Here is a 144,179-nt window from a genome sequence, read left to right as displayed (position 1 = left end):
GATGCGCCTTTAAATACAAAGTGGACAAGGCAGTATAAATAATACAATGTGCACTGTATGTCGTCATGTAAAATATATACCGTGTATATTTATATGTATAAAACGTGCTTTTCAGAAGCTTCTTGGATAAAGGAGAGCACTCAAAGCACAACATCACTCTCCAGCTGTAGTATGAGCCAGATACACACAACGTGCCAAAAGAGGAATTCTTTACAAAAATATCTGAGAAAAACATTTGAAAAGCTTCTATTGCATGTTACTGTTCAATACTTTCAGCTTGTGAATACATTTGCAGAAACTTTTCCTTCTTTTTTTTCAACAAAAATAAGTCAACTTTCGATTTCCCCCCCACTTGTTCACAGGAATAAAAAACATTCTTACTACGGGTGGATTCACCCAAAGGAAAGGCATGTAGTCAACAGCACTTTGAGGCCTTAGGGGCAAAACGTAAAACACATGCAACATCACACAGAAGATGGTGGAGGGGTCATCAAGTAGATTTTGAATAGAAAATAAACAGTATAATTTCTAAGTAATACAATGCTTGTGTTTCATCTCTGGTGTGCCCAGACGTACATTCAAACAATGAAGGAGTCAAGCTATGATATTAATGCTGCATAATGGTGCACCATTGCATTCAGCTGGTGCAGTAAACATTTCCCTCTAATAATTGTCATGCTGCGTGGTAAGTACATTAAGGCAATGCCAGGGTGAAGTGCTATAAGGTCAGTGTTAGCATCTGAACTTCAGCTCTATCCACCTACCAGTTTACAGTATTATTCTCTTGTGGGCGTAGTGTTCTGCAGTAGATACTTATGATGGCTTGTAATTGTAAACTGTATTATTAAAATGTCTTTGCCTCGGCCACAAGCATTCAGGTTGGCAGAGCACCTCAAATCGCTTACCCCTTGATCTCTGCTTTCCAATGAGGACTTTATGTTTAAGTGTTGTCAAGGTAAGTGCTTCAACCCTCTGTTTGGCGTAATTGAGGCTATTGTTCTGTGTTGAGTGAACATCGGGATACACAAAGCCCAAAGCCAAACCCCTTCCCATGGCCTTGACATCCAACCGCCCCTCTTCTAAAGGAACCTGGAGAGAAGTTGCTCTTCATATGCACACAGACAACAGGTAGGTGTGTTGGCACATCGTTCATGGGTGACTAGCAGTTGAAGTGACTGGACATAACTGATAATTCGACACAAGGCCAAATACTATAGGACTATCAAGGTGGAAATGGGAAGAGAAGTCGTCTGGAAGAGTGAAGTGGAATCAAAGCTGTGCAAGGAGGAAATGCCAAGTGGAACATTGTTTGTTATCAGTCTTTTGATTGCGTGTTAGGAGGAAACACCCACCACCTCGATCCTGAACCACATTTCCAAGTAAGGTTAACTGGAGAAAGAGAAAAAGGGAAACAGTATTAGTTTCTCCAAACCAACCCACAGCAGCTATCACACATACAACCTCCCAGAGCCACACAGCTCCGCCCAATGGATTGCAAGTTTTATTACAAAACGTCAAAAGTCATTGTAAATAAATGTACAAAACATCATATTATAACACATTCTCTTTTACATTAAAATGACTAGTCAAACTAAAACACACACAGAAGAGGTAAGTCATGATTTGTGTCGATGGCCACTTTTGGAGTCTTCTCGTCGCATCCTGGGGGCGTGTGATCTAGGAGGACTGAGGTCAGAGGGCAAAGGTCACACAGGGTTCAGGAGGAGGCTGATATAAGAAAGGGTTTACGGTTAAGGGTTTGATCATGATCAGATTCAGTAGTGTGGTAGGCGTTCCTGGAAACCTAAAAGTGTACATAAAAATCTTATTTCCTGACATATACAACTACGAAGACTATAAGAGAACACATGAACATCTATTTTCTCAAATTCAGGTACACAAACCACCTACTGGGCATGGTCCAAGAAAGCAGCCAATAGTTTAAAGAAATATAGGAATAAACAATATTCAGAAGAGAATATCAAAGTCCTATTTCAATACAATCAAACTCACTGCACAACATGCCTGACTAGGGATTTACTCATCAGAAATCAAACGCATCATCAATATCATCATCGATATCATGTAACGCCCAATGTTAGTCCTATAGGCCAAAGTTGAGCAATCTGAAAGGTAATGGGCATTGCCTATATCCACCTAGCACTAGTCACATTCTTTTCAAGTCTAAGTATTTGATAGGTGTACATTTCCCCCTTTTCCCAACCACCAGAGCCCTAGCTTCACTGTCTACGTCTGGTCTGTGGTCTTACCTGCTCTTGCTGGGGGGCAGCTGTCTGCTGGGCCGCCTCATGGACTGGCTGGGCTGGACCTTCATGGAGGAACGGGGCGAGGAGCGGGAAAAGTGCTCGGGGGCCGGGGGCTTCTTGGGGATCTTCTTGACCAGACGTCCCACCCACTTCTGTTGTTCCTCCTGAGACACGGCCAGCAGCAGCAGGTTCTTGGCCGTGGACACGTCATAGTTCACTGCAGTGTGACAAAGGGAAGGGTTTGTATTGTGTTTAATAACTGTGTTTAATAACTATGCAAAAAAACAGCAGTGCACACCTCAACCCCCTAACCATCCCTTGATATGTCCCTGACAATGTCTTTATGTGCGTCTATGTAACCCTGCTCTGCTATAAGCAACGACACCACACCCCCCACACCACTACCTCTGCAGGGCGCGATGATCTCCTCCTTCTTGTCCATGTGGTCCTTGTGGCACTTGATGTGGCAGCGCCTGCACTCCAGGGCGGGCGGAGGCTTAAACATGTTCCACAGGGGCTTGGTGCACGCCTCACAGTTGGTGGGGAAGTGGTAGAGCGTAGGGATAAACTCGTGGCCCTTGTGGCAGATGTAGCTGGACTTCTCTCCACTGGCCAGCTCCACTGGGAACTCTGGCTCCTTCTTACACTCTCCCTCATTGGCATACAGAATCTGAGGAGAGTAGGAAAAGGTCATCATGGTAATTGTCAATCATCATCATCAATATGAACCAGCCCCATCACATGAATCGTTAAATGAATACATGAACAAAGAGCCATAACAATCAAGGGACCTGGAATATCCTGGGGATCTCTTTGGCATCAGCACGGTAAACGTCTGTTTGAGTGACAGGCCGCACATGGAAGAGTTTACTAAAAAGACAAGGAAAGGAAGAGAACAAAAATATTTTTGATGTTGAAGGTAAAACAAAATGTATTTTTCTGTCAAATCGCCAGTTGGCAACCCATCCCTTGTGGGATTAATTGATACATAAACAAACATTACAGTAATTCACTGTGATAAAACAGTGATCATTTTTCTTCTGGTGTTCTCTGCAGTGCATAAAGAGTGAAACAATTAAATATTGTTAAATTAAATATAAAAATCAATACATAATAGTAAATAAGGTTAGCCAAACAATAATTATATCCTTTGAGCAGAAAAAAATATACATACATATACAGTACCAGTCAAAAGTTTGGACACACCTACTCATTCAAGGGTTCTTCTTTATTTGTACTGTTTTCTACATTGTAGAATAATAGTGACGTGCTATCGACTCTCTCTCTACCACACCTGCTGTCTTTAACTCTGAATGATCGGCTATGAAAAGCCAACTGACATTTACTACTGAGGTGCTGGCCTGTTGCACCCTCTACAACCACTGTGGTTATTATTATTTGACCCTGCTGGTCATCTATGAACATTTGAACATCTTGGCCATATAATCTCCACTCGGCACAGCCAGAAGAGGACTGGCCACCCCTCAGAGCCTGGTTCGTCTCTAGGTTTCTTTCTAGGTTCCTGCCGTTCTAGGGAGTTTTTCCTAGCCACCGTGCTTCTACATCTGCATTGCTTGCTGTTTGGGGTTTTAAGCTGGGTTTCTGTATAGCATTTTGTGACATCGGCTGATGTAAAAAGGGTTTATAAATACATTTGATTGATTGATTGTGAAGACATCAAAACTACGAAATAACACATATGGAGACATGTAGTAACCAAAAAAGTGTTTAACAAATCAAAATATATTTTATATTTGAGATTCTTCAAAGTAGCCACCCTTTGCCTTGATTACAGCTTCGCACAACTTGTTTAACACTTTTTTGGTTACTACATGATTCCATATGTGTTATTTCATCATTTTGATGTCTTCACTATTATTCTACAATGTAGAAAACAGTACAAATAAAGAAAAACCCTTGAATGAGTAGGTGTGTCCAAACTTTTGACTGGTACTGTACATACATACACACATAGGTACATATACACTGTGTATGTGTGATATATATATATATATATCTAACACACACACACACACACACACACACACACACACACACACACAGAGAAAAATGAAACAGAATGCATTTGAACCCAGTCTGGCACAAAGTGAAGATTCATGTCGGAGACAGGCATATACACAATCTATATACAGTACACATGTGCCATTTACCACATAGAAGCAAAATATTTTTCTAATTTAATTATAGGTATCCCTCTTTCTTTTATTCCAGGCTTCATCTAAATATTCTGCAAACGGAAATACACAATGGACAAAAAGCCATTTCAGTTTCTCTTCATCGCTCAGCCACATAATGCCAGGGTAGATCTGGTGTAAGAGCAAGCATATCTGTGTTAGCATGATGATTTGAATTGAAGTAAGAGGAGCAGGTAGATAGTCGTTACTCACTCAATATCCAGCACCATGTAGGGGTTGGATAGCTCTTTGTCCTGTTCGCTGTTATAGAACAGAATCTTCTTGCTGCTCACAACCACATACTAAAAAGAGACAAGAAACAATACTTTTAACTGTAGCGCATCAACAATATTAACTACAGAATGTTTGATCAGTAAAGCCAGGTTGTAAATCTTATCTTCACCTTTCTCTCCCATCCAAACTTCTTGGTGTTGTTCCGCACAGGCAGCGAGAGCCATCCCGCTAGTCTCATTTCTAAGAGAGTGAAAGAGGGGTGAAACATTAAAACAGCAGGTCAATGTTGTGATCGATCTACATGCTTCACAGTTTGTACATATTCCCAGGAAACATAGCATTTTCTATTTCAATGCAAAACAATATGTAAACAGTAGATGCATCAAATGATCGCAGCACTCTGCACAAATTATGGACGGACTCGACGACAAAACATGAAGGTTCAATGGTTTAAGTTTCAGCTCCAGAGAGGTTTCCCTTCATGATGGACAATATATCAATCAATCAAATAAATCAATAAATGCATAAATCATCAGAGTAATCAGTAGCCTATTATAAGTAGCATTTTATAGTGAGTACTGGCAACTGGACAACACAAGTCAAAAACAATCAGATGCCAAAGACAAAAGGAAAGATAGGTGGCACTCCAGGAGAAGACAGAGCAAGCCACCAAAAACAACCAAATGTCAATATAAACATACATAAGAGGTACAAGGCTGTGAACAGAACTGCTTGTACATTGTGTTTGAATGCACATAAATGTCCTCCTTACCTGTGTAGGCGTCATCCGCGTCAAAGTCTGGTCCACTGCTGAGGCTGGCTGATTCTAGGGAAGAGACGTTGGCGGAGCTGAGGAGGTTATGAAGCTGCTCAATGTCACTGTCCTTACTGTCCAGGGCCATCTGCAGCTCGATGCGTACCTGACTCTCATCTGCTATTTGCTATTTGCCACAAACAGGAGGAAAGGAAACATACATTTGAAATGTCTATATATTGTTAGTTTGAGGCCCCATGTTAACTTTGTTGGTCTATCTTGGTGTGACTGACCACCTGCATGTCGTTAATCTCCCTCTGGTAATTAATGATAATGCTGTACAGGTGGTTGTGTGATGGTTAGTATTAGGTTGTGGTTGTGTTATGGTTGGACTGACCGCCTGCATGTCGTTAATCTCTCTTTGGTACTTGATGATGGTGGAGTTGAGTTTCTCCTTCTCTGACCTCAGCTCCAGCTGCAACTTCCTGTTCTCCTTCTCCTTCCTGCGCACGTCAGTGTCATTGCCGCGCCGACTGCCTGCTGCACGTACCTCCTTCCTGTTCATGATCTCCGCCAGCTTGTTCACAGCCTGAGAAACACACAAGACAAGAAATAGTCATGATGAGTATCTAAAACAATAGACAAAGGCAAGTGTCTTCAACACGGTTTCTTTGCTATGCAACATTGTAAAGCTAGAAGAAATGATATTAAATCAGCTTGCCTGGGTCTTTAGTGTTCTCTCTGACTGGAGCTGCTTCTCAAACGTGAGCTTCATCTGGCTCATCTGCTGCTCATCATCCTTGGACGTCTGCAGCTCTGAACACATCACAAATATAAGAATAGAATGTTACAATCTAATGTTGAACAGAAATAGATATGATCCTTTTTACCAACCACACAGGCTGGAGGCAGAAACTTACCTTCAAGTGTCTCCTTGAGTTTGTTGTTGAGCTCCTCTTTCTCATTGGCTAAGTTGGCCACATCGCTAGTGAGGGTTCGGTTGGCCTCCTCCAGCTGGGCAGGAAAGAGCAGACAAAAAGTGAGACCAATGCAATTTGATTATATTCAGCTGCAGCAAGCATTCTCAAGGCCCAGCAGGTGTCACCTCAGAGTCAGACTCACTGATCTATTGGCTACAATAGTCGATTCCGTTGTTGTTCACTCCTGGTCCTGGCTATAGTCCCAGCCCAGTACAAGCACACAAGCACACCTGATTAAGCGTATCAAGTTCTTGATGATTATTCGACCAGTTGAATTATGTGTTTTCGAAAGCACTAAGCTCACACCCAATGCAGCCCACCACGGCCCTCCAGAAACAGAAGAACCAGGGCTGACTCACCGAGCCAATGGTAATGTCCTTCTCGACCAGCTCCTGCTTGTGCCGAGCCATCATCTCTTTGAGCTCCAGCTCCTTCATGATTTTCTCCTTCTCCAGGTCGGAGTACTGCTCCTCAGCGATGGAGCGAGCCAGCTGCTCCGAGTCCGCCTTGGTCAGCGTGATCTCCAGCTGCGCCGCCAGGGAGTCCCTGAGCGTTCACAGGTCAAGCATGTCTTTATAATGTTTTATAATGTAGCATTGAACATGGGTTTTGGTTGTGTTCTTTTTTGTGTTGTTTGTGTAAATAAATAAAAAACTATGTATATTACAAGAACTCAGGAGGAAGAAAGCTTGAACCAAACCCGAAAGAAACCCATCCTCTTCTGGATCTCTGCAGATATTTATAAGTTCAGCAGGACTGGAGTTGTACACTAGAGTGTCAGTAAACAGTGCAGGGCCAGACCATTTTCCTGTACTCACCTCTCCTCTTGTAACTCCTGAAGGGATTGCTGCATGTCCTTGTAGAGCTTGCTCTTCTCTTCACATTCCTCCTTCAACTCCCGCACCTGGGTCTTATACAGCGTCTGGGCAACACAAAAAGATGATCAATCACAAATTCAATGCAATAATGTATACACAGGGTGCAAGTTATCTCAAGGTAGGATTCCTCTCAAAGACAAGTGTTGCAGCAGACTTACCGAAAAATACTGCTCAGCCTCTAGCTGGTCCTGAAGTTCCTTCATTTGGCCGTCCGAGTCCTGCCTTTCTCTGTGGACACAAACGCAAATGAATCCTTTCAGTTTATTGTTTTATTGTGTTGACACTTTCTCTCAGCGTTATTACTTGCTAAAAATTCAAAGGTAAAATATTAAAAAAGGAGAAGAAAAAAAAGAGTCTGAATGTTGACTGACTTGCGTAGCTCCTGGTTTTGTTTCTCCAGGCTGCGTTTGATTTCCAGCAGGTGGTTAGCCTCCTGTTTCAGCTGCTTCTCAGAGGTCCTCAGGGAGTTGAGCTGCTGGTTCTGGGCCTTCAGGTCATTCTGGGTCAGACTGCGCTTCTGGGTCTCCTGCTCAATCTTCAAAGTTAGGTTCTTCACCTCCTCGGTGAGCCTCTCCTTGTGCCTGCGGAGCTCATCCAGTTTCTGTAGGGACTGCTTGTAGTCACAATCCAGCATGCTGCTGTGTTTCTCCAGCTCCAACATCCTGTTCTCCACACGCAGTTTGGACGCCCTCTCCTCCTGCAGCTTCTGCTCCATGTCTGGGGGAAGGGGAAAGAGGGAGAAGAATGATTTATTGAATTGGATTTGACCCTGCTGACCACAGTCTAGTTTCTTTACCGAAGATGGATTCCTGTCCTTTGTCATACCTGATAACTCAGGAAGGGCCTTACCCTTCATGGCCTCAGACTTGGCGCCCTCGATCGACTCAATCTTGCTCTTGTCTGCGAGCCGTGCCTTGGTGGCTTTGTGCGATGCCTCCTCCTGCTCCAGCCCCTGCTGCAACACCTTCAGCTTGTATGTCATGTCTATCTCCTTGCTGCTCTTCTCCTACGGGAGAGTAGAAGAGAGAGAGAGAAGGCCAGAAAGTGAGAGTGCATAAAATAGAGAGGGTAAGAGCATAAGAAAGTGTGGAAGTTTACCTTCTCCAGGTCGGTGAGTTTCTCCTGTAGTAGTCTCTTCTCAGTCTCTGCTTTGGATAGGGCTTGTCTCACCTGCCGAACCTCATCCTCCAGCCCTGAGATTCGCCCTACAGAGACAGAGAAATGTCACTAAAGGCTAAATCATACTGTGAATAAATACACACAGTCTCTCCCACACAAACAAAATACCCACTAACCCTGCATGTCTGCGATGGTCTCTGAGCCCTGGCTGTGCTCTCTCCTCTCAGCCTCCAGTGCTGCCTGCAGCCCGATACACTCCTTCTCCAGAGTGAGCTTGGAGCGCTCCAGCAGGCAGCACTTGTCCTGCAGCTCTCTGCCCCCGGCCTCCAGAGCCTGCAGCTGCTTGCCTGCCTCCGTCTGGGCCTTCCTCAGCCGCATAGCCGCCTCCTGCTCCGCACGCAATAGAGCATTGGCCTCGTCCAGCTGGATAACAAATCACTTAGTCACACTTTGTAATGTGCATTCCAATCACAAATGTAAACACATGCACATAAACACACAGTCAAGTTATTTTATACCCCCCAAAAAACCACACCTGTCTTTGTAAGTGAATGTTCTTCTCGTTGGATATGTGCGAGTTCTGATTTCTTTTCTTCATATCGTCCAGCTGGTCTCGGAGGCTGTTGACTGCAGATCACATCACAAGTTAGATATGAAAGTATACTGTGTGTGTGTGTGTGTGTGTTCAGCCAGCGGTCTCACCCTCGTTCTCCAGGCAGCGTTTCCGGTCGGCCTCGCTTTCGGCCTTGCGGTGGCTCTCCACAGTCTTGTGCTGCAGTAGAGCCTTTTCTCTCTCCAGCTGCCTCAGACTCGACTCCAGAGCCTTTCTGCTACTCGTCTGTCAATGCACCACCACAAAGGTCAGTGTTGGAAGTGCACAACTAATTATTTATTGGTTGATATTTTGTATCAGTTGTGTGCTGTAGTTGTATGCTCTATTGCTACTGTAGCTCCAAAGTTCTCACCTCTTCATCAAGTTCTTTGGAGATTTTCTCGAGACGACTGGTGGAAGTTCTACAGAAAGAGAACATAGTGCATGTCACTATTCTCATTGCCCCATATCATAAAGAACATGACTAAATCACATAGCAATAGTAGTAGGTGTATTGTGTGTGTATGAGGCCAGGGCATGTCGTGTCTACCTGCACTTGTGTTCCAGCTCATCTTTGGTCTGCATCTCATTATTGAGCTGCTCTTCCAGCTGGTGGAGTTTCTTCTGTAGCTTGGCCGACTTGAGGAAGAGGGGAAGGAGGTGGCGCAACTGTTACAATACACTTCACCTGGATTCTGCTCTAAAACTAGAGCGTATCATTTTACCACAATTTGACCTTGTTTTTTCAAAGCCATAAACAAGTGAAATCAATTCAGAAGAGCTTTGTTTAAAGAGAGAGAGAACACTTAACATCACAATATCCTGCAACAGATAAGAAATACATTTCATTTGCTCTGAAAAACAATTTCAGTCAGCACAGAAGTCAAAGAGCTGACAGCTTTCACGGGATTAGCTTGTTGTTTAGCTACTGAAGCAAAGCCTCGTAAGTGTTTCAGTAGCGCTAAGAACTTGACAGATTATTGTGTATAATTCTTGAGCCAAACAAAGGAATTATATTATTATGACCTGTTATGACATTGTTATTATAGTGTTGCGTTAGATTCATATGCACAAAATATAATTACATAACTTAGGTTACTTCTGTAACTCCGGTTCTCTGATATTATGAGTGAAATATCTCACGTGGGAGATTCGCTAGGATCACCTACTCTCGGAAGCGTAAAGCGTCTGTTGGAGACACAGGTAGAGGGGCGAATGAGGTGAGCCCCTCACCTTCCTTAAAAGGAGCCACTCTCCCAATTAATGAGCTATGTCCCAAGAACAGTGTCCAATAGGTAAACTATTCTGTAGGAGAGGCAGTGTTTCCTATGGAAATATATGTAGCAAAGGGGGACCCCGCACCACCAAAACAAGGGGGGAGAGGGACCACCCATTCAACCCTTTTTCGGGGGTCGGGAACCCACCCTGGAGAATTTCCATGTATAAAGGACGGAGAAGATACATTCTGGTGATTTTTTAAAAGGACATTAAATTTCAAAATGAATGAAAATAAAATGATGCTGACACCATCTAAAACATACTTTCCACCTCCAGAAAGGAGCCTAATAACATACTGGTAAAATTATTAACATAATGGACCATAAATATAGCTTATACATAGTTCATATGATCAGGTATGCTATTAGCAATAAGAATTATCACCTGTAGCCCAGCTGATGTAGCTATAAATAAATAGGCTGAAGCATAGGGCTGCCTATCTGCATTTACCCTATAGGGCTAATCACTACAGATCCCAAATGTGATCTTTTAACTAGTTAGAATCATATTAATAAATGTTGTGTCCCCAAATAATTCTATAAACACAGTGAATATAATGTAGGCCTACCTGTTAGGGTAACTTGGGATAAAACTGCCACCCGGGGTAACCCACCCTCTCCCCCAACACTTTCCCTGGTTGCCATTAATGTTGCTAAAATAAAAATGTAATCTGTCTCATCACAATTGTTTTGAATCACTCCGAGAAAGAAAATGATTGCGGTAGGGTGGTGTTTTCCCCGTGTTACTCCAAAATGACCTGTGTTTCATTTATCCCCACTCTCACATGCTTAACCATGCTGCTGCTGAAAAAGAAATATCTGGATTCAAAATTGTGCAGTTCATGCATATTTAGGAGTTGAGAAACTAATAGGATTGGAAAGACGATTGCAAGGATTGTTGTGCTGCTTGTCAAAATGCATGTTTCCCTCCCTATGACACTTGTAACTTGAATGCACCTCGAGAGGAATATTTCTCACACATAGAACACACGACAACAACTCGACTTGGTAAATAGATTATACACCCAATTTCTCCATGGTGTGTCAGCTCTTCTACCCCAAACGGCGTGGTCACCGTCTTTTGGGATAGGGTCTCCCAGGACCCTCATAGGGTTATTGCTTCTACCAGACTGCAGCAAGTCAGTCTAAATAGATGCGGAAAGAGGGCTCTCTCTGGAGCAGCCAGCACCATGACGTAAGATGTCAGGCAATATAGCCGTAGGAAGAAGGAAACAACTGCAGTGCAGTATTCCTAATCCTGGTCAGTAGGACAGCTACATAACTGGTATGTCTTGGCCCTGCTCCATGGGGAGGGTTGTTAAGAGCAAAGATATCTCTTCAGCCGCTCACTCCCATAGGATGGGGAGGCAAAGCAGGCAGTGGCCCGGCTGCATGAACCAATTGCAGTAAAAAACTGGATGAAGAAAAGCCGAAGCTTTGTGGACTCGGGAGTACCAGATAGCAGTCTGGGGCTCTGATGCCTGGTGAGGGCGCCCCATCCCACTATTTTGACTCATCTCTAGCTCAATGGAGAGTGTTCTCCATAACAGAGTCAAGGCGCATTTGCAATGCAGAGGGGGGAAAAACGCCCTGGCCCACAGTGAGCCCTGGAAACCTGCTCTCCCGTAGAACAAGGAAGCAAATGCGGTTCGAGTTCCCCTGCCTTGTATAAAGTCGCAGCACCCTCTGGTGGGAAAACCGTCATCGGCGCATACCAGTGTTGGCTTGACTGGGATAGCTCGTGCCATAGCAGTCAGAGGCAAAAATGACTCACACAATATGTAAAAAGGGCCGCAGTGGATGTCAAAAGACTGAATGCCATCCTGCTTCGAATGTCGGTGAGAACAGAGGGAGGGCTCACATGCTGACTTTACTGCCCCTGGCTGAAAATCCGAGAAGGTACGGGGGGGGGGAGGAGCAGAAAACGTTAAACCCGAAAAAGGAGGGTAGGGCAGAGAGCCATAGGTCTTGCACACTATCCTTCTAAGCCGCCCTAGGTTGTCCAGCCCTTCTTATCTCCCTCAGGAAGGTTAGAGAGGTTGTTTGTTGCGGCTGCAGCGTAAGACTGCTTCCCTACAGGTTTGGCCTGGTTCAGGGGCCTTGCCGGAGTCTTGGCAGACTGCTGCGTCAGGGACCTCAGTCCCCCAAGGACAGCTTATTACCCCTTCCCAGCAGTGAGGCTGGGGCTATATACAGGAACCAACGGCTGCCACGTGCTTCGCCTTTATTCTTGTGCATGTCACACTTTGGCCGCATGGCGGCAACAGTTAGCCCGAACAACTCCTTGAGTGTCACTGGGGCATCCAGTCGGTCTTTAGTAACACGGCGCGAGGGGCTGAGATGGTCAGCCAGTGACGGCTCCACTGCGGGAGGGTTGCCAAACTCGGATTCTTCTATATGTCCAGGCTAGGGGTTCCCCTAGCAAGAATTTAGCTAGTTAGGGGTTTATCCCATTAGTTCTTAGCTTCCCTGTGGCAAACTGATAATGCGTGGAGCAGCTATTTTAAATTGACGCTGTATGAGACAGGAGTCCCTTAACGGACGCTGGGCTCCCACAGGAGACGGCCACTCAATGCCGAGTCTGGCCACGGCTTGTTTCCAGAGATGAAGGAGCCCAAACTCCAAAGGAGGAGGGGCAGTTCCACTGCTCTCAGGGCCTGAGAGGGCGGGAGAACGGGGTCAGCCCCCATCTCCTGAGTTATCTCGAGGATATCCGTGAGATTAATTCCATCGTCATCATCCCCTAACTCGCCTTCCCCTGACACTACATTGTCCAACAGTGAAGGGGGGGAGTTGAGGCTATCTATGGTCTAGCCCCAAATGGGCATGGTTGCGGGGAGCTGAGCCACAGCTGTCGCTGTTGGCTTGGAGGAGAGAGGGGCTACCGACATAGAAGCACATTTAAAGCCTCTTCTTCAGACCTGCCCTTGTCAGCAGTTTGCAGTGCTCACAGGACTCAGGGTCGTCGAGCTTCTCATGGGGATGTTCCTTATTGATGCACAGAGGTTTGGAACCTTTCCCTACAATCATGGAACCACAAGCACAAGAACGTGGGGGTTCGAGTGCTGGGCTAGTCTCTTCCTGGGACAGGATAATAGTGGCTATTGTTTTTTCGGGCCCCTGTTCAACAGAGCCATAGTGGATGAGAAGATCCTTCCCACCATGGTCCAGGCTATAGCCCTCAATGCCAGCAGGGCTCTAAAATCCCTCTCCCCCCTCTACCAGACATTGTATTCTGCCATAAAGGAACAAGGCTTGCGGGGGCGAAGTTGGCCTTCAGATAGTGTGCTCCTGTGACTGAAGGAGCCGTGAGGCTGAGACGGACGGTCTAGTTAACACAATGGGTGAACATAGTTTAATATAGATGAGAAAAGGGAGCTAGCAATGCAACCGTTGCAGGTACGGCGAGCTTCCCAAGTTAGCCTTGCAGAGTGGGCTAACAGAGTCTCAATAGCTAGCCGGGAAGCAAGCTACCAACAGAGACAGAAGTAGAAAAGTAATTTCTACACAAAACGAAAACCTTCCGGTCAGTACTAAACCTCTCGAGACCTACACGAGGCAGTGATATCCTTCACGGTTCACTTGTGAGCAGTCAAGCAGGAAAACAGGCATCCAGTCAATCTGAGCACTAGAGAGTAATGTTAATTCTCTTTGTGAGGGAGAGAAGCGACAATAACCAGAGGGCGGGAGAGTGGCTCCTTTAAAGGAAGGTGAGGGTCTCACCTCATTCACCACTCTACCTCTGTCTCCAACAGATGCTTTTGATAGGTTCTTCCGAGTGTAGGAGATCCTTTCAAATCTGCCACATGTGATATCAAAAGAAATAATTGAAAGAGAACTATATGTATATGACAGGCAAGTATGTACTGACCTCTCCTTTCAAGGCTGTTGAGTTCACGGTCACAACTGTAGAGTTATTCACACCGCTTAGTAACCTGGAGGAAACACATTGGTATTTGATGAAGAACTAACAGCTCACACACATACACACATTAATACACACTTTCAGAGTTTTTAACATAATCAAAACTTAGACATCCACTACACATGAGTTACTAAGTAAAAAAATACTGTCCATGATGAGGAAGGAATGTGATATTAAGACATGAAGTCTGCAGACTTACTGGTCTTCCTTGAAGTATGTGAAGCCGACGAAAGGAAGCTGGTTTCCCACAAAAGCCTTAGGAGTAGGAAAGGTCTCCACGTCACCCTTGTCATCTTCTATCTCATCAAAGTTGCTAGTGTCAATGTCACTGCTCAACTCTGGAACCACAGGAGCCGCCGCTAAACAGTGGGAGGGAGAGAAAGAAGGAAATATTGATGTTATTTATGTCATTTCTAGGTAACCATATGTAATATGTTTTCTATTGTACCAGGATGATCTTATATGATCAAATAAATAAAATGTACTTGGCTGTATGGCAGACACCTACTATTTCTGATGCTGTCGAAGTTCCATTGGTCATTCTTGAAAAAGGGGTGTCGTTTGATCTCCTCCACCCCGTTGCGGCCCAGTCGCACCTCCCTAAAAACAAAACACAGGGCCATAGACTTAGTTGAAGTCGGAAGTTTACATACACCTTAGACAAATAAAATTAACTCAGTTTTTCACAATTCCTGACATTTAATCCTAGTAAAAATTCCCCGTCTTAGATCAGTTAGGATCACCACTTTATTTTAAGAATGTGAAATGTCAGAATAATAGTAGAGAGAATTATTTACTTCAGTTTTTATTTCTTTCATCACGTTTCCAGTGGGTCAGAAGTTTACATACACTCAATTAGTATTTTGTAGCATTGCCTTTAAATTGTTTAACTTGGATCAAACGTTTCAGGTAGCCTTCCACAAGCTTCTCACAATAAATTTCCGCCCATTCCTCCTGACAGAGCTGGTGTAACTGAGTCAGGTTTGTAGGCCTCCTTGCTCGCATACACTTTTTCTGCCCAAAACTTCTCTATAAGATTGAGGTCAGGGCTCTGTGATGGCCACTCCAATACCTTGACTTTGTTGTCCTTGAGCCATTTGCCACAACTTAGGAAGAATGCTTGGTGTCATTGTCCATTTGGAATACCCATTTCCGACCATGCTTTAACTTCCTGACTGATGTCTTGAGATGTTGCTTCAATATATCCACATAATTTTCCATCCTCATGGTGTCATCTATTTTGTGAAGTGCACCAGTCCCTCCTGCAGCAAAGCACCCCCACAACATGATGCTGCCACCCCTGTGCTTCACAATTGGGATGGTGTTCTATGGGTTGCAAGCCCCCCCCCCTTTTCCCTCCAAACATAACGATGGTCATTATGACCAAACAGTTCTATTTTTGTTTCATCAGACCAGAGGACATTTCTCCAAAAAGTATGATTTTTGTCCCCATGCGCAGTTGCAAACCACAGTCTGGCTTTTCATGGAGCAGAGGCTTCTTCCTTGCTGAGCGGCCTTTCAGGTTATGTTGATATAGGACTTGTTTTACTGTGGATGTAGATACTTTTGTAACTGTTTCCTCCAGCATCTTCACAAGGTCCTCTGCTGTTGTTCTGGGATTGATTTGCACATTTCGCACAAAAGTATGTTCATCTCTAGGAGACAGAAAGCGTCTCCTTCCTGAGCGGTATGACGGCTGCGTGGTCCCATGTTGTTTATACTTGCGTACTATTGTTTGTACAGATGAACGTGGTACCTTCAGGCGTTTGGAAATTGCTCCCAAGGATGAACCAGACCCGTGGAGGTCAACAATTTCTTTTCTGAGGCCTTGGCTGATTTCTTTTGATTTTCCCAGGATGTCAAGCAAAGAGGCACTGAATTTTAAGGTAGGCCTTGAAATACATCCACAGATACACCTCCAATTGACCCAAATTATGTCAATTAGCCTATCAGAAGCTTCTAAAGCCATGACATCATTTTCTGGAATTTTCCAAGCTGTTTAAAAGCACAGTCAACTTAGTGTATGTAAACCTCTGACCCACTGGAATTGTGATACAGTGAAATAATCTGTCTGTAAACAATTGTAACTGTGGTTATTATTCTTAATGTCATTGTTACCTGTCTGTCAGGAAGGCACAGATGAGGTTTTTGGCATCTTTGGAGATCTCTACGTCATCTGGAAAGTTGAGGGAATTCTTGTGATCCATGATCTTGCTGTATGTTCCAACAAGGGAGTCAGCATAGAATGGTGTGTCACCTAATGGGAACATAGCACAGAAATAATTACACTATGTTTACTTATAAGCAATTTGCTTACAAGTTCTCCAATATCTTTTTATAGGCAGACTTGATATATCTTCAGTTAGTGTAAACTAAGATTCTGAGTCATTATTTTTAGACAAACAAAGACTGGGAACATAAACACCAAGGAGTTAAGACAACCCAAACTCACCGACTAGCATCTCGAAGATGAAGACCCCTACAGACCACCAGTCACACTCCCGTCCGTAGTAACCATCTCCACCCTGCGACTTTAGAACCTCTGGAGAGATGTAGTCTGGAGTGCCAACCGCTGTGTCACAGTGCACCATCCCAGTCTGTAACCAGTCAATCCTTCAGTTAGACACATTTTCTCAAGCAAACAAAGTATGAATCATCAAGTATATACAGTTCAGTTTTAATGAGCGCTTATCAAATAAGTGTTAACTTAAAGCACAGCTAGGCACAAGCTATTCCGCTGGAAGTATTGTGTGTAAAGCTCTCTTTAGCACACTGCACAGCTGGAACAAGTGGAAAATGTGGTCCTCACAGAGTCCATCTTCATGCAGGTTCCGAAGTCGGCCAGTTTGAGGTGTCCGTGGCGGTCCAGGAGCATGTTGTCAGGCTTGACGTCGCGGTGGATGAAACCCAGGGAGTGGATGGCATCCAGTGCCATGACCACCTCGGCCGTGTAGAACCGGGCCCACTTCTCAGGCACATCGTAGGTACTGGTGAGGTTCACCAGGTCCCCTCCAGGCATGTACTCCATCACCATGTAAAGGTAACGGTCGTCTTGGAAGGCACAGCACAACTAGACACAGACCGGAAAGCAAAGACAATACAGGTTACAGGGTTTATCTTCCATCACACAATTTTGATTTGATATTGTTTGTGCAGATCGTTTTAAAATCTGTTTTATCCTGTCTTGTTATACAATATATTATACACTCAGTGGCCAGTTTATTAAGTACACCAACCCGTTCACGAAAATGGTTTGCTCCTACAGACAGTGAGTTACGTGGCCGTGGCTTGCTATATAAGGCAGGCAGACCGGCAACAAGACATTAAGTTACTGTTCGATTTAACCTTAGAATGGGCAAAACGAGTGACTTAAGCAGCTGAGCGTGGCCAGGTGCGCCGGTTCCAGTATCTCAGAAACGGCTGGCCTCCTGGGCTTTTCACACACAACAGTATCCAGGGTTTACCGAGAATGGTGCGACAAACAAAAAACATCCAGTCAGCGGCAGTCCTGTGGGTGAAAACAGCTAGCTGATGAGAGGTCTCAGAACAACAGTGGTGTGCAGAACGGAATCTCGGATGCTACAACTCCTCGGTCCTTGTCAAGGATGGGCTATTGCACCGGGTTCCACTCCTGTCAGCTAAAACCAAGAAGAAGCGGCTCCAGTGGGCATCACCAACACTGGACAACTGAGGAGTGGAAAAACATTGCCTGGTCCGACGAATCCCGGTTGAGTATATAGGTGTGTGTGTGTGTGTGTCAGGTCTTACTTGTACGACCCAGGGACTGTTGGCGAAGGCCATAATATCCCTCTCCTCCCAGAAAAAGGCAGAGTCTGAGCGTTTTATCATCTCAAACTTGCTCAGTAGCTTCATGGCGTACACTTTCTGAGAGGCTTTGTGTCGAACCTGGGGGAAACAAAGGAATTAAAGAGATAAAAAGAGAGATGGAAAAAGACACAAAGGGAGAGTCAAAACGAAGTGGTGTACGCAATACGCAGATGCTTCACATCTTGATGAAATACAAAAATAAATACATCTCACCAGCTGAACCTCCCCAAACGCCCCTCTGCCGATCACCTTCACCCTGTCAAAGTCCTCAGACTTCATCTGAAAGTCCCGTAGGTGCCCCATCACCTTCTCATCTGCATGAAGAAGAGAGGAGTCAGCCATCCACACACACACATTCACACACACATCTTTACTATCACCAGACATACTTACATCTGTTTAAAAAGGTTTCTACATTTTTGTTTTTCCGTAGGGCAGGGTAGTCTAGATCTAGAACGAAGGCATTGATAGAATCCTGAAATAGAGAAAGAAGAAAACTCATTAATTGGAAAAGATAAACCAACATAACACGCAATCAAGCAAAGTGAATGTGGGAGCGTTATTTCTGGGGTGTAATTAAACTTTTTACCCAAAACAATGAGGACATTTAAGTGCCACAAAAATTGAGTATAACATGTGTCCATTTCAATTAATTTAATTCAGGAATTGGGCATAAAATGTGATCTAATAAAAATTCCATAACATAAGCATAAAAACACAGAGAATGTAGGGCAGTGGAATTGACAGCTGTCATTCTCTCAGATATTTGTATGAAGATGTGTCAAGAATAACATTACAACAATTATATAACATTCATCTTCATATGTGCCAAGAAAAACATTACAACAGACCTTCCTAGAACCTTTCAGATCCTACAGTTGAAATCGGAGGTTTGCATACACCGTAGACAAATACATTTAAACTCAGTTTTTCACAATTCCTGACATTTAATCCTAGTAAAGATTCCCTGCCTTAGGTCAGTAAGGATCACCACTTTATTTTAGGAATGTGAAATGTCAGAATAATAGTAGAGAGAATTATTTAATTCAGCTTTTATTTCTTTCATCATATTCCCAGTAGGTCAGAAGTTTACAGACACTCAATTAGTATTTGGTAGCATTGCCTTTAAATTGTTTAACTTGGGTCAAACATTTCAGGTAGCCTTCCACAAGCTTTGTGATGGCCACTCCAATACCTTGACCTTGACCTTCACAGTTGGGATGGTGTTCTTTGGCTTGCAACGTTCCCCTTTTACCTCCAAACATAGTGATGGTCATTATGGCCAAACAGTTCTATTTTTGTTTTATCAGACCAGAGGACATTTCTCCAAAAAGTATGATCTTTGTCCCCAAGCACAGTTGCAAACCGCAGTCTGGCTTTTCATGGCGGTTTTGGAGTAGTGGCTTCTTCCTTGCTGAGCGACCTTTTAGGTTATGTCGATATAGGACTCGTTTTACTGTGGATATAGATACTTTTGTAATGGTTTCCTCCAGCATCTTCACAAGGTCCTTTGCTGTTGTTCTGGGATTGATTTGCACTTTCCGCACCAAAATATGTTCATCTCTAGGAGACAGAATGCGTCTCCTTCCTTAGCGGTATGAAGGCTGCATGGCCCAAAGGTGTTTATACTTGCGTACTATTGTTTGTACAGATGAACGTGGTACCTTCAGGCGTTTGGAAATTGCTCCCAAGGATGAACCAGACTTGTGGAGGTCAACTATTTTTTTCTGAGGTCTTGGCTGATTTCTTTTGATTTTTCCATGATGTCAAGCAAGAGTTTGAAGGCAGGCCTTGAAATACATCCACAGACACACCTCCAATTGACTCAAATTATGTCAATTAGCCTATCAGAAGCTTCTAAAGCCATGACATCATTTTTCAAGCTGTTTAAAAGCACAGTCAACTTAGTGCATGTAAACTTCTGATCCACTGGAATTGTGATACAGTGAAATTATATGTGAAATAATCTGTTTGTAAACAATTGTTGGAAAAATGACTTGTGTCATGCACAAAGTAGATGTCTTAATCAACTTGCCAAAACTGTAGATTTTTAACAAGAATTTTGTGTAGTGGTTGAAAAACGAGCTTTAATGACTCCAACCTAAGTGTATGTAAACTTCCGAATTCAACTGTACATGCGTCACTTTCTCACCCCCCAGTTCGTCCGTCTTTCTACTCTGCAGAAGTCAGTGTACACATACAGCTTGATGCCAGCTGTTTCATCATCTCCACCCCGTACCTCACACAGAACTACTATTTGAGGAGAAGAAGCACACAGACACACGCCCACTCTGACACAAACAGAAACACGCTGACGCTCACATTGACACGGCTCATCTCTCCTTAGAGCTCAGCAATACAGGAAATGATCCACCCCGCCCAGCACTCAGAAGATAATTTCACTGTGTCATGAAGCCGGTACTTCAGTGTGCAAGTCATTTCCTCTGTAGAGAGAGACAACTCCACGCAGCCCGCCTATCCCTACTCAATAGGCAGTGAGTAAAAAAAAGTGAAGCTACACTTCATAACTAGTGGACTGTAGAAATTGCGAACTATTTACCTGTTATTTAATTAGAAACATCACTGTAAAATGGCTGATTGGTCATAACCAAAATTAAGTGAGTGTGGTATCTTAGGGTTCACTGGAAAAAAAGCATGAGTAATGTGCAATTACAAAATGCACCTGCATTTGTGCGGATGCCTGTGAAGTAGTCTACAGTTACCAGGAAGACCTGCTACTTCACAACATAAGATTAGATTTTTACCACATATTTTCCGATGAAATATCTTGCTATAAATACCCTTTGCAACATGACTGTAAAATAAAGTCTCATCCTTCCTGGGGGAAAAAAGCACCTAAATCCCAGAGCATCTTGTCAGGTACAGAGTAGAATCCTGACTGATCACACATGTCAATCATGCATTACTGGACAGCCATTGGACAAGAGCCATCCATGGCAAAAACAACAAGATATACTTTGAGTCTGAACGTCCATTCCATGCGTGTTTGCGGGCAACACCCGGGGAGATTAAGAACCCTTCTTTCAAACTTCCATCAAATCAAATCTTATTTATCACGTGCACCGAATAAAACAGGTGTAAAGCTTAACGTGAAATGCTTATGCTCGAGAAACAGAGCTAAGAAAATATCTACTGGGGGCCTCCCGAGTGGCGCAGTGGTCTAAGGCACTGGCCACGGCCCGGGAGAGCCATGGGGCGGCGCACAATTGGCCCAGCGTTGTCCGGGTTAGGCGAGGGTCTGGCCGGCAGGGATATTCTTGTCCCATCTCGCACTAGCGACTCCTGTTGTGGGCCGGGCGCAATACATGCACAGTGTTTCCTCCGACACATTGGTGCAGCTGGTTAAGCAGGCATTGTGTCAAGAAGCAGTGCAACTTGGCTGGGTTGTATTTCGGAGGACGCACACCTCTCCCGAGTCCGTATAGGAGTTGCAGCGATAAGACAAGACTGTAACTACCAATTGGGGAGAAAAAGCCCTTGAAAAGTCCAGCATCCAGTTGCAGAGGGAAGTGTTTAGTCTCAGGGTCCTTAGCTTTGTGATTAACTTTGTGGGCACCATGGTGTTGAACGCTGAGCTGTAGTCAATGAACAGTATTCTCACATAAGTGTTCCTTTTGTCCGGGTGGGAAAAGGACAGTATGGAGTAAGATTGAGATTGCGTCATCTGTGGATCTGTTGGGGCGATATACGAATTGGAGGAGTGGGTTTCTGGGATGATGGTGTTGACGTGAGCCATGACCAGCCTTTCAAAGCACTTCATGGCTACCGACGTGAGTGCTACCGGGGGGGGGAGCGCCAGCTCTAGCCTTTAGCTTGGTGCAGATGTTGCCTGTAATCCATGGCTTCTGGTTGGGATATGTACGTACAGTCACTGTGGGGACTACGTTCTCAATGCACTTATTGATGAAGCCGGTGGCTGAGGTGGTATACTCCTCAATGCCATTGGATGAATGACGTAACATATTCCAGTCTATACTAGCAAACAGTCCTGTAGTGTATCATCCACGCCATCGAGTCACTGGTACTTCTTGCTTTAGTTTTTGCATGTAAGCAGGAAATCAGGAGGATATAATTATGGTCATATTTGCGAAATGGAGGGCGAAGGAGAGCTTTGTATGCATCTCTGTGTGTGGAGTAAAGGTGGTCTAGAAATGTTTTTCCTCTGGTTGCACATGTGACATGCTGGTAGAAATGAGGTAAAACTGATTTAAGTTTGACTGCATTAAAGCTGCCGGCCACTAGGAGCACCGCTTTTGGATGAGCATTTTCTTGTTTGCTTATGGCTTTATACAGTTCGTTGAGTGCGGTCTTAGTGCCAGCATCGGTTTGTGGTGGTATATAGACGGCTACGAATAATATAGATGAGAACTCTCTTGGTAGATAGTGTGGTCTAAAGCTTATCATGAGGTACACTACCTCAGGTGAGCAATACCTCAAGACTTCTTTAACATTTGCCCTGGCGATACACAGAAAAACAAGCCAGCTCTATATTATCCATGTCGTCGTTCAGCCAAGACTCGGGGAAACATAAGATATTACAGTTTTTAATGTCCTGTTGGTTGGATAGTCTCGACCGTAGATCACTGAGTTTGTTTTCCAGTGATTGCACGTTGGCCAATAGAACCGATGATAAGGGTGACTTACTCACTCGCCTACGAATTCTAACAAGGCACCCCAACCTCTTTCCTTGGTATCTCCGCCTTTTCATTACGCGAATGACGGGGATTTGGATCTGTTCTCCGTAAAGCAGTAAATCCTTCAACTCATTAAAGAAAATAATCTTTGTCCAGTTCCGATGTCCAGAAGCTCTTTTCAGTCATAAGAGACGGTAGAAGTCACTTTATGTACATAATAAGTTACAAACAATGCGAAAAAAACTAACAAAAACAGCACAGTTGGTTTGGAGCCGGTAGAAATGGCAGCCATCCCGTCCGGTGTGTGCAGTGGGCTTGTGTGTGGGTGTCCAGTGGGCCAGTGTGCGCGTGTTGGTGTGTGTCCAGTGGGCCAGTGTGTACCTGTCTGTCTCTGTGTGTGTGTCCAGTGGGCCAGTGTGTACCTGTCTGTCTGTCTGTGTGTGTGTGTGTGTGTGTCCAGTGGGCCAGTGTGCGCATGTTGGTGTGTGTCCAGTGGGCCAGTGTGTGCCTGTCTGTCTGTTTGTGTGTGTGTGTGTGTCCAGTGGGCCAGTGTGTGCGTGTTGGTGTGTGTCCAGTGGGCCAGTGTGTGCCTGTCTGTCTGTTTGTGTGTGTGTGTGTGTCCAGTGGGCCAGTGTGTGCGTGTTGGTGGGTGTCCAGTGGGCCAGTGTGTGCCTGCGTGTCCAGTCGGTGCCTGTGTGTGTCCAGTGGGCCAGTGTGTGCCTGCCTGTGTGTGTGTGTGTGTGTCCAGTGGGACAGTGAGTGCGTGTGTGTGTGTGTTGATCTGTGTGTTTGTTTCCAGTGGGCCAGTGTGTGCCTGTCTGTGTCCCCCCCCAGTGGGCCAGTGTGTGCCTGCATGTGTGTGTGAGCGTGTCCAGTGGGCCAGTGTGTGCCTGCATGTGTGTGTGTGTGCGTGTGTGTGTGTGTGTCCAGTGGGCCAGTGTGTACCTGCATGTGTGTGTGTATGTGTGTGTGTGTCCAGTGGGCCAGTGTGTACCTGTCGGTCTGTGTCTGTCTGTGTGTGTGTATGTGCCTTTGTGTCTGTGTGTCCAGTGGGCCAGTGTGTGCCTGTCTGTGTGTGTGTGTCCAGTGTGCCAGTGTATGCCTGCCTTTGTGTCTGTGTGTCCAGTGGGCCAGTGTGTGCCTGTCTGTGTGTGTGTGTCCAGTGGGCCAGTGTGTGCCTGTCTGTGTGTGTGTGTCCAGTGGGCCAGTGTGTGCCTGTCTGTGTGTGTGTGTCCAGTGTGCCAGTGTGTGCCTGTCTGTGTGTGTGTGTCCAGTGTGTGCCTGCCTTTGTGTCTGTGTGTCCAGTGTGCCAGTGTGTGCCTGTCTGTGTGTGTGTGTGTGTCCAGTGTGCCAGTGTGTGCCTGTCTGTGTGTGTGTGTCCAGTGTGTGCCTGCCTTTGTGTCTGTGTGTCCAGTGTGCCAGTGTGTGCCTGTCTGTGTGTGTGTGTGTGTGTCCAGTGTGCCAGTGTGTGACTGTATGTGTGTGTGTGTCCAGTGTGCCAGTGTGTGCCTGTCTGTGTGTGTGTGTCCAGTGGGCCAGTGTGTGCCTGTGTGTCCAGTGGGCCAGTGTGTGCCTGTCTGTGTGTGTGTGTGTCCAGTGGGCCAGTGTGTGCCTGTCTGTATGTGTACGTGTCCAGTCGGGCAGTGTGTGCCTGCCTTTGTGTGTGTGTGTCCAGTGTGTGCCTGCCTGAATGTGTCTGTGTGTCTAGTGGGCCAGTGTGTGCCTGTCTGTGTGTGTGTGTCCAGTGTGCCAGTGTGTGTCTGTCTGTGTGTGTGTGTCCAGTGTGTGCCTGCCTTTGTGTGTGTCTAGTGGCTGCCTGCCTGCATGTGTGTGTCCAGTGGGCCAGTGTATGCCTGTCTATGTGTGTGTGGGTGTCCAGTGGGCCAGTGTGCGCGTGTTGGTATGTGTCCAGTGGGCCAGTGTGTACCTGTCTGTCTGTGTGTGTCCAGTGGGCCAGTGTGTGCCTGACTGTATGTGTACGTGTCCAGTCGGGCAGTGTGTGCCTGCCTTTGTGTGTGTGTGTCCAGTGTGTGCCTGCCTGAATGTGTCTGTGTGTCTAGTGGGCCAGTGTGTGCCTGTCTCTGTGTGTGTGTCCAGTGTGCCAGTGTGTGCCTGTCTGTGTGTGTGTGTCCAGTGTGTGCCTGCCTTTGTGTCTGTGTGTCCGGTGGGCCAGTGTGTGCCTGTCTGTGTGCCTGCCTTTGTGTGTGTCTAGTGGCTGCCTGCCTGCATGTGTGTGTCCAGTGGGCCAGTGTATGCCTGTCTATGTGTGTGTGGGTGTCCAGTGGGCCAGTGTATGCCTGTCTATGTGTGTGTGGGTGTCCAGTGGGTCAGTGTGCGCGTGTTGGTATGTGTCCAGTGGGCCAGTGTGTACCTGTCTGTCTGTGTGTGTCCAGTGGGCCAGTGTGTGCCTGCCTGTGTGAGTGTGTGCCTGTGTGTGTGTGTCCAGTAGGCCAATGTGTGCCTGTCTGTCTCTGTGTGTGTGTGTCCAGTGGGCCAGTGTGTTCCTGCCTATGTGTGTGTCCAGTATGTTCCTGTCTGTGTGTGTCCAGTGGGCCACTGTGTTCCTGTGTGTGTGTGTGTAAAGTGGGCCAGTGTGTTCCTGTTTGTGTGTGTGTCTGCCTGTGTATGTCCATCAGTTATTGGGGGCTGGGGGAAGGAACCCATACGCACAGAGCTGAAGGGCATTATAAAAATACGCCATGACCCAAACATTGAAAATTACACACAGAGAAATGGGGTAGAAACAAAAATAGGACCCTAATGTAAACACCCAGCCCTAACCTGAATCTAAATTTAGGACCATCGTACATGCAAGTAACATACTGAATTCCTTCATTTCCACACATCTTTACAACTCCTAGAGATAGTGTCTGGGAAACGACAGAGCCATAGATAGGTCTATCTATCAATGTTTTATGAATAGGTATGAACTCATCAGACAGGGATGTTAAATCAGGAACACTGACCGACCCACTGCTGCTATCTCATCAGTTCTCCCTTATCTGTCTGAACTACAGTGAAAAAACACTGCTCACAAGCACACTGCAAACCTGCCAATGTACTGGGTTGCATGGCAACGTCTTGGAAACATGATTCAGTGGGAGACGCAGTGAGGCCGAAGTTGATAACAGGCCACACAAGTCAATCTCTACCAAAATACAACACAATCATAATCAATTGTTCATCTAACAACATGTAAGCACACCAGCTTGTAGAAGAATACAATATATGCATGTCAAGCTTGAAAACTGTCGAAGGAGAAGCTGAGAAAAATGGATGAAAAGAAATACAAAAAACAATATATTGTTGGCAGCAGCAGCAAGTGTCTGTCCAATTGATCATTTCATTGGGAGATAGTGGGGTTAGTTTTTTTTTTACATATAGCATAATTCCATCAAGGGAAATATCCATACGCACAAAAAGGTTATTTCTCAAAAATGTTGTGCACAATTTGGTTTACATCCCTGTTAGTGAGCATTTCTCCTTTGACAAGATAATCCATCCAATTGACAGGTGTGGCATATCAAGAAGCTGATTAAACAGCATGATCATTATACAGGTGCACCTTGTGCTGGGGAAAATACAAGGCCACTAAAATGTGCAGTTGTGTCACACAACACAAAGCCACAGATGTCTCAAGTTGAGGGAGCTTGCAATTGGCATGATGACTGCAGGAATGTCTCCCAGAGCTGTTGCCAGATAATTTTATGTTAATTTCTCTATCATAAGCCACCTCCAACAACGCTTTTGAGAATTTGGCAGTACAGTGGTTTGTGAAAGTATTCACCACCCTTGGCATTTTTCCTATTTTGTTGCCTTACAACCGGAAATTAAAATGGATTTTTGGGGGGTTTGTATCATTTGATTTACACAACATGCCTACCATTTGGAAGATGCAAAATATTTTTTCTCGTGAAACATACAAGAAATAAGACAAAAAAAACAGAAAACTTGAGCATGCATAACTATTCATCCCCCCCCGAAGTCAATACTTTGTAGAGACACCTTTTGCAGCAATTAAAGCTGTGTGTCTCTTGGGGTGTGTCTCTATAAGCTTGGCACATCTAGCCACTGGGATTTTTGCCCATTCTTCAAGGCAAAACTTCTCCAGCTCCTTCAAGTTGGATGAGAACCGTTGGTGTACAGCAATCTTTAAGTCATACCACAGATTTTCAATTGGATTGAGGTCTGGGCTTTGACTAGGCCATTCCAAGACATTTAAATGTTTCCCCTTAAACCACCCGAGTGTTGCTTTAGCAGTATGCTTAGGGTCATTGTCCTGCTGGAAGGTGAACCTCTGTTGAGGGTATGGCTTAAAGTGGTCATAAGGACAGATACTCCAATCTCTGCTGTGGAGCTTGGCAGCTCCTTCAGGGTTTTTGTTGGTCTCTTTGTTTCCTCTCTGATTAATGCCTTCCTTGCCTGGTTAGTGAGTTTTGGTGGGCGGCGCTCTCTTGGTAGGTTTGTTGTGGTGCCATATTCTTTCAATTTTTTAATCATGGATTTAATGGTGCCCTGTGGGATGTTCAAAGTTTTGGATATTTTTTTTATAACCAAACCCTGATCTGTACTTCTCCACAACTTTGTCCCTGACCTGTTTGGAGAGCTCCTTGGTCTTCATAGTGCTTCATTGCTTGGTGGTGCCCCTTGCTTAGTGGTGTTGCAGACTCTGGGGTCTTTCAGAACAGGCGTATATATACTGAGATCATGTGACACTTAAATAAAGTCCACCTGTGTGCAATCTAACTAATTATGTGACTTCAGATGGTAATTGGTTGCACCAGATCTTATTTAGGGGCTTCATAGCAAAGGGGGTGAATACATACGCACGCACCACCTTTCTGCCATCATCATGTTTCAGCATGATAATGCATGTACACAATTCCTGGAAGCTGAAAAAAGTCCCAGTTCTTTCATGGCATGCATACTCACCAGACGTCACCCACACCCATTGCGCACATTTGAGATGCTCTGGATCGACATGTACAACAGCGTGTTCCAGTTCCCGCCAATATCCTGCAAGTTTGCATTAAAGAGGAGTAGGACAACATTCCACAATCAACAGCCTGATCAACTCCATGCAAAGACGTGTTGAGCTGCATGAGGCAAATGATGGTCACACCAGATACTGACTGGTCTTCTGATTCATGCCCCTAACTTTTTTTTAAGGTATCCGTGCATATCTGATTTCCCAGTCATGTGAAATCCATAGATTAGGACCTAATGAATTTATTTGAATTGACAGATTCCCTTACATGAACTGTAACTCACTAATATCTTTTAAATTGTTGATTTTTTTTACCATGTATTATCAGTTACCAGTTTTATTTTTTATTTCCTAAACAATTCAACAATCACTTATTTGTCTTTTCATGATTTTAAGCATATTTTAACACATGCTTAACACCTTACAAACACTTCGTACAAAAAAATTAAAGAACAAACTTTTAACATAGGCCAGGCTCTGTTGTTACCGCATATACTAGCAATAATGCCTTGCATTACATGTGGGAAGAAAACACCAATTTGCTCAACTTGTCATTGGCTCAACTTACCCCATGGTCATTGGCTCAACTTACCCCATGGTCATTGCCCAAAGACAAACATTTCGACAATATGAGCCCACACATGCTAGGTTTAAAACCTCATATTTAAGCTTATATAGACCCCAACTGATGTATAACACATTCAATTCATTTGACTTGGAGAAAATCTGATTTTTGGACCTAGCTTACCACTTTTTCCATGTGGTTTCTTCCTTCACAGACACCATGAAATTGTGACCTCTTCCTAAATAATTGGTCAAATCATTAATTTTGTGTATGGTTTTCTAGAAACAAGATTGGCTCAACTTACCCCACTCTCCCCTATCGGTATTATCTGTGTGACTTTCCTGTCACAAGCAAAGGCAAAACATCATTGAAGGGAAAAAAATATCATTTTCTGATTCAAGTATTATTATTACAAGTATTATTTATTATTATGATCCATTTCATGTGAAGCCTTTATTTCATTGTATTAATTAAGAACACATTTTTGTTAGTTAAACCAAGAGCAACAGACCTGACTCCAACAGGGAACCTCCTCTCTCCATTTCCCAAACCCTCCTCCCTATCTCCAATCCCATCTCCAGGCGTGCGAAACAGAAAACAGCCTTTGGACTTTAAAAGGCTTGAGTAAAAAGCTAATGTTTTGATCAAATTCCAGACGTTTAAAAATAGTTGCTGGGAGAAGTGGAGCCGGAGCCCAGGCAAAGTGAGGGGTATGCCAGGCAGAGCCCATAACTCTAAAATACTGGAACAGCCAGAGCCAGAGTCTCACAAATGGCAAGGGCCCCATGTTGTACTGTGACCAATGGAGGGAAACGGACAAGCACCACGTCTGTGTTTTGTCTAACTGCTGATGGATGTCTTGCCTGATATGTTCTGTTTTTGAACAGATGTGCTGGACGTCAGAGAAATGGAGCATGAGAGAAATGAACCCGTAGATGTGTTGTGGACCTATTCATCAAGTATATTATGTATTTTTCCATAGGTGATTTGACTACGGGTGATAATGTACATGGAGCTGGTGTGATGATGGCTCACTGCTTTGTATGTAGGAGTGTGCATGTGTTTATGTGAGCATGTGCATGCACAGCGTTTCTGTGTCTGTGGGAAGCGGTCTCTACCCAGGTTGTCATGAAGAGGTGATGCTTGAAGGCAGATGGATAGAATGGTAAATGAGTAGGCGGAACGCTTCTCCAAAGTACCTTCTACTTCCATCGCTGACATGTTGTCATGCTTGAAAATAGAGTCCGACTCCACCCCTCCCCCTCCTCCCCACACACAAACACACACAGTAATAAATCGTGCTTGCTTTAGCTAGAGACCTAGGTGCTTCTGAACCAAACACTGTTGTCATTTTATACTATGAGTAGCCAGCATTCATTCAAAATGAAGCACAGAGATCCACCTATAAAGGACTAAGTCTACTGGGCCATTGCATTTAAGATCTGACAGGATGGACTGAAACGTAGCTACACCAAACAAGGCAAAAGAAATATCCAACACTAACGACTTCCGGCCGTAAGCTTAGCCCCTTGGCCTACGATTACAGAACACACTTGCTCTACATTTACATGACCAGTGCAAACTAGCTAACATTCTGCATCCTGCACAGGAGCCGGGACTTCCGCTTCTAACAGAGAGAATGTAGGAGAAGGAATCGGGGAGGAGAGGGAGAGGCTGTCTCAAGAGAGGAGGTGTGCAGGGTTGTTTTGCACAACTTGGCCCTGGCCACCATCACACTGCCATATATGGCAGTGTTTCTCCCCACTGGCACATCGCACCCAGTGCTGCTGGTGAGCAGAGCGGTCACATTTAGAGACAAATCGGACAGAAAATCTGCCTCCTCCAAGTCAGAGCACAGCTGGAGCTGAGCTCCAGACTGAATTTCCCACACAACTGGAGACAGGAGGAGAAAGAGAGAGAAGGAAAGAGAGGAAGAAGGGAAAGGGGACAGGGCAGAGAAAGGGAGATGAGAGTCAAAAGAGAAATGAATGTGGAAACAAATACAAGCATTAAACCTGGTCCTCAGATCATGACAAGTGGATTCATATTTTGCACCACTTACAGGCAATTGCAGAAGTGTAACTTCATCTTAGCGATCTTCTGGGGTAAGAGCCTCCAAGTTCTGTGCTTTGCAATGGCTTCACTGTGATGTCGGCCCCTAGATAACACTCTACCATTAATCTTGAACAAAGTACACAAACTTCAACACATCAATTCAAACAATGTGTCTCCTATCCACAGAAACATCCTAATTATCCATCAGTAAAGTCATCTTGTTGGCACTAACCATAACATGGCGCTACAGCAAAGAGAAGGGAGAATGGCAGTCTGCTACTAAACATTTACCCAATCAATTACTCAAATCTATTCTCAATACCCAAACAAAGCCCATTGATGATATTACTTCCTTCAGATGGCACCACCTATGCCAGCCAATGCTAAACTCAGACCATACAAAAGTACAGACCCAGAAATCAATGGTGCCATTGCCATGAGTGTGGTTCCACTCAAATTAACCCACATATATAAATAATCAAAACAAGCAGGCAACTAATAGTAACGCACTGGCAGTATGTCAGTGAATACATACAAACAGTATATGGACTTTCTAGGGCATCGGCATGTTTTAACAAGAATTAGATGAAACCTCCAACAGACATTTAGCACCAGCGAGAAGTTTGATAGACATTGTAATGCCGTCGGGGGTATGCCAAATAAAAATGTGATTCTCATTTAAAAAATGTATACAGGTTGTGGCCAAAAGTTTTGAGAATGACACAAATATTAATTTTAACAAAGTTTGCAGCTTCAGTGTCTTTAGATATTTTTGTCAGATGTTACTATGGAATACTGAAGTATAATTACAAGCATTTCTTAAGTGTCAAAGGTTTTTATTGACAATTACATGAAGTTGATGCAAAGAGTCAATATTTGCAGTGTTGACCCTTCTTTTTCAAGACCTCTGCAATCCAGCCTGGCATGCTGTCAATTAACTTCTGGGCCACATCCTGACTGATGGCAGCCCATTCTTGCATAATCAATGCTTGAAGTTTGTCAGAATATGTGGGGTTTTGTTTGTCCAACTGCCTCTTGAGGATTGGCCACAAGTTCTCAATGGGACTAAGTTCTGGAGAGTTTCCTGGCCATGGACCCAAAATATCGATGTTTTGTTCCCCGAGCCACTTATTTATCCCCTTTGCCTTATGGCAAGGTGCTCCATCATGCTGGAAAAGGCATTGTTCATCACCAAACTGTTCCTGGATGGTTGGGAGAAGTTGCTCTCAGAGGATGTGTTGGTACCATTCTTTATTCATGGTTGTGTTCTTTGGCAAAATTGTGAGTGAGCCCACTCCCTTGGCTGAGAAGCAACCCCACACATGAATGGTCTCAGGATGCTTTACTGTTGGCATGACACAGGACTGATGGTAGCGCTCCCCTTGTCTTCTCCGGACAAGCTTTTTTCCTGGATGTCCCAAACAATCGGAAAGGGGATTCATCAGAGAAAATGACTTTACCCCAGTCCACAGCAGTCCAATCCCTGTACCTTTTGAAGAATATCAGTCTGTCCCTGATGTTTTTCCTGGAGAGAAGTGGCTTCTTTGCTGCCCTTCTTGACACCTGGCCATCCTCCAAAAGTCTTCACCTCACTGTGCGTGCAGATGCACTCACACCTGCCTGCTGCCATTCCTAAGCAAGCTCTGTACTGGTGGTGCCCCGATCCCGCAACTGAATCAACTTTAGGGGACGGCCCTGATGCTTGCTGGACTTTCTTGGGTGCCCTGAAGCCTTCTTCACAACAATTGAACCGCTCTCCTTGAAGTTCTTGATGATCCGATAAATGGTGAATTTAGGTGCAATCTTACTGGCAGCAATATCCTTGCCTGTGAAGCCCTTTTTGTGCAAAGCAATGATGACTGCACATGTTTTCTTGCAGGTAACCATGACTGACAGAGGAAGTACAATGATTCCAAGCACCACCCTCCGTTTAAGCTTCCAGTCTGTTATTCAAACTCAATCAGCCATACAGAGTGATCTCCAGCCTTGTCCTCGTCAACACTCACACCTGAGTAAACGAGAGAATCACTGACATCATGTCAGCTGGTTCTTTTTTGGCAGGGCTGAAATGCAATGGAACGGTTTTTTGGGGGTTCAGTTCATTGGCATGGCAAAGAGGGACTTTGCAATTAATTGCAATTCATCTGATCACTCTTCATAACATTCTGGAGTATATGAAAATTGCCATCATACAAACTGAGGCAGCAGACTTAGTGAAAATTAATATTTGTGTCATTCTCAAAACTTTTGGCCACGACTGTATGTATATATACAGTGGGGCAAAAAAGTATTTAGTCAGCCACCAATTGTGCAAGTTCTCCCACTTAAAATGATGAGAGAGGCCTGTAATTTTCATCATTAGGTACACTTCGACTATGACAGACAAAATGAGAAAAAAAATCCAGAAAATCACATTGTAGGATTTTAAATTATGGTGGAAAATAAGTATTTGGTCAATAACAAAAGTTTATCTCAATACTTAGTTATATACCCTTTGTTGGCAATGACAGAGGTCAAACGTTTTCTGTAAGTCTTCACAAGGTTTTCACACACTGTTGCGGGTATTTTGGCCCATTCCTCCATGCAGATCTCCTCTAGAGCAGTGATGTTTTGGGGCTGTTGCTGGGCAACACAGACTTTCAACTCCCTCCAAAAATGTTCTATGGGGTTGAGATCTGGAGACAGGACCTTGAAATGCTTTTTACGAAGCCACTCCTTCGTTGCCCGGGCGGTGTGTTTGGGATCATTGTCATGCTGAAAGACCCAGCCACGTTTCATCTTCAATGCCCTCACTGATGGAAGGAGGTTTTCACTCAAAATCTCACGATACATGGCCCCATTCATTCTTTCCTTTACACGGATCAGTCGTCCTGGTCCCTTTGCAGCAAAACAGCCCCAAAGCATGATATTTCCACCCCCATGCTTCACAGTAGGTATGGTGTTCTTTGGATGCAACTCAGCATTCTTTGTCCTCCAAACACGACGAGTTGAGTTTTTATCAAAAAAGTTATATTTTGGTTTCATCTGACCATATGACATTCTCCCAATCTTCTTCTGGATCATCAAAATGCTCTCTAGCAAACTTCAGACGGGCCTGGACATGTACTGGCTTAAGCAGGGGGACACGTCTGGCACTGCAGGATTTGAGTCCCTGACGGCGTAGTGTGTTACTGATGGTAGGCTTTGTTACTTTGGTCCCAGCTTTCTGCAGGTTATTCACTAGGTCCCCCCATGCGGTTCTGGGATTTTTGCTCACCGTTCTTGTGATCATTTTGACCCCACGGGGTGAGATCTTGTGTGGAGCCCCAGATCAAGGGAGATTATCAGTGGTTTTGTATGTCTTCCATTTCCTAATAATTGCTCCCACAGTTGATTTCTTCAAACCAAGCTGCTTACCTATTGCAGATTCAGTCTTCCCAGCCTGGTGCAAGTCTACAATTTTGTTTCTGGTGTCCATTGACAGCTCTTTGGTCTTGGCCATAGTGGAGTTTGGAGTGTGACTGTTTGAGGTTGTGGACAGGTGTCTTTTATACTGATAACAAGTTCAAACAGGTGCCATTAATACAGGTAACGAGTGGAGGACAGAGGAGCCTCTTAAAGAAGAAGTTACAGGTCTGTGAAAGCCAGAAATCTTGCTTGTTTGTAGGTGACCAAATACTTATTTTCCACCATAATTTGCAAATAAATTCATAAAAAATCCTACAATGTGATTTTCTGGATTTTTCTCTCTCATTTTGTCTGTCATAGTTGAAGTGTACCTATGATGAAAATTACAGCCCTCATCTTTTTAAGTGGGAGAACTTGCACAATTGGTGGCTGACTAAATACTTTTTTGCCCCACTGTATATATATATTTATTTATTTTTACACATTTTCAAACAGCCCATTTATATTTTCCAACGGGGCTATACATTTGGCGGAGGTTTTCTATCCTCGCCTGAGTAGTGTCGTTTCAGTGCCAAAAATAAATTTACACCATATAATGTTCATATAACAACACAATGTCAAATACAGGTAGCCTAGTCAAATAATTAACATCCAATCACATTAACCGTTACTATCTTGCGGGAATTCCACTAACGGTCCATATGTATCCAAATGTTGCTGCTGCTCATGTTGGTATCTGTCCTGATGGCGCAAAAGCCATGACAAGGAGACATAGTGGTGTGGTAACACGTGTGCAAGCAGTTGCTCCCGACGCCACTTGGGTACACTGCAGCATCCACCCAGAGGCTCTTGCTGCCAAGGGAATGCCTGACTGCTTGAAAGATGTTTCGGACACTACAGTGAAAGTGGTTAACTTTGTTAAAGCAAGGCCCCTGAACTCTCGTGTATTTTCTGCACTATGCAATGATATGGGCAGCAACCATGTAACACTTTTACAACATACAGGAGTGTGCTGGTTATCAATAGGCAAAGTATTGACTTGTTTTTGTAATTGAGAGACGAGCTTAAAGTTTTCTTTACTGACCATCATTTTCACTTGTCTGACCGCTTGCATGATGATGAGTTTCTCACACGACTGGCCTATCTGGGTGATGTTTTTTCTCGCCTGAATGATCTGAATCTAGGATTACAGGGACTCTCAGCAACTATATTCAATGTGTGGGACAAAATTGAGGCTATGATTAAGAAGTTGGAGCTCTTCTCGGTCTGCATTATCAAGGACAACACACAGGTCTTTCCATCATTGTATGATTTTTTTGTGTGCAAATGAACTCAAGCTTACGGACAATGTCAAATGTGATATAGTGAAGCACCTGAGTGAGTTGGGTGCACAATTACGCAGGTACTTTCCCAAAACGAATGACACAAACAACTGGATTTGTTATCCCTTTCATGCCCTGCCTCCAGTCCACTTACCAATATCTGAACAAGAGAGCCTCATTGAAATTGCAACAAGCAGTTCTGTGAAAATTGAATTTAATCAGAAGCCACTGCCAGATTTCTGGATGGGCTGCGCTCAGAGTATCCTGCCTTGGCAAATCATGCTGTTAAGACACTGATGCCCTTTGCAACCACGTACCTATGTGAGAGTGGATTCTCGGCCCTCACTAGCATGAAAACTAAAAGATTTAACACAGACCCTCTCCAATACAACCCAACATTGTAGAGTTATGTGCATCCTTTCAAGCACACCCTTCTCATTAACCTGTGGTGAGTTATTCACAATTTAATGATCAAATAAGGTTTTATATGTAAGATGGTTAAAATAAAGAGCAAATTGATTGATTATTATTATATTATTATTTATGCTCTGGTCCTCTTAGAGCTCTTTGTCACTTCCCACGAGCTGGGTTGTGACAAAAACTCACTCTCATTCTTATGTTTAATAAATGTATTTTATAGTGTGTGTGTGTGTGTGCGTGGGGGGGGGGGGCTTACAATGATCAATGATGGCAAAAAACAAAATTTGAGAGTGCACTGACACTGGTGCCAGATGGGGTATGCAGCTGGAGGTTGAATGTTTAAAGGGGTACAGGACTATAAAGAGTTTGGGGAGCTCTGGACTAGTGTAACCAATGCACTTTGACACATTTAATTGAGATGTTGCGAGTTCAGCTTGATGTCAATCGTTTTTTAGTCTCTCTCGCCAGACTGAGTGCTCCGCATGCTTCACAGCGACAGTGAGAAGAGACGAATCGTTTATATAATTCCATCATTTGCAAGTTGTCACTCACAGCGGAAGCTTGAAATTGAAGCTGTGTAGAGTCTGGCTGTCACATTTGAGACGTGAGAATTGAAAAAAATAGTTGTCATACCAGGACAATTCCACGACAATGGAACTGCGCTGAGACTCAGATTTTTCACTTAAAAAGTATGCCAAACAAAAAACATTGATTTAAAAGTTTAAGAAAACATTGAACTATATGCACATGGACATTTGTTTTTTGAACATACACTGAACATTTTATAAAAACATTTACTGGAAGAACTGTGCAGATGCAAATTTTGGCAACATAATTCAAATCTCCCTCAGTTTGTGTCCACCTTTTCTCAAAACAATATCTGCTCTGAATGAAGATTCAACTATGTCTGCAGAAAGAATGGGGTGTCAGGTATGACATGACAAATTGACTTTGATCAAATCTCTTTTGGGTATTAAACTACACTGAGTAAAGTAGATTTACACCCACTAATGTAATTGCAAGAAAAACAAGACCAACGAAAAAAACAAGACCACATTTTCTTGGACCAGACCAAATCTGAGCCAATTATACACGTCTATGTTTCACAAGTTTGGACAAAGTACAGCACAGTACAGCAGAGTATAGTTCAGTACAGCAGAGTATAGTTCAGTACAGTACATTATAGTGTACTCAACTCGTGTACACTGTCCAAACTTGTAGCCAATTCAATAGCTGAAATTACATTACTAATTTTTGGGGAAAATCTGTTACTGATTTGATAACATAATTACGTTTTTTTGTATCACTTAATAATTCATAAACAAAATCGATATCAAAAACACTAATTGATAGGTCTACTTTCACTTGTTACTTTAACTTGTATTATCCTCCCTCCCCATGACAGAGAGATATTAGAAAATATCTTAAAAGGTATGTGGGTTTTTGCAAAAGTAATTATTTTTGCAAAAGCAATGTTTCTTTAAAAAACTAACAGAAGGCAGAATAATTTCTCAGAAACTAAATGTGTGTTGATATTAGTTGTCACGGGTCTTCACTTCAACATTACTGTGTTTTGATGTATTAATAATACCTTTCAAGACTTTCTGGATGTTTTCTAAGACCCCTTTTCCATCTGTTGGAACTGAAATCAAAGCCTTTGCTTAATCCACATTTTTAGGATGGAAAATGCTTAAAATGTATATATACTTTAATAAAATATATATTTTGACTCTTAGCTTTCATTTGTCCTTTTCCTACAAACTTCAAGTTGGTGCTCAGGGGTCCTTTTACATGGAAATGACCATCAGCTGCCTATTCTGGCTGCAATAATAATATCAATGGTTATCTAACAATTGTGTATACAGTGGGCATCATAAGTTTACACCCCCATGGATTTTTTCACATTTTGTTGCATTACAAAATTAAATTTAAATAGATCTAATTGGGATTTTTTTGTCATTGAGCTACACAAAATACTCCATAATGTCAAAAGTGAAAAGAACATTTTACAAAGGTTTACAAATGAATACAAATTAAATAACTAAAATATAGTTGTTGCATAAGCCTAAATTAGTTCTGGAGTAAAATGTGGCTTAACAAATCACAAAATAATGGATTCAATTTGAAATAGAGATTTGACATGACTTATTTAATGACTACCACTTCCGTTACTCAAGTACTGAGTTTGAACCACATATTCAACTACAAAGACCAGGGAGCTTTTTCGAAAGCCTCAAAGAAGGGCAGTGATTAGTAGATGGGTAACAATAACAAATCAGACATTGAATATATCTTTCAGCATGGTAAAGTTTAAATTATGTATTAAACCACCAAGACAACAAAGATACAGTCGTCCTTCTGAACTGAGCTGCAGGAAAGGAAGGAAACTGCTGAGGGATGCCACTATGAGGCCAATGGTGATTTTAAAACAGCTACAGTGTTAATTGACTGTGATGGGAGAAAACTGAGGATGGATCAAGAACATTGCAGTTACTCCACAATAATGACCTAAATGACAGTGAAAAGAACAATATACAGTACCGGTCAAAAGTTTGGACACACCTACTCATTCAAGGGATTTGCTTTATTTGTATTATTTTCTACATTGCAGAGTAATAGTGAAGACATCAACACGATTGAATAACACATATGGAATCATGTAGTAACCAAAAAAGTGTTAAACAAATCAAAATAGATTTTAGATTCTTCAAAATTGCCACCCTTTGTCTTGAAGAGAGCTTTGCACAGTCTTGGCATTCTCTCAAACAGCTTCATGAGGAATGCTTTTCCAACAGTCTTGAAGGAGTTCCCACATATGCTGAGCACATGTTGGCTGCTTTTCCTTCATTCCGTGGTCCCACTCATCTAAAACCATCTCAGTTGGGTTGAGGTTAGGTGATTGTTGAGGCAAGGGAATCTGATGCAGCACTCCATCACCCTCCTTGGTCAAATAACCCTTACACAACCTGGAGGTGTGTTTTGGGTCATTGTCCTGTTGAAAAACAAATTATAGTCCCACTAAGTACAAACCAGATGGGATGGCATATCGCTGCAGAATGCTGTGGTATCCATGCTGGTTAAGTGTGCCTTGATTTCTAAATAAATCACAGACAGTGTCACCAGCAAAGTACCCCACACTATCTCATCCATGCTTTACGGTGGGAACCACACATGCAGAGATCATCCATTCATACACTCGTTGTGTCACTAAGATACAGCATTTGGAACCAAAATCTCATATTTGGACTCATCAGACCAAAGGACAGATTTCCACCGGTCTCATGCCCATTGCTCGTGTTTCTTGGCACAAGCAAGTCTCTTCTTATTACTGGTGTCCTATAGAAGTGGTTTTTCTGCAGCTGTCATCAAGGCAAAGAGTGGCTACTTTGAAGAATCTCAAATCTATTTTAATTTGTTTATCACTTTTTTGGTTACTACATGATTCCATATTTGTTTATTCATAGTTGATGTCCTCACTGTTATACTATAATGTAGAAAATAGTCAAAATAAAGAAAAACCTGGAATGAGTCGGTGTGTCCAAACTTTTGACTGGTACTGTAAATATATACACATACATACATAGATATATTCCCAAAACATGCATAATCTATGCAACAAGGCACTAAAGTTATACTGCAATAAAACACAGCGAAGGATTGCAACGCTTTGCCTTTAGGCCAAAAAGTATGTTTGGAGAAAATCCAACAACACATCATTGAGTACCTGCGTCCTTATTTTCAAGCATGGTGGTGGCTGCATCATGATATGGGTATGCTTGATGTCGGCAAAGACTGGGGAGTTTCTCAGAATAAAAAGAAACGTAATGGACCTAAGCACAGGCAAAATCCTAGAGGAAAACCTGCTTCAGTCTGCTTTACACCAGACACAGGGAGAGTAATTCACCTTTCAGCTGGACATTAACCTACAACACAATGCCAAGTCTACACTGGAGTTGCTTACCAAGAAGACAGTGAATGATCCTGAGTGGCCAAGTTATAGTTTTGACAGCAGTCTGCTTGAAAATCTATGGGAAGAGTTTAAAATGGCTTTCTATTCATGACCCCCAGCATTTTGACAGCACTTGAGAATAAGGTACAACTATTGTGCTATACAGGCGTGCAAAGTTCTTAAGAGACTTACCCAAAAAGAATCACTAGTGTAATTGCTTCCAAAGGTGTTTGGAATATGTATTGATTCAGGGGGGTGCATTCTTATGTAATCAAGGTATATTAGCATTTAATTTTTCATAAAAAAAAAACACATTGACAGAATATTGTGTAGATCTTGACAAAAAAAAGAGCCACTTAAATCCATTGCAATCCCACTTTGTAACACAAAATGTGAAGAAATCCAAGGTGGGTGAATATTTGTGATACCCACTGTAGGTGCATATAGAAACAAACAAATTAAACAATATGTTTCTTTGACAACAATGAAACTCTAATATCAGAATAGAAATAAGTTACTGGTGTGAATCTGGCTTTGAAACTCAAATCAAACATTCATTTTGAGCCAGTGAGAGAGGAGAGGTGCAGTTAGATAAAGAGAATAGTGAAAGGGGAAAGTGCAGCAATTCAGAGGGACTTTGAGACCCATATATAGCTCCAACTATTTACTCAATGAGGTCATTTCCTTGAGGACAGTGAAAAGGCTGCAATCAAGTGTGCCTAGTTAGGCCTATCTCAAGAAATGCCCTCTCTTTCATGCTGCTAGCCCCGAGTGGCCGTTTTGGCGTTGAAGTTTCATCTTTTAATACCACGTGGTTATCAGTACAGTGGGTGATGCTGGTGACTGAAAACAGTTACCCAGTCAGCACTGATGCTCTGCCAAATAAACGGGATCAGTAGGGCTGGAGCCTGGAGAAAAATACTGCCATCAGTGAGGTTTTACTTCAAGCCTCCATGATACAGTATAACGTGTCTAAGCTGATACAGAGCACTCCTGAAATTAAAAGGGTGTGCCCTGGGATTATATTAGATAGCAGTATAGGAGAAGGAGCAACAGAATACAGGAGTGTTACTTTACTACACAGTTTTGCAGGTGAAAATGACTATCAACTTAGTTGACATTGCAAAATATGCCAACTGGGAAGGATTTTTCACACTAGCCAGCAATGTACTCAGCTCATGAAATATCTCAACTACAATTTTTATTGAAATAGTTCAAACATACAGCTAATCAAAGTTCAACATTTCTTTTGAACACTATAAAACACTAAGTGCATTCCATCCAATAAAGAAAAAATAAGTAACATTAATGGGTCAATTTGAAAGTGCCAGAGGGAGAAGAAAAAAAACAGCCAACACTGCAGATCAGATCCTGTTGACTGGCCTGAGTTTCCTACCCCTGAACCTGTACTGAACACACCTCACTCTCTCAGCTGCCTGTTAAAAGCAGGCCACCTGATCCAGTTCACATTCTGAGATGGCAGAATGAATGCCATCTCATTCCTGAAGCTTTCCAGGAGACCTTAGTCAGTCTGCTGCAGTACCAGACAGGTCAGCAATAGTTGTCCTCCTCTATGTAGCCCAAACTAGTCTACACACACTCCTCTGATACGAGTTCCCTACTATCCTTCCTTTTATTGGATAAATTGCACACTCCATTTAGGTGAATCACAATTCACTAGTACCCATTCAAATACATTCCATTTAAATGCTTTGAAACACTGCATTCTTCATCCTATTACACACATTAAACACATTCAAGTCAACAGTCCTTCAGTCATTCATAAGATTCACACTGCTCAGTTGTGTAGTGAAACCTTGGCGGGGTAACTGACAGATCCCAGGCTGCATTCCACTGAGTGTGGGCCTAATTTCAAGTGGTAGTCAGTCCTACACTGCATCAGATCACATCAGGGATGGCCCTGTGATAAGAAACCCCCTTTGAAGAGCAGCTTGACATTCTTGAAACACTCCAGGGACATGTTTTAGGCCTACTCTCTATTTTAGACTATTATCTCATATGTACATTGTGCAAAACAAGAAGCATACAGGAAGAAAAACGTTTACAGGAAGTAAGGACATAAAAAAAGGCCCAGGCATTGTTCTGCTGAGGCAACACGTTCCTTATCCAGGATAATTATACATAAGCAGCTGTTATAGGTGTTAATGGAGGTCGATGACTAAGTATGTGTGTGTTCATAATTTATCATTAGGCAATGTTTTTAAAGTGAACAATGGATGGTATATCAGGAAAGGTCTGAATGTGAGAGCATGTAGAAACAGGTCTGACTACATTATTGCAATGCCTGATGCTTGCCTCTGTGCCTTCTTCATAGCAGACAATAACAGAAAGTGAGAGTTGGCCAAAAATGGCTTGGGAGGATACAGCCTGTTCAGTCCTACGCACTCCTCCCACTCAACTTCAGTCTAGAACAGTCATCAAGCTTTGATATCTATCTCCTACTCCTTCCCAGGAAATAAACACTTTTCAGCTGAGGATTCAGTCACTGTATATAAATTAGACCGATTATGCACTTTTAACAGATGGATTCTTAATTCAACCGGTACTGAAGAAGTTGAACTCCGGTTCAGAAACTGCTTGACATTTTTAATAGTGTCTGAGGGAGCTTCACCAGGAAACACTTCAAATCCTGAATGTGTAAATCATGAGTGTTTATGATCTTGGTGTGGCTATTTCAGGCTGGACCAAATATTAGGCTATCACAATAGGTTTCTGCAGAATGTTTTCAGGCCTATAGACAGATGACAGTCCACAGCAGTGAGTAGGCCTGTATTGGTAAACACTCCCAAAACGTTCACTTATTATTATCCTTTTAAACAGTTGGCTTGGGGCGAAAACCCACTCCTCTCTTTGGCAGTTACTACAACGCATCCGTTTGTAGACAAGGGCACGTGTGACATGCCGTTGGTACCCGTCTGGTGCCAAACATGACAATGTGGCGTATATCCCATACAAGTCAGTGGGCCAATCCCTTGATAGGCGGGAGATCGTTCAGGGACTTGACCGGAAGAAACGTTTCCATAGAAGTAGGCTAACCTTCAGGGCTATGCACATTTTCCAATAATCTTAAAAGAGATTTAATGCAGTTAGCCTACAGCTATAGCTGTGTTGTCTGCTGCATCAGATGCCCTCATATTACGAGAAAAACATATGGCGCAACTATTTTCGATCCTTATACCCTTACATAGGCCTATGTTGCCTGGAATCCCGATGTTGAATTGCATGGAATTCTAAATCAGGCAGAAATTAGCATTTGAATCAGGAACTATTAACATATAGGCTACACATTGTCACAGGATAGGCTACACATGATGCTGTAATAGGTGACAACTTAATGCTAAATAATAACGATGTGTTTAGAATTTTTGTTACTCTAAAATATAGTGTAACAGGCCTATTCTTTTTGAAGTAAATGTTGACCTGAATCATGAAAGGCTTGGTGGTGAGGAAGTTAGCTAAACCTTGCCCAATACCGCGCAGCCAGCGAATGATAGGATTTGGCTACAATGTCGACATCGGCAACATCACAATTGATACATATTGGTTAAATGGCGTAAGAAGTCTACTGCTACAATGCATCATGTTGGTTGCTTCAAAGTGCGCGAAGGGAAAACAGAATAGGCCCTATTAATAATTAATAAAATATTAGCAGACTTACGAGTAAACTTTCCAAGTTTATCGCAGATCTTGGATCTTTGATCATGGCCTCCAGCTTTTTCAACCGGTTTTCCATCCTTCTCTCTGCACCAAGTGACATTTTTGCGATTGATTAATGCCCGTTTCTTTTACATATAAGACGAGCCTTATGAGAACTGTTTGGGTTTACATGGGGAAAAGTCTTTTTGTTCTTGGGCAATGGCCGTGGGCCTAGTAGCCTCCTTCTATAATCGCCTCGGAATTGCAGTATCCAACAATGTAGAAGAAAAACAAATAATCCACCATAAACGGAGAAGCGCAGCTCCGCCAATTAGTCCGGAGATTTAGTTGAACGCAAATCAAGATAGACATTTATAGTACCATATTCCATATGACTGTTCTCTGTGATCCACACCGCGATTAAGTTAGAATTTTAAGAAGATTCAGCAACAGGGCGTTTTCTTGCCCCCCTCCCTTCTCTTTTTGGGCGCTCCGATGTGCTATGCTTAAATTTAAAAAAATGTGTTTCCAAAACAGTCGAAAGTGTTTAAAATCCAACATTTGAAACACTAAAATGACATGGATTTTGTAATTGCCTCACTGTCATAAGCAAATTGACAGAGTATGGCGTTCTCCAAAATAGCTTGAGCGATGAACAGTTTAAAAACGTTATACAATCAGCTCCTCTCCTATGCACTACAGAACTATTTCGGTATGTATCCCTGCATGACGAAAAACTACGGGTTGTCGGAATGTCTAACTGTAGTTAGCCACCGTGGATTCCTCGTACATACTCCACTTCCAGAGCTAGTTCTCTCCTCCCTCCTCTGACATCAACACGCAGACACAGCCGCCTCATTTACCCATAAGCCTTCTCTGTCTCCTCAAATCAAGCTGCTGTTCAGCGTGGGAAGCTGTATCATGAGGAATAATAGAGCTATGTGATGACTACTCTCCTAAAGTTTTACAAGTACATTCTTCACACTCAGTAATGATTCACCTGATTGACACATTCTTTCCACTTATGCCCCACCATCTCTTGATATTGTTATAATAGTAAAGTTTTTATGGCTGTGTGCAACGATCATGAAGTGTGCAACAAGTATGCTACTTCCAGATGAAGTTAATAGATGTCTGAATATTAGTTGTTGGATTTAAATGTAACATCTGGCCTCCCAGCAGCGCCATCTGACTTCTGACATCAGTGTAGCAATTTGGGAGGCTAGCCAACTGGGACTTGAACAGGTGTCCCTCAAATGTCCCTGCGACTATCAATCGAACACATTGCAACAAGACATTTAAACCTCTTGACGGCTTGCCAGGTGTTGTACTAAGGTAGTTACAATTCTATGTTTAATTGGTCAGCGTCACACTATTGCAGTAGACATACTGTAGGCCTACACATACTACAATGCACTGTTGCTTATGTCCGTCCATTGATGTCGATGATGACAATTCTCCCAGTAATTATAATCTATGTGTGGTGTTGTTTTTATACATTGTGTTTATGCCAATGCATGTAGCTGTTCAGGCAGATGTGAAACCCCCATGGTTTGCTACAGGAGGGGCTGATGTATTCAGCAATGGGAAGGGGAACCCCTGCTGGTGGGCTATTAAGGTGGGTAGTGCACAGTGGGGAAAGCGCCATACGATGGCGCTATAGCCACAGGCACCTACTGTACATCCCTGCAGTAGAGTATCAATGTGCCACTGTGGTTGCACCAGTCTCGATGCTGTGTAGGCTGGTGCAGACTTTTTGCTGCTTGCCACCCCAAGTGTTCTGTGATGCACAGTGGAAGCTATGACACAATGTGTCCAATACGTATTTTTGTGCTTATGCTCCACAGTGAGAGAAGGAATTCATGTGTGTGTGTATGTCTGTGGTTAAACAGATATTGACAAAGATGAAACAAGTTGGTGTGTGCCTCTATTTATTAGTCTCCATAAGCAATTCACTGAATAAAGCAAATACTGTTACAGCACAAAATTATTATTTTCAAAGCAATCTTGGCAACAAGTTATAGTAACAACTTCATAATAAAAAGACAACAGCTATATCCATTTCTTGCAGTTTTCTTCACTTTAATTAAATAATACTATAAAATGTACACAAAGGTTGATAATTCACCACTAGATAAAAACATAGAAGGGGAAGGAGGATGTTTGTTGGTGGTGTAGGAAGAAGGGTCCTTTAATAACAAAATGTGAGGGTTGGGTTTATACAAGTCACAGAAAGCTGATCATCTATACATCAACACTAGCAACATAACAAAGTTGTTTTTTGTCCATTTTATTTTGTACAAAGTGGGGAGTCTTACAAGCGAGCATCATCATCTGCACTGTAGAGTACACAAGTGAGAGTTAAGGCAGATTTTCTGTTCACGTTTGAAAAGTGACATGAGAAATGTCATGTTTTTGTTTAGTTTAGTATTTCTACTCTCTATCAAGATTTTGAATAGGAAGTTGTCATTGCATATCTTAGGCTGTTGACCTAGCCTATTTAATTCCATTAAATGGGTGCTGGATTTTTGCTTTTATTCTTCATCTCTCCCCAATGAAATAGACAGATGAAGTTATTTCCACTTCATTCCTTTAAGTAGCATTTGCAAGACTGACGATGCTGGCACTGGAGGGGTGAATTGGCCTTTCGGTCACAACGATGAAGGCGATATTAAGGTGTGTGTGTGTGTGTGGTATTGTCGGTATGTTAGGGTGAGGGGAACTATGCGTCAAAGGTCTGTTGAAGTGCTTCAAAAATCATAGTTGGGAGTATTTTCAGTTCAACTGTGTTCGCATCAAAGAATCCCTACCCTGACACCTAGTGGCAATTCTTAGCTACACACAGTTATTTATATTTTACTGAGATGCCTCCAGTCCAACAGGCAATGGCAGCAGTGGTCGGCTGAAATCAGTTGAACACACACATGCACACACAGACCCAGACACACATTTCTGCTGTCAGACAGAAGCCCGACCTGTTTCATTGTCTCAATTTCAACTGTCTCCAACATGTGTCAAGAACCGCAGACACTACAAGTTTCCAGTTTCAAGGCTATATTTGTCGAAGTACAGTGCCTTGCGAAAGTATTCGCCCCGCTTGAACTTTGCAACCTTTTGCCACATTTCATGCTTCAAACATAAAGATATAAAACTGTATTTTTTTGTGAAGAATCAACAACAAGTGGGACACAATCATGAAGTGGAACGACATTTATTGGATATTTCAAACTTTTTTAACAAATCAAAAACTGAATAATTGGGCGTGCAAAATTATTCAGCCCCCTTAAGTTAATACTTTGTAGCGCCACCTTTTGCTGCGATTATAGCTGTAAGTCGCTTGGGGTATGTCTCTATCAGTTTTGCACATCGAGAGACTGAAATGTTTTCCCATTCCTCCTTGCAAAACAGCTCGAGCTCAGTGAGGTTGGATGGAGAGCATTTGTGAACAGCAGTTTTCAGTTCTTTCCACAGATTCTCGATTGGATTCAGGTCTGGACTTTGACTTGGCCATTCTAACACCTGGATATGTTTATTTTTGAACCATTCCATTGTAGATTTTGCTTTATGTTTTGGATCATTGTCTTGTTGGAAGACAAATCTCCGTCCCAGTCTCAGGTCTTTTGCAGACTCCATCAGGTTTTCTTCCAGAATGGTCCTGTATTTGGCTCCATCCATCTTCCCATCAATTTTAACCATCTTCCCTGTCCCTGCTCAAGAAAAGCAGGCCCAAACCATGATGCTGCCACCACCATGTTTGACAGTGGGGATGGTGTGGTCAGGGTGATGAGCTGTGTTGCTTTTACGCCAAACATAACGTTTTGCATTGTTGCCAAAAAGTTCAATTTTGGTTTCATCTGACCAGAGCACCTTCTTCCACATGTTTGGTGTGTCTCCCAGGTGGCTTGTGGCAAACTTTAAACAACACTTTTTATGGATATCTTTAAGAAATGGCTTTCTTCTTGCCACTCTTCCATAAAGGCCAGATTTGTGCAATATACGACTGATTGTTGTCCTATGGACAGAGTCTCCCACCTCAGCTGTAGATCTCTGCAGTTCATCCAGAGTGATCATGGGCCTCTTGGCTGCATCTCTGATCAGTCTTCTCCTTGTATGAGCTGAAAGTTTAGAGGGACGGCCAGGTCTTGGTAGATTTGCAGTGGTCTGATACTCCTTCCATTTCAATATTATCGCTTGCACAGTGCTCCTTGGGATGTTTAAAGCTTGGGAAATCTTTTTGTATCCAAATCCGGCTTTAAACTTCTTCACAACAGTATCTCGGACCTGCCTGGTGTGTTCCTTGTTCTTCATGATGCTCTCTGCGCTTTTAACGGACCTCTGAGACTATCACAGTGCAGGTGCATTTATACGGAGACTTGATTACACACAGGTGGATTGTATTTATCATCATTAGTCATTTAGGTCAACATTGGATCATTCAGAGATCCTCACTGTACTTCTGGAGAGAGTTTGCTGCACTGAAAGTAAAGGGGCTGAATAATTTTGCACGCCCAATTTTTCAGTTTTTGATTTGTTAAAAAAGTTTGAAATATCCAATAAATGTCGTTCCACTTCATGATTGTGTCCCACTTGTTGTTGATTCTTCACAAAAAAATATAGTTTTATATCTTTATGTTTGAAGCCTGAAATGTGGCAAAAGGTCGCAAAGTTCAAGGGGGCCGAATACTTTCGCAAGGCACTGTATCTCTGGTTCGCATTACATATGGTGATGAGGTCAAGTAAAAGTGAATGAAAGAATGGAAATTATTCCTCATTATCTCTGTTTCCTATGTGATCTCTAATTTTGGTTGAAATCATTGAGGATTAGTCAGTGCAAAAGATATTTGTTTGCAAATTAACTGCTACTCTTTGAGTGTGCAGTACGATGACTGCAAAAGGCTAGGTTGCCGAGTCTGGATAAAATGTAAAAAAAATATATATATACACTACCAGTCAAAGGTTTGGACATACCTACTCTTTCAAGGGTTTTTAAAAAACTATTTTCTACATTGTAGAATATAATAGTGAAGACATCAAAACCATGAAATAACACATATGGAATCATGTAGTAACCAAAAAAGTGTTTAACAAATCAAAACAATGCCTTGATGACAGCTTTGCACACTCTTGGCATTCTCTCAACCAGGTTCATTAGGAATACTTTTACAACAGTCTTGAAGGAGTTCCCACATATGCTGAGCACTTGTTGGCTGTTTTTCCTTCACTCTGCGGTCCAACTCATCCCAAACCGTCTCAATTGGGTTGAGGTCAGGTTATTGTGGAGGCCAGGTCATCTGCTCTCCTTGGTCAAATAGCCCTTACACAGCCTGGAGATGTGTTAGGTCATTGTCCTGTTGAAAAACAAATGACAGTCCCACTAAGCCAAAACTAAATGGGATGGCATATTGCTGCAGAATGCTGTGGTAGCCATGCTGGTTAAGTGTGCCTTGAATTCTAAATAAATCACAGACAGTGTCACAAGCAAAGCACACCCACACTATCACACCTCCTCCTCCTCCATGCTTCACGGTGGGAACCACACATGCGGAGATCATCCGTTGACCTACTCTGCATCTCACAAAGACATGGCGGTTGGAACCAAAAATCTCACATTTGGACTCATCAGACCTAAGGACAGATTTACACCGTTCATGTCCATTGCTTGTGTTTCTTGGCCCAAGCAAGTCACTTCTTATTATTGGTGTCCTTTAGTAGTGGTTTCTTTGCAGAAATTCGACCATGAAGGTCTGATTCACACAGTCTTCTCTGAACAGTTGATGTTGAGATGTGTCTGTTACTTGAACTCTGTGAAGCATTTATTTGGGCTCCAATCTGACATGCAGTCAGCTCTAATGAACTTATCCTCTGCAGCAGAGGTAACTCTGGATCTTCCTTTCCTGTAGCAGACCTCATGAGAGTCAGTTTCATCATAGCGCTTGATGGTTTTTGCGACTGCACTTGAAGAAATATTCAAAGTTCTTGAAATTTTCCCGATTGACTGATCTTCTGTAATGGACTGTCATTTCTCTTTGCTTACTTGAGCTGTTCTTGCTATGAAATGGACTTGGTCTTTTAACAAATATGGCTTTCTTCTGTATACCACCCCTACATTGTCACAACACAACTGATTGGCTCAAATGCATTAAGAATGAAAGAAATTCCACAAATTAACAGAAACACCTGTTAATTGAAATGCATTCCAGGTGACTACCTACATTTTCGATCCTTTATTTAACTAGGCAAGTCAGTTAAGAACAAATTCTTATTTACAATGACGGCCTATGAACACTGGGTTAACTGCCTTGTTCAAGGGCAGAATGACAGATTTTTACTTTGTCAGCTCGATTTGATCTATAAACCTTTTGGTTACTGGCCCAACGTCTAACCACTAGGCTACCTGCCACTAATGAAGCTGGTAGAGATAATTCCAAGAGTGTGCAAAGCTGTCATCGAGGCGAAGGGTGGCTACTTTTGAAGAATCTCAAATATAAAATATTTTTTGATTTGTTTAACACTTTTTTGGTTACCAAATGATTCCATATGTGTACCTTCATAGTTTTGATATCTTCACTATTATTCTACAATGTAGAAAATAATAAAAAAATAAAGAAAAACCCTTGAATGTGTAGGTGTGTCCAAACCTTTTTTCACTTTTAATTTTACTAGGCAAGTCAGTTAAGAACAAATTCTTATTTTCAATGACAGCCTAGGAACAGTGGGTTAACTGCCTGTTCAGGGGCAGAATGACAGATTTGTACCTTGTCAGCTTGGGGATTTGAACTTTCAACCTTTCGATTACTAGTCCAACGCTCTAACCACTAGGCTACCCTGCCACCCCGACTGGTACAGTATATATATTTATTTCTAAGACTCGATATTCAAGAAAATAATTACTGTGACACAGAATCCTAGTCTTGGCACAGGACAGGCGAAGCCTAAATGCCTGACTACCATGCGGCAGATTATATTGCAGTGCTTACTTTGAGTCAACAGTCTCTAATCTGAACCTTGGTCTCTGGTTCCACCTGCTTGGCATACACAGACACTGGCAAACACTACTGTCATCGGGGAGGAAGTCAAGATAGAGCAGTTGGAACCATACATGGAAGGAGAGAGAATGAATCTCTAAACATAATTTTAGTCAGTGTGTGTGCGTGTGCGTGTGTGAGAGAGTACATCATGGAGGGTGGTGAGTCGTTGCTGTGCGTGTCTGCAAATGCATTCATGAGTGTGTATGTTTATGTGTGTAACTCTCCCATTTTTGTAATAAAACATGCAACCCATTGCTCTGGCTGGTGTGTGGAATTACACTTCCCATCTGCGTTCAGAGGAAGAGAAAGAGGGTTCAGACCCAAAGGGAAATGGTAGAGATGGAAAAAGAAGTTGGCAAAGAAGCTGGAGATTTGGCTGGACAGATAGAGCATGAAAATCGAAAGAGCAAATTTTATGTCGACAGAAGTCTATAGGGAGAAATCTTTGCACCAAAAGAAATACTTTTATTTGAACCTGACAAGCAACATGATGCTTTCTAATTTTTCTGTGCAACTGACAAACTTAGAGCCTTTTTGACACCGCCATGTGGTACACTACCAACCAATTTGGCAACATGTACTGTAAGTGCAACTAATTTTGGGTAATAATACATAAGGTTCGTCATTATGTCCCTCAATAGACTCTCAGTCCTTTCAGATCACCGAGCACCAACTAGTGTGTGTGGGGGGTCTGTTAGTGTCTACCGGAATATAGACTAGAATGAAGCTAAATATACACTGCCAAAATGTTATAATGCAGACAGATTAACACTTGCAAATGACAACATTTTGAACAGGGTGAAGGACAGGGAGGTGAGATGATTCCCCATATCATAATGTAAATATGACAAAATCTTTGACTCATTAAAGAATTGATTAATTTGTTTCAGTAGTTTGACTTTACAAATAGTTCTACAGTACGTTTGGACCAGTGTTTCCAGAGAATTATCTATGACTGACAAGCAAATTTGATTTAAGAGAGCCAGCTTCCCTTGTCAATGATAAATCCTAGTGCAACATTACGACCCTGAGCACTAGTGACGAAACAATGCTAATGGCTGTGGTCTCAACTCTCGATTGACGCAATCCCTTTGTGGTGTGATAAGCAGCAGTCATATTTTTGCTTCCATGTTGAAAGTCACATCATTACCATAACCTTACTGTACACATCAGAGATGTGGCTGAAGATATATCATTATCATCAATATCATTGCGGTATTAAAAATGTAAATACAGCCGTGATGATTACAATTAGAATTACACATCTGATTTTGTCTGACCAGGGGCTTGCAGAGAAGCAAAATAGCCTCCATGTTGGCAGAGATTGCACATTGTCCACAGTTACCCACCGTCGTTTGCTGGTGAGGTCTCTACCCTGTTGTCCACAAATCAGTGAGTGAGGATAAACTTGAAAATTCTTGTCTTTTATGACCATGAAACCCACTGAAGATGAGCAGTTCAATAGTGCCAAGGTCTCCTTTTATTGTGGAGATATCCCCACTGCTCCACAACAGAAAGGTTCTGTGACGCAAAGGGGCCCCTGGTATCTCCAGGAATAGAGTGTGCTACAGTCAGAACACAAGGATTTCACCGCTCCTCTTTTTCTTGTTATTATTCCTCAACCTGTGAGGCTCAGAAAATGTCTCCCTCTGATTGTTTGCTTCCATTATGAGATGTCTCTTTTTGGTTTCCAGTTCAAAACAAATGTCCTGTCACCCTCAATGGTGGGATGGGGGTTGGAGGTTAGCATTTTGTGCTGGTTGTGATCATGCAAAGGTGGGGGGGGCGGGTGGGGATGACTTTAGCCTGACTTTCTTGCCACATAAAAATGCTACACCTTTCACTTTGGAACAGATTGGCTAGAAATGCTACCTTAGGCCTCTTCCAGCAAACACAAAACTGCTGGTAAATCTATTGGCTTAGCATTGTGGTTTATCAGTCTGACAGCAGAGATCTGACAGAGCATTTGCTTTGGAAGGAAGGGAGAGAGGGGCAGTGTGGGCTAAAGGAATGTGTCTCAAGAGAAAATAACACGTCTGGTCTGGGTTAAAGGTGAATGCCTCCAAGTCCCACTTCCACTGGTCCAGGGGTTATTGTGGTCGGCCTGTGCCGAGTTGTTGAGATTAGGGTGACAAGGCTAGAATTTGGAGTGCTAGTTGGCTGGGAGAGAGGTTCATGGAGTGGAGGAGCGAGGGGCGGATAGTGGAAGGCTAGTGTTGTCAAGAGCTTCAACAGCATACCTCATTCTGTAGGGGAGTTACTGCCATCTGTCTGAGCTGAAATCTGTCTGAGCTGAAAAGGAGAAAGAGGATCCAGAATTAGACATGTTAGATCAGACAAAGGGAATCCCCATTCTACAGATCTATTTTTCAACCAGACATCCCTTTCACTCAGATCCAATAGATTTACTGCTGCACGCTTGACTAAAGAAACATTAGCGTGTTATCAACCCTGACATCAAGAGTATATCTTCCTTCATGGTTGTACATTTCTGTCAACACCCTCTCTCAGATCAGGTCAAAAGCTATGGCAGTGGTGAGGGAAACATTGCATCTATGCTGACAAAAAAGGTAATTTTATGTTTGATGAAGAAAAGTCTGTATATTTAAACAATATAATCAAACAGTGCAATTGCTTGCATCAAAATATGTTGCAAAGCAGCACAAACACAAAATACCCTACACAGAGTTAAATCGGACATCTTCATGTTTTGAAGATCTTTTTGAAAAACTGTCAGACTATTTGATATTTTTGTGATATTTCCACACCACCCTTAGGGACAGGTACAGGGCAGAGATGATGGGAGGGGGACCACCTTGGGTCCTCAGTAGAGGGCGCCATGAGACCAACCTTTTCTGCCTCATTTGTTCTGATTGCGTATTCGCAGGCACCTCCTCTTTAGCGGTGGCTCCAGCTCGGGGCTCCCTGCCCCTGCTGCCAGGGGAGCGCTGATGCTGCATGACACGATGGCCGTCTTGTCGCTGGGCTTTGGCAGGGGCTGGATGACACAGCCAGCCTTGGGCAGCAGCAGTGCATAGGCGTGGTCGTCATCATCGTCCAGATCCATAAGATTGCCGTTGGCTTCCAGCTTTCCTTCCCAAGTGCCCCCCTGCACTGCCTCCTCACTTGGGCCCCTCTTACCTGGTTCCCACTCTGGCACCAAGCAGCTGTTCTCCTTCAGCGCCTCCAGCTCCAGCTCGCAGTTGGCTGGTTCGCCGCAACCTCCTCCTCCTCCTCTCCGGCCAGGGTCAGACAGAGGTGTGGGTAGTGTGCTCCGGCTGGGGCCGTCTGTGTGTTGACTGCTGCCATTTACTATGACATCACAGGGGGCAGTTGGGCTGCAGGGCTGGGTCCGTGGTGTGCCAGGGTGAATTGTTAGCTGGGTATTGTAGGAGTTTTGGTTTGGCTGTGGGGATGGTGATGTGGCCTGGCTACAAGGCAGGAAGCCTGGCTCCAGAGAGTCACTAATGGCCTCCCTGATCTCCTGGCTCATGTCCTCTAGGCTGCTGTCCCCCTTCCCCTGCCCAGAGGCATTCAGAGGGGATGGTCCAGAAGGTGGGGGGCTGGTTGAGTCCCCATCTCGTTCCACCTTTACCTGGACACTGGGCACCACCCGCTGGATGACCTGCTGCAGCCGCGATCGCCGGCCCAGAGTCAGGTCGATCACGCCCTCGGGAAGGGAGGCCGTGGTGGAGGCACACCCCGGACTCTCAGTCTTCACGGTCAGGTCCACCACGTCAGTCCTACTCCTCTCAGAGCCAAAGCGGGCCAGATTGTAGCCAGAGAAGCCCGGGGAGTGCACCCCGGAACTGGAGGGCCCAAACTTGTGATCCCCTCTGGAGGAACCAGGGGAGAAGGGCCTGTGGTCCTCCCCTGATGCACTGGGAATGGGGTTGTTGTTGTTGCTGGGTTTGTCCTTGGAGGTCTTGGGGTTGTAGGGGAAGGGTATGGGGATAGGGATGGGCACCGGCAGGGGCACGATTACAGGGTAAGGGACCAGCAGGGTTGGCGGGGGAACCAGAGGGGCGAGGGAAGGCATACCAAAGTTCATCATGGGTGGCATAAGCATGGGCCCGTTTGGCATCATGTTGGGGTGGAAGGGAAAACCGGGTATGTGTAGGCCTGGATGGGGTGGCATCATCCCTTGGGGGTTCCCTCCCAGGTTGGGGTTGTTAGAGGGATGGTGGTGGGGTGAGAACTGTGTCCTGTGCATAGGGCTGGATGGTGGACCCAGGTTTCTCGGCAGGGGTGGTGGTGGTCCGATGCCAGGGATCATGGGGTTGGACAGGGGGCTGTTAGGGCCTGGGCCGTGGAGAGGTGGGCGGAGGAAAGGTGGCCGCATCTGCTGCATCATCTGGTGCTCCATGAAGAAGGGCAGGGGCACTGGTCCCCGGGCGTCATCACCATTGGGGGGCTACCCAAGGGGACTCCCATGGGAGAGTGCAGAGAGGGGTGTGAGGGAGGGGGTAAGGTGGGGCTCTCGTGGGGTCTGGGCGTGGGGTTTTTGGAGGAAGGGGAGCAGACAGTGCCTGTCTCAGAGGGAGAGGCAGCGGTGGAGCTGGAGGGGACTGGCACAGAGGGGTTTCCCCCAGGGGAAGGGGCTTTGCGACGTAAGTCACCCAAGGGCGTGCCCCAGGACTCGGGGGTGAGGAGCTGCGCCCCGGTGCTGCTCTCCGATTTGCCCTCCACAGGTCCGTGTCCTGGGTTACACAGGCCCCCTGGCAGCGCCGCCTGAGTCTCTTTGTAGAAGATGTCCATCTTGTACTGGTTCAGGCATTTGGCACTGCAGAACTGCAGCCTCCGTTCACCAGCACCAAAGTCCAGGTACTCCTTGGTGTGGCGGATGTGTTTGCACCAGTCACACACCTGTAACACAAAACACAAGACAAAATACATCATCAGGTAGAATGCATTACAGATACAACACATAAGCAGTTAAAAAAGTCAGCAACATTGCCCTTTTGCCATGTGGTTATTCAAACAACTTTGGTAAGCAGAATGTAATCTCTCAGCCTCACACAGTATCTGCAGATTAGGTACACTAAAACCTGGATTGTAATTAAATTAACTGGTCAAATTTTGTTTTGTTACACCAAGTAAATAAAAGTACATCTGCACGGCATGTTTGTATCCACATTACTGAAACCCATCTATATTTTTGTGCTTCCATTGCATAATGGCACATATATAGTCTATATGTAGTGAGGGAGACAGAGAGATTTTCATACTAACTTCACACTGCTATGACCCTTCAGGTACAGGTAATGTACAACACAAGGTAACATCTTGATGAATGCTTACAACTTGAGGAAGAAGTAGCTTTCAACTGGCTTTAAACGTGAGTGCAAATCTGGATCGGCGTACTTAAAGCTTTTGAATGAAAAACACTTTGTCCAGACATGTAATTCACATTCACACCTGCCATGGGGTTTCCACCTCTTAAACTCCTTCATAAGGAGGAACCACTCCGATAAACCTGAATCCACTGAGCCGTGTGTGACAGTGGCCACAGGCACAGCCGCAGGACATAACAGCCTCAAGTAAAAGGTTTTCCCTGTAAGGAATGATCATAAGTGGGGGTAGATGAATGTGGTGGCTGGGTGAGATGGACAGACGGAGACAAGTGAACAAGCTGCCAGTAGGGGGCATGGAAGTGAGAGTGACAGCTGGGTGGAGTTTTACATGTTCTGGTGAAAATGGCTGCTGAGAACCACCTAGGTGGGTGCTATGATGCATCGCTATTCACTACTGGTGTGCAACTTTAATATGAGTGTTTTGGATATTTTTATTGCATAAAAAAGATTCTGATTAATGAATTGACTGCATTAAAATGGACATGACTGCATTCAAGTAGAATTGAATGCATTAAAGTGGAATTGACTGTGTTTAAATGGAATGTGATTATCGAACACTACCCCGGGGGCATTACACACAGGGCAGAGGAGCAGCCTGGCACAGCTAGTCAACATTGTGGGATGCCAGGGCCTTGTGATGCCAGGATATTTTTCGCTGGCTACAAAAGTTTCCAAAATGCTCACTGTGAATGTTCAATCATCATGTGGCTGTTCGTTTCCATACGGTGAGTTTCATTAGTGTACCTGAGATAATGAACATGACCCTGGTGAGTGGATGGCAATGGGTGGGCCAGGGAGATGGGTACAGCCCGGGCACACAACTCACTCTCCCAGCTCAGAAGGACGTGACAGCGACTCACTGAAGATAATTAAAGCATTAATCAGCTGTCAGACCCATGAACGACATCCATCCATCACACACACCATAATCCCCCTTGTTGAATGCTAATAAATTGTGGGATGCTACTGGAAGACGATTAGGTTCGGCTCACAGACATACATGTACTGTATGATCCTTATGATCCTAACCATTTGATGTTTCAGAGCTCACATATATGCCTGCCACACTTGAGTCAACATTTGATTTGAACACGCACACAAGCACGCAAACACACACACGTCATGGCAACTTCAGATTTGGAACGGTCATGGAACCCTCATAATAATATGCTACTCTTGTGTCATCCTCCTCTGAACCCTGGCCTAATTAATTGATTTGTACCTAATTTTTCACTAAACTAGATTTTCCATAAAGTACTTAGATCTCAGTTGATAGGCCACCCTGATTCATTCACTCTTCTTTAATCTCTCTTTTCCATCCCTTCCCCGTCTCTCAACTGACAGATCACACATGTCAAAGAGATGGACAAATCAGTCAATGACAATCTCATCCATAATTGGATTTTAATGTTAAACAGAGGTCTCCTCCATCACTAGATTTCAGTCAAATGGCCACTGTTAGAAAGGCTGTCATAATGTAGATATGACCATCAGAGACCATATCTGTAGTGCTCTTTACTGTTATAGTGGGCGCAGCATTACAGGACCAAAGACTAGTGTTCCATATACTGTCAGCCTGGTTTCATAGACTAGACGTAACATAGCAAACAAAACTCTGGTACACTCAAATTAGTATGATATGTTACGTTTGGTATAGGTACATAAGACAGAAGGTTACGTGTTCTCATCACGGACAACTTTAGCATTTTAGCTAATTAGAAACTTTGCAACTACTTACTTTGTTTCTCTATACATCATACGAAATGGATGATGGATATCCACAAACGTTACGTCTAGCCCTGAGTCCAGGTTGATACTGTAGCTCGGTACTCGTACAGGTGAGTGATCAATAGTCAGCCCTTTAGCCTTGATATCAGTAGTCTTCTTTTTAAACTGTCCATTTGGTACACAATGAGCCATAGATGTTTTTTTAAGTCTGAAAAGTGCTCTGAGAGTTGGGTTCAATGATGGTAAGCCTGGATATTTTAAATTATAAATGTGTTGACATTTTCTTGGGCTAAAAAAGAAGACAGATGGAGAGCAATTAACGACTTTCTGCACTGTGAGTGAAATTTCACTGTGCATTACCCTAATGGAGTTCTTTTTCTCTCTCTCTACTCACTTCCTCTCCTGCACAAAGATGTTTGCAGTTTAATGTAATTATGGTCATTTATTTCAACCACAGCCATCATACTGGCGGTTGCTCTGGCTCGGTTTAACCATTTGCTTTGCTGTAGGTAATTACCAAGCTACCTGGGCCTCCCGAGTGGTGCAGTTGTCTAAGGCACTACATCGCAGTGCTAGCTGTGCCACTAGAGATTCTGGGTTTGAGTCCAGGCTCTGTCCCAGCTGGCTGTGACCGGGAGACCCATGGGGTGGTGCACAATTGACCCAGCGGTGTCTGGTTAGGGGAGAGTTTGGCCTGGGAGGGATGTCCTCACCACAGCGACCCCTGTGGTAGGCTAGATGCAATGCATGCTGACACGGTTGCCAGGTGTATGGTGTTTCCTTTGACACAATGGTGCAGCTGGCTTCTGGGTTAAGTGGGCATTGTGTCAACAAGCAGTGCGGCTTGGTTGGGTTGTAATACTGATTTCTAGTTTGTCTAGAGAATTTAGACGTTTTTGAAAACCTGTCCATCTCGCTAACCATCTGGTTAAACACTTAACAAAGTGATCAGCAAGGGAACCGTTTCTGATACTGTGTGTGATAGTATGTGCTGGAGGAACAATATCTGATGGGGTGGAATGTATTATTCAGGAAATTATATTATGGGGACCCGTATCTGCTGGGGGTACAATATCTGGATCATGATGATCTTATGAAGCTTGCAAAACAAAGTGGGTATATTCTATCACAAATCATGTAAATGCTTTCATTGAACCTGACACGATTCAAATAGAAAATGGCCAATGTTGTAGAGCTAATCTTTACATGTGAACCGCATGTCCAATTCTATTACTGGATTGAAATGTATTGAAATGTCACCAAAAACAATGGTCAAGATAAAATTGGCAGAAAATTCCTCATTATGGATCTATGAAGAGAGAACACAACATCTGAATCTCACACAATGCAAAATGAAAATGAGAAAATAAAACAATTTGAATGAAAAAAAGTATGTGATTCACTTTAAATCAATGTAATTGTTTTATATATAACTAAAGGCTAACAGTACATTCTCTAAAAACAAACCTCTTTACATTATTCAACACATCAAACAGTCATTAATATCAAAATATGTCATTACATTTCTAGCCATCAAAAACTTAAACTCTATCTTTGTTAAACGTTTTAGTCCTTACAAGCACATCGCTGTTTGTCTTGAAGACAAGCCTGGGCGTATCCTTAGAATAGCTGTGCTGGGGTAATTTCTCACCACGGCCGTCTTCGTCTCTCGCCTGAGGGGAGAAATAACGGCCTCTTTTTACGAACGGACAAAATAAACAGGTGGACAGAAAAGAAGAAGGGAAAACAACAACAAACTTATGAATGGAAAGACACTGACAAAGGTAAAATGGTGAACATGCATTTGGGTTGTGGAATCATATGCAGGTTCTCAGCATCATAAAAAAAGCCATGTGGAAAGTGTGTGTGTGTGTAGTAACTATAGTTAATTGCTCACATTGACAGCTAAAGAGCCTAGATGTTGTATTGGCATTATGAACTGTGAAAGAGGGGAATTCTATGAGATTGCACATTAATCTAAATATCGTTATCCGGGGAGTAAATGCTGCATTAATCCTATTTAAAGACTTCCAAGGAGAAACAACTGTTTAACAATATCACAAGCAATGTCCCAGTAATAAAGGTTAAAGGAAAGAGGATATGGGATTTAAAATTCACCAGCACCACTGGGTTGACGGGATGCTCTCTCTTTTTACATTGGCACTAGACACTGTGCAGTCTATAAGCATTGAAATTTACACACGCAAGCACGCACACACACACACACACACACACACACACACACACACACACACACACACACACACACACACACACACACACACACACACACACACACACACACACACACACACATACACACAGATGTGTCTTTGTGTCATTATCCAGTCTCCATTTTGTGCTGTGACCCTCTGGTCTGGTGCCAATTCATTTACATATAGTGCTAATGAGGTGCTGGCACAGTGAACGAGGCATGAGGGGCACACACACACATACACAAACAGAGAGAGGGAGAGAGAGAGCGATGGAGAGAGAGATCAACCAGCACCAGACATAGTGTTGGGTGACAGTACAGTCATACAATGGGGACACCACGTCCTTTACTGGGAATCAGGCACAACTGTGTTGTATGACGAGACTGAGAGTATGAAGTAAAACCGACTACCTGGTGATAAACCCACACATTGGCTATGAAAGTGCCTACCCGCCATGGGTAAAACATTTGTCCATCCAGAGAAGTCAAGCTGCATTTCGAAACAACTTTCCTTCCAAAAAATCATATAATCATTGGCCATCATTTCTAATCATCTGTTGCAGTGATTATGGGTGACGACGTCCCACTCTCCACTTTTTGGAAGGAAAGCTGTTTCAAAAGTTACTCTTCCTCAAACTACTCCTTGGCTATTAGAAATGTTATTTACGCAAATATTACCAGAGCTTATTCCCCTGGAAAATCCAGTAACACTTTTTATCACAGAAAATATGTGATGTCTTATTGTTGGAAACACTATGACAACTAAATACAGTTGCAGTCTGGCTAAAGTGTCCGGTGTAAACATGGCATCACAGTTCCACACCACCGGTATCTGTGCCCATTGGTGACTAAGATGCCCAGAGGCAGTGGCACACCAGCTGTCACTGTGCAAGCCTCCATCTGGGCATCAGTGCCTGCCCAGGTGTGTGTGCTTTTCACCTGTCAAGAGGTGTGTTTCCCAAAAGGTATACCCTCACATATATACACACACACACACACACACATAACCACAGCAACGAGAAACATACAATCATGGAGACGTCCCATCGCACAAATACACACACATACACACTCACACATTCTCAAACACATCTAGCACAAATTCACAACTTTCCACCCACCTGGGACAACACACATCTTTGGGCCAACCCCCTCCTTCTGTCCTCTCATTAGATTAACCAGCTAACGGGAAATGTTCCTTGAACATTCTCTTTTTGCTCATGTTTGGTTGTGGGATAACAAGCTTGTTAAAGCTTGTCAAGTAACTTATGTACTGCTGTTGTAAAAGTGATCTTCATGTCATATTACAACGATCGAGAAAGTCAGTGTTTATTTATCTGACTAACATTTGTTCTGTCGGTAGGTGCGCTGATTGGTCCAACCAGGCCTCTTTGTTGTGATTTCTAATGATCATCAACCTTTACCTAAAAAATAAATACAAAATCTAAGCCCGACGCTATCTAGCAGGGATAGTTAGACTTTGAGAGGAAGAGAGAGCATGATATGACCATGTCTGTGTAGTGGAAGTTCAAGCTCCAGTTTCTTCCCTCAAACTACTCTCTAAGTTTCCCCTTTTCCCTTTTTTTGTATTAATCGCTGTCAGCCATGAAATAATCACCTCCCTCACGAGGCTCTCCTGCTGCGACATGGGGACCTATAGGTTCCCTAGCCAGGACTGAATCACAACGAGGACAGGTAACAGACTTCATCAAACACACACACACACACACACACACACACACACACACACACACACACACACACACACACACACACACACACACACACACACACACACACACACACACACACACACACACACATCTTATTCAGTGTGTCTTCCTTGATACTGGATCCAGATGGTAAAGTAAATTGCAGAGTGTGTCAGAGCAGTGCAGGCAACCGACAGCCTGTGTATAAAAATGTGTGTCTGTTTGAGGTGATGTGACATTACTGGGGTTACGTAAAGAAGCACTTGCCTGGAGGGACCTCAGAGACAAAGACAGAGATGGAGTTTTACAGGTCTCTAGAGGTGTAAGGAAAGAATCCTGAGCCATGAAAAAAGACAGGCGTATTACATCAGAAATGGGCTGTAAAATACAAGCTAGGGCCTCTTCACTTGGACTTTACCCTCTCTAGTGCTTTTACATGATGTGAGGGGAGGCCTGAGAGTGAGAGTGTGTGTCTATGTTGAATGTCTATGTGAAATAAACCAGACTAGTCATTAGATGAGCTCAAAACTGGATCAAAACTCTCCCAGCCACCCTATCAGATGGCTGAATGTTGGTATTATTCCTGGTGCACGGGGTGGATGGTGTTGTGCAGTGGCAATGGAAGAAACTGAATCCTCCTCACCCGCGCTCGCCATAAGAGGAGATAGGATTACGCGGACGAAGCAGCTGTAGATATTTAGCGAAACATGATGCGTCTCCACTGCCCACCCCTACGCCACCCTACTCGCTATGTCCTGGCTCCCCTTTCAGACACAAACAGACAACATACGTTTTCAGCCATGCCATTTTTTGTTGTTGGAAAAACTGGAAGGTTTGGAGTTGTGGCCAATCTTGTGGGTGCATGAAAAAAGAAACATGTGGATATCACTTACACAAATGGCCTGCATGAATGTGAGAGTGTGAAACATAAAATAGAATCTGCACCACCTCAGCAGACAAGGACTTTATGTGCTCTAGCCATGTCTGTTTTCCTAACGTGAGAATTCTGTGACTGGATAGCTCTTCACATTGGTCCTTACTCACTGAAATACAATATCACTTCAGTTGTTCTTTTGTTTATATATCCACATACAGCACTCATAGAAGTGTCAAATAAACTTAGACTTTAGTGTGAACTTTCTCTTTAGGACTAGCAATACTTAACAAATGTGGGAGAAACCACAGCAGGTACAAGGCAACTCATGCTATGAAAATTGATAATGTGAACAGAAAAAACTGGATTCCCATACAGTATCTTAAATTATCAGACATATGTAAACTTCCATCTCAACAGCCTGTAGCATACAGAGCTATGCTAAGTGATTATGTTTTGATGAAGAAAGGGAAAGGAATAAAGACATAGATAAAAACATATCATACTTACACTGTAATTCCTTACATATCCAAGCTTAGGTATAAGAAAGAAAGCAGAATGTTTAACTTCAGAAATCAGGACAAATTAAAACACTATTTACTTTATGGTCTGTCTTTGGAAATATATACTGATAATTGGAACCAATGAATGTTTGAAAGTCAACTACATATGGTATGACTGAAACCGTATTTCTGCATGTTCAATAATGAAACCACAAGCCAAGGATGGATATTGGTTTTGTGTTATTCTACTACAATGGGTACTCAAAAGAAAGGCCAAACTCAGGAGCAAAATATCCAAAGTACCTAAGATTATGGGCTCCTCACCCACCCATCTAGTGGAGATATTGTACAAAGTTGAAAGTTGGTCAATACAATTCCTAAGGACTGACAAGTGTCCTACAGCATCTTAATCTGATAAATCAGGAAGAGTGGATGTAGGGAGGAAGTGATGTATGTCAGTACATGTATGTACCACATGGTCTTGTGTGCACTTGCATAATTGGTTCATTAATGAGATAGGAGTGTTAACAAGGAGTTTACCTTGTTTCTCTTGAAGTAGGCTCGGCGGCAGGCAGCAAAGCACTTCTCACTGCAGAAGTTCTTCAGCTCAGTGCCCATGTTGAGGGAATAGCGCTTGACGCCAACCTTCTGACACCATGCGCACATGATCTGGACGTTAGACACATCTTCGTCTGGGGGACCACAAACACAAACAGACACAATGTGAGGATAACTGGATAACCAGTCACCCCTCCCCCCTCCTCCCACCCAAACAATCTGACAGCCACTTGTCAAATCTCATCATGTGAATGAGCCGACCAACAATGCATCCTGACAGTATTCCCCTTCCAGGCAAAAGAGGACAGTGCTTCCCACCCCAAGGTTTTTTTTGCTGCAGTCATGAAGGCAGTTAGAGACATTCTAACTAGACAGAGATGCCCTAAGAAATCGCTGTGGACAAAAATTGTCGATTTTAAAATGCTTCAGCTGAAGTCTACCTAATTAAATTGCAGAGGGCTTCATTGGAGATTCATTAGAACATGGAAACTAAACACTCTCCATGACATCAAATGGGTCTCTCATCTTAAACAAGGGTTGCTGGGTAATTTACATGGCTTTTTTAGCCCCTCAGTGTTGTACTATGTGGAGAGACTTCTTCCTGGGAGACTCACAATTATCACATTATGACTAAGTGTGTGCAAAGGTGAAAAGAAATGTGCCCATTAGTCTTTCACCTCCCTTATTCCACTGTGGTGGGTACTGGGAAGGCTTTTTCCCTCTTGTTAAGCTTAATAGATCTATAGTGCAAATCTGTTTTAAAGGAAGGACATTTTCAATTAAGGGGAATAACTCCCGGGAGGCCCAAAGATAGCACCGTGGCCACAGCATGCATATTTTATGCTCCTTTATGCTCCTGCTGCATGGCCCATATTGAGAGATCTCTGTAGAGTTAGGTGTGAATGGGGGGTAGAAAACATTCCTGGGGAAGTTCCCCCTCTACATCCCTCCATTATTGCATTGTTTTAGAAAATCTATGTCTAAAGTCCCATGGCAACCTATGGCAGGTAGCCTGGCGGTTAAGAGCGTTGGGCCAGTAACCGAAAGGTTGCTAGTTCGACTCTCCGAGATGACTAGGTGAAAAATCTGTCTATGTGCTCTTGAGCAAGGCACTTAACCCTAATTGCTCCTGTAATTCACTCTGGATAAGAGTGTCTACTAAAATGTAAAGTGTTCATTTGAAAGCATCTAATTATTTTCATACGAAAAGGTCACTTGACGTGGTATGTTTGCATTCAGAATTTTCTGTCCTTTTTCTCGGCTCTCGTTATGCGTTTCCTTATTAATGAAGTCACATCTGCTGGGAGAGAGAGCCTTGTACTGTAATTATGCAGCGCCCATACCTCTATCATCCAGTGTACCTGCACCTCAAAAGCCCCTCTATTGCTCTTGCAGGGCATATGAATAATTCAAAAGGGGTACAACTTGGATGGGCCGGTGGGAGGGGAATTGGAAGGGGGAGTGGGGGCGGTTGGTGTTGAGCTGTGAGAGAGGGACCATACCATCTGTTTTTCACCCTGTGCTGTGTGAGGCTGTGTGAGGCTGTGAGGCCGCCTCTAGGGTGATGCCATGGCACTCTCCTCTCCCCATGCAGGCTGATGAGCCTCTTGAGTATCACGGCACACTTGTAGTTCAATGAAGCCCTCTGTCCATGTACATTTCCACTGAGTTGACCAGGTGATACTGACACTTAAACAGTTGGAGGAGGGGAGCCTGGGGTGTCTGTCTATGTATTTACAGACCTTTGTTCCTCATTTATCAAGTGATTGTAAAACTGACAGTGGATTTGAGCACTGAAATGGCAGTTATTCGTTAGATTCGTACTACACTGTTGGGTATACTTGGGATTCGATTGTAGGATCCATTCTGATAGTCTTTAAAGTGCAAGCTTAAACACATGCAGTATGTTTTTTTTTAGGTGTGTGTGAAGTGTTTTACCTGCTGGTGGCTTGATCATGGGGGGTGGGATCAGTGGAACTATGATGGGCATGTTCCCATGCTCCCTGGTGCTGGGTGTGGAGGTGGACGGGGTGGTGGAGGACTCTGTCACTCCGTTCCTCAATGTCGGTGTAGAGTGGGAGCTATTGGCTTGGTTTGGGGAGACATCACTATTCTCCCCCGATCCTCCTGGAATTTTTGGTAAAGAGTTTTCTGAGGGAGACAGAGTGAGTGTGCTGGTCTTTCTGGACTTGCTGTATGTAAAGCAACGGAAATGGACATCATTGATCACTTCCAAACAAATATGCTTTTGACGCAAGATGGGTGTCCTTTGTGTTACCCTGGAAACCATGTTGGCATCTTTGATTAGATAAGGCCCTACTGTATGCTTGCTCAATGCCTGATGTGAATTTCTACAATTTTATCCAACATTATAATCAGGGATCACCATGTAGAGATTCCAGAGACACTTTTTTAATCACCAATAGGAAAGCAAAGTGCAGTTTTCTGCTGAAACATAACTACACCATAATGACTGGATGATGCAACTACAGCAGATTTTGAACTGGATAGCATGACTGAATTGCCTCATCAATCATGATAAACTACTGCCAAGTTGCAGCAGTACTTTCCCCAGCCTCTGTCCCTGACCCTGCAGAGGGAATTTGCAACTCAGCATAGACAGTAAATGTCACATTTTGCATCAATTGTAATACCACTTGTAAAACCATTTTTTTAGATGAAGAAGTATGCTCCTGTGCACAGAACATAGCTTTTTCAATGAATCAACATCTGCAATGACCAGATAAATGAATATCTGTCTCCATGGTTATGCTCACCTTTCAGGACAGAGATGTGTGGATGTGTCTCTCCATCTGGGTAGTTCCGTATGTCAATGTTGTCCTGGTCTCTCAGGTCCACCTTGTCATAGCCATACCAGCCAAGCAGCTCATTCATGGTGTTCTCCGCAAAACTCTGCAAGACAAGAGACACAATATTTGCCATTAGGATTAACAAGCATGAACTCCGTTTCACTATTACATCACAGGGTAATGAGGGGAGCAGTGAGGGATAAAAGGGGTTGTTTGCATATGAACAAGGTTTCCACCCCCAAAACACACAATAAAGGAAATGCTTGTTATATGAAACAAATCTACATGCTTTTTGAATGTGTTGCTCCAATTTCCTGCAATAAGGCTTAATATATTCACAGTAGCAATTATTCACTGATGGCAGGATCCTAACTAGAGAAACATGCACACGTATTGGATCAGGACAACTTGACAGCTGACTTATCCCAGACTAGTTTGCTCAAGGCCTCAATTTACCAGCACACAATCTAATAGTTTGATCATAGCTTTTTACAGTTAATTTCCAGAAGCAATCCACATGAGTAGCATGTAACAAGTCTATACTGATCACAGCACAACAATTCCACATTGTCTACGTATCATACCTTATACAGAATTCCCAACCCATTAAACCATGACTGAGCACGACCACAGAACATTTTCACTGCACTTCCACTGCAAATCTACACAGGCAGTAATATCCAGTCAACCCCACCTCACATCCTTACATGTAAGGAGCACAATAGTGTTATTCTATTCAGACAGAACCTCTGCCCCTCATACATTAAACTTGAACATCTCAAGACACTCTCGTAGTAGAATCGTATGTAGACAGAGTTTGGTCATCTTTAGTGGTGCTACTGTATGTTCATGTTGAATTTCTAACAGTGCAATTAGCTACCTAATTAGTGAATGCTACATGCTGGCCAGATCGGACACGTAGCATGAGCGTCTGCGATGCCAAGGGCTAAAATAGAACTCCTTTCTATTTCTGATGCAGATCGCCCAGAAAGTCCTGCCTCTCCCATCTCCTCATTGGTTTATAGAAGCAGGTACCCACGTGCCATCTCCTCATTGGTTAAACCCACGTCGGTAATTGAAAGACAAAATGTTTTGCCGGTCGTCGTGGTAATACTATGAAAGTTTAGATGTCGATCAACATATAAGTTCAAAGATGAAAAAGACTGGAAGGAGGAGAGATGACTAGAAACAATTCGGTTGGCCGTTTTATGTGTGGATTAATTGTCGGAGTAGAGGACCTTGTGCATTTCAGGTAAAATAACAACTCAATGTTTATATCCCATGACAAATTAGTTTGCAACAGCAAGCTAGCTAAAATAGAACAAATTAGCTAGCAAGTGCAAGCTAACTAGCTAAATTGCCATACATGTTTAATGCTTTTCGACCTGTCCCCAAATTATGATGAGAGAGACTATATCTCTCTCATCATTACTCAATGCCTAGGTTTACCTCCAATGTACTCTCTTCCTACCATACCTTTGTCTGTACATTATTCCTTGAATCTATGCTATCGTATCCAGAAACCTGATCCTTTTACTCTCTGTTCCGAACGTGCTAGATGGCCAGTTCTTATAGCCTTTAGCCGTACCCTTATCCTACTTCTCCTCTGGTGATGTAGAGGTTAATCCAGGACCTGCAGTGCCTAGCTCCACTCCTACTCCCCAGGTGATCTCATTTGTTGACTTCTGTAACCGTAAAAGCCTTGGTTTCATGCATGTTAACATTAGAAGCCTACACCCTAAGTTTGATTTAGTCACTGCTTTAGCACATTCTTAGCCGTGTCTGAATCCTGGCTTAGAAAAACCACCAAAAACCCTGAAATTTCCATCCCTAACTATAACATTTTCCTACAAGATAGAACTGCCAAAGGGGGCGGCGTTGCAATCTGCAATCTCAGAAAAGAGTTATGTCTTACTATCCAGGTCTGTATCAAAACAATTTGAGCTTCTACTTCTAAAAATTCACCTTTCCAGAAAAAAGTCTCTCACCGTTGCCGCTTGCTATAGACCACACTCTACCCCCAGCTGTGTCCTGGACACCATATGCGAATTGATTTCCCCCATCTATCTTATGAGCTCGTGCTGCTAGGTTACCTAAACTGGGATATGCTTAACACCCCGAAAGGTTGCAAGATCGAATCCCTGAACCGACAAGGTACAAATCTGTCGTTCTGCCCCTGAACAAGGCAGTTAACCCACTGTTCCTAGGCCGTCATTGAAAATAAGAATTTGTTCTTAACCTGTTGAAACTCTAGGGGCGCAATTTCATTTTTGGATGAAAAACGTTCCCGTTTTAAACAAGATATTTTGTCACAAAAAGATGCTCGACTATGCATATAATTGATAGCTTTCGAAAGAAAACACTCTGACGTGTCCAGAACTGCAAAGATATTTTCTGTGCGTGCCCTAGAACGTGAGCTTCAGGCAAAACCAAGATGAGACGGCATCCAGGAAATGAGCAGGATTTTTGAGGCTCTGTTTTCCATTGTCTCCTTATATGGCTGTGAATGCGAGAGGAGTAAGTCTGCCCTTTCTGTCGTTTCCCCAAGGTGTCTGCAGCATTGTGACGTATGTGTAGGCATATCATTGGAAGATTGACCATAAGAGACCACATTTACCAGGTGTCCGCCCGGTGTCCTGCGCCGAAATTGGTGCGCAAAAGTCAGCTGCAAGTATTTTTCCATGGAATTTAGAGAAGAATGCAAGCTTCCACGAACGATATATCAATGAAGAGATATGTGAAAAAACACCTTGAGGATTGATTCCAAACAACGTTTGCCATGTTTCGGTCGATATTATGGAGTGAATTCGGAAAAAGTTTGACGTTGTAGGTGACTGAATTTTCGGTTCGTTTCGGTAGCCAAATGTGATGTACAAAACGGAGCGATTTCTCCTACACACAGTCGCTTTCAGGAAAAACTGCGCATTTGGTATGTAACTGAGAGTCTCCTCATTGAAAACATCCGAAGCTCTTCAAAGGTAAATGATTTTATTTATTTGGTTATCTGGTTTTTGTGAAAATGTTGCGTGCTAAATGCTACTCAAAATGCTAAGCTAGCTTAGCATACTCTTACACAAATTAGTCAATTGCTATGGTTCAAAAGCATATTTTGAAAATCTGAGATGACAGTGTTGTTAAGAAAAGGCTAAGCTTGAGAGCAGGCGCATTATTTTCATTTTATTTGCGATTTTCAGAAATCGTTAACGTTGCGTTATGCTAATGAGCCTGAGGCTTTAGTCACGATCCCGGATCCGGGATGGGGAGATTCAAGAGGTTAACTGACTTGCCTAGTTAAAAAAAGGTTTTAAAAAACGGCCTTCCTACAATCTAAGCTTGATGCCCTCAATCTCATGCAAATTTTCAATGAAACTACCAGGTACAACACCAAATCGGTAAACACGAGCACCCTCATAGATATCATCCTAACTAACTCACCCTCCAAATACACCTCTGCTGTTTTCAACCAAGACTCAGCAATCACTGCCTCATTGCCTGCATCCGTAATGGGTCTGCGGTCAAACGGCCACCCCTCATCACTGTCAAACACTCCCTAAAACACTTCAGCGAACAGGCCTTTCTAATCGACCTGGCCGGGGTATCCTAGAATGCCATTGACCTCATTCCGTCAGTAGAGGATGCCTGGTTATTCTATAAAAGTGTCTTCCTCACCATCTTAAATAAGCATGCTCCGTTCAAAAAATTTAGAACCAGGAATAGATATAGCCCTTGGTTCACTCCAGACCTGTCTGCCCTTGATCAGCACAAAAACATCCTGTGGCGTACTGCATTAGCATCGAATATCCCCCATGATACGAAACTTTTCAGGGAAGTTAGGAACCAATATACACAGGCAGTTAGGAAAGCAAAGCTAACTTTTTCAAACAGAAATTTGCATCCTGTAGTACAAACTCTGAAAAGTCCTGGGACACTGTAAAGTCCATGGAGAATAAGAGCACTTCCTCCCAGCTGCCCACTGCACTGAGGCTAGGAAACACTGTCACTACCGATAAATCCACAATAATTGAGAATTTCAATAAGCATTTTTCTACGGCTGGCCATGCTTTCCACCTGGCTACCTCTACCCCGGTCAACAGCTCTGTGCTCCCCACAGCAATTCGCCCAAACCATCCCCACTTCTCCTTCACCCAAATCCAGATCGCTGATCTGGACCCCTAGAAATCAGCCGGTCTAGACAATCTGGACCCTTTCTTTCTAAAATGATCTGACTAAAAAGTTGCAACCCCTAATACTAGCCTGTTCAACCTCTCTTTCGTATCGTCTGAGATTCCCATAGATTGGAAAGCTGCCGCGGTCATTCCCCTCTTCAAAGGGGGAGACACTCTAGACCCAAACTGCTACAGACCTATATCTATATCTCAAACAGATTACCGACCATTTCGAATCTCACCGTACCTTCTCCGCTATGCAATCTGGTTTCAGAGCTGGTCATGGGTGCATCTCAGCCACGCTCAAGGTCCTAAACAATATCATGACCGCCATCGATAAGAGGCATTACTGTGCAGCCATATTCATCGACCTGGCTAGGGCTTTTGACTCTGTCAATCACAACATTCTTATTGGCAGACTCAACAGTCTTGGTTTCTCAAATGATTGCCTCGCTTGGTTCACCAACTACTTCTCCGATAGAGTTCAGTATGTCAAATCGGAGGGCTTGTTGTCTGGACCTCTGGCAGTCTCTATGGGGGTGCCACAGGGTTCAATTCTCGGGCCGACTCTCTTCTCTGTATATATCAATGATGTCGCTCTCGCTGCTGGTGATTCTTTGATCCACCTCTACGCAGATGACACCATTCTGTATACCTCTGGCCCTTCTTTGGACACTGTGTTAACTAACCTCCAGATGAGCTTCAATGCTATACAACTCTCCTTCCGTGGCCTTCAACTGCTCTTAAATGCAAGTAAAACTAAATGCATGCTCTTCAACCGTTCGCTGCCCGCACCTGCCCGCCCGTCCAGTATCACTACTCTGGACGGTTCTGACTTAGAATATGTGGACAACTACAAATACCTAGGTGTCTGGTTAGACTGTAAACTCTCCTTCCAGACTCACATTAAACATCTCCAATCCAAAATTAAATCTAGAATCGGCTTCCTATTTCACAACAAAGCATCCTTCACTCATGCTGCCAATGCTCATGCTACCCTCGTAAAACTGACCATCCAACCGATCCTCGACTTCGGCGATGTCATTTACAAAATAGCCTCCAACACTCTACTCAACAAATTGGATGCAGTCTATCACAGTACCATCCGTTTTGTTACCAAAGCCCCATATAATACCCACCACTGCAACCTGTATGCTCTCGTTGGCTGGCCCTCGCTTCATACTCGTCGCCAAACCCACTGGCTCCAGGTCATCTACAAGTCTCTGCTAGGTAAAGCCCCGCCTTATCTCAGCTCACTGGTCACCATAGCAGCACCCACCCATAGCACGCACTCCAGCAGGTATATCTCACTTGTCACCCCCAAAGCCAATTCTTCCTTTGGCTGCCTCTCCTTCCAGTTCTCTGCTGCCAATGACTGGAACAAACTGCAAAAATCTCTGAAGCTGGAGACTCTTACCTCCCTCACTAGCTTTAAGCACCAGCTGTCAGAGCAGCTCACAGATCACTGTACCTGTACATAGTTCATCTGTAAATAGCCCATCCAATCTACCTCATCCCCATACTGTATTTATTTATTTGTATTGCTCCTTTGCACCCCAGTATCTCTACTTGCACATTCATTTCCTGCACACCTTACCATTCCAGTGTTAAATTGCAACTTTAAGTGCAACTGGGTACTGGACTTCCTGACGGGCCTCCCCCAGGTGGTGAGGGTAGGTAACAACATCTCCACCTTGCTGATCCTCAACACTGGGTCCCCACAATGGTGCGTTCTGAGCCCTCTCCTGTACTCCCTGTTCACCCACGACTGCGTGGCCACGCACGCCTCCAACTCAATCATCAAGTTTGCAGACGACACAACAGTGGTAGGCTTGATTACCAACAACGACGAGAATGCCTATAGGCAGGAGGTGAGGGCCCTCGGAGTGTGGTGTCAGGAAAATAACCTCACACTCAACGTCAACAAAACTAAGGAGATGATTGTGGACTTCAGGAAACAGCAGAGGGAACACCCCCCTATCCACATCGATGGAACAGTAGTGGAGAGGGTATTAAGTTTTAAGTTCCTCGGCATACACATCACAGACACACTGAATTGGTCCACCCACACAGACAACATCGTGAAGAAGGCTCGGCAGCGCCTCTTCAACCTCAGGAGGCTGAAGAAATTTGGCTTGTCACCAAAAGCACTCACAAACTTCTACAGATGCACAATCGAGAGCATCCTGTCGGGCTGTATCACCGCCTGGTACGGCAACTGCTCCGCCCACAACCGTAAGGCTCTCCAGAGGGTAGTGAGGTCTGCACAACGCATCACCGGGGGCAAACTACCTGCCCTCCAGGACACCTACACCACCCGATGTCACAGGAAGGCCATAAAGATCATCAAGGACAACAACCACCCGAGCCACTGCCTGTTCACACCACTATCGTCCAGAAGGCGAGGTCAGTACAGGTGCATCAAAGCTGGGACCGAGAGACTGAAAACAGCTTCTATCTCAAGGCCATCAGACTGTTAAACAGCCACCACATTGAGTGGCTGCTGCCAACACACTGACTCAACTCCAGCCACTTTAATAATGGGAATTGATGTAAAATATATCACTAGCCACTTTAAACAATGCTAATTAATATAATGTTTACATACCCTACATTATTTATCTCATATGTATACGTATATACTGTAATCTATATCATCTACTGCATCTTTATGTAATACATGTATCACCAGCCACTTTAAACTATGCCACTTTGTTTACATACTCATCTCATATGTATATACTGTACTCGATACCATCTACTGCATCTTGCCTATGCCGCACTGTACCATCACTCATTCATATATCTTTATGTACATATTCTTTATCCCTTTACACTTATGTGTATAAGGTAGTAGTTTTGGAATTGTTAGCTAGATTACTCGTTGGTTATTACTGCATTGTCGAAACTAGAAGCACAAGCATTTCGCTACACTCGCATTAACATCTACTAACCATGTGTTTTATGTGACAAATAAAATTTGATTTGATTTGATATTGTAATTACTTCGCCACCATGGCCTATTTATTGCCTTACCTCTCTCATCCTACTTAATTTGCACACACTGTATATAGATTTTTCAACTGTATTTTTGACTGTATGTTTTTTTATTCCATATGTAACTCTGTGTTGTTGTATGTGTCGAACTGCTTTGTTTTATCTTGGCCAGGTGTCAGTTGCAAATGAGAACTTGTTCTCAAGTAGCCTACCTGGTTAAATAAAGGTTTAAATAAAAATAAATAAATAAATACACACATACATACATATATATATATATATATATATATATATATATATATATATATATATATATATATATATATATATATATATATATATATATATATATATGGCTCAGAGTAGCACTATTGTCTCGCACGGACAAGGGGGCTCACCATGGAGTAGGGCGGGTTGCCATGGAGATCACCCGCCTTGCCTGCCCATGGGTGGGCCCGCTCAGCCCGAACCTGATGAGACACGAGTCATTTCATTACATTCTGGCATTGAACTGTCAATCAAATAGTACTCAATCAAGCATTTAATTGTCAATTACGGGCTGCCCTGTCAATACCACTGGATCAGGGAGGTAATTTCATTACATGAAAGCGTAATCAACATCAGTTATAACATCAGCTCGGAATCAAAAACTGCAGATGTGGAATCACAAGGCATGACATACAAGTAACATTTAGCCAAAGAAAAAAGGCAATGTTTTAGAAATACAAGCACTGATAAACGTATATCTTACACCAAGAACAGACTGAGACAAGACTGGGCTAGCTGCTTCACATGCCGATCATGTATATATTCATACCACATCTACTAAAGTGAACATCATGTTAAATCAATAATAATTTTGTTTTCATTATGACATTTGTAATCTATGCCCTAACCGGTGAATTGCTTTTCAAAAGTTGCCTAAGTATCCATTGATATCACTGCCGGTCTTTAGCAGGGATGGTCGCTCTGGATAAGGGCGTCTGCTAAATGACTTAAATGTAAATGTAAAATGGATGACCGGACCCTTAAGTGAGGTTATTTATTACAATCAGTTGGTCCAACACATTCGTTCAGGGTGAGGTGAGTTACCCCAACATCAAATCGGAGTGCAGCTGCACGAGACCCGATGCTAATGCCTGTGGTAAATTTGGGTTGACTTTGAATATCCCTATGGGGCTAGTTAGGGACCATCTGTAAATTACACAATGTGCATGTTCAAATTCCAATAGCTCCAAATTTCAATGTCTTAACCACCCCCCACCCCCCACCCCCCACCCCCCCAGGACTGAGTTTGGGAAACCCTGTCTTAAAATACCAAATCTAAAATAAGTCAAAATCAGCCGTCCTTAAAAAAAATGTTTGCCTTCTGCCCCTCTAGAGCAGTTGAATATTCCAGGCACTGGGTGTCACTAAGGACGCTGAGAGGCATATCCACCACTTCACTGAGACTTCTTAGTCACTACACTCACAACAACATAACATGACAAGACACAATGTCTGAGTTTCATCACCAGTCAATGTCAATACTCTTGGAGATCAAAAGATATAAACACATCAATAGTTTGTGAAAACAAAATCTAAGAAATCATGACATCAAACACAAAGGGTCAATTGAAGTTTGCCTGAGACAGGTTCAATGAAAGAGTTTGTAGTCCCTACTATTGTCTCGATTCGATTCTGCTGCGTTACTTCTTTCAACAACTTCTGAGGTTTTTACATGTTACAGAAGAACATTGACTCTTGCTTGCCCATTGACTAAAGGCTTGTTTGACTCAGATGTGACTGGATCACATTACTCAAACAAAATGAAAGCGTATAAAGCCAGCAACGGTCATCTGTCTATCTCTCTCCGTCTTCAAGAAAGTTTGCCCACGTCTTTGCTCCCTGTCCCCTCTGTCACCCTGCCACTTCCAGAAAGAAGGAGTGGTAAAGTGAGTGGAACCCAATCTGTATGGCAGGTCATGAAAGCAGCACACAGGCTTGATGAGGAGGGAGGCAGTGCTATGGTGCTGTCTGGTCACTGATAGTCAACTGTTTATTACAAATGTGCAAACTCTCTGGACTGTACTAAGCCTCTTCTATGGCTATCAAATTTATCAGGCTTGTCCTACAGAGTGTCCTTCAACCCTGGTCCTACAGGACTTTGTTTCAGCCCAGGACTAACACACCTGATTCAACTAATCATCAACCTCTTAATCAGTTGAATCAACAGAGATCAAAAGTGATCAATGTAGAAACAGAAGTATGAACAAACTTTAATATAAGAAATGGTCGCAAAATACCACCATTCAACCCCAATCACAGCTCTGCGAAACACTGACTTGCTGCCAATGTTCAACATTGAACAGAAAAACTTTAGCAGTTTAGAATGATATTATTTTAATACAAAAGCTTGTTTCCTTCAGTTAGCAAGAAGTGAAAGGTAGAGGCGAGCAGGGGGAATCCGATACCTTGGGCAGAAACCAGAGTAGGTCACAGTACACCATAATAAAAGTCTCATTGAGTGGGCCCTCCTTCACTCTCCTAGCCCAGACTTTCTCCCACTGCTCCGATTTCATTTCCCCCTACCTTCCTTGATATGTGATCCTGTGCAGACGCTCAGGTTTCAGTTTTTACAGCTTAGGCAGCCTATTGCTGTACACATTCCTTTCTCCCCTGCTCTTACCCTGCACTATCCCCTATTCCACCAAGTAACTCCTTGATTACTTACTCTGGCTTATTTTACCATGGTGCACATTAAAGCAGCACAAGATGAAGGAAACACTGTCAGACTTAGATTTTCTGAGGTATGATCTCTCACAAGGGCACATTGTGTGGTGTTTTTTTTCTTTCTTTCTTTTCCAAGCAGACGAGAGACGAGGGAGAAAAGAAAGAACGAAAAGTTAAAATGCTTAAAGTAGCAAACAGGCCTTCAGTTTATGGTTAAGGGAGAGAGTTAAACTGTAGCATGTTTGGCAGAGAATGTTTAAGATAGTGGCTTTTGAGATAAATACAGTATCTTATGGAAACATGGAACTTGGGCTACTTTTTCATCTGTATCCGCTAGTCTTATTGGTCTTTGTTTGGCAGTAACAATTTTGTCACACTGTGACATACATTGCCTTCAGAAAGTATTCACACCCCCTTTACTTTTTCCACATTGTGTTGTGTTACAGTGTGAATTGACATGTATTACATTGAGATTTTGTGACACTGGCCTATACACAATACCCCATAATGTCAAAATTGAATTATATATAGTGTACCAGTTAAAAGTGTGGATGTGGCTACTCATTTAACGGTTTTTCTTTATTTTTACTATTTTACTATTAGAATAATATTGAAGACATAAAAACTATGAAATAACACATATGGAATCATGTAGTAACCATATTTTAGATTATTCAAAGTAGCCACCCTTTGCCTTGATGACAGCTTTGCAAACTCTTGGCATTCTCTTAACCAGCTTCACCTGGAATGCCTTTCCAACAGTCTTGAAGGAGTTCCCACATATGCTGAGCACGTGTTGGCTGCTTTTCCTTCACTCTGTGGTCCAACTCATCCCAAGCCATCTCAATTGGGTTGAGGTCAGGGGATTGTGGAGGCCAGGTCATCTGATGCAGCACTCCATCACTCTCCTTCTTGGTCAAATAGCCCTTACACGGCCTGAAGGTGTTGGATCATTGTACTGTTGAAAAACAAATGATAGACCCACTAAGTTCAAACCAGATGAGATGGTGTATTGCTGCAGAATGCTGTGGTAGCCATGCTGGTAAAGTGCGCATTGAATTCTAAATAAATCACTGAGTGTCACCAGCAAAGCGCCCCCACACCATCACACCTCCTCCTCCATGGTTCACAGTGGGAATCACACATGCAGAGATCATCCATTCACCTACTCTGCATCTCACAGTGGTTGGAACCAAAAATCTCAAATTTGGATTCATCAGACCAAAGGACAGATTTCCACCGGTCTCATGTCCATTGCTTGTGTCTCTTGGCCCAAGCAAGTCTCTTCTTATTATTGGTGTGCTTTAGTAGTGGTTCCTTTGCAGCAATTCGACCATGAAGGCCTGATTCATGCAGTCTCCTCAGAACAGTTGATTTTGAGATGTGTCTGTTACTGGAACTTTGTGAAGCATTTATTTGGGCTGAACTTTCTGAGGCTGATAACTCTAATGAACTTATCCTCTGCAGCAGAGGTAACTCTGGGTCTTCCTTTCCTGTGGTGATCCTCATGAGAGCCAGTTTAATCATTGCGCTTTTTTGTTTTTGCGACTGCACTTGAATAAACTTTCAAAGTGCTTGAAATGTTCCGCATTGACTGACGTTGATGTCTTAAAGTAATGATGGGACTGTTATTTCTCTTTGCTTATTTGAGCTGTTCTTGACATAATATGGACTTAACTTTTAACAAGGCACACCTGTTCATTGAAATACCTCATGAAGCTGGTTGAGAGAATGCCAAGAGTATGCAAAGCTATCATCAAGGCAAAGGGTAGCTACTTTTAAGAATCTCAAATATAAAATAAATACAAATTGTTTAACACTTTTTTCGTTACTACATGATTCCATGTGTTATTTCATATTGTTGATGTCTTTACTATTATTCTACAATGTAGAAAATAGTAAAAAATAAACAAAAACCCTTGAATAAATGAGTAGCTGTGTACAGACTTTTCACTGGTACTGTATACAGTATATATAGATATATTTTTTTAATTAAATAATAAAACATGAAAAGATGAAATGTCTTGAGTCAATAAGTATTCAGCCCCTTCGTTACGGCAAGCCGGAATCAGTTCAGGAGTAAAAATGTGCTTAACAAGCCACATAATAAGTTGCACGGACTCACTCTGTGTGCAGTAATAGTGCTTAACATGATATTTGAATAACTACCTCATCTCTGTACCCCACACATACAATTATCTGTAAGGTCCCTCAATCGAGCAATGAATTTCAATAACAGATTCAACCACAAAGACCAGTGAGGCCTCGCAAGAAGGGCACCTATTGGTAGATGGGTTAAAATGTAAAAACAGACATGGAATATCCCTTTGAGCATGGTGAAGTTATCCATTACACTTTGGATGGTGTATTATTTTTATTTCATCTTTATTTAACCAGATAGGCCAGTTGAGAACAAGTTCTCATTTACAACTGCGACCTGGCTAAGATAAAGCAAAGCAATGCAACAAAAACAACAACACAGAGTTACACATGGGTTTAAAAAAACGTAGAAAAATCCTTATTGAGATTCTCGATTATTGCGGATTTATCGGTGGTGACAGTGTTTCCTAGCTTCAGTGCAGTGGGCAGCTGGGAGGAGGTGCTCTTATGCTCTATGGACTTGACAGTGTCCCAACATTTGGGGGAATTAGTGCTACAGGATGCAAATTTCTGTTTGAAAAACCTAGCCTTTGCTTTCCTAACTGACTGTGTATATTGGTTCCTGACTTCCCTGAAAAGTTGCATATCGTGGGGGCTATTCAATGCTAATGCAGTACGCCACAGGATGTTTTTGTGCTAGTCAAGGGCAGTCAAGTCTGGAGTGAACCAAGGGCTATATCTGTTTTTAGTTCTACATTTTTTGAATAATTATTTATGGTGAGTGAGGAAAGCACTTTTAAAGAACAACTAGGCATCCTCTACTGACGGGATGAGGTCAATATCCTTCCAGGATACCCAGGCTAGGTTGATTAGAAAGGCCTGCTTGCTGAAGTGTTTTAGGGAGTGTTTGACCTTGATGAGGGGTGTTCGTTTGACCGCGGGTCCATTACGGACGCAGGCAATAAGGCAGTGATCGCTGAGATCCTGGTTGAAGACAGAATGATATCTATGAGGGTGCCCATGTTTACCGATTTAGGTTTGTACCTGGTAGGTTCCTTGATAATTTGTGTGAGATTGAGGGCATCTAGCTTAGATTGTAAGACGGGCGGGGTGTTAAGCATATCCCAGTTTGGGTCACCTAACAGTTTTTTTTAGTTTTTTATTTTACCTTTATTTAACCAGGCAAGTCAGTTAAGAACAAATTCTTATTTTCAATGACGGCCTAGGAACAGTGGGTTAACTGCCTGTTCAGGGGCAGAACGACAGATTTGTACCTTGTCAGCTCGGGGGTTTGAACTTGCAACCTTCCGGTCACTAGTCCAACGCTCTAACCACTAGGCTACCCTGCCGCCCCATAGTATGAACTATGAAGATAGATGGGGGGCAATCAATTAACATATGGTGTCCAGGGCACAGCTGGGGGCTGAGGGGGGGTCTATAACAAACGGCAACAGTGAGAGACTTATTTCTGGAAAGGTGGATTTTTAAAAGTAGAAGCTCAAACTGTTTGGGCACAGACCACTACAGTATGACAGAACTCTGCAGGCTATCTCTGCAGTAGATTGCAACTCTGCCCCCTTTGGCAGTTCTATCTTGACGGAAAATGCTGTAGGACATTTCCAAATTTTTGGTGGCCTTCCTAAGCCAGGATTCAGACACGGCTAGGACATCAGGGTTGGAGGAGTGTGCTAAAGCAGTAAATAAAACAAACTTAGGGAGGAGGCTTCTGATGTTAACATGCATGAAACCAAGACTTTTACAGTTACAGAAGTCAACAAATGAGAGCGCCTGGGGAATAGGTGTAGTACTGGGGGCTACAGGGCTGGGTTAACCTCTACATCGCCAGCGGAACAGTGGAGGAGTAGGATAAGGGTACGGCTAGAGGCTATAAGAACTGGTTGTCTAAGAACTGGTCATATTTTTTTATTTTTTTATTTTTTAAATTTAATCTTCATTTAACCAGATAGGCCAGTTGAGAACAAGTTCTCATTTACAACTGCGACCTGGCCAAGATAAAGCAAAGCAGTGTGACAAGAGTTACCCATGGGATAAACAAACGTACAGTCAATAACGCAATAGAAAAATCTATGTACAGTGTGTGCAAATGTAGTAAGGTTAGGGAGGTAAGGCAATAAATAGGCCATAGTGGTGAAATAATTACAATTTAGCATTGACACTGGAGTGAAAGATGTGCAGATGATAATGTGCAAGTAGAGATACTGGGGTGCAAAAGAGCAACAACAACAAAAATAACAATATAGGGATGAGGTAGTTGGGTGGGCTATTTACAGATGGGCTGTGTACAGGTACAGTGATCGGTAAGCTGCTCTGACAGCTGATGCTCAAAGTTAGTGAGGGAGATACAAGTCTCCAGCTTCAGTGATTTTTGCAATTCGTTCCAGTCATTGGCAGCAGAGAACTGGAAGGAAAGGCAGCCAAAGGAGGTGTTGGCTTTGGGGATGACCAGTGAAATATAACTGCTGGAGCGCGTGCTACGGGTGGGTGTTGCTATGGTGACCAGTGTGCTGAGATAAGGCGTGGCTTTACCTAGCAAAGACTTAGAGATGACCTGAAGCCAGTGGGTTTGGCGACGAATATGTAGTGAGGGTCAGCCAAAGAGGGCATACAGGTCGCAGTGGTGGGTAGTATATGAGGCTTTGGTGACAAAACGAATGGCACTGTGATAGACTACATTCAATTTGCTCAGTAGAGTGAGTAGAGTGTATCAATACATCCAGTCACTACAAAGGTACGGGTGTCCATTCTAACTCAATTTCCAGAGCAGAAAGACACCTCTCAGAGATTTTACCATGAGGCCAATGTTGACTTTAAAACAGTTACAGAGTTTATTGGCTGTGACGGAAGTAAACTGAGGATGGATCCACAACGTTGTAGTTACTCCACAATACTAACCTAAATGACAGAGTGAAAAGAAGAAACCCTGCACAGGATAAAAATATTCCAAAACATGCATCCTGTTTGCAATAAGGCACTAAAGTGAAACTGCAAAAGAAGGTGGCAAAGAAATAAACATTAAGTTCTGAATACAAAGTGTTATGTTTGGGGCAAATCCAACATAACACATCACTGAGTACCACTTTTCATATTTTCAAGCTTGGTGGCTGCATCATGTTGTGTACGCTTGTCATCGGCAAGGACTAGGGAGTTTTTTAGGATAAAAATAATCTAAGCACAGGCAAAATCCAAGAGGAAAACCTGGTTCAGTGTACTTTCCAATGGACACTGGGAGACAAATTCACCTTTCAGCAAGACAAAAACCTAAAACAGAAGGCCAAATATACACTGGAATTTCTTACCAAGTTTTGACTTAAATCAGCTTGAAAGTCTATGGCAAGACTTGAAAATGGCTGTCTAGTAATGATCAACAACCAACTTTCAGAGCTTTACGAATTTCTTAAAGAATGTGCAAATATTTTACAATCAAGGTGTACAAAGCCCTTAGAAACTTACCCAGAAAGACTCGCAGCTGTAATTGCTGCCAAAGGTGATTCTAACGTGTATTGACTCTGGTGTATAAATACTTACGTAAATTAGATATTTCTGTATTTAATTTTCAATAAATTTGCTAAAATTTCTAAAAACAGATTTCCACTTCGTCATTATTGCATTATGTGTAGGAGGGTGAGATAATTAATGTTGAATTCAAGCTGTAACACAACAAAATGTGGAATAAGTCAAGGGGTATGAATACTTTCTGAATGCACTGTAAATGGCATACAACATAAAATCCATGAACACTTTCAGGGTCAGATTTGATTTAGTACCAGGTGCAAAGTTTAAACCTTATTTTTCCAGATGGAATTACTGCATCTCAGTCAGCATAAAGCCAATTGTAATTGTGGCCCCATAAGAGTCTTGATGGTCAGGAACAGCTTGTTGACACGACAGCACATCATATAGCCACAAACTGGCTAGGAATGCTATTGGATCAGTCTCTAATTCTATTGCCACTTCATTGATAATCACTTATCTGTTAAGGCTGACATAGAACTGGAATTCACAGTAGTAAGTGAAAGATGTACATTGTACTTGATGTAGACTTTTGCTGTTTTCTGGCTACCATCAGCTTTGAATTGGAACTGTGTTCTTCAATGTTGAAGGAGAATCAGTTAATCTTATACTTGGTCGTTCGGAGACATCCAGAATTCTCTACATATGCTGATAATTATACTGTAGATGTGGCACCTTCCACACTTTAAACTAAGCTAATTGCTTTAAACTAAGCTCATTGATGAGGAGATGGAACAGAAGGATATGGCAGCTTTGCTCTGAGTAGTTTTTTTTTACAACTGATGTAAGTCAGTCACTTCAGAGAATGAATATGACGATTGAGTCATTTTCCCAACAGTGCAGACAACTTTGTCTGCCTGACACTATGAAATTAATTAAACACTTGGACAGCATTTCATAATTTGATTGATGGAGACAAAGAAACAAAATCAAATCCACAGAATACCATTATGTGCTTGTCAAAATAATTCACATTTAGAGTGCTTGTTGGTCCATTGTCTCCCACTGGGCACACAACAGTTGAATTGACGTTGTTCTCACGTAATTTACGTTAATATGCCACTCATTTTGTAGAAATTAAAAAGAATCAATAAATAAATATGGCATCTTAAATGCAATAGGGATGAATGTAGCATGCATGAGACCAATATTAAAATCCAAATATTGTATGTAGCATGCCTCCACACAATTCACAGCAAGAGAAAAAGGGGTGTTTCTCTGAAACCCAGTACACACACCTCTTAGACGGGAAGAGACATGATGCACACCAAAACGACTGCAGGCTTTTTTGACAATCTTTGTTCATAATTCCTCGAAATCAATATTTACAAAATAAAACCCATACTCTAACAATAAGCCTATATCTGAATATGCGTTGGGAATTATTCTGTACTGGAAATTATTTTTCTCAACCCAGACATAGAATGTGTACAAACAATGAACACATGATGAAACCCTGAGACAAAGCAGCGATAGGTTCCCTGCATGCCATGCCCTCTTCACGTTTTTTTCCCACAATGTACGACAATTCCATCACAGCAGGAAAATCTATCTTACTGTTAAATATTTAGATCAATACATGGCATGCATAAGTGTACCATTAGGTAGGCTTATAATGTATGCAGAACAGTATAACGCACGATAATCAATGTGATCTTGTCCGGCGTGTGTAGACACACATCTGGATGCACACCTCTAGCGCTTCGGCTCGTCCACAGCTGGAAAGGACAGATATCGTTTGGCTTGAGTTCACGATGCCGTCTAGAGACGATGTCTAGCGTTAATAATTTGCAGTAAGTCAATTTCCTTTCATTGATCATGATAGTCTCCCCGCGATGTTTTATTTTAAATGCGTAGGCTACGCTCAGTGTTGTTTCTGCGGGAGTAGCGGTAGTAATAGTATAGTGGCACTGTTGACGCCTTGACTGACGCACTGGATTTACCATTTACTTCAATGGAACCATGTGGGCCAAGGAAAACCACACAAATTACTATAATATGGTCCTAATTCTCCAGAATATGTTTTCCCATTCATTGCCAAAAAGTAAATGTGGGCTACTGGTAGGCCTATGTGGAACAACAAAGACGGTGTAGCCTAGGCTGTATTATAACGCATGGCAAGACATTCTACCCTATCCATTTTTATTCAACCTGCTGTGGACTATGAATGGGTTTAATTAATTCCCCAAAATTTATATGACATTGAACTTATTCGCTATTCATCCAATAAATTGCATCAATGAATCAGGTCTGCTCTAAAATGTGAGAGGATGCTCGCTTTACGCATCCACATATATCACGCGTTTTAATGAGTGCTCTGTTTCCATGCGTAATCACAACCAAGTGGTCCAATGTCGATCACTTACCTTCATTTCTTCGTTGATTTCTCTTTTCACGGGGTGAGCCGGTTTTCTGCTTCTTTTATTTTCGGGGGGTCTGCCCTCTTTCTCCATCTCTGCCATTTTTTATAATAGCTCTGTCAATATTTGCGATTGGGGTAGAGTGGACAAGTGCGAGGCGGGGCCGCTTTAAAGTTGCCCAAAGGCTAATGTCAAGCTGGGGAACAGCCCGGGTGAAGTTGATGATGCCGTTGAGGGCTTGCGTTGCCCTGTTAAGTCAGCCATCTTCTGCCCCTATTTTTCCACGGTCTGTGCGCAAGTTGGTGTGTGTGAGCTGCCTCTGAATCAAATGAGAGGTTGAGTGAGGAAAAAAATCTAGACAGGGGGAGGAGCGTCCCCTGTAACATAATATGACGCTGTTGATCAGAGGTGGGCTATTTCCTCTCGATTTTCCGTAACGTTTTAACTTTGGGCCCTCCTCACCTCACACATGCAATCTTACAACCTAGTCTGGAAGGCTCTCCCACTTCATGAAGGTATTTGCGCCCTATCCTGTCTGCCACTGCAGGACAGATGTTGGTATGGTTATCTGTAGCGATTACAGATTTACAATAGAAATTGTGCAAGCCTCTGACAGGTGGTCCCGGGCAAGTTCTTGACCTCTTCCGTGTGATAGAACCAAGGAGTTTAGGTAGAACTCAGTTGCAACAAAGGCAAATCTCTAAAACACTTGCACAATTTTATGGTGAGAAGAGGCAGATGCCCTCCTACTTAACATATTAGCTCCATGACTTTCCACAGGGTGTATCTTACTGTAAGGTGGCTTCCTTCCTTCCTGGTAGGCTATAATTGCTTTTACTATCCTCAATGCAGGCGAAGGAAAGGAGAGGCATCATCATTAATCCACAGAGGAGTCCCAAAAATGGGAGCTCCTTGTTCTAAAAGAAAATGTCCTTGAAATAATATCCCTGTCTAGTCTCTGTTCAAAAGCAGATAGTGTAACTCAATGAGTGCATTGTCCCGCATATGCATGCACAAACAGACAGACAGACACACACACAGCCTGCAGTTCGATATTGTTACATGAATTGAAACATAATAATTATGTTTTTCCTGTAGAATAGTCAACACAAAATGTAATGTAGCACAGCTCCTTCCACTCAACCAGACCTTCCAGACATCTGCAATTGGTAGTTGTGTTATTACACAGGTAGGCTTATATGAGCAACTTGGTATAAAGTGTTATCAAAATATTTAATTAAAGTAAACACATATTTAATGAAATTATAGCTAACAGTCATATTTAACAGATTTATATATTTTTTTCCTGGAGTCCATGCTCAACGGCAGCATTTACACAGGCAGCCCAATTCTGCTCTTTTTTCCAACAATTTTGTCTTTTGAGGTATCAGATTGGACAGTAGATTGGAATTGGGCTGTCTGTGTAAACACAGCTAAAGATGCGCTAAGGCTGCATTTACACAGGCAGCCCAATTCTAATTGATGTTTTAACCAATCAGATCAGCTCTTTTGACAATAATTGGCCAGAATATCAGAATTGGGCTGCCTGTATGAATGCAGCCAAAGTTCTCTGAATAAGAGTGAATTTACAAATGTGACCCATGGTGAAGATCCCACTCTTATAGAGTATGACGTAGATGTAAAAGGTAAACAGCATAGTGGTTCAATTTTCGCAACAACTAACAGCATTGAAACGCGAAGCTACAACTTCTCCCCTGTTTTGGTGCCCTGGCTACCATGCTGCCAACAGCATGAAGCGAACTCGTGCACATACTGTGTGTGACTGTGAAAGAGCCAAGTCTTGCGTCTCGCTCATCTCAATATCTGCGGTGCTGCTCGTGGCAACGTCATTTCGCGGAGTCTACCTTTAATTAGGCAAACTTTTGGTAGTACACTGGTGCTCCCAAATTTAAAAAGTTAGGAGCACCAAACAATATTTAGGAGAACCAGAAAAAGAGATTAGGCCTATTCTCAATTTAATTCATTTTAACCTCCGTGCACCTTCTGTGACTTTTTTAACTCATTAACAATATTTCTCCAAGTTTTCACCGTCATTGTTAAGCCCTAGTTCTTTTTTGTTGCTTTAACAAAGTAATTTTTGAAGATGATTATTTATTTCATGTGATAAGTGATTCAATTACGTCTGTCCCTCATTTTAAGGTCAACCTTAAACAAAATCTTGTTTTACAATTGCCCTTCCCTGTTGCACACAACAAGCTTCCATTCCCCATGTCACAAGAGGATATATGGCTGATTTTAGATGAAATGTTGCTTTATTTGGCACTTAATAGGCACAAGTATTTTGTTTCTCTTGAGATGTGAAAACGTGTTTTTTATTAAGTTGAACGTGTGCTCTGTATGACAGAATGTTAAAATGAGGTGAAATCAACGTTTTTTGTTGTTGAAAAGGCACCAATTGGTGGAACGACCCAAATAGGGCTAAGCAATTTTATAAACTTCCACTGTCCTCTCAAGAGTTTCTGAATTCCCTCAGGTGAGGTAAAATGATAGGCTATAATATATCGACTTTGCTCGCCGCTGATACAAATGTAAGAGCAGCAGGAGCGCACCAGAAACGAACACAAATGTAACAACTGTGATGCCAATGACAAATTCTAGCCTACATCAATAATCATATTATATCAAAGACACTTCTTCTGAAGGATATCCAAAATCTGAAGAAAAAAAAGCATGTTTTTTTTATTTCACTCCGAATGTTGGATCCTTCTCACTTAGTAAAATTAAACAATGTTTTATGTTTTGTTTTGTCAAGCCTAATATTTTTTTGCTAAATTGCGTGACGGTTTGTACTGAATGACGCGTTTCCCCAAAAAACATTCTTCAACGTTCTCGAACAGATTTTGAGGTACGTTTCTCAGTTAGGTGGGTGTCGCGGGTGTGGCTTGAAGCTATCAGTGCCTTATTCAAAGGCCAAACACCACCCATTTCTACAATTTATCTTCTTAAAACCTGTTTTTAAACCTATCCCTAACATTAACCGCAACGCTAAGCGTATGCCTAAAATAATCTTAAATTAAGACCACAAAGCAAATGTTTGTTCTCATACATACATTTATTTACGATATAGCTAATCGTGGATGTGCTATCTAGTGGAAACATTTTTTCGCACTGACCGCAGCCCAGGGCACATCAATCAATAACTGTTGTAACGTTTTTGCGACATACCGTATTGCGTTTCGTCAAGATGGCGGCCCCCTGTGTCAATGTTTAACATTTTAGGTCGTGTGTTACGGTATATTTACTGGACATTTTATAGGATACATCAAAGGGTATAAGTATTAAATTAAGTAGGGTGATAACGTTATGTCTAATACTTATTTCAGTTAATGTGACTGTCGACAGCGATAATGATATCCAGCATAATAACATTAGATTCTGTAAATATGGATGGATAGCTAGTTAACAGTTACATATCTAATTTAATCGGTTAATGTAATTTTCCTGCCGCCGTTTAGTTTATTTATTTAATCGACTTAGCTATATATACTAGCTTGTGTCAAGCTTGGTTATAGACCTCTCAAGGGTTTGCTTGATATTTGTTTAAACTTTAATTAGTAAAAGACCTTCAGCTGTAAAAATGACAGTAATTTGGTCTCGGTTCTCGTGCATTGTTTTGCTAAACCGTGGACAGAGGAACATAAGTCTTTTCTCCAACACAACGCCTTCTAATTGGAATAAAGTGGTCTCGGATGCAGAGAAAATCGTGGGTTATCCGACTTCTTTTATGAGCCTACGCTGCTTGCTGAGTGATGAACTCAGTAATGTAGCAATGCACGTGAGGAAACTGGTTGGAACAAAACACCCGTTACTCAACACTGCAAGGTATGGTTTACATACGATCATCTACTATTGCATACATTACATGTTTCTAATGCAAATGTCAAATCTTCCAATACACAATTTCATCATACACAATGCAACTCTATATTGCCTGTAGTTTTAGAAGACCTGGACCTGTCATGGCTATGACGTCAATCATCAGCATTTTTTTATTTTTTTTATTTCACCTTTATTTAACCAGGTAGGCCAGTTGAGAACAGGTTCTCATTTACAACTGTGACCTGTCCAAGATAAAGCACAGCAGTATGACACAAACAACAACACAAAGTTACACATGGAATAAACAAACGTACAGTCAATAACACAATAGAGAAGTCTATATACAGTGTGTGCAAATGGCGTAAGGAGGTATGGCAATAAATAGGCCATAGTAGCAAAGTACTTACAATTCAACAAGTTAACACTGGAGTTATAGATATGCAAGTAGAAATGCTGGAAATACTGGTGTGCAAAAAGTAAAATAAAACAATATGGGGATTAGGTAGGTAGTTTGATGGGCTAATTACAGATGGGCTGTGTACAGCTGCATCGATCGGTAAGCTGCACAGATAGTTGATTATTAAAGTAAGTGAGTCTCCAACTTCAGTGATTTTTATTTTTTATTTTTTTCGTGCAAATTTTTCCAGTCATGGTAGCAGAGAACTGGAAGGAAAGGTGACCACATGGGGTGTTTGCTTTGGGGGTGACCAGTGAAATATACCTGCTGGAGTGGGTTCTACAGGTGGGTGTTGTAATGGTGACTAGTGAGCTGATATAAGGTGGAGCTTTACCGAGCAGAGACTTATAGATGACCTGGAGCCGGCGGAGAATAAGTAGAGGGCCAGCTGGCGAGAGCATACAGGTCGCAGTGGTGGGTGGTATATGGGGCTTTGGTGACAAAACGGTTGGCACTGTGATAGACTGCATCTAGTTTCCTGAGTAGAGTCTTGGAGGCTATTTTGTATATGACATCGCCGAAGTATAGGATCGGTTTTAGGGTATGAGGGTATGTTTGGCAGCGTGAGTGAAGGAAGCTTTGTTGTGAAATAGGAAGCTGATTCTAGATTTAATTTTGGATTGGAGATGTTTAATATGAGTCTGGAAGGAGAGTTTACAGTCTAGCCAGACACATAGGTGTTTATTTTTTATTATTTTTTTTACCCCCTTTTTCTCCCCAATTTTGTGGTATCCAATTGTTAGTAGTTACTGTCTTGTCTCATCGCTACAACTCCCGTACTGGCTCGGGAGAGACAAAGGTCGAGAGTCATGCGTCCTCCAAAACACAACCCAACCAAGCCGCATTGTTAACACAGTGCGCATCCAACCCGGAAGCCAGCCGCACCAATGTGTCGGGCGAAACACCGTGCACCTAGCGACCTGGTCAGCGTATACTGCACCCGGCCTGCCACAGGAGCCGCTAGTGCACGATGAGACAAGGATATCCCTACTGGCCAAACCCTCTCTAACCCGGACGACGCTAGGCCAATTGTGCGTCGCCCCATGGACCTCCCGGTCGCGGCCGGCTGCGACAGAGCCTGAACCCAGTCTCTGGTGGCACACCGTGCCACCCGGGAGGCCCTAAGACACCTAGGTGTTTGTAGTTGTCCGCATAGTCAGAACCATCCAGAGTAGTGATGCGGGTGCGGGCAGCGATCGGGTGAAGAGCATGCATTTAGTTTTACTAGCATTTAAGAGCAGTTGAAGGCCACGGAAGGAGTGTTGTATGGTTGATAACACAGTGTCCAAAGAAGTGCCAGATGTATACAGAATGGTGTCATCTGCATAGAGGTTGATCAAGGAATCACCCGCAGCAAGAGCGACATCGTTAATATATACAGAGAAAAGAGTCGGCCCGAGAATTGGACCCTGTGGTACCCCCATAGAGACTGCAAGAGGTCCGGACAACAGGCCCTCCGATTTGACACACTGAACTCTGTCTGAGAAGTTGTTGGTGAACCAGGCGAGGCAGTCATTTGGGAAACCAAGGCTGTTGAGTCTGCCGATAACAATACGGTGATTGACAGAGTCGAAAGCCTTGGCCAGGTTGATGAAGACAGCTGCACAGTCCTGTCTTTTATCGATGGCAGTTCCTTGTGCGTGGCTGAGGTGCACCCGTGACCAACTCGGAAACCGGATTGCACAGCGGAGAAGGTACGGGGGGTACCGAAATGGTCAGTGATCCATTTGTTAACTTGGCTTTCGAAGACTTTAGAAAGGCAGGGCAGGATGGATATAGGTCTGTAACAGTTTGGGTCTAGGGTGTCATCCCTGTATCTTCCTAAGCATAACTTCTGATAGAGCTGATTCAACCAACTTCTGACTTCTGCCTTCTCGACTGACAAGTTCACAACCACAACCCCAAAATGTAGGCGCACTAAAGGGCCTACTTTCTTTCACGTAGGCCTGTCGCAGCTGGCACCATGTGCCGTCGGGCCACTAGAGCTCACTTTTTAGTGACCCAAGCCATGCTGCAGTTACTGGGTACCAGTTTGTGTGTGCCATCATGGCACTCCTTGTCATGGAAGTTGACATGAATTCAAACAGATCTGGGACCAGGCAATGCTGCAGTTAGTTAAGAAATGTGGCGATGAATTATGTAGACAATGCTATGCACATTTACATAGAAAAATGCTAAACGTCCCTTGTCTGTCACGAATGTTGAATACAATTATATTTAAACTTACTCTGCCGATGGTCTGTGGTGTTGGTGGTCAGTCTCTGGTCGAAATCTGAGAGAAAATATCCACAGGAAAGTATTATTAAACCTACTTCAAAAAGTGGGCCTATGGGCCTCCCGAGTGGCACCGCTGTCTAAGGCACTGCATCACAGTGCTTGAGGTGTTACTACAGACCCAGGTCGATCCCAGGCTGTGGCACAGCCAGACATGACCAAGAGACCCATGAGGTGGCACACAATTGGCCCAGCGTTGTCCAGGTTAGGGGAGGGTCTGGCAGGTCGGGATTTCCTTGTCCCATCACTTTCTAGCGACTCCTTGAGGCGGGCTAGGCGCATGCAAGCTGACTCGGTTGTCAGCTGGACGGTGTTTCCTATGACACATTGATACGGCTGGCTTCCAGGTTAAGTGAGCAGTGTGTCATGCACACTAACTGAAGTCTCACAGGTGTTTTACATAGTTTTGTTTAAATTTTGAGCAGCTGAAGGACCAACACTACGGACAATCGGGCAGAGTGTAAGTTCAAATAGATTTTTATTTAACGTTCTTGCTTGCAGAGAACCTGAGAGGACCAATCCATGATCCTATATTTGGTGCACCTACTCTGTCACGTTAGGTTGTATTTTGAGTGGACAATTCCTTTTAATTTATCATAATTACATTTCATTAGAAAACCCATTGTTTCTGGCGCCTCAGTACAGACTACGCCAGGGGTATTCTATTCTTACCCTTCAAGGTCCAGAGCCTGCTGTTTCTCTGTACTACCTGATAATTAATTGCAGCCACCTTGTGTCCCAGGTCTAAATCAGTCACTGATTAGAGGGGAACACAAAATTGCAGTGGAACTGTCTTCCAGGTCTAGAGTTAAATTTGAGGGGTCTATGCTATAGGCGAGGTGTGTCAGATGCTGGTATTGAGAGCAAGTGTGATTGACTGGATGGTTGTCACAGGCAAAGCCCCATAATTAACCATCCTTATGTATCAGAAAAGTTTGAATTTCTTATTTTATTTCATGGTTGCTTTTACTGCTCCCAGAGTAAGATGCTGGTGTGTCTTCTTGTTTCTCTGAGCTGAAGAGGAGTGAGCTGGGTACAGTGGCTACCCCCTTGTGGCTTGTACAGGCAATTTAAATATTCTCCTCGTACAGTGCCTGCTGGTATTGGCTGCAAAGTTGTGTAGACTAGGGTAACCTCCTCTGACAAATAGTGTCACCCAGTAAATGTAACAAAGCCCAAAAAATAGCCTGAGATTAAATGTAAACATAACAAAACATATTGGTTACGTTGCTTTGAAAAACAGCCTACAGCAAATCAAATGGATGATTTAAATATAATAAAAAGACGCAATGATGCAATGTGGATCACGGCATGAGAACTAAAAGAAAGCCAATATTGGTGAATTTCCTTCAGTGAATTGTAGTTTACTAAAAGGTGAAACAAAATAAACTTCTTGTTTTATTATTCCATCTCTCTAAATGTGTTTAATTTAAATGACAAGTCCCATGGAATCTGTGCTGTTTAGATTGTTAAATGATTAACCCCAAATGAGTGTGTGACATTGACAGAGTGACATTAACTGATCTAAACATTTGACCTCTGTTAGATGTTAACACTTTGATTTTGTAGTACACCTATCACTTAGTTCAAATTGATTAATTACAAAGCCTCACAGCTGAATTTGACCAAATGACCCCTTAAGCATTTACCCTCCCACCCCCTCAACAAAGGTATTGCAGGGGAATATATCTTATTTTTTTACCTAAATTATCAGCTTGATAGAGTGCATTCGGAAAGTATTCAGACCCCTTGACTTACAGCCTTATTATAGAATGTATTACATTTCCCCCTCATCAATCTACACATACTACCCCATAATGACAAAGCAAAAAAGGTTTTTAGAAATGTTTGCTAATTTATACATTAAAAAAAATGGAAATATCACATTTACATAAGTATTCAGACTTTGTTGAAGCACCTTGGGCAGCGATTACAGCCTAGAGTCTCCTTGGGTATGATGCCTCAAGCTTGGCACACCTGTATTTGGGGAGTTTCTCCCATTCTTCTCTGCAGATCCTCTCAAGCGCTGTCAGGTTGGATGTGGAGTGTCACTGCACAGCTATTTTCGGGTCTCTCCAGAGATGTTCGATCGTGTTCAAGTCCGGGCTCTGGCTGGGCCACTCAAGGTCAAGGACATTGAGAGACTTGACCCGTAGCCACTCCTGCGTTGTCTTGACTGTGTGCTTAGGGTCATTGACCTGTTGGAAGGTGAACCTTCATCCCAGTCTGAGGTCCTGAGCGCTCTGGATCAGGTTTCCATCACGGTTCTCTCTGTACTTTGCTTGGTTCATCTTTTCCTCGATCCTGACTAGTCTCTCAGTCCCTACCACTGAAAAACATCACCACAGCATGATGCTGCCACCACGCTTCACCGTGGAGATAGTGCCAGGTTTCCTCTAGACACTTGGCATTCAGGCCAAAGAGTTCAATCTTGGTTTCATCAGACCAGAGAATCTTGTTTCTCATGGTCTGCGAGGCCTTAGGTGCCTTTTGGCAAACGCCAAGCGTGCTGTTGTGCTTTTTACTGAGGAGTGGCTTCCGTCTGGCTACTCTACCTTAAAGGCCTAATTGGTGCAGTGCTGGAGTGATGGTTGTCCTTCTGGAAGGTTCTCCCATCTCCACAGAGGAGCTCTGTCAGAGTGACCATCGGGTTCTTGGTCACCTCCCTGACCAAGGCCCTTTTCCCCCAATTGCTCAGTTTGGCCAGGCGGCCAGCTATAAGAAGCTGGTGGTTCCAAACTTATTCAATTTAAGAATGGAGGCCGCTGTGTTCTTGGGGACCTTCAATGCTGCGGAAATGTTTTTGAACCCTTCCCCAGATCTGTGCCTCGACCCAATCCTGTCTCGGCGCTCCACAGACAACTCCCTCGACCTCATGGTTAGATTTTTTTCAACTGTGGGACCTTTATATAGACAGATGTGTGCCTTTCCAAATCATGTCCAATCAATTTCATTTACCACAAGTTGACTCTATCAAGTTGTAGAAACATCTCAAGGATGATCAATGGAAACAGAATGCACCTGAGCTAAATTTCAAGTCTCATAGCAAAGGGTCTGAATACTTATGTAAATATGGTATTCCTGTTTTTATTTTTAATATATTTGCAAATATGTCTAAACCTGTTTTCTTAGTCAATATGGGGTATTGTGTTTAGGATTGATGAAGGGGGAAAACTTATTTAATACATTTTCAAATATGTCTAATGTAACAAAATGTGGATAAAGGGGTCTGAATACTTTCCGAATGCACTGTAGTTGGATTATCCTCCAGTGCATCTCTCTTCATTGGGGATGAATGGCTCCTCACTGTAAGAAATAAGGAAAGGGACATGGAATGATAGTGCTGGAATCCAATCCTGCCATTGCAGACGAGTGTGTTGGAAACTGTAGCTCAAGGGTGTAATAACCTATACACCTAAATCTGATATGACAATCCATTTGGGTGTTGTAGTGCGGGGGTGAAGTGGACCTCTGACAGTCTGACTCCTCACTGTCAGCTTGGGTTGGCTGGTTCCTATTTCCTACTGTGTCTCTGCCCAAGACGCGGCGCAGATAAAAATATCCACAATAGCAGACAGGCAGACCCTTGTGGAGTTGTGTTTCGGTTTTCCCTTTCCTTTCATTCTAAAAAATGCAGCTCAGCTAACTTTGCCCAAAGTCTGGAGTTAGTGTGGCCATGCAGGAAAAATGAACTTCCACTTTGTAACAGGGAAAGACCTTGACACAGTTTGACTTTTCTCATCAAGTGGCTTCCATTGTTTTTGACTGAGTTTTGTCCGGCTTTTTTTGTGTCACATTTAGGGTTTCAGGAAATATTTAGAGGTAGATGTCAAATCCTATTTTGTACACTAAGAGTTTATCCAAATGTTACTTTTAAGTGCTTAAGGCTTCAGTGGTTGTGCACTCACTTAAGAAATGGTTATTGCTGCTTTACCCCAAAAACGGGCCACTAGGCCTACATGAGGTACATTTAAATAATTGTGCAGGTCTAGGTAGAGGACCGGTAGATACAATTCAGAGAGCACTGTAATAAATGGTGGCTAACATGTAGTCCTACCCATTAAAATGACATTGACCCATCTCTCTCCCAGCACTCATCCCAGCCCCACCCCTTTGCAGGAGGGTGACTTTGATTGATTGATTTGCCATGGTGTAGAGACTAGCATGCATATTAATCATTTGTCATCTTCAGGCTGCAGACTCGCTAGTCGCCATAGTCAGACATTTTTGGTGTGGTTGCCGTTGTTTAATTGAAAGCTATAGGAATTCCAGTGTAATTTCACCCCTCGTAATGTAAGTTTTTACCTTTTGAATACATATTTTTTGGTTACATAAAGTGCTTCAAGAGCCTAGTCAAAGACCATATCACCTCCTCTCTCGCCAATGCACTCAACCCTCTCCAATTTGCCTACCGCCTTGACGGATCCACGGACAACAGAATCGTCATTGCACTGCACACTGCCCTTACCCACCTGGACAAAAGGAATGCATATGTGTGAATGCTGTTCATTGACTACATCTCAGCCTTCAATACCTTAGTACCCTATAAGCGCTTTACAAAGCTCACAGCCCTGGGTCTGAACTCCTCCCTATGCAACTGGGTCCTGGACTTCCTGACGGGCCGCACCCATGGGGTGAAGGTAGGCAACATTACCTCCTCGACACAGATTCTCAACACGGATGCCCCACAAGGGCATGCTCAGTCGCTTCCTGTACTCCCTGTATACCCACAGCTGCATGGCCTCCCACAGTTCCAACTCCATCATGAAGTTCGCTGACGACATGACAGTAGTAGGCCTGATTACCAACAGCGATGAGGCGGCCTACAGAGAGGAGGTAGGCACTCTTACGGCTTGGTGCCAGGTAAACAACCTCTCCCTCAATGTCAGCAAGGAGCTGATTGTGAACTTCAGGAGGATCCAGGCTAGACACGCCCCCATCAACACCAGGTGTCTCAGGAAGGCCAAGAAGATCATCAGGGATCACAGCCACCCAAACCGTGCCCTGTTCTCCCCGCTTCAATCGATCAGACGCGGGTAGTACAGGAGCATCATGACAAAAACTGGAAGACTGACTAATAGTTTCTACCATCAGGCTGCTGAATAGCCAACCCTAGTCAGCTACCCCCCCCCCTTCCCCCCACCAAACTGACTTTCACTCTGCTCCCACCTCAATGACATTCATCACCATTGTTAATATGTATATTAGAGTAAAACATAAAAAATGTTTAATAATTTTTGTTTTTATTTCACTTGGTCCCCACACCCTCTCAATGGTCATGCTGCTCCCCCTATGGTCATTCCACCCCACCCCTTCAACAGTCTTTACTCTGCCTCCACCCCAATGGACGTTTTATTTATTCATCACTGCTACAGTTATGTGTGTGTATAGTGCTATTTATATTGTAGTTTTATTTATTATTACCATTTTCATTGTTTTATTTCACTTGGTCCTGCATGTTGAAGCTCGGAGCCTAAAATGTTCACTGTACTCTGCAATCACACCTGAAACCCTGTACATGTGACTATTAAAAACTCAATCTCTGAATCTGTTGTGGTTCACCTAGGCTACATGGTGTTCTTTTTGTTACCATTACGAACACTGGAAAGTATCAGACCAGAACTTACATTATTTCATGTGATGGTTTTCGTTAGGGTCCATTGGATTTAACAGATCTAATTAGACGTGTCACTTTCCTCGCTTATCTATTGCACTTACCGTATCTCCTATCATCTCCCTTTTTTATTTCTCTCCATTCCCCTCTCCCTGCCCGTCTCTCTCTTCTTCCACCTCTTTCTCCCGCTCTCTTTTCTTCCTCTGCCGTTTGCTCTCCCTTCATTTTCTGTCTGTCTCTTTCTTCCCCTCCTCTGCCTCGCTCCCTCTCCCCTCCCTGTGGTGCTGGGTCAGGGGGAGGGAGACTGTCTTGTGGATGCTGGTGTCTGGGCTCGGGCAGAGTGGGCGGTGCTCGGTGTCTACTCGGGGCTCTAACGAGAGTGTGATTCATGGCACAGGGGGCACCCTGGGGACAGAATTAGATGTGCTCTGTCTAAGCGCTCCCCTGGGACCACAGATATTTTATCTCCAGAGTGGCAAGACCAATGCTAGACTTGCAGCTCTGCTTGAACTGCATGTTGTGCCACAGCTGATCAATATGGTTTGGTTTTAATGAATCAGTAGTCTCTTTTTATTTAACCTTTATTTAACCAGGTAGGCCAGTTGAGAACAAATTCTCATTTACAACTGCGACCAAACGTACAGTCAATAACACACTAGAAAAATCTATATACAGTGTGTGTAAATGTAGTAAGATTAGGGAGGTAAGACAATAAATAGGCCATAGTGGTGAAATAATTACAAATTAGCATTAATACTGGAGTGATAGATATGCAGATGATGACGTGCAAGTAGAGATACTGGGGTGCAAAAGGGATGGGGAGGATGAGGTAGTTGGGTGGGCTATTTACAGATGGGCTGTGTACAGGTGCAGTAAGCTGCTCTGACAGCTGATGCTTAAAGTTAGTGAGGGAGATATAAGACTCCAGCTTCAGTGACTTTTGCTATTCGTTCCAGTCATTGGCAGCAGAGAACTGGAAGGATAGGTGGCCAACGTAGGTGTTGGCTTTGGGGATGACCAGTGAAATATACCTGTTGGAGCGCGTGCTACGGGTGGGTGTTGTTATGGTGATCAGTGAGCTGAGATAAGGCAGGGCTTTACCTAGCAAAGACTTATAGATGACCTGGAGCCAGTGGGTTTGGTGATGGATATTTTTATTTTATTTAACTAGGCATGTTAGTTAAGAACAAATTCTTATTTTCAATGACGGCCTAGGAACAGTGGGTTAACTGCCTTGTTCAGGGGCAGAATGACAGATTTTTACCTTGTCAGCTCAGGGATTCGGTCTTGCAACCTTTCGGTTACTAGTCCAACACACTAACCACTAGGCTACCCGCCACCCCAATGTAGTGAGGACCAGCCAACGAGAGCATACAGGTCGCAGTGGTGGGTAGTATGTGGGGCTTTAGTGATAAAATGGATGGCACTGTGATAGACTACATCCAATTTGCTGAGTAGAGTGTTGGAGGCTATTTTGTAAATGACGTCGAAGCTTGCTTATTTAAAGCTACTCTGTGAGATGTATATTTGTTTCCATCAAAGAGTGGGGTCCACCAACAAACATGGAGTAGTGGAGCAATATTCTAAGGTCCATTCAATTACATACATTTTCACAAATGGCAAATCAAGTTCTTCCCTCGCCTCCCCATAGCTGTGCTCTCAGGTGGACACTTTCCCCTAGCAATTAAAAAAACTTTGTCTGGCATTTCAGCTACTGAAAATGTTTATCTAATGCAGAGCTCTTGACTGAATAAATAGCCCCTCCACTATTTGCAATGATGTAGCCCAAATACCCTTTGCCAATGCAGCTGAATTAATGATCTTGAAAAGCAGTTGTCTTCATGAGTGTGTTGACCTTTCTCTATGCGTCACCCCCATGAAGCAGCAATTAGCCATTTTGTTTGCTTAGCCATGATGTGAGAGGGAATAAAGGGATTTTTGGGGCACCCCTGGAGAGAGGTGGTGAAAGCTACACACTGTCTCATTAGCATAGTTGCACCACATCTCATTTCCATACAATTACTGGCCATTTTCTTTGTCATTGTTAAGTGGTTGCTTACTTAGCCTGCCATCCCATGTCAATTCCCTGCTTGTCAGAATGGATTTTTTGAATGATGAAAATATATGTTCATTTTTTTCTTACTCCTGAAGGACATTTCTTTAAATGTGTGGAAACAAACAAATGTTCAATTTATTCAAAGTCTAGATTTGGGACAAGGGCTGCCTGATTTGTGTATGAAACAGTGTATTCCCACATTTTCTAAATCCTTACCCAACAATGAATGTGTAATTGATGCTCGTCCCTCTTCTCAGGGGCTTCGTCTATGACAGTAGAAACAACCTTCAGATGAGGGGTCTGGTCGTCCTACTGATGTCCAAGGCAGCCGGTCCCAGCCAGCACACAGCCTCAGACCTCCTCCCCCAGGACATGGTCAGTGGCATCTACCCCAGGTAAACGCGCCTCTTTGGGGCTTTGTCTTCACATTCCTCTATCTTCCTTTCCTTAACTCCTTTCCTTTATTACCACTGACTTGGTGAAAAGTCAGGAAAATGCTTGTCATTGCTCCTGATCTGACAGCACCCACACACACCAGCTCCAATTTATGTATTTTCTTCTGATGACGACATTCACTCACACACTCACACAAGCACACCGCACATACACAGAATGTTGCCCAGAAGAGGGAATTCTGTGTGAAGATCACTCTATAACCTTGCCAGGTGGTTACCAGAAGTCGCTGTTGTGTTTGGCAGGTGATGCGCTGGGTGTCTGAATGGCCCCTTTTCTCCGAGCTGGCAAGCAGCACTGCCTCTACTATAGGATCAGTGAGGGAGTCTGTCAAGCAGGGCGGGTGGAGAGGATATTGTGGGGTGGCTGAAATTAATATGCTTACAGTCTGACTTGTCCATGGTTAATCATTTGGTAAGATTAAGGCACCAGCTATTGACATGACCAACTATTCAGATTAAAGAGAATGAATGCCATTTTGAAACTACTGTATTTTTAAAAATCTTCTGTTTTGGACTCGACGTGGCAATGTAGGGTTCATACATGCATAGTACACCATTTATCTTTTCCTGGCAGAGAAAACCTAGCAGTACATTGAATGCATAAAATATTTGGAGTGGCTGCGGTTCCTGATTTTCTGGAACCTGGAAGTTTTGGACTAAAGAGATTTCTGTGCATGTGCAGGATCCGCTTCCTTCAGTCCATTCAGCTGTGCTCACTCACTCTGACTCCCCTGCCACCTGTTCGAAGAAACATATTTCTTTGTCTGTTGTAACAGTGATCAAATCAAACATTTTATTTTTTATTTTAACTAGGCAAGTCAGTTAAGAACATTCTTATTTACAATGACGGCCTACACCGGCCAAACCCGGACGACGCTGGGACAATTGTGCGCCGCCCTATGGACTCCCAATCTGCCTGGAATCGATCCAGGGTGTCTGTAGTGACACCTCTAGTACTCAGATGCAGAGCCTTAGATCGCTGCGCCACTCGGGGAGCACAAGCATGACACAACAGGCAGTCTAGAGATTTCATGTAATTTTTTCAGAAGGGGAGTTAGCCTACATGCAGCTATTTAGGCAAGCTATATACAAAGTATATGAACAAGCAAAATAGCGATTTTAATGGGCAACCATTGGCTATTGGGAGGCAGAGTTCTTTTTTTAGCAACTCTGGCAATATAACTATAATGATTACATCACAAACCCTGATAGTTTTGCCCCAATATCTGTTAAAATACAAATAGCCTTCATATATATTTTTGGGAAGGTTCGTTCAAATCACCACCAATTTTTTTATTTTATTTTAGCTGTTCAGAAATACAGTACCAGTCAAAAGCACCTACGAATTCAAGAGTTTTTGTTTTGCTTTATTTTTATTATTTTCTACATTGTGGAATATTAGTGAAGACATCCAAACTATGAAATAACACATGGAATCATGTGGAAACCAAAAGTGTTAAACAAATCAAAATATATTTGAGTTTCTTCAAAGTAGCCACCCTTTGCCTTGATGACAGCTTTGCACACTCTTGGCATTCTCTCAACCAGCTTCATGAGGAATGCTTTTCCAATAATCTTTATGGTGTTCGCACATGCTGAGCACTTGTTGGCTGCTTGTCATTGTCCTGTTGAAAAACAAATGTTAATCTCACTAAGTGCAAACCAGATGGGATGGCGTATCGCTGCAGAATGCTGTGGAAGCCATGCGGGTTAAGTGTGCCTTGAATTCTTAATAAATCACTGACAGTGTCACCAGAAAAGCACCAACACACCACCACCTACTATCACACCACCTGGAGATCATCCGTTCACCTACTCTGTGTCTCACAAAGACATGACAGTTGGAACCCAAAATCTCAAATTTGGACTCATTAGCCCAAAGTACAGATTTCCACAGGTCTAATGTCCATTGCTCGTGTTTCTTGAACTAAGCAAGTCTCCACTTCTTATTGGTGTCCTTTAGTAGTGGTTTCTTTGCAGCAATTTGACCATGAAGGCCTGATTCATGCAGTCTTTGAACAGTTGATGTTGAGATGTGTCTGTTACTTGAATGCTGTGATGCATTCATTTGGACTGTAATATGAACGTATCCTCTGCAGCAGAGGTAACTCTGGATCTTCCTTTCCTGTGGCTGTCCTCGTGAGAGCTAGTTTCATCATAGCGCTTGATGGTTTTTGTTGATTGCCATTGATAATCATTCATCACGTAATGTAATCATATGCTATATATAACCAATACACAACTTCCAAGGAAAGTGTATTTGATGCAAATATAAGTATAATTTTCCATTGTATAAATTTACATTAAACTATTGATAGATACAAAGTGCTTTTATTTCTAAACGGTAAAACAAAGTTGTATGAAAATACCTTAAAATAAAAGGTCACATTCTGTACTGTTGCCTCAGATGAAACATTTTATTTCAAATCCAAAGTGAGTATAGAGCCAAATTAAAAAATTTAGCTACACTTTCCAAATAAATACAGAGGGGAGTGTATGTTCGCTGTCAGCTGGTGGCTACTATAGGGAAGTTACTAATGAAGCATTTTGTTAAATAACAAATGATTTTAGTCCAGGGGTAATGTTAACCCAGGATTCTGTGTTTGTCATGCAGAAAAGGAAAGAAAATGCTTTTGCAAAAAGTTTTTTTTTTCTCCTTTAAAATGGAAGATTAACATTAGGAAGTGTAGCTGGCTACATGCCTTCTATGATTAACATAATTATAATTGCCATGCATTGTTTTTACAAAAATACAAATTAACTGACTGACATCTGTCTGTCATTTGATTAACATATTTTTTTGCTGAAATGTGTTTCACAAAATGAAAAGATGAAATGTCTTGAGTCAATAAGTATTCAACCCTTTTGTTATGGCAAGCCTAAATAACTGTGGTCAACAAGTCACATAAGTTGCATGGACTCTGTGTGCAATAATTGTTTTTAACATGATTTCTAAACGACTACCCCATATCTGTACCCCACACATACAATTATCAGTGAGATCCCTCAGTTGAGCAGTGAATTTCAGATTCAAGCACAAAAACCAGGGAGGTTTCGCAAAGAAGGGCACCTATTGATAGATGAGTAAAACAAATACAAAAGCAGACATTGAATATCCCTTTGAGCATGATGCAGTTATTAATTCACTTTGGATGATATCAATACACCCAGTCACTACAAAGATATCGGCACCCTTCCTAAATCAGTAGCAAAATAATAATATATAAGGAAACCATTAAGGGATTCCACCCTGGTCAACCGATTATGATTTTTCACCGCCGATACCGATTAATCGGCCGATTTTTAATTTTTTTTTTTTTTTAATACAAATAAATAAATTAATAATAAAAAATATATAAAACATATGTATTTGTAATAATGACAATTACAACAATACTGAATGAACCCTTATTTTAACTTAATAAAATACATCAAATAAATAATGAAACATGTTCAATTTGGTTTAAATAATGCAAAAACAAAGTGTTGGAGAAGAAAGTAAAAGTGCAATATGTGCCATGTAAGAAAGCTAACGTTTAAGTTCCTTGCTCAGAACATGAGAACATATGAAAGCTGGTGGTTCCTTTTAACATGAGTCTTCAATATTCCCAGGTAAGAAGTTTTAGGTTGTAGTTATTATAGGAATTATAGGACTATTTCTCTCATTACCATTTGTATTTCATATACCTTTGACTATTGGATGTTCTTATAGGCACTTTAGCATTGCCAGTGTAACAGTATAGCTTCCGTCCCTCTCCTCGCTCCTCCCTGGGCTCGAACCAGGAACACAACAACAGCCACCCTCGAAGCAGCGTTACCCATGCAGAGCAAGGGGAACAACCACTCCAAGTCTCAGAGCGAGTGACGTTTGAAACGCTATTAGCGCGCACCCCACTAACTAGCTAGCCATATCACATCGGTTACACCAGCCTAATCTCAGGAGTTGATAGGCTTGAAGTCATAAACAGCGCAATGCTTGACGCACAACGAAGAGCTGCTGGCAAAAAGCACGAAAGTGCTGTTTGAATGAATGCTTATGAGCCTGCTGCTGCCTACCACTTTCTGTGAAATACGGAACCGTAATGGGTGGCATCCATTAGTCTAAATTTTCCTGTTTACATTGCACTATCTTCAATGTTATGTAATAATTACGTAAAATTCTAGCAAATTAGGCGGCCCAAACTGTTGCATATACACTGACTCTGCGTGCAATGAACGCAAGAGAAGTGACACAATTTCACTTGGTTAATATTGCCTGCTAATCTGGATTTCTTTTAGCTAAATATGGAGGTTTAAAAATATATACTTCTGTGTATTGATTTTAAGAAAGGCATTGATGTTCATGGTTAGGTACACATTGGAGCAAAGATACGCACCGCATCGATTATATGCACCTCAGGACACGCTAGATAAACTAGTAATATCATCAACCATGTGTAGTTAACTAGTGATTATGATTGATTGTTTTTTTATAAGATAAGTTTAATGCTAGCTAGCAACTTACCTTGGCCTACTGCATTTTCGTAACAGGCAGTCTCCTCATGGAGTGTAATGAGAGGCAGGTGGTTAGAGCGTTGGACTAGTTAACTGTAAGGTTGCAAGATTGAATCCCCCGAGCTGACAAGGTGAAAATCTGTCGTTCTGCCCCATGATCGAGGCAGTTAACCCACCGTTCCTAGCCCGTCATTGAAAATAAGAATGTGTTCTTAACCGACTTGCCTCGTTAAATAAAGATTAAATAAAAGTGTTAAAAAAATGGGCAAATCGGTGTCCAAAAATATCGATTTCCGATTATGAAAACTTGAAATCGGCCCTAATTAATCGGCCATTCCGATTAATCGTTCGACCTCTATAGGGGATAACTGAGGATGGAACAACATTGTAGTTTCTCCACAATATATAAAATAAATACATAATAATAAAAATATTAAACCATGCATACTGTTTCCAATATGGCAAAAATATGAACGTTTTGTCCAGAATACAAAGCATTATGTTTGGGGCATATCTAACACAACACATCACCGAGAACATATTTAAGCATGGTGGTGGCTGCATCATGTTATGGGTATGCTTATCATTGGCAAGGACTATGGAGTTTTGTTTAGGATAAAAAGAAACAGAATGGAGCTAAGTACAGGCAAAATCCTAGAGAAAAAAAACATGGCAGAATTGCAAAGACAAATCCACATTTCAGACTGTCCAATAAAAATAAAAGATAGGCAAAAGAACAGACACTGGACAGAGGAACTCATCCTAGAAGGCCAGCATCCCGAGGTCGCCTCTTCACTGTTTACGTTGTGACTGGTGTTTTGTGGGTACTATTTAATGAAGCTGCCAGTTGAGGACTTATGAGGCATCTGTTTCTCAAACTAGACACTCTAAAGTACTTGACCTCTTGCTCAGTTGTGCACCGGGGCCTCCCACTCTTTCTATTCTTGTTAGAGCCCGTTTGTGCTCTAACAAGAATAAAGGGAGGAGTAGTACACAGCGTTGAACGGTAGTGTATGCTCCTGAGTGGCCTAGTTACAGTTTTGACTTAAATTGTCCTGAAAATCTTCAGCAAGACTTGAAAATGGCTGTCTAGCAATGATCAACAACCAACTTGACAGTGCTTGAATTCTTTAAGTAATATTGGGCAAATATTGTACAATCCAGGTGTGCAAAGCTCATAGACTTATCCAGAAAGACTCACAGCTGTAATTGCTGCCAAAGGTGATTTTAACATGTATTGACTCTGCGGTTTTAATCATTATCTAAGCAAGAGATTGTATATTAGTGTTTTATTTTCCATACATTTTGTTAGATTTTTTTCCCACTTTCACATTAGAGTATTTTGTGTAGATCATTGACAATAAACTACAATGAAATCCCTTTGAATCACACTAACCCCAAAAAATGTGGAAAAAGACATGGCGTGTGAATACTTTCTGAAGGCACTGTATGTGACATCGTGCGCACTGTTCAGATACCCTTTTTGGCTCTTGAGTGCTACTTTTAAAGCTACTGGCTTAAAGTATACACAACCTCTACATCATTCTTTTTTTAAGTTACACTACTCATAATGCAAGATGTTGCATCCAGTTTCATGACCTCGACCTTCTATGTCATGTGTCGTGACTCATGATGACTAACTATTGTATTGTACTCACTGACCTTTGCATTTGCATACACAATCATGTGTCTAAACCTAACCCTAGCTCCTAACCCCAACACTAATTCTAACCTTAACCCTAAACCCCCTAGACATAGCATTGTGGGGACTAACAAAATGTTCCCAGTTGGTCAAATTAGTGTTTGTTTACTATTCTTGTGGGGACACGTCCACACACACGCACACTCAGATAAATCTCTGCTGGGTCACCTCATTTGCTCCTTTCACTCTTTCTGTACCACAACCCCCCTTTTTCTCTCTCTCCTTCTGTCTCACCCCCGCTTCCCTGTCAGAGGGTGGGCTCATTAGCACCTGGGCCGGAGCACTGATGGGGGGGATTGATTGATACCTCTAGGGGAATGTTCTCCCCCCCCTTCTGACAGCCAGCATTTGTAAAATGTCTCCCACTCCAGTGCCCAATACTGATGGCTCACCAGGGAACTAAACACAGAGAGCGGGCCAGAGCTGTACAGAATCGGAGAGATGGAGAGAGAAAGATAGAAGCAGAGAGAGTGATAAAGATCAACCGAGAGAGAGAGAGAGAGAGAGGCCAGATACACAGCTGTATTGCAGGGTAATGTGGACCCTGTAGAGGGAGGAAAATGGAACAGAACACTCAGGACAATGGGCGTGTTAGGGGCGGGAATGCCTCAGCGAGATGGCATCAGTTGCTATGCAACCGTGTGCCGAAGCTATTTATACACAAGTCCTCTTTTTCCTCTCCTGGCGAAGACGCTGCTTATCATGAGTTGTAGATCTAAGGCAGAGAAGGGGCGAGGATTCTGTAGGGGTCCTAGGGTGGGGTGGGAGGAGTGGTGAATATCGTCAGAATAGCTCCTAGTGCCAACGTTATTATTTAGCTGCATTGGTACAGGATGTACTCAATATCCTGCTTTTTTTCTTTTGCTGCAGTAACAATGTGTTTGGTATTTGTCTGATATATTTGTACCAAGGTTACCATTTGATGTAGGGAGTATGAACATATAAATTATTAAACTGTTTTAAAATGTTAAATCCAATAATCAAATAGGCCTATTTTGAATGTAAGGTCTTTAATTACGTCTTGTTAAATTAGATCAATTGTTCAACATTTAGGCTGTCATTTTCATCCCTAACTTGAATTGTCTGTTAAAACGTTTACAGCAACACAATTGAATCCTGTGTGTGTTAACAATAACACCAATGCAGTGTCAGGGATTGAAATGAAAGACATTGCCAAATTTTCTCCTCTCCACAGAAGGGGGACAATAGATATGATTGAGCAGAGAAATAAATTACATTATTGCATTTTAATAACAACTCTCTCTGAGCAACTGTAGAACATGCAATTACCTGCCGTTAGACAAAGCACGTATGTGTCAGGCTATACGGCGTAGTATGGGCAGGAACAACTAGAATTGACAGACTGGAATTGAAATGTCTTATCAGGACTGTTTCACACTGGCTGAAAGATGGTCTTAAGTGGCCATCAGTGCACCCATCCCTGGCTCCCTCCACAGACAGATCCCCCTGTCTGTCTCGCCCTGGCAGGCTCAGCCCATATGGAGAGGGACGTAATTATCCACCCGCAATGAATGAATCAACATTTGATTATAGGCTTCCTCAGGCCAAGTTCAAAAGCTCCGTTGAAAAACCAGTTGAGCATCTTTTTTATGGTAATCAAGAATAGCACTGAGTTAAGGCTTATTTTTTTTCTCAATAATGGTAATCTTTTTTTCTCCAGGTTATATAAAATCTATTTAAAAATAATCTCTGAGAAATTGAGGATTTTACATTTTGTGGTTGTCTTCAAAGTTGTTGGTTGTATCAGCGGGTCGAAAAAAACGGACATTATCATGACAGAGCGAAATTAAATGAGACTTTGAAAATAAAAAGCTTTCTTATACGCTCAGAGTTAAGTTTGTTTTTGTGAGAAATCTTCGAAAACTACCAGGAATTTCAAATTAATATACTAAAATACTACGTCATGTCTCAAAATCGATATCCTTCCAATTCGAGAAGAAATATGACGAGTTCAATGCGAAAGTGAGCCTGTCAGGTAGCCAGTAACCTTAATACTAGCACATAATCCAGCCTGACACGATGTAATTTCCCTGATAATTCCTTTTTACCACTTTTTTTCCCCGCCTGACCTCTATTGATTTAGTCACCATAATTCTGGCCATGCATGGATTATGATAGAGACATGAGGTCTGGACCATTGGTTTTCTTAGAGGATTGTCTACACAATTAGTCATTGGTGTGTTTTTGATTAGACACCCTATAATTTGCACTTTTGATCTTTACCATTGTTGATACATACTTTTGTAGAAGTGAATGTGAAATATAATGAGCTACAAAAGTATTGGGAAAGTGCCACATTTTGTTGTTTTGGATTTGAAATAATACAATGACTGAGGTTAAAGTACAGACCGTCAGCCACTCCTCAGCTTTAGAAATGTAGAAATTACGGCATTTTTTTTTTCCATCTTCCCCCCGCCCATTTTAGGGGACCGAAAGTATTGGAACAAATTCACTTATGTATATTAAAGTAGTATTTGATCCCATATTCATTGCACGCAATGACTACATAAATATTGACTATATTGGATGGATGTTTGTTTTGGTTGTGTTTCTGATTATTTTGTGCCCAATAGAAATTAATGGTAAATAATGTATTGTCATTTTGGAGTCACTTTTATTGTAAATAAGAATATGATATGTTTCTAAACACTTCTATATTTTATTTATTTATTTTAATTTCACCTTTATTTAACCAGGTAGGGTAGTTGAGAACAAGTTCTCATTTGCAACTGCGACCTGGCCAAGATAAAGCATAGCAGTGTGAACAGACAACACAGAGTTACACATGGTGTAAACAACATGGATGTGGAAGCTACTCTGATTTTAAATAATTCTGAGTGAGAAAGTTAGACGCACAAATATATATGCTAACCTCCCCTCTTAATGTAATGGTGAGAGGTTAGGATGTTTTGGGGGTATGATATTTGTGTGGCTGTAACTTTTGGTCCCCTGAAATGGAGGGACAATGTACAAAGAGTACTGTAATTTCTTAATGGTTCACCCGATATGGATGAAAATACCCTCAAATTAAAGCAGATACCCACAGACATCTAGTCATTGCTCTAACGCTAGTTAGTATTGGCTCATGAAACTACCTTTAACATGCTTCATACTGGAGGCATAAAAATGGTATCCCTTAGTTCATCTGATTAGGGAAGTAGATAAGGGCCTCAATGCCAAAATCCCAAAGTATCCTTTTAACCTCGTATCATATTTACATCCAAATTGCTGCAGTACAGAGTCAAAACAACAAAATGTGTCACTGTCCAATACCTTTGGAGCTCACTGTATGTGTTAAATTGGATGTTTTATTGATGTCATAAAATGTGTTTTTCTCCTCTGCAGCCAGCGGAACCTGGCTGAAATCACAGAGCTCATCCACACGGCTTTCCTGGTGCACCGTGGGATTGTCAACCTCAAGGAGTGGACCAACTCAGACGGACCCCTGAAGGACATGCAGTTTGGAAACAAGATGGCCGTTCTCAGTGGGGACTTCTTGCTCGCTAACGCCTGCACCGGACTGGCCCAGCTGAACAATACTAAGGTATGAAATGGTCATCATATAACAAATTCTGTTGGAGATAGAAAGATTTCTTGTCCTGGAGCTTTTTTGTTCACCCTTCAAATGAGTCTTCCAAAATGCAATCTGAAATCCGCATTTTTATGTCTGAGGTCTCAATAGTTTTTCAGTGAGATGAAATGATACTTGACGATGTTGAGATTGTTGCAGTATGGCTAACGATATTGATGAGAACACAAACCGTCTAAGCGGAGGAGTTTAAACACCACTCAATTTTTCCTGGCTGTTGTGGATTGATTTGAATCAACAAATCTATTATCTCACTTAGACCTCTGGCAGGCAGGCAGGCAGACATACTCACACACATAGAAAAATAAAAATATGTTTGGGTGGGAATAATGCACCCAGATATACACACTATGTAGAAGGGGTTGCGTTCTCTTACTGCCTTCTACTTATTCTTACCAAGCACTTCTGCAGATTATGTGTGTCTGTGCCCCTGTCTGGGTGCAGGCATGGGTGTCACAGATTGCTTCCAGTGTGTACGCTGGCAACCCATTGCTGACAATCTGTGACCAAGCTCAACTGTCAGAATATGGCTGCACAAAATAATCTAAATAACCTATTTTCTCTCTGCTTTGCAATCTTAAAAAATTCTCCTCCCTGCATCAGCTCAGATGGTTCATGCTCAGATAGAAAAACGGGCATTTAAAATACCACCTCAGGTCATGGTGATCATGATCAAAGGGATAGTGGAAGTACTTCCTCAAATACATTTGGGCATATAACAGCAAAAACATCTGGCAGCTTTCAGAGGTTGTCAGTGACAGTAAACATAGGCATTATTAAACCTTCACCTTATTACACTTTCATGTGTTTTGCAGTGTTCTTAATAGCTTATTTTTCACCATTTCATCACATTCTAGAGCTCCCCCTGCTGGACAGACATGCATGTCAAAAATATGTTTGGGTGGGAATAATGCAAGTTCCCACTCTTCCCCTCAAATGAAATCAAATCAAATGTTATTGGTCGCATACACATATTTAGCAGATGTTAACACAGGTGCATCAAAATGCTTATGTTTATAGCTCAAGGTGCAGTATACCTAACAATATACCTAAATTAAAGAATGTGTAATTTCAGAATAATAGTAGAGAGACACTTTTTTTCTTAGATCACATTCCCAGTGTGTCAGAAGTTTACATACTAATTGGGTGTATTTGGTAGCATTGCCATTAAATTGTTTAAACGTTTCAGGTAGTCTTCCACAAGCTTCCCACAATAAGTTGGGTGAATTTTGCCCTATTCCTCCTGACCGTTCTGGTGTAACTGAGTCAGGTTTTTAGGCCTTCTTGCTCGCACACGCTTTTCAGTTCTGCCCACATATTTTCTATAGGATTTAGGTCAGAATTTTGTGATGGCCACTCCAATACCTTGACTTTGTTGTCCTTAAGCCATTTTGCCACAACTTTGGAAGTATGCTTGGGGTCACTGTCCATTTGTGAGCAAGCTTTAACTTTTTGACGGATGTCTTGAGATGTTGCTTCAATATATCCACATAATTTTCCATCCTCATGATGCCATCTATTTTGTGAAGTGCACTAGTCCCTCCTGCAGCAAAGCACCCCCACAACATGATGCTGCCACCCATGTGCTTCACGGTTGGGATGGTGTTCTTCGGCTTGCAAGCCTCCCCCTTTTTCCTCCAAACATGACGATGCTCATTATGGCCAAACAGTTACATAATTTTTTCATCAGACCAGAAGACATTTCTCCAAAAAGTAGGATCTTTGTCCCCATGTGCAGTTGCAAACCGTAGTCTGGCTTTTTTATTGACAGTTTTGGAGCAGTGGCTTCATCCTTGCTGAGCGGCCTTTCATGTTATGTCGATATAGGACTCGTTTAAATGTGGATATAGATACTTTTGTAACTGTTTGCACTTTTCACACCAAAGTACGTTAATCTTTTGGAGAAAGAACACGCCTCCTTCCTGAGCGGTATGACTGCTGCGTGGTCCCATGGAGTTTATACTTGTGTACTATTGTTTGAACATGGTACCTTCAGGCGTTTGGAAATTGTTCCCAAGGATGAACCAGACTTGTGGAGGTCTACAAAAAAAAATTCTGGGTGGTTTTCTTTTTGATTTTCCCATGATGTCAGGCAAAGAGGCACTGAATTTGAAGGTAGGCCTTGCAATACATCCACAGGTACACCTCCAATTGACTCAAATGATAGCCTATCAGAAGCTTCTAAAGCCATGACACAATTTTCTGGAATTTTCCAAGCTGTTTAAAGGCACAGTCAACTTAGTGTATGTAAACTTCTGACGCACTGGAATTGTGATACAGTGAATTATAAGTGAAATAATCTGTCTTTTTAAATAATTTTGTCGGTACAGATCTGGGCAAGGGTACCAAAACTTTTCTTTAGCACTGAAGTTCCCCCTAGAACACAGTGACCTCCTCCATTCCTAGAGCTGGCTGCCCGGCCAAACTGAGCAGTCGTGGGAAAAGGGCCTTGGTCAGGGAGGTGACCGTAGAGCTCCGAGACAGGATTGTGTCGAGGCACGGAGCTGGAGAAGGGTACCAGATCTGTGGCTCCCCAAGAACATAGTGGCCTTCATCATTCTTAAATGGAAAAAGTTTGGAACCACCAAGACTCTTCCTAGAGCTGGCCAAACTGAGCAATCGGGGGAGAAGGGCCTTGGTCAGGGAACATTCTCTGTATCACTCCACCAAACAGGCTTCATGGTAGTGTCCAAATGGAAGCCACTCCCCAGTATAATGCACATGAAAGCCCGGTTCGAGTTTGCCAAAAATGCACCTGACCATAAGAAATGCATCTCTGGACTTTTGAAACCAAGATTGAACCCCTTGGCCTGAATGCCAAGTGTCCTGTCTGGAGGAAACCTGGCACCATCCCTACGGTGAATCATGGTGGTGGCAGCATCATGCTGTGGGGATGTTTCTCAATGGCAGGGACTGGGAGACTGATCAGGATCGTGGCAAAGATGAATGGAGCAAAGTACGGAGAGATCCTTGATGAAAACCTCATCCAAAGCTCTGTCTGCCCTCAGACTGGGGTGAAGGTTCACCTTCCAACAACCCTAAGCACACACCAAGACAACGCAGGTGTGGCTTCGGGACATGTCCTGAATGTCCTTGAGTGGCCCAGCCAGGGCCCGGACTTGAACCCGACCGGAGAGACCTGAAAATAGCTGTGCAGCAACGCTCCCCATCCATCCTGACAGAGCTTGAGAGGATCTGCAGAGAAGAATGGGAGAAACTCTCCGCAAATACAGGCATGCCAAGCTTGTAGCACCATACCCAAGAAGACTCAAGGCTGTAATTGCTGACAAAGGTGCTTCAACTGAGTAAAGGGTCTGAATACTTATGTAAATGTGATTTGTTGACTTTCTTTTTTTCTAAAAACCTGTTTTTGCTTTGTCAAAATGGGTTAGTGTGTAGGTTGATGAGGGGAAAAATGAATTAATTTTAGATTAAGGCTTTAATGTAACAAAATGTAGAAAAAGACAAAGGGTATGAATAATTTCCGATGGCACTGTATGTTGTGGGTAAAACAGTATGTAAACATTATTAAAGTGACCAGTGTTCAATGACTATGTACATAGTGCAGCAGGGTAGAGTACTGGGTGGTAGCTGGCTAGTAACAGTTACTAAGTTCAGGGCAGGGTACTGGGCAGAGGCTGGCTTGTGGTGACTATTTGACAGTCTAATAGCCTGGAGATAGAAGCTGTTTCTCTCTGTCCCAGCTTTGATGCACCTGTACCGTCTCCGCAGTCTAGATGCTAGCAGGGTGAACAGGCCGGGTGGCTGAGGTCCTTGATGATCTTCTTGGCCTTCCTGTGATACCAGGTGCTGTAGATGTCCTGAAGGGCAGGCAGTGTGCCCCCCTTGTTGTGGACAGTGCAGTTGCCATAACAGGCAGTGATAACAAGCCAATTTAGAGACCAGGGGGTTTGAACTTGCAACCTTCCGGTTACTAGTCCAACGCTCTAACCACTAGGCTACCCTGCCGCCCCATTAGATTGAGAAATGTTGGAGTGGCATTGACTAGAATACAGTATATACATATGAGATAAGTAAAGCAGTATGTAAACATTATTAAAGTGGCCAGTGAGTCTGTATGTAAGGCAGCAGCCTTTAAGGTGTAGGGTTGTGTAACCTGGTGGAAGCAGGCTAGTGATGGCTACTTAACAGTCTGATGGCCTTGAGATAGAAGCTGTTTTTCAGTCTCTCGGTCCCAGCTTTGATGCATCTTTACTAACCTCGCCTTCTGGATGATATGGGGGTGAACAGGCCGTGGCTCGTGTGGTTGATCTCCTTGGCCTTTCTCTGACATGGGGTGCTGTAGATGTCATGGAGGGAAGGTAGTTTGCCCCCGGTGATGCATTGGGCAGACCACACCACCCTCTGGAGAGCCCTGCATTTGAAGTTGCCATACCAGGCAGTGATGCAGCCCGACAGGATGCTCTCAATTGTGCATATGTAAACGTTTTAAGGGTCAAGCCAAATTTCTTCAGCCTCCTGAGGTTGTAGAGGCTCTGTTGCACCTTCTTCACCACACTGTGTGTGGGTGGACCATTTCAGATCGTCAGTGATGTGTACGCCAAGGAACATGAAGCTTTCCACCTTCTCCACTGCGGTCTGGTCGATGTGGATAGGGGCGTTCTCCCTCTGCTGTTTCCTGAATTCCACCATCAGTTCGTTTTGTTGAGTGAGAGGTTATTTTCTTGGCACCACTCTCCCAGGGCCCTCACCACCTCCCTGTAGGCTGTCTCGTCATTGTTGGTAATCAGGCCTACTACAGTTGTCGTCTGCAAACTTGATGATTGAGTTGGAGGCGTGGGTGAACACTGAGTACAGGTGGGGGCTGAGCACGCACCCTTTTAGGGCCCCTGTGTTGAGGATCAGTTACCTTTGCTGGGATAGGGGAGAGATTGAATATATCCGTAAACATTCCAGTCAGCTGGTCTGTGCATGCTCTGAGGCTAGGGATTCCGTCTGGACCGGCAGCCTTGAGAGGGTTAACACGCTTAAATGTCTTACTCACGTCGGCCATGGAGAAGGAAAGCCCACAGAAATACACTTGGTAGTGGGCCATGTCAGTGGCACTGTGTTATCCTCAAAGCGGGCAAAGATGGTGTTTAGCTGTCCGGTGTCCGCGACGTGGCTGGTTTTCCCTTTGTAGTCCGTGATTGTCTGTAGACCCTATCACATGCGACTCCACTGTGTGTCTGTACTGACATTTGGCTCTTTTTTTTATTGCCTTACGGAGGGAATAACTACACTGTTTGTTTGTATTCGGCCATATTCCCAGTCACCTTGCCATTGTTAAATGCGTTGGTTCAGTTTTGCATGAATGCTGCCATCTATCCAGGGTTTCTGGTTTGGGTAGGTTTTAAGTCAGTGGGTACAACATCTCCTACACATTTCCTGAAACTCAGTCACCATATCCGTGTATTCGTCAATGTTAATCTCAGAGGCTACCCGGAACATATCAAAACAATTAGTACTCACACTTTTGTCTAAACTATGTTCATGGCACTGCCTATTAAACCAAAAGACAGTGACAAATGGAGAATAAAATGTTTTGAACTCACCAATTGCTTGAGTTGTAATGATGTTAAATTGTATTTTTTTGTTTTGTGTGTCACCAAGACAGACATAACTGTAGTAGCAGTTGTAGCATTAGCACTCGTTTTGCAAAATATATTTATTTAGGAGAGGAATTAATCTGGATTATGTGTCCTGGCTTTGAGAGGAATCCTAGGCCAGTACTTGTATAAATGGTAAAGGGATCTCAGAGCCCAGCTCCGGTTTCATTCCCTCACAGACCTGTCGGCAAAACACGATCCGCCGAGATTTGGGAATAGAGTAAGGGGGAGGCGGGGACTTAACTGATACTTTCCCCAAAAATGTTCCTCATAGCCAGCTAGCACATCTGGTAGCACTTTTAGAGGCATTGTCCTTTTGGGCCTTTTGTGAGGCTTGTTACCCAGAGGTCACTACTAAGACTAGAGACAGACAGTGCAACCACTTAAATTATGAAAAAACGACTTGAATGTATTGAGGGAGTGCAACGTATGAATCATTTTTTTCTTATCATCTACGTAGACATGTAAATGTTTGCCCATACACTGTCCTTTCTGAAATTGGTTGTGAATTGGTTGATAAAGCTAACCTTTTGTAAAAATCATGGATTGAGATTTAAATAAGGTGTCTGATTGAATTTACTTTGGAGGATTAGTATCACATGTGTGAGCAAGGGTGCTATTTAAAATGTAGTCATGGATGCCCCCTGCAAGAGGGATATTGCAACTGCAGACGGATGACACAAAAGTTTAGTGGAGCTTAATGAGACAAAGCTGTTCAGCCTCCCAAAAAATCTTTAACTTGGCATCTCAAAGGCCACACTTTTACCTGGGGCAAGTTGAATCCTAAATAAGAAAAAACAAATGAAGTAAGAAGAACCTTTTTTTAAATTTTGGAACATTTATTCCACTACATGCCCGCACACCTGGACCAAGTAGAATTCCTTGAAGGCGTGAGAGGGTGCTAGTGAAGAACATACGATACCACCCGGCAACACTGTTGAACAGAGTGAAGTTATATCTAAAACAAGAAGAAGGTATTAATACCGAGTTGGGTTCTTAATGACAAAGATCCACAGCAACAGATGTCAGACCACTGCTCAAGAGCCTCATCAACCCCCACAGCCCCCATGACATTTCCTGATTTCTGCCTTACCATCTGCCTTCCAACTCCTCAGACTTGACACCAGATAAAGCCTCATAATAATTCAGTTTAAACTGGAGGTCGCTATATATAAAATAAAAATTGAAAAAGCTCAGTCTGTGTGTACTTAAAGAAAACAGCAGGCAGTCCTCAGCCAGTCCACACTGGTCTGATAATGTGAGGAGTTAGATCTGGTCAATTCACAGCCCAGACACCCACACACTCAACCCTTATGTTTACAGCCACCCCTTAGTCTAGAGGATGGAATCCTCTATACCAAGGATTAACAACTAAATTCAGCCGTGGGACAATTTTATTTTCTTCAGATGATGGTCAGGGCACCGGAACATAATTACAAATAATTTGTAGACTGCACATTTTCTGCAAGATGCCCAAACAGATTTAATATTTGGGTAACACTTTACCTGACACCCAGCGTCATAACACATATACAGTGCCTTGCGAAAGTATTCGGCCCCCTTGAACTTTGCGACCTTTTGCCACATTTCAGGCTTCAAACATAAAGATATAAAACTGTATTTTTTTGTGAAGAATCAACAACAAGTGGGACACAAGCATGAAGTGGAACGACATTTATTGGATATTTCAAACTTTTTTAACAAATCAAAAACTGAAAAATTGGGCGTGCAAAATTATTCAGCCCCTTTACTTTCAGTGCAGCAAACTCTCTCCAGAAGTTCAGTGAGGATCTCTGAATGATCCAATGTTGACCTAAATGACTAATGATGATAAATACAATCCACCTGTGTGTAATCAAGTCTCCGTATAAATGCACCTGCACTGTGATAGTCTCAGAGGTCCGTTAAAAGCGCAGAGAGCATCATGAAGAACATGGAACACACCAGGCAGGTCCGAGATACTGTTGTGAAGAAGTTTAAAGCCGGATTTGGATACAAAAAGATTTCCCAAGCTTTAAACATCCCAATGAGCACTGTGCAAGCGATAATATTGAAATGGAAGGAGTATCAGACCACTGCAAATCTACCAAGACCTGGCCGTCCCTCTAAACTTTCAGCTCATACAAGGAGAAGACTGATCAGAGATGCAGCCAAGAGGCCCATGATCACTCTGGATGAACTGCAGAGATCTACAGCTGAGGTGGGAGACTCTGTCCATAGGACAACAATCAGTCGTATATTGCACAAATCTGGCCTTTATGGAAGAGTGGCAAGAAGAAAGCCATTTCTTAAAGATATCCATAAAAAGTGTTGTTTAAAGTTTGCCACAAGCCACCTGGGAGACACACCAAACATGTGGAAGAAGGTGCTCTGGTCAGATGAAACCAAAATTGAACTTTTTGGCAACAATGCAAAACGTTATGTTTGGCGTAAAAGCAACACAGCCCATAACCCTGAACACCATCCCCACTGTCAAACATGGTGGTGGCAGCATCATGGTTTGGGCCTGCTTTTCTTCAGCAGGGACAGGGAAGATGGTTAAAATTGATGGGAAGATGGAAGGAGCCAAATACAGGACCATTCTGGAAGAAAACCTGATGGAGTCTGCAAAAGACCTGAGACTGGGACGGAGATTTGTCTTCCAACAACACAATGATCCAAAACATAAAGCAAAATCTACAATGGAATGGTTCAAAAATAAACATATCCAGGTGTTAGAATGGCCAAGTCAAAGTCCAGACCTGAATCCAATCGAGAATCTGTGGAAAGAACTGAAAACTGCTGTTCACAAATGCTCTCCATCCAACCTCACTGAGCTCGAGCGGTTTTGCAAGGAGGAATGGGAAAAAATTTCAGTCTCTCAATGTGCAAAACTGATAGAGACATACCCCAAGCGACTTACAGCTGTAATCGCGGAAAAAGGTGGCGCTACAAAGTATTAACTTAAGGGGGCTGAATAATTTTGCACGCCCAATTTTTCAGTTTTTGATTTGTTAAATAAGTTTGAAATATCCAATAAATGTCGTTCCACTTCATGATTGTGTCCCACTTGTTGTTGATTCTTCACAAAAAAATACAGTTTTATATCTTTATGTTTGAAGCCTGAAATGTGGCAAAAGGTCGCAAAGTTCAAGGGGGCCGAATACTTTCGCAAGGCACTGTATTTACATCTGTGACATATTGCATTATTTTATGGCTGGTTATGACACCTGCATAAGTGTCAAAGCGCACATTTATTCAAATGTGTTTTTTCCCTTGTGCGCAATTACAATTTAATATGGTCAATTTCATGAAATGTTGTGCGACAAACGTACTGTTGACATGTAGGCTATGGTGTAATGGAATATTTTGCGTTGTGTGGTAGGTTTTGACACTTATGAAGATGTCATAACCAGCCGTAAAATAATGCAATATGTCACGACAGTGTTATGCCCATATTATAACGCTGGGTGTCAAGTGTTACCCAATGACTAAAACATAATCATTTCAAACCTTGCTTACATTTGTATAAGAGCACACATCTCTTTATGCGTGGGAATACTTTGGGGAACAGATTTCCAGCATTAAAACACCAGCTCCAAGTGATTTTAGTCTTATGTCCAATAATAAAAAATAAAAAAATGCATATACAGTACCAGTCAAACATTTGGACATGCCTACTCATTCAAGGGATTTTAATTTTTACCATTTTCTACATTGCAGAATAATAGTGAAGACATCAAAACTATGAAATAACACATGGAATCATGTGGTAATCCAAAATATATTCTCTCAACCAGCTTCACCTGGAATGCCTTTCCAACAGTCTTGAAGGAGTTCCCACATAGCGGAGCACTTGTTGGCTGCTTTTCTTTCACTCTGCGGTTCAACTCATCCCAAACCATCTCAATTGTTTTGAGGTCGGGTGGTTGTGGAAGCCAGGTAATTTGATGCAGCACTCCATCACTCTCCTTCTTAGTCAAATAGCCATTACACAGCCTGGAGGTGTGCTGGGTCATTGTCCTGTTGAAAAACAAATTATAGTCTCACTAAGCCAAAACCAGATGGGATGGCATATTGCTGCAGAATGCTGTGGTAGCCACAATGGTTAAGTGTGCCTTGAATTCTAAATAAATCACTGACAGTGTCACCAGCAAAACACCATCACACCACCTGCTTCATGGTGGGAACCACACATGCGGAGATCTTCCGTTCACCTACTCTGCGTCTCACAAAGACACAGCGGTTGGAACCAAAAATAAAATATTTGGTTTTATCAGACCAAAGGACAGATTTCCACCAGTCTAATGTCCATTGCTCATGTTTCTTTGCCCAAGCAAGTCTCTTCTTCATATTGGTGTCCTTCAGTAGTGGTTTCTTTGCAGCAATTCGACCATGAAGGCCTGATTCACACAGTTGATGTTGAGATGTGAATGTTACTTGAACACTGAAGCATTTATTTGGGCCTCAATTTCTGGGGCTGGTAATGCTAATGAACTCTGGGTCTTCCTTTCCTGTGGCGGTCCTCATGTACTTTAGATTTGTGTGTGTTGTGAAATTGTTAGATATTACTGCACTGTTAGAGCTAGAAACACAAGCATTTCATATCATCTGCTAAACACGTATGTGAAATTTGATTTGAGAGCCAGTTTCATCATAGAGCTTGATGATTTTTGCGACTGCACTTGAAGAAGCATTCAAAGTTTTTGAAATGTTTCGCATTGACTGACCATGTCGTAAAGTAATGATTGTCATTTCTCTTTGCTTAGTTGAGCTGTTCGGTTTTTTTTTGTGTGGAATTTTTACCCCTTTTTCTCCCCAATTTTGTGGTATCCAATTGTTGTAGTAGCTACTATCTTGTCTCATCGCTACAACTCCCGTACGGGCTCGGGAGAGACGAAGGTTGAAAGTCATGCGTCCTCCGATACACAACCCAACCTAGCCACACTGCTTCTTAACACAGCGCGCATCTAACCCGGAAGCCAGCCGCACCAATGTGTCGGAGGAAACACCGTGCACCTGGCAACCTTGGCTAGCGCGCACTGCGCCGGGCCCGCCACAGGAGTCGCTGGTGAGCAATGAGACAAAGACATGCCTACCGACCAAGCCCTCCCTAACCCGAACAACGCTAGGCCAATTGTGCGTCGCCCCATGGACCTCCCGGTCACGGCCGGTTATGACAGAGCCTGGGCGCGAACCCAGAGTCTCTGATGGCACAGCGCCCTTAACCACTGCGCCACCCGGGAGGCCAGTTGAGCTGTTCTTGCCATAATATGGACTTACCCCTATTTGGTAAATTACCATCTTCTGTATACCACCCCTACCTTGTCACAACACAGCTGATTGGCTCAAACATATTAAGAAGGAAAGAAATTCCACAAATTAACTTAAGGCACACCTGTTAATTGAAATGTATTCCTGGTGGCTACCTCATGACTGGTTGAGAGAATGCCAGGAGTGTGCAAAGCTGTAATCAAGGCAAAGGGTGGCTTCTTTGAAGAATCTCAATATAAAATAAATACAAATTGTTTACACTTTTTTGTTTCTACATGATTCCATATGTGTTATTTAATAGTTTTGTCTTCACTATTATTCTACAATGTAGAAAATAATAAAAAGTAAAACCCTTGAATGAGTAGGTGTGCCCAAACTTTTGACTGGTATTGAATATAGATTATTTTTACTGTTGTTGCTCAGAAAACTTGGGGTCCAAATACAATCCTGTTGGGGAACCCTGCTCTATACCATCTCTTTAGAGCAATTTCAATACTACAGAAAGTGCTTTCATGGTGGTTAACAAAAGCTTTTTTATTTTGTGTTTGACAGGTTGTGGAGTTGATCTCAAGTGCCATTGGTGACTTGGTGCAGGGAATCTACCATGAGATGCCCAACAGTTTGGAGGTAAGACCATTTCCATACCAGGGACAGTGTAACTAGTTAGCTGTAAACTCACCTAAACAAACTGCACTGTCAATTTAGGAGTCTACAATCTCACCAGGTTCAACCTGCAGATCGATGTGCCTCACAGAGGAGTCTTAACATTCGCTACATCAATGGGCCACACAGTGCATTCTGGGACAAGGAGCGCTCTCCTTCAAGGAGTGAATGGGTGTCTATTGGGCGCTAGCTCAAAGACCCAACAGTAGCTCAAATTTCGTCAACAAGAAGTACAACATTACAAATCCTTTCTGAGATGTTAGATAATTAACTTGCTCTCTGTAATATCGAATAGCTTTGGAATCATGACATTAGTACTTTCGAGGAACATAGTTTCTTCGACATATACACTGACTTTGAGAAGGGATTGTGTGACGGGGTCTGAATACACTGTAAGAAGGGCCTTCGTCAGGGAGGTGACCAAGAACCCAATGGACACTCATACAGAGCTCCAGAGTTCCTCTGTGGAGATGGGAGAACCTTAAACAAGGACAACCATCTCTGTAGCACTCCACCAATCAAGCCTTTATGGTAGAATGCCCAGACAGAAGCCACTCTTCAGTAAAAGACATGACAGCCCACTTGGAGTTTGTCAAGTCACCTAAAGGACTCTGACCATAAAAAACAAGATTCTCTGGGTGCCAAGCATCACGTCTGGAGGAAACCTGGCACCATCCCTACGGTGAAGCATGGTGGTGGCAGCATCATGCTGTGGGGATATTTTTCAGCGGCAGGGACTGGGAGACTGCTCTTTGCCTCGATGCTGACTAAAGTACATGGAGATCTTTGATGAAAATCTGCTCAGGTCCTCAGACTGGTTCGAATGTTTACCTTGCAACAGGACAACAACTCTAAGCACACAGCCAAGACAACGCAGGAGTGGCTTCGGGACAAGTCTCTGAATGTCCTTGATTGGCACAGCCAGAGCCTGGACTTGAACCCAATCTAACATCTCTGGAGAGACCTGAAAATAGCTGCGCAGTGACGCTCCCCATCTAACTTGAGAGGATCTGCAGAGAACAATGGGAGAAACTCCCCGAATACAGGTGTGCCAAGCTTGTAGCATCATACCCAAGAAGACACGAGGCTGTAATCGCTGCTAAAAGGTGCTTCAACAAAGTACGAAGTAAAGGGTCTGAATACTTACATACATTTATATTTTAGTTTTTTTTATTTCTAATAAATTTGCAAACATTGTATACAGTGCCTTCAGAAGGTGTTCATACCCCTTGACTTATTCCACATTTTGTGGATTCAAAATTGATCAAATAGATTTGGGATAGGCCTCCCGGGTGGCGCAGTGGTCTGGGGCACTTCATCGCAGTGCTAGCTGTGTCATCAGAGACTCTGGGTTCGCGCCCAGGCTCTGTCGCAGCCGGCCGCGACCGGTAGGTCCTTGGACAGTAGGGATATCCTTGTCTCATCACGCACTAGCGACTCCTGTGGCGGGCCGGGCGCAGTGCACGCTAACCAGGTCGCCAGGTGTATGGTGTTTCCTCCGACACATTGGTGCGGCTTGGTTGGGTTGTGTTTCGGAGGACGCATGACTCTTGACCTTTGTCTGGCTGTTGACCTTTTGACCTTTGTCTGGCTGTTCCACTGGATGTTGGCTGTTCCACTGGATGTCAGAAGGTGAATTCACCAATTTGTAAGTCGCTCTGGATAAGAGCGTCTGCTAAATGACTTAAATGTAAATGTCTCTCCCAAGCCCGTACGGGAGTTGTAGCGATGAGACAAGATAGTAACTACTAACAATTGGATACCACAAAAAGGGGGTAAAAAAATAAAAAAATAAAATAGATTTAATAGGATGAGTTGGCTGCAGAGTAAAGGAAAAGCAGCCAACAAGTACTCAGCATATATGAGAACTCCTTTTAGGCTGTTGGAAGAGCTACCTAATGCAGCTGGTTGAGAGAATGCCAAGAGTGTGGCAAGGCATAGGGTGGCAACTTTGAAGAATCTCAAATATATTTTGATTTGTTTTACACCTTTGTGGTTACTAAATGATTCCAAGTGTTTTATAGTTTGTCTTCACTATTATTGAAAACACATCGAAGCTATGAAATAACACACATGGAATCATGTATTAACCATAAGTGTTAAACAAATCAAGATATTTTCTATTTGAGATTCTTCAAAGTAGCCACCCTTTGACTTAATGACAGCTTTGCACAGTCTTGGTATTCTCTCAACCAGCTTCACCTGGAATGCTTTTCCAACAGTCTTGAAGGAGTTCCCACATATAAAATAAAGGTAAATTAAATATACTGAGCACTTGTTGGCTGCTTTCCCTTCACTCTGCGGTCCAACTCATCCCAAACCATCTCAATTGGGTTGAGATCGGATGATTTGTGGAGCCCAGGTCATCTGATGCAGCACTCCATCACTCTCCTTGGTTAAATAGCACTTACACAGCCTGGAAGTGTGTTTTGGGTCATTGTCCTGTTGAAAAACAAATGATAGTGAGACTAAGCACAAACCAGATGGGATGGTGTATCACTGCAGAATGCTGTGGTAGCCATGCTAGTTAAGTGTGCCTTGAATTCTAAATAAATCACTGACAGTGTCACCAGCAAAGCACCCTCACGCCACCACCTCCATGGTAAGAACACACATGCGAAGATATTCCGTTCACCTACTCTGCGTCTCACAGACACTGTGCTTCGAACCAAAAATCTCAATTTGGACTCAGACCAAACTACAGAATTCCACCAGTCTAATGTCCATTGCTTGTGTTTCTTGGCCCCAAGCAAGTCTCTTCTTATTATTGGTGTTCTTTAGTAGTGGTTTCTTTGCAGCTGGATGGAAGGTGGTCTACTAAGCTAACATATGGAATTATTTAAACATTTTCGGGATGGTCTGATTAACACTGCTGTAGCTCGGCCACCTTGCCAACATAAACGGATGCGATGGTTTGAGACGCAGCTCATGCAAAACAAATATTTTTAGCTTAAATGGACTTTTATTTTATTATGTTACTTAGATTGAAGCACAGGTGCATCAAGGCTCTTAAGGATTTTAAACTGCGCTTCGGATCGTTTCAAATAGAGCAAAATACTTGAAATAGCTTATCTATTTACTACTGTGAAGTGTATCCAATTAAATGAATGATTGGGCGAATGGTAGCCTATCCTAATTTGTTCTAGGCTTATAGGCTATTTCGCCAATAGGAAACCATCACAGAAAAGGTGAGATATTTATTCTGCAATGTTCATGGAAATAAAATAAATAATAGGAAATAGATGCCCATTTCTAATTATTTTAGAATGCAAATAAATGTTTTTGCTCTTTCACTAACAGCAAATTATTGCATCTTATTCTATTAAGCGACTTGTTTTTTTTGTCATGAATAAGAGTGTCATCATATATTCCTGCAAAAGGCTACTACTGGAATAAAAATGTACTTCCACACAATGGGAACAGTCAGAACTGAATACATAACGTTTGATGTAAACTTTCAGGACAAGAGCCTGACTGATGACATCAACATGGTTACGTGGGAGGAGCAGAGGTTCTTGTCCCATGGTGCCTTGCTGGCGAAAAGCTGTCAGGCAGCAATGGAGCTCGCCAAACATGACAAAGATGCCCAAGGACTGGCCTACAAATACGGCAAGCATCTATCACTGGGCCACAAGGCAAGTACTGCATATTATGACTTGTGGGTTTCGTCTTTATAATAATTAAATAATGATGATGGAAGGGGCCTCCTGAGTGGTGCAGCGGTCTGAGACCATGCTAGAGGCATCACTACAGACCCGGGTTCGATCCCAGGCTGTTATACAAAGCACCGTGATTGGGTGGCACACAATTGATCCAGCCACATCCGGCTTAGGGGAGGGTTTGGCCGGGGGGGCTTTACTTGGGTCATCGTGCTCTTGCGAGGCCGGGCGCATGCAGGCTGACCTTGGTCTTCAGGTGAGCGGTGTTTCCTCCGACACATTGGTGCAGTTGGCAAGCGGCTTAAGCCGTGTTAAGAAGCGTGGTTTGGCGGGCCATGTTTCGGGGGATGCATGACTCGACTTTCGCCGCCCAAGCCCATTGGGGAGTTGCAGAGATGAGACAAGATTGAACTGGGGATGGGCAAAAAATTATGAGACTGAAGACAGAAATCAGTTCAACCATTATCTAGAACAGGGATGGGCAACTTTTAAAGAGTGGTGCGGGCCACTCATCATGAGGGTCTGCAGTGGCTCGGGGGTTTGTGTATCCGTACACACACATGCAGTCAGAGCCGACCCTCCCTCCCCCACCTAGAGGAGCAAAACTTTTTAGCTGCCCCCGTCTTGACAGCGGAGGTCATTTTTTTTAAATTGAGTTAATTTCCTGCAATTCTACTCATTTTGCCATGGGGCGGAGAGAACATGTTTGCAGTTTAATATCTGAGTATCTTTTTGTAGAGGGTACTATGCTGCATACAGACCCTGCTGTGCACTCAATGCTGCGGGGAAACTGAAGTGAGCTTTAGCCTATTGTCGGTTTGTTTGAGTCTTATAAAAAAAGAAAATGTAACATTGTTTATTTGCTGCTTTTCAATCAATCATGTAGCTGTTCTTTAGGCTGTTGCCTAAGATAAATGTGTTCATACGGGCAGAATATTATATTTTGTAGCGTAGGCTACTGAATTTATGAAAAGAACCAGTTCATGTGAAAATATTCGGATCTGGTAAAAGGCTGACATTTGGTTGTTTCAATAAAATAAAGACTCACATGACAATAGAAATGGAAACTGATTTTAGAGACAAAGTAACAATAGCCTCTACAATTAAAGGGATCAGAGTCCATCTTATTGGGCTCTTACCATTATTTATATCTTTCAAATTCAAACAATTAATTTTGTTTAAAAGCCCACTAGGCTACTCATTTGTTGCATTAAATGTTTTTGGATAATAGAAAGGAACATGCTGTTGGGTGTTAATGCAATAGCCTATCCTACACAATTGCACACAGTACCCTACTGTACCCCGTGTCCAATCCGATACACAGAAACATATGAAAACATAACCTTGATGCATTCTCTGTTAAATCCTCTAGACCCTTCTGTAACTCAAGCAGACGAGCAGATAATCAACAAATGTAGGGGTATTGGATTGGATCCAACACGGATCATAACTGCCTTCACTGGCGCAACAAACGAGACATCAACATATTCTGGACATTCTTCTCAACGCTGTTTTGGCATCATGTGCTGTGTCACTTGACTGTCATTCAGAAACATATTTTCTGGATCAGCTGATGATGGCCTAACTAAACAGCTGGATACTAAATGTGCATCCAGCAAGTTGGTCTAGCCTACCATAGCTTATGGAAGAACCACGAAAGTTAGGTGACTTTCGGTTAGAAGCATTCGATTTTGCAACCGCATTCTTCACTTTGGATTTACCAAGTTTTATTTATTCTGTCTAAGAGGAATGCAACACATTTTTATTTATACAATATTCTGCCCATATTTTTATTTTATTGCATAAGGGAACCAATATATAAGAACCTTCAGACTGGTTTCAACATGTTTCCTCATGGAGCCATTGCATTTGATTTATTTTACTCAATATTCTGCCCATATGAATTAATTTATATAAAATATTTTACCCATTTTAACGAATTTATTGTTAGGCATAAGTGAACCAATATATGAGAGCCTTCAGACTGGTTTAAACCAGTGGCGGGTCTAGACCATTTCAACTGGGGAGGGCCAAGCTGGGGCCAGTTGTACTGTTAGAGGGGCCAGTTATATTAGACATTATTGTTTTCTTCACTGCATTGTAGGCAAAAGACCATGTTCCTACTAATCATCGTTGCCACTGTCTAATAATGGATGTAAAAAAAGAACGATAGCAAAAATGATTTCATACTCCACATTTAGGGGGGCCACAAGGGGGTCCAAAATTGTCACAGGGGCACTGCCCCCCCCCAGAACCGTCACTGGTTTAAGCAAGTTTCCTCACGGCGCAACCAAGTTGTTCCCCAGCCTGCATGTGTACGCGGGTGAAAAAGTTGCCGACAAAGGAGTTTGCTTCTGCTGTAAAATATTGCTCATTACTGCGGTGGTTCGCACACTCTGAGTAAGAGTGACTAACAATGGGGGCCCCCTGGTTGGGGGGGATGATTACTACAAATTGAGATCGCTGGCCGCTAGACTAACTTGCCAGTCAAAATAAATGTAGTTGACATGGGCTAATTTAGTGACTGTCAGTGACTGACATAACAAGAGGTAAAACTGCTGATGCACAATCAAATTTAGAAATGGTGTATTCTGCTATTCTAAGTTAACTAAGTTAAGACCCGACTTCCCCAAAAACATTTAACATTATTACTGATCTGCGGGCCTACAAAAGGGACCAGTTGCTCATCCCTGATCTAGAATGTGCTTGGTCTCAACACATACAACCCCCATGATGCTCCGCTACCCAACCCCAATATACCACATCTCTTCCCCTTCCTACCTAAATTGTCCCCATTATGAACAATAGTCCTGAGAAGCTCACGACTGGTGGATCTGTCGGTGTTGCGGGACCAGTCTGAGCAATAACTGTAGCAGGAACCCACTTTGGTCCGTTGAGGTAGTTTCTCCAGGATTGAAAGGATTTTGTTCTCAGTTGACAACGTTCGACTTGACTCTCCTGTTGACATCACACTCCTTTTCCTTCTGAGGTTTGAGTAGGTCGAAGCTTGTGCTTAGCACCCTCTTCATGAGTAGCAAAGCAGGGAAGCCTTGTTTGTTGCATGAGGCTTGTTCCTTTAGGATAGTAGGACGCTGTTCAAGCGTTGGTGCAACGTCCCTTGACCATAATAACACTTTCAATGCATTTTTCATGGTCTGTATGAACCTCAACGCAAGCCAGTTTATAGATGGATGATACGGGGCGGGCCTGATGTGCTATACGCCATTCACCTCTAGGAATGCAGCCATTTATTGGGACACTAGGTGTGGTCCGTTGTCGCCAACGAGTTGGAGTGGTGATCCGAACAGACTACACTTCCCCAAGTTTCTCGATGGTGTTCTCTGCAGTAGTAGACCTCATGATGGTAACATATGGCTACTTGCTATGAGCATCCACAACCACAAACATGGTCTTCAAATGGACCTGCGAAGATGCGTTGCCATGCCTCTGGCCAATCCCACGGATGAAGAGGTGCAATTTGAGGTATATTTGCGAACCTTCTGACATGAGGAACACGCTTTTCCCTCGATCCAGTCCATCAGAGGTAGCTTTGTGCGATTACCTGAGTGTAGCTGGTGCATTTTCCACTTGTCTGGAGCAGAAGTCCACTTGGCGGGACTCAGGTAGTGGTAACCTGGAAGAACTGCAATGCAGATGGATTTAACTTGCGGCTTTTGATGTCCTTGGCAGCAAGTGACTGAATCCCAGTATGCAGTCCATCGTTCGCTGATGAGCATCTTTGCTCTGTAAAAAGGGTGAACTTACTCCTGTACAGCTACGGGTGACATTTACGCCCTCCAAAAGCAAATGCCTAGGAATCTGTGCATAGTTAGTTTTGGCTTCGTTTAATGTCCTTGACGTGAAAGCGATATACTTCACGTGAAGGCATGATATGGGACACGATTGCTCCCACACTATAGGTACTAGCATCACAAGCTAGTTGGATGGGCAATGACGGGTGGAAGTGCATCAGATTTCAGAAGTGTTTCCTTGGTTCTCACGAATGCTTCCTCGGATTGTTCTGTCCATTTCCATGTTTTGTCTTGACAAAACATCTAATGCAGCGGCTTCAGCTTCATTGCTAAGCTCGGAATAAATCGTCCTTAGTAATTCCGTAACCCCAGGAAAGAAGATAGTTGGCTTACGTTCTGAGGAGCTGGGGTCCAAGATAGTCTTGACCTTGGACGGAGCCTTGTGAAGGCCCATTGCATTGATGACAAGTCCAAGGTATTCAACCGGTGATTGGAAGAATGCACTTTTTCCCCTCATCAATCTGCACACAATATCCCATAATGACAAAGAAAAAACAGGTTTTTAAAAATGTATTCAACAGAAAACGATACCTTTTTATATACAGAATTATTCAGACCCTTTGTGATGAGACTCTAAATTGAGCTCAGGTGCATCCTGTTTGCATTATTCATCCTTGATGAAAACTTGGGGTCCACCTGTGGTAAATTTCAATTGATTGGACTTAATTTGGAAAGGTACACACGTGTCTATATAAGGTTCCATAGTTAACAGTGCATGTCAGAGCAAAAACAAAGCCATGATTTAGAAGGAATTGTCCGTAGAGCTCCGAGACAGGATTGTGTCGAGGCACAGAGCTGGGGAAGGGTACCAGATCTGTGTGTCCCCAAGAACACAGTGGCCTCCATCATTCTTAAATGGAAAAAGTTTGGAACCACCAAGACTCTTCCTCAAGCTGGCGGACGGCCAAACTGAGCAATCGGGGGAGAAGGGCCTTGGTCAGGGTACCATCTCTGTAGCACTCTACCAAACAGGCCTTCATGGTAGTGTCCAAACAGAAGCCACTCCTCAGTAAAATGCACCTGACAGCCCTGTTGGAGTTTGCCAAAAAGGCACCTAAAGGACTCTCAGACCAAGATTGAACTCTTTAGCCTGAAGGCCAAGCATCAAGTGAAGGAAGAAACCTGGCACCATCCCTACGGTGAAGCGTGGTGGTGGCATCATGCTGTGGGGATGTTTTCAGCGGCAAGGACTGGGAGACAAGTCAAGATCGAGTGAAAGATAAACGGAACAAAGTACAGTAGAGATCCTTGATGAAGACCTGCTCCAGAGCACTCGGGACCTGAGACTGAGGTGAAGGTTTACCTTCCAATAGTACAATGACCCTAAGCACACAGCCAAGACAACGCAGGAGTGGCTTCGGGTCAAGTCTCTCAATGTCCTTGACCTTGAGGGGCCCAGCCAGAGCCCAGATTTAAACCCGATCGAACATCTGGAGAAACCTGAAAATAGCTGTGCAGCGACGCTCTGCATCCAACCTGACAGAGCTTGAGTGGATCTGCAGAAGAAAATGGGAGAAACTCCCCAAATACAGGTATGCCACGCTTGTAGCGTCATACTCAAGGCTGTAATTATTGTCAATGGGGCTTCAAAGTACCGAGTAAAGAGTCTGAAGACTTATGTAATAATTTTTTATAAAGTAAAAACAGTTTTTTTTTTGACTTTGTCATTATGGGTTGTTATTTGTAGCTTGATGAAGACAAAAAAAATACATTTTAGCATGAGGCTGTTAAGTAACAATGTGGGAAAAGTCAAGGGGTCTGAATGCACTGTATATACAAAACTAGGTGGACACCCCTTCAAATTTGTAGATCCGGCTATTTCAGCCACACCCGTTGCTGACAGGTGTATAAAATCGAGCATACAGCCATGCAATCTCCATCGTCAAACATTGGCAGGAGAATGGCCTTACTGAAAGAGCTCAGACTTTCAACATGGCGCCGTCATAGGATGCCACCTTTCCAATAAGTCAGTTAGTCAAATTTCTGCCCTGTTAGGCCACACAAGCTCACATAACGGGACCGCCGAGTGCTATATCGTGTAGTGCGTAAGAACCGTACATCTTCGGTTGCAACACACACTACCGTGTTCCAAACTGCATATGGAAGCAACGTCAACACGAGAAATGTTTGTGGCCGAGCTGCCTCACACGAGACTAAGATCACCATGCGCAATGCCAAGTGTCGGCTGGAGTGGCGTAAAGCTCGCTGCCATTGGATTGTGGAGCAATTGAAACACGTTCTCTGTATTGATGAATCATGCTTCATCTGGCAGTCTGACGGACAAATCTTGGTTTGGCAGATGCCAGGAGAATGCTTCCTGCCCCAATGCAGTTTCAACTGTGAAGTTAGATGGTGGAGGAATAATGGTCTGGGGCTGTTTTTCATGGATCGTGCTAGGCCCCCTGTTCCAGTGAAGGGAAATCTTGATGCAACAGCATACAATTACATTCTAAACGATTCTGGGAATCCAACTTTGTAGCACCAGTTGGAAGGTCCTTTCCTGTTTCAGCAGTGCCCAGGTGCACAAAGTGGGGTCCATACAGAAATGGTTTGTCAAGATTGGTGTGGAAGAACATGACTGGCCTGCAAAGAGCTCTGACCTCAACCCCATCAAACACCTTTGGGTTGAATTGAACCACTGACTGCGAGGTAGGCCTAATCGCTCAACATCAGTGACCGACCTCACTAATGCTTGTGTGGCTGAATGGAAGCAAGTCCCCACAGCAATGTTCCAACCTCTAGTGGAGAAACCTTCCCAGAAGAGTGGAGGCTATTGTTGGGGACCAACTCCATATTAATGCCCATGATTTTGGAATGAGATGGTCAACGAGCAGGTGTCCACATGCTTTTGATTATGCAGTATATTTTCTTACGAACTCGTCTGTAATGCAGTGTATGTCCTTACGAACTCCTAGTCCGTAGTCCTTCAATCTCTGTAAGGTCGTATCCAAGTTCAGGAGATGGTCTTCTTCGTCTTTCCCGGTAACGAGGTGTCATCCAGGTAGCATTGTACTCCTGGCAAGATCTTGTCATTCACCCTCTAGAACAGCGCTGGCGCACTTGGGATTCCAAATGGTAGATGAGAGTACTTGAAGAGACTCTTGTGTGTCATGATGGTCAGAAGCTCCTTTGACTTTTCATCCATGTGCATCTGCAAGTAGGCCTGGCAGAGGTCAATCTTGCTGAACTTTTGAACACAGATAATCCTGTGAAAAGTTTGTATGTGTGGTAGCAGATTCTGCTTAGTGGACAACACAGGGTTAACGGTAAAGTTAGTCTCCACATATCCTAATTCATCCACCTTTTTTAAAGGACTGGTACGAAGGGTGTTGCCCATTCACTCACGCTGACCGGCTACAGTATTTTGTTCTTGACTACAGTGCCCAAGTCAGCCTTGACTTTTGGTTTTATAGCATAAGGTATGAGTCGTGCTTTCAGAAATGTTGGTGTGCTGTCTAGCTTAATGCGAAGCTTCAATAATGTATTTCATGCTACATAACTCTCCATTAAAGACCTCTGATTTTTCAGTTGCAACTCCCTGCACTTTTCCTAATGAACTCAACTACTGAGCATCTTTAGCAGCTAGTTCCATGGACACACGGACTTCAATGTCCTTTGCCAGTGTCAGATTACATGCAGTCAATAGTCTTTTTTGTGTAGCTTCACGCCATAGCCCACATACTATGTCTCTAATGGTGTCATTTAGAACATCATTAAACTCAGTACTCTGATAGCTTCTTTAACGAAGCAGCAAACATTATCACTGATTCTCCCTCTTCCTGATTTCTTCTGTGGAACCTAAACTTTTCAGCGAAAAGTGTCCTTTCAGTATATCCCCATATGTCTTATCTGGCCTGTGTGGCTGTAGCAGACCGCATAGTCAATTAAATGTCTTTAGCCCCATTAAACTAAAAAATGTAGGCACAATTGTCCTCATCAATGTCATTTGCAAGAAATAAATATTCAAACCGTTCTGTATATGAGCTCCACACTTTCATTAAACTGTCCAATGTTCAACAATTCTAGCAATTTTTCATTTCTCAATTGGCTCCTGATTGTCACTTACTTTAATATTTTCCTCATCCACTTCACTTGATGTTTCATTCTTAACTTCTCTAGGGTAGGGGGCAGCATTTGGAATTTTGGATGAAAAGCATGCCCAAATTAAACTGCCTTCTACTCAGGGCCAGAAGATAGGATATGCATATAATTGGTAGATTTGGATAGAAAACACAAGTTTCCAAAACTGTTAAAAGGTTATTGTCCGGTTGAAATACTATCGATTTATTTAGGCTAAAAACAACCTGAGGATTGATTATGAACATCGTTTGAAATGTGTCTACGAACTTTATGGATACTATTTGGATTTTTTGTCTCCCTGTTGTGACTGCGTTTGAGCCTGTGGATTACTGAAGAAAACACGCAAACAGAACTGAGGTTTTTGGATAAAGAGATTTTATCGAACAAAATGAACATTTATTGAATAAATGTATGTCTTCTGAGTGCAACCATATGAAGATCATCAAAGGTAAATTATTAATTTTATTTCTTTCTGACTTGTGTAACTCTTCTTTGTATGTAATGATTTGTCTGCTGGGCTATGTTCTCAAATAAATGTAAGGTATGCTTTCGCCGTAGAAGTTCATCTTTAAACCTATGTAAAATAGTTGTATCTTTCCTGAATTATTATAATAAGTATTTCTGTATTAGAATTTGGCGCTCTGCAATCTCACTGGATGTTGGCCAGGTGGGACTCTAGCGTCCCACATACACTAGAGGTTAATTTCCCCAGTTCTTCCTCGCATGCCTATTCCTCCCCTTTTAATCACTTTGTTTCCTCGCTTCGAAGTCCATCTCAAATTCTTTTCTGCCATCCATGACAATGCAAACTCTCTCTCTCTTAGCTAGCTCAACTATGCACTTGCCTCTACTAGCAAAACATTGTCCTAACATTGGCCTTAAACTTGTTAAAACCGACTTCTTCCAGACAGAATAGTTCCCATAGGTTCAGTCTCATTGCCAATGTTTAGTTATTTCATAATGAGACGCGAATCAATTCAACCATTTATCTAGAACATGCTCAGTCTCAACACATAAAGCCCCATGATGCTATGCGGCACAACCCCAATACACCACACTGCAGGAAACCTGAAAGATTGGCTTTGCTGAAAAGGAATCATGCTGAAATGTGAAAAGGACATAATAGTACAGCTGATTCAAATAGTCAACTCCTCATCAAGCGTTGATTATTTTAATCAGCTGGGTAACACAACATGCACCCCTTGGGGTCCCCAGGACCAAGTTTGGGAAATGCTGTAGTTGGTGAGATATAACATGTAAGGATCATGATTAGGCTGTCATGACTGACTAATGCTGTCGTTTCCCACTCTTTAGTTGAACTCTGACCTGCAGCCATTTGTGAAGAACAGTTCAGCAGGCCCAGTAACATTCAGTTTGAACTCTGCTCCTGTGGTTTTCCACCGGCAGATTGTGGGGCAGGAGAGATGGCGTTATCAGCTGCAACAGGTACTGAACCACTTATCCCGTGCCATTACTTTTTCGTCTGTCTGTCTGCGTCTGCACACACACACACAGAGTGGGCCAAAAAAGTATTTAGTCAGCCACCAATTGTGCAAGTTCTCCCACTTAAAAAGATGAGAGGCCTGTAATTTATCATAGGTACACTTCAACTATGACAGACAGAATGAGGGGGAAAAAATCCAGAAAATCACATTGTAGGATTTTTTATGAATTTATTTGCAAATTATGGTGGAAAATAAGTATTTGGTCACCTACAAACAAGCAAGATGTCTGGCTCTCACAGACCTGTAACTTTTTCTCTAAGAGACTCCTCTATCCTCCACTCGTTACCTGTATTAATGGCACCTGTTTGAACTTGTTATCAGTATAAAAGACACCTGTCCACAACCTCAAACAGTCTCACTCCAAACTCTACTATGGCCAAGACCAAAGAGCTGTCAAAGGACACCAGAAACAAAATTGTAGACCTGCACCAGGCTGGGAAGACTGAATCTGCAATAGGTAAGCAGCTTGGTTTGAAGAAATCAACTGTGGGAGCAATTATTAGGAAATGGAAGACATACAAGACCACTGATAATCTCCCTCGATCTGGGGCTCCACGCAAGATCTCACCCTGTCGGGTCAAAATTATCACAAAAACGGTGAGCAAAACAAAGCCTACCATCAGTAACACACTACGCCGCCAGGGACTCAAATCCTGCAGTGCCAGACGTGTCCCCCTGCTTAAGCCAGTACATGTACAGGCCCGTCTGAAGTTTGCTAGAGAGCATTTGGATGACCCAGAAGAAGAATGGGAGAATGTCATGTGGTCAGATGAAACCAAAATATAACCTTTTGGTAAAAACTCAACTCGTCGTGTTTGGAGGACAAAGAATGCTGAGTTGCATCCAAAGAACACCATACCTACTGTGAAGCATAGGGGTGGAAACATCACGCTTTGGGGCTGTTTTTCTGCAAAGGGACCAGGACGACTGATCCGTGTAAAGGAAAGGATGAATGGGGCCATGCATCGTGAGATTTTGAGTGAAAACCTCCTTCCATCAGCAAGGGCATTGAAGATGAAAAGTGGCTGGGTCTTTCAGCATGACAATGATCACAAACACACCGCCCAGGCAATGAAGGAGTGGCTTCGTAAGAAGCATTTCAAGGTCCTGTAGTGGCCTAGCCAGTCTCCAGATCTCAACCACATAGAAAATCTTTGGAGGGAGTTGAAAGTCCGTGTTGCCCAGCAACAGCCCCAAAACATCACTGCTCTAGAGGAGATCTGCATGGAGGAATGGGCCAAAATACCAGCAACAGTGTGTGAAAACCTTGTGAAGACTTACAGAAAATGTTTGACCTCTGTCATTGCCAACAAAGGGTATATAACAAAGTATTGAGATAAACTTTTGTTATTGACCAAATACTTATTTTCCAGCATAATTTGCAAATAAACTCATTAAAAATCCTACAATGTGATTTTCTGGATTTTTTTTAAAATTTTGTCTGTCATAGTTGAAGTGTACCTATGATGAAAATTACAGGCCTCATCTTTAAGTGGGAGAACTTGCACAATTGGTGGCTGATTAAATACTTTTTTGCCCCACTGTATGTATGGATGGATGGATGGATGGAGTGGAAAGATTTTATATATACACACACAGTACGTACGTACTGTGTGTGTGTGTGTGTGTGTATATATATATATATATATAAAAAAAAAAATCTTTCCACAAGGTAAAGATCTACACCGAGTGTACAAAACATTAGGAACACCTTCCTAATATTGAATTGCACCTCCTTTTGCCCTCAGAACAGCCTCAATTCGTCGGGGCATGGTCTCTACAAGGTGTCAAGCGTTCCACAGGGATGCTGGCCCATATTGTCTCCAATGCTTCCCACAGTTGTCAAGTTGGCTGGATGTCCTTTTGGTGGTGGACCATTCTTGAAACATACAGGAAACTGTTGAGTGTGAAAAACCCAGCAGCGTTGCAGTTCTTGACACAAACCGGTGCGCCTTTGCACCTACTAACATACCACGTTCAAAGGCCCTTAAGTCTTTTGTTTTGCCCATTCAACCTCTGAATTGTACACATACACAGTCAATGTGTCAAGGCTTAAAAAGCTTTATTTAACCTGTCTCCTCCCCTTCATCTACACTGTTGAAGTGGATGTCACAAGTGACATCATTAAGGGATCATAGCTTTCACCTGGTCAGTCTGTCATGGAAAGAGCATGTTTTATACTCACTGTATACTTAAATGTCTTTCCCTTTTTCTTGCTCTGTGAACAGGCAAAACCTATTGGAACTATTGACTATACAAAGGTAAGCAGGGTGGATGTACATACATACAGTGGATGTTTATTATTGTGGTATGGTAGCAAGGTGGGTTGCAAGACTAAGATGCTTAGAAACGGTTGCCATCCGCTCTAACCAATTTTAAGTTTGAAATTTCCTTTCCAAAGTCAGTTGGAGGGAAAGGAGGGGACAGACTGGGCGCAGGAAGAAACAAAGGTGGTGGTGGTGGTGGAGGGGGGGAGGAGGAGGAGGTCTCTGATCACGTCTGAAACCAGATCGTGGGGGATTAGGTACCTAGGACTATTTGTGGAGGAGACAGCGACAGTGGCATTGTCAGAATCTCCTTCATAAGGACAGGAGGGGTGATATGGAGAGAATGTATCCTCCTTAACTGCACCCCAGTTATTGTAGTTACTCTAACGTCCATTTAGAATAGAATACATTTGTGCTGCTTGCCTGGGCTTTTACTCTGAAATGTATATTGTGTCAAACACTAGGTGTACCCTGTGCACTGCTCCTCGTAGTCTTAATGTAATGCAGTCTGAAACCATGAAGCTGGTCAGACCATATTTTGGAAATATCTGCCACCTTTTGTTCGACATAGGAAAGAAAGTGGTGGACAGAGGACAGGGCCTTTCTAGGACGTAATGGAGAGTGGAGAAGACCCTTGGAGTGTGCTGTGTCCCTGTGTTGAAACTGACGAGTGTGCACACACATTAGCGCAGTGGAGCAACGCTCTTTGCCTGCTGTTTTTTTAAGCGAAGGCCCACAGGGGCTTTTCGGTCTCAGAATTCATTAGGTAGAACGCCCTGAGCAACAAATATGCCCTGACAGAGCTAGAGTAGCAGGGGGGAAAGACACCTAAGATTACTCAGTGTGTCCGGGATGAGGGGTTCTAATGACCAATGTACAGTTTTGTTATGACCACTGCACGTTCTGTCCTCTGCAGTCACAATAGGCTGCTCATTTCAACATTTGCTTACATTAAAAAATGCTGTCGTCCTCTTGGTCTCTTCCTGCAACAGCTGCGGTCCATGATCAAGTTGGAGGAAGGTGTCACCTCAACAATTGACCTGTGTCATTACCACGGTAACAAAGCTCTGGAGTCCATCCAGTGTTTCCCTTCCTCTGAGGCACGCTCAGCTTTGGAGAACATCGCTAGCACTGTCACAAAGTTCTGACCCCCCCATTACCCTGTGTCCTCAGGATGAATTGCACAAACACACAAAAACAATCTTTGTTCTATTTAAGCCAATCAGTGAGCAGAACTCAGTCCTGTAGACGTTTACCAGAAATGAAACTACAGATTGACATTTAACGGTTTGCTATTAAAACAGTTCCCATCAAGTCATCTTGAGTTGTTTTGTGTTTGCTACTATTACAACTTTGATATGTCACTGTGCAATAGCAAAATAAAATCTAGGTGGGGAAAAATGTCAAAGCTTTCCTTGTCCCTGCCACAAGAAGCACACTTGAATCTCCGCAAGCAGTAATTATTAATGAGGTCCAATCCCGTGACCTGCAGCAAATGGACAGGAAATGCAAGGGTATTGATTGGGCCGCTGTGCGCTGCGGGCTGGCGCCAGGGTGGTGGCCTGTGGTTTCCCAGGCACTCTCGGCTGGGACAGCCAAGGTGTGAAACTAGGTGGAGGAGCGTCACCACTACCAACCGTGTCTGTCACATGCGGCCCGGCCTGAAGGGCACAGGGAAAGGCGGGGGAAAGATCTGAGGCTGATCCAGGAATGCAGAGGGCATTTCAAATACAAATTTGGATCTCAGTCGATGGTAGTTTGTGTCCACTTCCGCTATGTTTTTGGCTCTGTTAGGTTCCTTCATTCAGTGTGTACAAGGGCAAGCCTCCGGCCATTGATGAAATATTCATCCATGCTGTGCGCCGACAGGAGGAAAGAAACATGGGAAGATAAAGGTACTTGTTTTGGGTCTTCTTCAAATAACTAGAACTAAGAATATCTTTGACTGAGAACATTTACCTGTTCTTGAGATCCTTGCCACAGGGCTACAGGACCTGAATTACATGTGTGGATCTCTAGTTAGAATTGGGTCCTTACAGATTAGTGATCTAAATTCAAGGCAGGGAGGTTGCATTTTAGAAGGCTCCATACAGAGCCACAGCTCCATGTACAGTATCGTACATCTGAAACCCAAGACTGGTATTATTCATAGAGATGATTTTTGTGGTTTGCCTTCTGTCACACCCAGACTGCTCGGCTGTCAAGAGGGCTGAGGTTACACAAAATGTTGGAGGGGGCATCTGCTACCCCCTGTGGGTGGGTGTCTGTGTGTTGTAATTACAGATGGGGCGCAGTGGAGAGCTAGCCAGCGCAGCAAAACAGATTCCATTACAGCGTCCCCACATCATGCTCCTACAGATAGGACAATACCACTTCAAAGTCCACAAAACAGAGAGACTTCAGACTTCAATGAGTGTGTCTTAGAGGGGCAGAATCTTCAAATGCCACTCAAATGAAGATGAGTACTCTGGCCTTGTCTACTAACGTCACAGCATATTTGAAGGAAACCCTCTACTCTCTGACAGGAGTGTCCCAAAAGGGTGTGGGGGGGACATCCATCGATTGGTTTGCATGCATTCTAGACCAACTGAAGACCTAGGCTACCCCTTTGCCTTGCATTTATTTTTATCTTTTGTGTGCACTGAAAACATGATACGTAAAAAGAAATCTGATCCATAATAGTGGGATATTAAGACTTAATTAGTATTATTTATTTATTTTTTACATGTGAACACCTGTTAATAACATCACATGGTTGACTGATGGATGAAATCACTCAATATGAGCAATATGCTATTCTCTCTTCTACAGAAATGAGCATATTGTCCAAAAATTGCATTTTAACGAGCACTTCTCAGTGTTAAGTGCTGAATCCCAGACCCTCTTTGCAAGCCTTCGCTTCAGTGATCCCCGACTCTGCTTTCCAGCACAGGTCTCGCTCTTATTGGCTGACAGATCAGACTGCGGCGCCACACGCTGCCACTGAACCAGCTCATTACCCAAATAATGACTGTCGCACCATCTCGGTTGCAGTGTCTTATTATATACCCAACAGACACATTTGTGACCAGTCAGTGCTAGAACATTGGGTACTAGAGTGCGTGGATGTTAGATATGATATGTTCTCTACAGAAAGAGATCAAGTTGTGCTCTCTACATTGTGATGGCACCAATTAATTACATTGCTTTGTTAACTTGCAGAATCCATATGTAATGCCATGAAATTTGGGTCTGGGATTTGGAACCTGTCCAATATGGTCATTTCTGGACAATTATTTATATCCATTAGGTGACACATTTTGCCTCGAGCAACCCAGGAGCGATAGGTTCTTATGGGGAGATTAATTGGTATTGCTTGCCTCTTCATCTCGCCTCCTTTTGAAGAAGGTCAAAGGTAATCGAGGGGAGGAGAGGAAACGTAGAAACAAAAGCACTTGTGTTAAATTACTCCTTGTCCGCTAGCGCATCATCAGGAAAATTACTTTTTTACAGAGAAGGAATCCCAAAATATGAGTAGTGGTCAAAATAAATAGTTGTGCCAGACATTTTATAGATAAAAAATGATAAGTACCCTATCTTTTTCTAATCCGATATAACAACCGCTGTTTCAAAGGGGGTAAGGTAGATTTCAAAACTCTTCCGCATAGGATACACTTGTGCATCCTCCGCCAGAGGAGGTAATTGAGGAGAGGAGCAAACTTCTCCTTTCGACCTATTAATGAATTTACACTACATATGGCTTTCAGTTTCCGGGTAACGGAGGATGGAGAAGTCTAGGAGAGGATGGGCTTTTATCCAATTGAGAATCTCCCAAACCTCCTCTTGTATATCCTCTTTAGCTTAAAAGGGCAGTTCAAATAATTTAAAATGGTAGAATAGTAGTTGCCTTTGTCTACATAATGACTTAGGGCTCTATTTGATCTGAAGCATTATAGATTCCGCTATAGAAAATTAAAGCCAGTGTTTACTGTGAATGCAGTCGCCGCTAAAACAGGAACAGTGCCTTTAAAATTCAAATCACAGATTATAGTGATGCGGATTGAATAGAACCCTTAAAGCCTCTAGTCCTCAGACAGGTTGCTGTCCACATGCATGAATGACCTTACAAAACTGGATTTGTCTTGTTAGATGCTGACATATTCCTTAGATCAAAGGGTTATGATGTTGGATTTCGGGCATTTTAAGCGTTAAATAAATAAGTTAAAAAACAGCACATATCCCTGACCTAACAAGTATAATAAGATATTTAAGTTTGGCTGACTTAAAGGGCCATGGGAATCTAATGTGGACCCCATAGAACCATTTCATTACCTCCACCCTCTGTACAATTCTGTTTTAAAACCACAGTAGGGTCACAAACAATATAGTAATGTTACTTTTTATGTTCAATTTGCAAGTGGAGCTGAAAAGGGGGTTGTTGATTGCCACGTGTATTAAAGGGGTTCATAAATCAATTTAATTTATGTTTTCATTGTCATAGAATGGTGCATTCGATCACAAATGTTTAGGTCGGCTATATAGTATCATGGAATGTCATTTCATAAAAACTCTATGATTTACTTTGCTGGTGAAAATGTCATGGGATGCATTTTCTCCATTGTTTACATTTAGTTTGTGGCCCACTCTGTGAAGGAAATTGTGTTTAACAGTTTTTAATAGACACCCCCCCCCCCCCCAGAAAATAGTAGTAATCGAATACTTCAGCCACTCACACAGTATAGACTTCCGATCACTGTCCATGGTGCTGAAATTGTTACTTCTATGTGGCTGCTAATCGAACTGATGATAGGCTTTCTGTGGTGCCAGGGCATGTAGCCTATAGCTTTTCTTTAGCTGATGGATAATTGTTTATTGGTAGTCCTATTTGGTTGTCATTTTCTTATGTTAAGCCTAACATTTCAAGAAGCTATTCACGGTGTCGTAATGCTGACATTTAGAATGCTGGCTGGCGGCAATAATGTAATTACTTGTTTAGTAATTAAATTTGGATTTTTGTTTCGTTTTTTTGTACTTTTTACACCTTTTCCTCCCCAATTTTTGTGATATCCAATTGGTAGTTAGTTTTGTCCCATCGCTTCAACTCCTGTACGGACTAGGGAGAGGTGAAGGTCAAGAGCCATGCCTCCGAAATACAACCCTGCCAAGCCTCACTGCTCGCTTAACCCAGAAGCCAGCCGCACCAATGTGTCAGAGGAAAAACGGCACAACTGGTGAACGTGTTAGCGTGCATGCGCCCGGACGCTAGAGCATGATGGGACAAGGACATCCCGACCGGCCAAACCCTTCCCTAACCAGGATGACGCTGGGAACATTGCGCGTCGCCTCATGGGTCTACCGGTCGCGGCCGGCTGCACCACAGCCCGGGATCGAACCCGGATCTATAGTGACGCCTCAAGCACTGCAACGCAGTGCCTTAGACCACTGCGCCTCTCAAGGAGGCCCATAAAGTTGGAAATTCAAACAATACAGATTGTAAAATACATTTGATGCAACAGCATACTAATCAGCTACTGTACCAATTGTACTGTATAGCATATCTGAACCTGCATGACATGAGATGTCCTCGCACTCTCGCCCATAGAAAGTTGTGGTGCGTAAAACCAGTCTAATGCCAACTAATAGTCAGTCCACCCTCAAAGCACTAACTTGCTAGGGATTGTTTCATTATGTAGTGAAGCCTACTATCTATATAGCTATATAAAGTATTAAGCTGCTATATAAAAATTACACATCAAATAGCCTAACAATTCTCTTGAAGTTCATTATTTTTGTTTCTTTCTCTTAGAAATATGTTTCTCTGCGTCTGTGCTCCTTTGTTTTCTACGTGGAGGGCGATAGTAGCTACAGTATGCGGCTGCATTGCCTTAAGTTTTTCTGTGCAAATGTTTTCACCTCGGCCTGTAGGCCTAGGTTGCGGTCCCAACTGTTTTCTATAACAAGTATTGATAACTCTTTCCTGGGACACTATGCATTATATTGTGCATGACTCTACAAGGTGTCAAGTGTTCCACAGGGTTGCTGGCCCATGTTGACTCCAATGCTTCCCACAGTTGTGTCAAGTTGGCTGGATGTCCTTTAGGTGGTGGACCATTCTTGATACACATGAAACTGTTGATCATGAAAAACCCAGCAGTGTCTGGCACCTACTACCATACCCAAAAGGCACTTAAATATTTTGTCTTGCCCATTCACCCTCAATGTCACATATACACAATCCATGCCTCAACTGTCTCAAGGCTTAACAATCTTTCTTTGACCTGTCTCCTCCCCTTCATCTACACTGATTTAACAAGTGACATCAATAAGGGATCAAAGCTTTCACCTGGTCAGTCTGTCATGGAAAGAACAGGTGCTCATAAGGTTTTGTGTACTTGGTGCATGTCCATTGCGCTGCACACAAGTTATGCATGCTAAGATATACCAGAGACGGTTGATATTGCAACCACACAACTCAAGCGCCGGTTCACCAGTATGAACGAAATCGGAAGCTGCTTGTTTTGTTTGAGCCCTCAACTGTTGTCCGCTAAACATGATCATCTGTTTGCATCTGCCACTTTATTGGCTGCCCAGTATCCAGACGACCTGTCCACAGAGCTTCCTATACAGTTCATCGGTTTCTGTAACGTGGTGAGGCTGGCAATTAAGGATAATGAGAGGCTCAATTAAAGATGTTTCAGAACTGCTTATTCGAAGCACCACTCCCCTCTGCCAAGTTCCCCTGATGTTGCTACGGCAATCATGCTGTTTTTAACCATCCCTGTAACTTGCTTCTGCAGCGAGATCATTTTCTCAACTAAAACTTTAAGAACTAGGCCTACCTAAGAAACATTAGGCTCTCGGTCTGACATGCACTTTTGTATTGCTGCCACTCAGAAACCAATATTTTTTATATAATTATTACGAAATAATTATCGTTATGAGAAATAACACTATTTCGTGAAAGATGTCATAATGAAATAATCTGGTTGCATGTCATGAGAAATAGCCTTTAATGCTGAAACGGTAGCATAGGGTACTTGGCAAGCAAGGCATCCTCTCATGCACAGGTTGACATTATGGCTGGTTTGCTTGAGTTGATCAACTTTTATTTTCTCCTCCGTTTGAGGCATTGGGAGATATGTGTCGTTAAGCAATATAGATGGTGTTGTAATTAGTTTACGGAGCATTCTGAGTTCGAGGCTCTACAGCAGACGGAAAAAACTAATCTGACCTCCTTGACCGACATGGGAAGCTTCATGGATACAAACCGATGCGGTTACCCAAACTGCAGTCTGGTGTTTACGTCATATTCTCGACCCCCATGGAGTGCGCATTTGGGCGGAAGTCTTACTTTCACAACCATGATGACATAAAGGAACATCTAAGGTAGGTGTCATTTTTGTCTTGTAATTTCACATTTGGAAGGAGCATTGAAATAATTAGCTAGCATGATATAATTTCTAGAACAGACATATTTAGCTAGCAAGCTATATGAATGATGCACTGAAATTAACTACTCGAGGGGGATGAATATGATAGCTATTCTCAAGAACAAGCAAGCCCCTACCTGAGAAGCATGTCCTCAATGCATTGAGTAGAATATCAAAAAGTGCATTATAGTTGCTTGGAAATAAAATTACATTGCAAAAGGAGGCATAAAATGAGTAAGAAAAACTTTTGACATTGTCAGATTGACAGTATAACTAACCCAAGATTAGACCACAGCCTGTAATTTCCAATGTGAACAAATGGGTCATAGTAGACAGAACAAGCAAGGAGGGGTGCAGAGACGTGCACGAGCTCGCGAGAGCCTATTGGTGCATCCGTTAGGGAACGCCTACTCTGAAATGAGTGTGTGCATTCAATCAATTAACCCTTGCAGTCCTAAACAACTTAAATTATTTTATTTTGGCAAAGGGTAAAATATGGTCATTCTGTAACAGATTGTGTTGGGAAAGGAAAACGGTATTAAGATCAAATGTTTCATCAATGAGAAAATTAGCATAATGCCAGCCAAAATCCATCATGCTCCATCTTCTCCCACTGCCACCCACTGGGCTTCCTCTCACCACCATATACAGTGGGGCAGAAAAGTATTTAGTCAGCCACCAATTGTGCCAGTTCTCCCACTTAAAAAGATGAGAGAGGCCTGTAATTTTCATCATAGGTACACTTCAACTATGACAGACAAAATGAGAAAAAAAATCCAGAAAATCACATTGTAGGATTTTTAATGAGTTTATTTGCAAATTATATATGGATGGAGGAATGGGCCCAAAATACCAGCAACAGTGTGTGAAAACCTTGTGAAGACTTACAGAAAACGTTTGACCTCTGTCATTGCCAACAAAGGGTATATAACAAAGTATTGAGATACACTTTTGTTATTGACCAAATACTTATTTTCCACCATAATTTGCAAATAAATTCATTAAAAATCCTACAATGTGATTTTCTGGATTTTTCCCCCCTCATTCTGTCTGTCATAGTTGAAGTGTACCTATGATGAAAATTACAGGCCTCATCTTTTTAAGTGGGAGAACTTGCACAATTGGTGGCTGACTAAATACTTTTTTGCCCCACTGTAGTTGCTTCAGAGTTCGTTTTGATATTACAACATGCGTGTCCTGATCGCGTCTGGTGTGAATGGACAAAATCAACATACGGACGCGGACGCTCGCCCAGTCTAGTCTCATGTAATGAAGCCTGTTCCTTTGATGTTTTTTTGTCCTCAGATATGGAAAGCTGTGAGACTGTTTGCAGTTCAAGAGTTAAGAAAATATTTACCAAATAGAAATGATTTAACTTTTGCTTAAGTAACACAATAACATAACAATAATGAGGCTATATACAGGGGGTACCAGTACAGAGTCAGTGAGCGGGGGTACAGGTTAGTTGAAGTAATTTGTACATGTAGGTATGGGGGAAGTGACTATGCATAGATAATAAACAGCGAGTAGCAGCAGTGTACAAAACAAATGGAGGTGGGGGTGGGGGGGGGGGGGGGGGGTGTCAATGTAAATGGTCCTGTGGCCAGTTGATTAATTTTTCAGCAGTCAAATGGCTTGGGGGTAGAAGCTGTTAAGGAGCCTTTTGGTCCTAGACTTGCCGCTTTGTTACCGCTTGCAGAGAAAACAGTCTACGACTTGGGTGACT

The 144,179-nt window shown here is 42.8% G+C and overlaps 3 protein-coding genes across 6 annotated transcripts in view; 1 reads left to right on the top strand and 2 right to left on the bottom strand.

Annotated features, from left to right (window-relative positions):
* The window catches only part of LOC135508079 (rho-associated protein kinase 2-like), a 43,970-nt gene extending 85 nt beyond the window's left edge, over nucleotides 1-43,885 (bottom strand). The window contains exons 1-31 of one of the 3 annotated variants that reach the window (XM_064928008.1): nucleotides 43,069-43,885; nucleotides 18,443-18,524; nucleotides 18,263-18,363; nucleotides 17,990-18,127; nucleotides 17,031-17,291; nucleotides 16,674-16,818; nucleotides 16,340-16,478; nucleotides 14,730-14,821; nucleotides 14,421-14,580; nucleotides 14,168-14,231; nucleotides 9,570-9,658; nucleotides 9,393-9,441; nucleotides 9,130-9,265; nucleotides 8,963-9,054; nucleotides 8,604-8,850; nucleotides 8,407-8,513; nucleotides 8,134-8,314; nucleotides 7,680-8,025; nucleotides 7,467-7,536; nucleotides 7,249-7,352; nucleotides 6,790-6,976; nucleotides 6,371-6,464; nucleotides 6,172-6,266; nucleotides 5,848-6,039; nucleotides 5,469-5,637; nucleotides 4,866-4,936; nucleotides 4,676-4,764; nucleotides 3,059-3,137; nucleotides 2,673-2,937; nucleotides 2,271-2,484; nucleotides 1-1,686 (exon numbers count right to left, since the gene is read on the bottom strand). The exon at nucleotides 1-1,686 is cut by the window's left edge and continues 85 nt beyond it. In XM_064928008.1, the coding sequence (XP_064784080.1) occupies nucleotides 1,617-1,686; nucleotides 2,271-2,484; nucleotides 2,673-2,937; nucleotides 3,059-3,137; nucleotides 4,676-4,764; nucleotides 4,866-4,936; nucleotides 5,469-5,637; nucleotides 5,848-6,039; nucleotides 6,172-6,266; nucleotides 6,371-6,464; nucleotides 6,790-6,976; nucleotides 7,249-7,352; nucleotides 7,467-7,536; nucleotides 7,680-8,025; nucleotides 8,134-8,314; nucleotides 8,407-8,513; nucleotides 8,604-8,850; nucleotides 8,963-9,054; nucleotides 9,130-9,265; nucleotides 9,393-9,441; nucleotides 9,570-9,658; nucleotides 14,168-14,231; nucleotides 14,421-14,580; nucleotides 14,730-14,821; nucleotides 16,340-16,478; nucleotides 16,674-16,818; nucleotides 17,031-17,291; nucleotides 17,990-18,127; nucleotides 18,263-18,363; nucleotides 18,443-18,524; nucleotides 43,069-43,167 (4,227 nt within the window). In that variant the 5' untranslated portion in view covers nucleotides 43,168-43,885 and the 3' untranslated portion in view covers nucleotides 1-1,616. The remainder of the gene's footprint in view (nucleotides 1,687-2,270; nucleotides 2,485-2,672; nucleotides 2,938-3,058; nucleotides 3,138-4,675; nucleotides 4,765-4,865; nucleotides 4,937-5,468; nucleotides 5,638-5,847; nucleotides 6,040-6,171; nucleotides 6,267-6,370; nucleotides 6,465-6,789; nucleotides 6,977-7,248; nucleotides 7,353-7,466; nucleotides 7,537-7,679; nucleotides 8,026-8,133; nucleotides 8,315-8,406; nucleotides 8,514-8,603; nucleotides 8,851-8,962; nucleotides 9,055-9,129; nucleotides 9,266-9,392; nucleotides 9,442-9,569; nucleotides 9,659-14,167; nucleotides 14,232-14,420; nucleotides 14,581-14,729; nucleotides 14,822-16,339; nucleotides 16,479-16,673; nucleotides 16,819-17,030; nucleotides 17,292-17,989; nucleotides 18,128-18,262; nucleotides 18,364-18,442; nucleotides 18,525-43,068) is intronic. The other 2 variants (XM_064928009.1, XM_064928010.1) reach the window with 2 other exon arrangements.
* Nucleotides 43,886-52,930: 9,045 nt separating this feature from the next.
* sobpa (sine oculis binding protein homolog (Drosophila) a) lies at nucleotides 52,931-84,030 on the bottom strand. Its single transcript, XM_064928004.1, is given in 8 exon segments — nucleotides 52,931-54,469; nucleotides 54,472-54,940; nucleotides 58,734-58,829; nucleotides 63,001-63,152; nucleotides 64,957-65,169; nucleotides 65,796-65,931; nucleotides 73,390-73,461; nucleotides 83,701-84,030. Coding segments are annotated over 8 exon segments (2,769 nt in total). The 5' UTR covers nucleotides 83,797-84,030; the 3' UTR covers nucleotides 52,931-52,934.
* Nucleotides 83,012-136,361, top strand: LOC135508078 (all trans-polyprenyl-diphosphate synthase PDSS2-like). 2 transcript variants are annotated; one of them, XM_064928006.1, is made up of 8 exons: nucleotides 83,012-83,127; nucleotides 98,193-98,330; nucleotides 107,953-108,151; nucleotides 119,611-119,685; nucleotides 123,183-123,356; nucleotides 132,587-132,718; nucleotides 135,006-135,038; nucleotides 136,037-136,361. In XM_064928006.1, exons 1-8 carry the CDS (start codon nucleotides 83,105-83,107, stop codon nucleotides 136,190-136,192), a joined length of 930 nt encoding a protein of 309 aa, XP_064784078.1. In that variant the 5' UTR covers nucleotides 83,012-83,104; the 3' UTR covers nucleotides 136,193-136,361. The 2 variants fall into 2 exon arrangements, with proteins under 2 accessions (XP_064784078.1, XP_064784077.1); XM_064928005.1 differs by lacking the exon at nucleotides 83,012-83,127 and adding an exon at nucleotides 86,888-87,537.
* The last annotated feature ends 7,818 nt before the right edge of the window (nucleotides 136,362-144,179 follow it).

The sequence above is a fragment of the Oncorhynchus masou genome, chromosome 21 (assembly GCF_036934945.1).
Source record: "Oncorhynchus masou masou isolate Uvic2021 chromosome 21, UVic_Omas_1.1, whole genome shotgun sequence".
In the NCBI taxonomy this organism is placed as follows: Eukaryota; Metazoa; Chordata; class Actinopteri; order Salmoniformes; family Salmonidae; genus Oncorhynchus; species Oncorhynchus masou.
The sequence above is the reverse complement of the archived record's forward strand: the minus strand, read 5'-3'. Positions and strand labels throughout refer to the sequence as shown.

Bases quoted from the DNA above. Each gene is read 5' to 3' on its own strand.
- LOC135508078 (XM_064928005.1), top strand. From the start codon at position 87,293: ATGACAGTAATTTGGTCTCGGTTCTCGTGCATTGTTTTGCTAAACCGT. The intron at 123,357-132,586 runs GCAAGTACTGCA...CCCACTCTTTAG, and splicing joins ATCTATCACTGGGCCACAAG to TTGAACTCTGACCTGCAGCC. The intron at 135,039-136,036 runs GTAAGCAGGGTG...TTCCTGCAACAG, and splicing joins GAACTATTGACTATACAAAG to CTGCGGTCCATGATCAAGTT.